Genomic DNA, 144,179 nt, shown 5'->3' on the forward strand with positions numbered 1-144,179 from the left:
CGCATTTTCAGGTCGTCATGCAGGACTGTGTGCACAGAACCCACAGAAATGCCAACTCTGGAAGCGATCTGTTCAACAGTCGTTCGGCGATCCCCCAAAACAGTTCTCTCCACTTTCTCGATCATGTCGTCAGACCGGCTTGTGCGAGCCCGAGGTTGTTTCGGTTTGTTGTCACACGATGTTCTGCCTTCATTAAACTGTCGCACCCACGAACACACTTTCGACACATCCATAACTCCATCGCCACATGTCTCCTTCAACTGTCGATGAATTTCAATTGGTTTCACACCACGCAAATTCAGATAACGAATGATTGCACGCTGTTCAAGTAAGGAAAACGTCGCCACTTTAAATATTTAAAACAGTTCTCAATCTCGCCGCTGGCGGTAAAATTCCATCGGCCGTACGGTGCTGCCATCTCTGGGACGTATTGACAATGAATGCAGCCTCATTTTAAAATAATGCGCATGTTTCTATCTATTTCCAGTCCGGAGAAAAAAAATCGGAGGCCTTAGAACTTGAATGCACTTCGTATATACGCGTTTCCGATCGCAGCGCCGTATTCTGGTTTACATATCTCTGCGTGCATATACCAGTTCCTCTGGCGCTTCAGTATACTATAAGCAACTGTGGACCATGCCGTGTAACGGATGCAGCATGCTGTTAAGTGTGGGGACTATATTTAATACACGTTATCCTGTGTTTGATGGTTCCTCCCATTTTGCTGCATATGTTAACATATATTTTACCGTTCCTCCACTTATGCTGCAAGTGTTATCGTGAGTTTGATCGTTCCTCAACTTTTCCTACCTTCGCACCACATTCTGTCTGCTTACAGCGACACATTTCCATCTGGCGACAACAAGTGGAAAGATTATTTCTTAAGCATGCTCCACAAGCATACCTAGTAATTGAACATACCTATGGAGTTTCAGTGTCCTGCAGTGTGTACAGCCCAAACTGCAGCAGTAGGAACAATATCAGATATCAGTTTATTGTGGGATGTACGACGATGTAGCCGTTAGGACAGGAAGGCGAAATTTGCCATTAATGGGCTATGGCAGCAGAAGACCGACACGAGTACCTTTGCTAACATTGGCAGAGACTGTAATGATTTATTTTGGATGAACAGAATAATTTATTAATTTTTATAGTGTTCTGAATGTTGCAAAGATTAAAAACAACGCAACAAAGCAGGGTGAACGACGGCCAACGAGAAATTTTTTTGGCAAGGACAGCAGAGTGGTGGAAGATACACAAAAATAAGTCACGTGCGACAGATGCAATCAGAAGGTTGCCAGAGCTGGAAGATCGCTACTGTGTGTGAGTGTGGGGGGGGGGGGGGGGGGGGGGGGGGGAATGCGAGTCAGCAGTTGCAACCAGCGAGAGGTCGCACACCCAGCTGCCGTTGTGGAGAATCCAACCAGAACTACAGGTCAATTCAGCTCGTAACATCAGGGCTGTATCGAATGGATACTACTCTCGGAAATAAGAATGCCTGCCGTTTGCTGAATCACATGTAGGGGTAGGGAACAACACCGTCATGTAAGACGACCCCCTTAACTTCAGACTTGCTGGAAGATACATTATACTGACTCCTCTTAACACTGTAGAAATAGGAATTTCATTTACATAAACTACCACATTTGCTGCGAACATACCATAGATAAAAAATAATTTAACCTGTGAATTGGCATCTCCGTAAGTCATTGTAAATTACTGACTATGCTCTCGTTGCAAACCTTCTCATGTTGAATTTAGCGGTAAACAATATCAGAGCAGTTGTGGAGAAGCCTGACATCTCCCCAAGCTCATAGCTATGAAGGTATCGCAAGTAAATCGATTTTCTGACTACATAAAACAATGGCCAGCATAAGTTCAAATAACTGCCTATTTCGTTGATCATAATCGATGTTTTTGGAAAGCCTGCGACTGTTTTATTCGTGATTTGTATAACGAAGAACTGCACGAGTTGCTTATTTTTCCGTGCTTAGTACAAAATGCTTCGAGAATTTGTTCTCATTTTCAAGTGTATTTGTTTACCTGAACATTTTTGCGACCTCTGCATATGTGATTTTCTGTCTCTCTTGCAATATAGATGTCTATTTGAGGTTATACTGCAATCGGAAAATCTAACAAAATGAATCTTGGAATGTTTTCATATGCTAATGTTACAGATTGTATTTTTCTTTGTCTACGTAGAGGTATTGTGCGTCCTCCATCACACAGAATATCACACAGATGCAACTCATCACTTACGCAGTTTGTTTGTGTAATCAAAATCTCCTACAAAGATATTGTTACAATATGGTTTCAATGGTTTCACAAAGAGTTTGTAGACAGGCATGTTACATTTTTTTGTGGGTTACTTTATACATGGAGGTGACAGAAGTCACACGATAGCAATAAGATGGCGATAGTATAGCGTGCACAGGGTACAGGACGGCAGTGCACTGGCGGAGCTATAGTGTGTACTTAGGTGATTCATGTGAAAAGGTTTCCGACGTGCTTATGGCCGCACTACGGAAATTAACAGAAACTGAACGCTGATTAGTACTTGGAGCTAGACGCATGGGACATTCCATTTCGGAAATCGTTAGGGAATTCAATACTTCGAGACCCACAGTGTCGATAGCGTGCCGAGAATACCACATTTCAGGCATTACCTCACTCCTGTCCGCAGCTCGTGGTCGTGCGGTAGCGTTCTCGCTTCCCGCGCCCGGGTTCCCGGGTTCGATTCCCGGCGGGGTCAGGGATTTTCTCTGCCTCGTGATGACTGGGTGTTAGTTAGGTTTAAGTAATTCTAAGTTCTAGGGGACTGATGACCATAGATGTTAACCCGTAGTGCTCAGAGCCATTTGAACCATTTGAACCTCACTCCATCGTCAACGCGTGGCCAACGACTTTCACTTAACGACCGAGAGGAGCGTTGTTCGCGTAGAGTTGTTAGTGTTAACGTGAAATAACCGCAGAAATCAATTGAAGACGTACGACGAACGTAACTGTTAGGACAGAAGGGCGAAGTTTGGCGTTAATGGGCTACGACAACAAAAGACGGACGCGAGTGTCTTTGCTAACAGCACGACATTGCCTACAGCGCCACTTTTCCACTCGCGACCGTATCGGTTGGACTGTGCCCTGTCAGACGAGTCCAGATTTCAGCTGGCAAGAGCTGATTGTGGGGTTCAACTGTGACACAAATTCCACAAATTCCCAAGCTGTCAACAAGGCACTGTGCAAGCTGGTAGTAGCTCCATAATGTTATGAGCTGTGTTAATATGGCTTGAACTGGGTCCGCTGGTCCAACTGAACCGATCATTGACTGAGACCATTTGCAGCCATTGTTTCCAAACAACCATGGAATTTTTATGGATGACAATACGCAGTGTCACCGTTCCACAATTAGTCGCGAATGATATGAAGAACATTTTGGTCAGTTCGAGCGAGTGATTTGGACATTCAGAATGCCCAACATGACTTACATGGAACGATCGTGGGACATAATCGAGAAGTCAATTCGTGCATGAAATCCTCTTCCGGAAATACTTAGCAGATATAGACGGCTTTAGAGGCAGCTTGTGCGGTACTTCTGCAGGGGCTTCCAACGACTTGTTGAATCCATGCCACGTCGAATTGCTTCATCAAGCCGGGAAAAATGAGATCCTCACGCAATTAGAAGGCATCCCATGACTTTTGTCACGTCAGTGTATATTTCTCTACCATGTTGACACGTGTAGTGCAGTTAATGTTTTACAATTTTTCTCAGCTGAGGAACATAATACGTCGCTTCAGAACACGTCTTTTTTTTCTGAACCCACCAAGGCGACCGCTGTCTATGTTAGTAGGAAGGTCCAAGAAAACTTCGGTGCTGCAAATTGCAGGTACCTCATATACTGTAATATTTCTCAGCAGGTTTGGATTCCAAATCGTTAAATTAAGCTGGGGTAGCTAATTCCTAAGACATGTTCTTGTTATGGTCTTCAGTAATGGTTTGGGGCAGCTCTCCAAGCTGACCTATATAGCGCAAGTCTCTTCATTGCTTTGAAACAATCGCTACTACATCCACATGAGCTGTGGCCAAGCTTTATCTCCCCCTGAAACGTCCCCTTAGAACAATTATACATGACTGTGTTTAAACTGACACACAATATTTTTAGCGCAACGCAATCTGACTTCCAAAAATCCCTACAAAAGAATGGCCCTGACTAACATTAACCTATAACTTTCACAAATCACTTACCTCACCAAAAATCTTCGTTACTCGAACTACTGCAATACAGCGAGCGCCACTACTGACAACTAAATAAAAGATTCAAACTACTGAAGGCACTAACTACTGATACGCATAGTTAGCAAATGAAAGATTTTGATAGAGAACAAACAATGTATTTACCTTACTAGTGTTCAAAAGTCATAATATATATAGCAGTTCATGACATCCAGTCTTACAAATTTCAAACCTCTTCCATCTCTCTCCCCACATCCACCACTACTGGCGGCTCACCTCCAACTGCGCAACGCTACGCGCTGTTAACATCCAGCTGCCCAAAACTACAATAGCAGACAACAATGCAAACTAGCCACAGACTGCACACAGCACAGCGAGTGATTTTTCATACAGAGCGCTACGTGGCGTTACCAATAAGAAAACCTAAACAGCCTACTTACACCCCTACAATATTACCCCCTCTCCCCCGCCCAACCACACACGAGCGCGCACACACACACACACACACACACACACACACACATGATCCATTTTTTGTTGCCTCGCGATGTTTCCTGTTAACCTATCCCTTCATTTAATCAAATTATGTCACATATTTCTCCTCGATCGATTGGTAGAGAGGATAGCTTTGAAGAAATACGGAATGTCAGGGGGCTACAGCTAGCAGGAAGTGACATATAGACATAAAAGTAAGAACTGTGGAGAGATACATGGGACCCAAAAACTTCTAAATTTTGTTTGCAGAACTTTTTCCACATGCCCAGATGACTTACATGCTGTGAAACAAGGCTTGGAAGGTGTGCAAGTCCTGCATACCTCATACTCTACGTAGAAACACAAAATAAGAATCCTTCAAATGGAAAAAAGTTTTATTTTACATTTTATAAATTGTACTATAGCGTATTCTTTTCTTCCTAGTCTATATACTGAGTATCTCATTCGAGGTGAAGTTATAGTAAACATATCTGTAAACAATATCCGACCCCTATTTCCATTCTAGTCGATCCAGTCGCTAACTCTGCGGCTGAAAGTCGCTTTTTTGTTTAATATGGGATAATTAATAATTTTCCATCCTCCAAATTCAGTGATAACGATCAGACTTAATATGGTAGTAGAGAACAACGTTATTTTGTCCCCTTTTAAGTTAACTTGCCTCTAGTTCCACTCCCATGTGAACGATAAGCGAGCTCCAGAATACGTGGATCACGATGACTATATTACTCATTTTTAAGATAATGTGATGCAGTGGAACTCTTACTATAGATCGTCGACGTAGATAGCTTCATGTCGCAATAACTCTTCATTAGGTATTATATTGAGTCTTCAAGAACTTTGAATTTGATGACTGCGTTAATAGAAAAGCTTCTGTACAGAAGCAGAGTATTCTGATACGCTTCGTTCCACTATGTTCCCTTTTTCTACCACGCCTGGCCGAGCGGTTAAAGGCGCTGCAGTCTGGAACCGCAAGACCGCTACGGTCGCAGGTTCGAATCCTGCCTCGGGCATGGATGTTTGTGATGTCCTTAGGTTAGTTAGGTTTAACTAGTTCTAAGTTCTAGGGGACTAATGACCTCAGCAGTTGAGTCCCATAGTGCTCAGAGCCATTTGAACCATTTTTTTTCTACCACGCCAGAAAACAACCTAAGCATTCGGTACTTGCTACACTACACGAAGGAAGCACAGAGCTCATTTCGATCGCAAGACGTGTTCTGAATTTATGATGGAGTGTCAGGGCTGCATATTACTTTTTCCATGTTTCCCGCAGGATTCTGCATGCGTGACACATTGCAGAAAGTCACTATGAAGAATGTTCCGTCGTAGCCGCTGACAGCGATGTTTGCTTATCCAGCAGCCCATAAATCAGCCAGAAAAAAAAACTGGAAATAAGATCTCAGCACAGCCTTACCCATCCTTTAGAAGTCATTTTTGCCAGTTGAAAAATACATAATCTTAGTCTAATATACAATACATGACATTGCTGTTCGCGGTAGTTCTGTAAAATTATGCGAAAATGGTACAGATAAAATCCTCTCATCGTGAGAAACAGTGATCTATTTAGTAAATAGAGTGTTGGGGACAATTCTAAGTAAAGCTTTTCTGCTTCCAAACCTATTGCACTTTGTCACTTAGTACAGGGACGGTTAATTCTCTTTGTAAATGACGCTGGAGTTATCGTCCGAAGACACCCCATATGTGTTCGATTGGAGACAGATCAGGCGATCGAAGGCGCAAGGCAGCACATCGACACTCTGTTGAGTACATTGATTTACAACAGCGATATGTGGGTGAGCGTTAGCCCGTTGGGAAAAACCCCATGGAATTCTGCTTGATGTTTAATGATGTGTGACTAGGGCCTTCCGTCGGGCAGACCGTTCGCCGGGTGCAAGTCTTTCGATTTGACTCACTTCGGCGACATGCACGTCGATGGGGATGAAATGATGATGATTAGGACAACACAACACCCAGTCCTGAGCGGAACAAACCTCCGATCTATCCCGGAATCGAACCCGGGCCCTTAGAATTAACGTTCAGTCGCGCTGAGCATTTTTTGTTTTGTTTCTTTTTTTTGTTGATCGTTGTGTTAGGTCGTTGCGGACGTCATATGATATCCGTCCAAGTTCGTTGTTGATCCTATCACTCATCTTTTTATTATAGAGGCCAACCAGCTCTCTGACCGATCACGCTGAGCTACCGTGCCGGCTGACCATTCAGCTACCGGGGGCGAGCATGGAATTCTGTTCATATGGCAGCACAACGGATTGACGTAAAAATCTGCAGGGATGCACGTGTGTGCATCCAAGACCATGAGAAATTTAAAACAATGAAAAATCCCCAAGACTGGCAAAGTTTTACAGAAGTTCGAAACATAGCGCGTACTTCAATGCGAGATGCTTTTAATAATTTCCTCAACAAAATTCTGTCTCAAAATTTAGCAGAAAACCCAGAGAGATTCTGATCATACATAAAGCACACCAGTGGCAAGACGCAATCAATACCTTCACTGCGCGATTACAACGGTGAACTTACTGATGAAAGATCCACTAAAGCAGAATTATTAAACACGATTTTCCGAAACTCCTTCACTAAAGAAGATGAAGTAAATATTCCTGAATTCCAATCAAGAACAACAGTCCAGATGAGAAACATAGATATCCTCGGTGTAAAAAAGCAGCTTAAATCACTTAATAAAGGCAAGGCCTCCGGTCCAGATTTTATGCCAGTCAGCTTCCTCTCAGAGTATGCTGATAAAATAGCTCCATATTTAGCAATTATATACAACCACTCGCTCACAGAAGGATCCGTACCTAAAGACTGGAAAACTGCTCGAGTCACATCAATACCCGAAAAGGGAAGTAGGAGTAATCCGTTGAATTACAGACCTATATCACTAACGTCGATTTGCAGTAGGGTTTTGGAACATGTACTGTATTCGAACATTGTGAAGTACCTCGAAGATACATAGTCAGCACGGATTCAGAAAATATCGTTCTTGTGAAACCCAACTAGCTCTTTATAGTCATGAAGTAATAAGTGCTATCGACGGGGATGTCAAATGGATTCCATATTTTTAGATTTCCAGAAGGCTTTCGACACCGTTCCTCACAAGCGTCTTCTAACCAAACTGCGCGCCTACGGCCTATCGCCTCAGTTGTACGACTGGATTCGTGATTTCCTGTCGGAAAGGTCACAGTTCATGGTAATATACGGGAAGTCATCGAGTAAAACAGGAGTAATATCCGACGTTCCCCAAGGAAGTGTTATAGGTCCTCTGTTGTTCTTGATCTATATTAACGACATGGGAGACAATCTGAATAGCCCTCTTAAATTATTTGCAGATTATGGTGTCATTTACTGTCTCGTAAAGTCATAAGATGACCAAAACGAACTGCAAAATTTAGATAAGATATCTGTATGGTTTGAAAACTGGCAATTGACCCTAAATAAAGAAGAGTGTGAAGTTATTCAGATGAGTACTAAAAGAAATCCGCTAAATTTCGATTACGCGATAAGTCATACAAATATGAAAGCTGCAAATTCAGCTAAATACTTAAGGATTACAATTACAGAGAACCTAAATTGGAACGATCACGTAGATAATATTGTGGGTAGAGAAAACCAAAGACTGCGACTGATTGGCAGAACACTTATAAGGTGCAACAGGTCTACTAAAGAGACTTCTTACACCACGCTTGTCCGCCCTATTCTGGAGTACTGCTGTGCGGTGTGGGATCCGCATCAGGTGGGACTGACCGATGACATCGAAAAAGTACAAAGAAGGGCAGCTAGTTTTGTATTATCGCGAAATAGGGGAGATAGTGTCACAGAGATGGTAAGTGAAAGGGAGTGGCAATCATTAAAACGTAGGCGTTTTTCATTGCGACGGGATCTTCTCATGAAATTTCAATTATCAGTTTCTCCTCCGATTGCGAAAACATTCTGTTTGGACCCACCTGCATAGGGAGAAATGATCATCACAATAAAATAAGAGAAAGCAGGGCTCGCACAGAAAAATGTAAGTGCTCGTTTTTCTCGCGTGCCGTTCGAGAGTGGAGCGGTAGAGAGACAGCTTCAAAGTGGTTCATTGAACCCTCTGCCAAGCACTTTATTGTGAATAGCAGAGTAATCACGTAGATGTAGATAACTCCTGTTGTAGGTCCAGTGTGTGTGGTACACAGATAGGTTGGCTGCAGCCATCAAATGGCCTCCTTCTTACCAACACCGAGGCAGAACCAGCTTTAAGCTCTCGCTTCACGGCTTTCAAGTCGCTAGTAGTGGTGGTTTGGGGTCAGTGGAACGTGGCCGTCTGGAGCCTGGTCTCCTTCTGACCGTACATTCTCGTGACCATCGCTGCCAGCAATCATGTGCAACGGCTACGTTTCTGCCAATTTTCTCTGCAGTATCGCAGAAGGAACATCCAGTTTCTCGTAACCCTATTACACGACGTATTTCAAACTCAGAGAGGCGTTGATAATGGCGTCTTTGTCGTTTTTAAAAACGTTCTTGTCTGACATCAACTCACGGGGTACAACCTCAAAGATAATTAACGCTCAGGTTTGTGTCAGCGTGTTTGAAGCAAATATGATTTACACGCTCATAGTGTCGCTACTAGCGTTACTCTTAAGCGACTGGCGCGAAATTTGAATAGACATCATTTTTCAGATGTAGAAATACGCCTACCAACTTTCATTTGTCTCTTACAAATCCTTCTTGGTGTTGCGATTTTTTTACCGTCACTTCTCGTAATGCTGACCACAATGTAATGTGTTTACGATGTATTTCAGTTATTTCGCCTACAGAAGTCTACAGGAAGTAGAAACTTTCTTTTGCGGTTTAATTGTGTTCATTTCTACACATATGAAGAGGTATATGTATTTATCTAACCATTATAAAGACGTGCAAGATGTTTTCTCGGCGAGAATAATTAGCTGTTACTACAGCCACACTCAGCAGATTAACTTTCCAAGGAAGCTCTCCGCCATACCTCACTGGATTGTGACTCCTGAAAGAAAGCATGTGGCAATGAAATGAATTTACCTCGACCTAGCAACTGGCTGCAATATAAAGTCAATTGTGTCTAGACAGCGTAAATATGAAGAAACTGTTGCTAATTCCATAGAAGTGTCAAGTAATTAACACGGTACACTAATAAAATCTCTAGAAAAAGTGGCTCTCTGTTTCAGTGATTACGTTATTTAATGTTTTACGATAGTATCACGGCCGGCCGCGGTGGTCTCGCGGTTCTAGGCGCGCAGTCCGGAACCGTGCGACTGCTACGGTTGCAGGTTCGAATCCTGCCTCGGGCATGGATGTGTGTGATGTCCTTAGGTTAGTTAGGTTTAAGTAGTTCTAAGTTCTAGGGGACTGATGACCACAGCAGTTGAGTCCCATAGTGCTCAGAGCCATTTGAACCAATAGTATCACGAAAGCATTTCGTAATGATGTAAAAGGTTGCAGTCAGTCTGCCGACCACTGACCAGACAGAACTGGTTACGATATTGTGGAAATTTTTCGTGATTGTGTCGTAATTATTGTTTCTGATTGTTGTATTCCGAATAATTATTTCGGAAGTCAGGTACCAGATTTAAGAGTGGCGCGTTCACTAATAGCTAATCTGAAACTAGCTAGAACGAATATGAACATCTTTGTCAACTGTGTGTCGGGCTGGAAGTGGGATCCGGGTATCTGTTTACGATGAGAGTGTGGGAAACCCTCAGTTATCCATACACGCCAGATAGAATAATTATAAGTTTTAACGTGTCTCTTGTTCTCGTCCGCTATTTCTAACCTCAACACTCTCCTGCTATGTTGTTAGACTAGCAAGCCTGAAGAAAATAAAATGCCAAGCAACTTGTCAGTGTTACCATTATTTACCTTCAGCAGAACTTGTCTTTAGCTCTTCAGTTTTTTTTGTTTTTTTGTTTTTTTTGTTTCATAATTCGGTACATAATTCTAGACGACAATACAAGTATAACAGTTGTCTGCACAGTTGATAATTATTCTAACAGTTGTACTGCAATTCAAAAAATGGTTCAAATGGCTCTGAGCACTATGGGACTTAACATCTATGGTCATCAGTCCCCTAGAACTTAGAACTACTTAAACCTAACTAACCTAAGGACATCACACAACACCCAGTCATCACGAGGCAGAGAAATACTGCAATTCATTGTCAAATTTGTCTAAAAGATAATTACCAGATTCGTTCGAAATTCGAACATCTTCAGATCAATTGTAGATGCAGCGCAACTCGTCAGTTACATAGACTGCTCTGCAACTGGAATTGCTCTCAAAATATTAGAAATTTGTACTATACTGGTAGTTATTATTAAAATAACTTCGACGAAAGATTACAGTAAAAAATATTACAATAACACCTTAGCTTGTAACTCAATCAGTGTTTCCTGTATTTCTCATATTGATCGTGACATCTTTGGTAGTGCGATGGCAACTTTTGTCTACAAACCTTACAGTAGTTTTCTTTTCTATATTCATTCAACATCTTCAGTTACATTTCCACTAAGTGGTAACTCTGGAAATATCACTTCTAACGTTTTTTGACCTGAAATTGTTCAGTAGTCATTCAAATTCTGCCCATGCTTCCTTCCGCATCAATATACCATACTCGTAACATAATAGCGGTTCCCCATTGCTCGGATCTTAAACGAACTCGTGTCATCTCTTTGTCCTGTCTTCTATACTTGACACAGATTTTCCACCTAGACCTCGTAGACTAACCAGTCATATTTACATTTCTCCAAAGCTATGTTTAGCTTTATCGTAGCAGTGTTAGGTTTTTCCTACAACAGTCTCCGACTCAGTTCCTATGCAGGTCTCTTTCAAGACTTATGATTTTATAGTCGTTTTAATTTTATTTGCAGTCTACATCCCTATATCATATTTAGTATACACTGAAGAGCCAAAGAAACTGGTACACCTGCCTAATATCGTGAAGGACCCCGCAAGCACATAGAAGTGCCATTACACGACGTGACATGGACTCAACTAATGTCTGAAGTGGTGCTGGAGGTAACTGACACCATGAATCCCTCAGGGCTGTCCATAAATCTGTAAGAGTACGAGAGGGTGGAGATCTCTTCTGAACAGCACGTTGCAAGGCATATGCTCAATAAAGTTCATGTCGGGAGAGTTTGGCAACCAGCGGACGTGTAAACTCATAAGAGTATTCCTGAGACACACTGTAGTAATTCTGGATGTGTGGGGTGTCACATTGTCCTGCTGGAATTGCGTCCGTCCGTCGGATTGCACAATGGAGATGAATGGATGCAGGTGATCAGACAGGATGCTTACGTACGTGTCACTTCTCAGAGTCGTATCTAGATGTGTCAGGGGTACCATATCACTCCAACTGCAGACGCCTCACACCATTACAGGGCCTCCACAAGTTTTAACATTGCCCTGCTGACCTGCAGGGCGCATAGATTCATGCGGTTGTCTCCGTACCCGTAGACGCCAATCCGCTCGATACAATATGAAGGGAGACTCGTCCCACTAGGCACGTTCCCAGTCATTAACAGTCCAATGCTGGTGTTGACGGGCCCATGCGAGGCGTGAAGCGTCGTGTCGTGCAGTCATCAAGCGTACACGAGTGGGCCTTCGGCTCCGTAAGCCCATATCGATGAAGTTTCGTTGAATGGTTCGCACGTCAATACTTGTTGATAGCCCAGCATCGAAATCTGCAGCAATTTGCGGATGGGCTGCACTTCTGTTACGTCGAACGGTTCTCTTCAGTCGTCGTTGATCCCGTTCTTGGATGATCTTTTTCCGGCTGCAGTGATGTCAGAGATACGGTGTTTTACTGTATTCCTGATATTCACGGCACACTCGTGAAATGGTCGTATGGGAAAATCCCCGCTCCATCGCTGTCTCTGAGCTGCTGTGTCCCACCGCTCGTGCGCCGACTATAACACCACGTTCAAACTCACTTAAATCTTGGTAACCTCCCATTGTAGCAGCAGTAACCGATCTAACAACTGCGCCAAACACTTGTCCCACATGACCGTTGCCGACCGCATCGCCGTATTATCTGTTCACATATATCTGTATTTGAATACGCATGCTTATATCAGTTTCTTTGCCACTTCACTGTATTTTCCACTTGAAGTATTTGCGGAGTGAGCCAATGCTTTTTCGCGGTACCCACGGTTGTCTCTCAGGCCACTTCTCTCATTATTACATTGCTCTCCTAAGCAAACATCCTCAACACAATTGCTTTGACAATTTGCCACCACCTTGAAGAGTTTTCAGTTCGTCTCATTCTGTTCTGACTTTTCAGTGACCCCTTCGTATACTGCCTTTTGTTTATTCTTTAGAACTTAAACCTCTACTCATCGTAAAGACATTTTCACTTACTAGTAAGTAGGAGTCATGTAATTTCTAGTTGTATCATTTTTCTTTGTTCCTAAATGGTTCCAAAAATATGTTTTCGTCTGTTCTGATTTTTAACAAGGGAGTTTCTTTAAAACGAACGAAAAACTATCACCGAACCCAGACAGCTTCTCCCCTCACATTTCTTTCCAGCCACCAAGCATTCTAGTTATTCTCTGTCCCCTTCTCTCTGACTTTACAGTGCACAATTACCTTGAATGTCGGGCTCCTCTTCTCACAGTTTATCGATATCTCAATTTCACCATATGCATTCATACACAATTAAGAGAGACATCGAGAACAAAGTTTCCTTATTTATTTCCAGAGTAGGACTGAGACTTCATGTTACGTGGAATGGAGAGCATACAAAGCACATATTATCAGCTAAAGACAAATAAAAGTAACGTGAAGGTGATGACGAGTAGTATAAAAAATGACATAAATTTGGGATTAATACAGTTGTAGTTGAAGTGAATAAGTTGTTCTGTTTAAAAAGATAGATTTCAGAGGACGGCCAAAGAAGGATATGAGCAAATGTACAAGTATATCGGCAAAAACGAGAAGAGATTTTCGCAATTTGATGTAAAATTGTCGTAGAACCTGCTCAGATAGAGTATCTGTGTTAGAAAACTACATTAAAGTAAACGTGGGTTATGGGAAGATGCACTAGGGGAGCGAAGGTTGGTTATCATACGCAAATACAAAGGCTGTAATGTGTAAACCAAGTTACAGAGCATATGGGTTGTTGGTGGTGAGTAGAGGTGAAAATATTAGCAAACACTGGCAGAAACAGTCTGAAGACTGATGAGTATTTAATATAAGATTAAAAAACAAAATATTTGCTCCATTGTTTTGAAATCATTCTGTTTCTGGCTTTAATGAAGGTATGTAGAGTACTGGTCAAAAGGTACGATAAAACAGTTATAGTCTCGCACACAAATTGGCAATGACGTTGAAGTAAGCCTCACGACTGAAAGGCTGAATGACTGTCATCGTGAGGAATTAAATATACGTTATTCAAGTTAGTTGCGTAGATTAGTAATTCATTTCATGAAACAATTTTTTTTTTTCGCTGCTTACTCGGATAACGATTATCTTGAAAGAAAAGTTCCAATATGTTCCTATCTACATACAAGTACTTCGCTTTTTCTGGCTCTGAGCACCATGGGACTCAACTGCTGAGGTTATTAGTTCGCTTTTTCTCTTCAGAAGATGAACAGAAGTATATGTCATTTTATACTTGACATATTATTTCAATATTCGTAAATTGACATATTGGACTAGGTCTTCACATGGTACTTTCAATCTCCCTGAATGAAATCATTACAGCCATTTACAATGTTACGTGTTACAATAGCGCAGAACATGTGATTGGCTACAGTAAAGAGGTATCGGACTGGTGTTGTTTAGAAAGAAACGAACGGTAGCTACCTGACGACTGCATTTCTTCAATACTATCGTTCTAAATTGTCCATAAACGTTTCTAACAATAACAAATGAGCAATGACATATCAGTTCTCGCGCTTTTCGGCGATTTTGTATTTCTCTGTGTATTTCTAACGAACAAATGTCATCCATAATCGGTGTAGGACAAGTTAATTCATTTCAGGAACTGACAGTAAGGCATTAATGGCAGATGGGGCTATATTTGCGACGGGTCGTTAAACTATAACTATCCACCTTTCCTGCCTATTTTATCTTTACTCTTCCTTTTTTGTATCCTTGCATTACATTCGTTCCGATTTAATTCTTCTGCAGGCAACTGAGCGTTAGAGAACGGGTCGAAAACATACAAAAAAATCTGATATATCGTCATGTCACATAGATGCGATGGCTATCCTTTTTGCTTTTAGGGTATACTTGCCGCTGTTCATTTGCTCTGCATACGTCAGACTTTGTTTTCTGAAACAGCAAAGCAATTATTTTCTTTCCATTAAAATACCCATTGCTATTGGCGTTTAATTACCCTCCGTTCGCTGGCAATTTTTTATGGCACATTAAAACAAACACTGAACCTCGTAATTCCGTCGGACGAGCAGTAAATGAAACACGTGCCATCCAAACACTGTTGAACGGACAGCGACTCCCCATACAGCCGCTTATCTGTTCGTGGAAGGCGGGGGTACCGTGCAGTTCTCTGAACATTTCAGAATGTTTCTTCAGCACTGATCTAAGAGACAGTTTTAGCCGTCAGTTTTAGCAAACCAGTTGTGTCCTTATGTAATAAAATCTTGGTTCAGCAGACTATTTTGTTGAAGGGCTCGTTAATAATGTAATGAGCTAAGTATTGAATTTTTCTGCAAGTAAGGTACGTGATAAATACTGCATCATTTTGCATGGGTGAGTATGCGTGCAGTTCACTGTTGATAACTAAAGGCGTTTCAGACACGATTCTTAAGCTACAGAACAATAGTCCGGTTTTTTCTTTCTGAACATGAACTGCTAACTACAGAAACGGAACAAGCACACTCTTACAAATTTTACAAGAGAGACAGAAAACAGATTTATACAAAACTCTAAAGAAAATTACTACATATTTATACAAAACGCTGAAGAAAATTACTATATATTCTTTCCAAAAATATTTGGTTGTAAAGTGTTTTAGACCATGTAATTTTTATGCAACTTTGTGTTACCGGCAGCTTATAATTTTCTTTTTGTTTCCAACTGCATCTGTTCGCTTTTTGCAGCAAACAATGTAAAATGTAACTTATAGGCCTTATATTTTGAGAATACAAATTTATTTTATTTTCCTCAAGCATGTTATTACATAAAAATAAGTTCGTGGACTTAAATATTCTCTTCCGTTTCATCTTCCTTTGTTGTCGAATGTGCTAAAATTTCATTTCAAAATTGCATTCTTTCTTTCGGAATGTAAAACAAAATCTATTTAATATCATCCACTTTTAAGATGTTTATGGGTGGTTTGGCTCTGTAGGCAGTTTCATTGGGAACTTCTAGGTTCACCTAACTACTCTTTGAATAAAAAGTATTAGCTCGCAGACCATTCGTTTTTACCTTACATGGAGCTAACTTTGGCGTACCTTTGCTGATGCTAAAGTCATGATTGACAGTGGAAAAAAAATCTCTTCCTTCTTCAGAAGGCCTTCTCCATAAAAATCATTACTAAGACAAGATTTTTGTAGGATCTTGGCCACCAGGTACTGTACTCTGGACAAGTCTTCTATTTTCATGAAAACACTAAATTTGGCTTCCTTCTGTAAAGAACCCAGTATGAAATCTGTCAACGCGCTAACAATGTAATGTCGTTCCTGGTTTCTCAGCTTTCTCCTGATGATACCAAAATCCCTATATTGTGTACAGCAGGAAGGGAAAAAGTCCGTTTCTGCAGTATGTGGTGATTTAAACCGGCTGTTGGGGGCTTGACTGTGCAAAATATCCGCATCTGCAGTAAACGATGCTTCTACCCAGTTGGACTTCTTTGACACAATAAAACAAATTTTGAAAATTTTGTACATGTTTCCTTTCTGCAGTTAGCTACCCTCATGATAACGACACATAAAGCATAACTATTTTAAATCGAGTACATAATGAGACTTCTGTTTGTTAGTAAGACTTCGTCTTCCCTTTGGAACAGTCTTGCTGTATTTACTGTTCGTTTCCAAACGGAACACCGAGTACAAACAAAACTTACACCTCATACCTAGTAGATACAACACATCCAACGATTTTCCTGTATTACTTGGCACGATAATAAAAATCTTCATCTGATAAGAGCAAGGTCAAATAATATTGTATAATGGTTTACGATAGATATGTTTAGTTGAAATTTAGTTATAAAATATCTGTAACACAATATGTCTAAATGGGTTTTTCCTTTAGTTATCAGTCACCTAACTAGTTTGTTACGACCGCCACGAATTCCTCTCCTGTGCCAACCTCTTCATCTCAGAGCAGCCCTTGCAACCTGTGTCCTCGATTATTTGCTGGATGTATTCCAGTCACTGTTTTCCGCTATAGCTTTTTCTCTCTACAGCTCCCTCTAGCACTATGGAAATTATTCTGTGATGTCTTAACTAAGTCCTACCACCTTACCCCTTCTTCTTGTTAGTGTTTTCCATATATTCCTTTCCTCGCCAATTCCGGGGAGAGAACCTTCTCATTCCTTATTTTATCAATCCATCTAATTTTCACCATTCTTCTGTAGCACCACATTTCCAATGCTTCGGTTCTTTTCTGGCAATATACATAATTTGCAGAGAGAAAATCCTGGTTGCCAACCAGTCACCCCCAATTTCTCTTTTCACAATTTACAAAAAATGGCAATCAACGAAACCTAAATACTTATGATTCCCTCGATTTTTGTTGCGGTGTATTAAAATACCATTGACAATGCTTAGCAAGATATGCTGAACGGAAAACCGTTTGGTTTTTACGAACGTACGTCTGTTTGGAAATATGTCATTTAGGTAGTGTTGAGCGACCAACATTGAGGGCGTTTCGAATGTGTTGTTGCGTTTGTGTTTCAGGCTTCTTTAAAGGGAACAAAATAAGCAACGCACTGAGCAGCAAATTAAAAAAGTAATTCAATTTTTTGACAGTCAATTTTGCACATCAGCGGTACATAGATGCAACATCATATTAAAGTAAGTTCAGATGTGCGATTGATACGGCTTTGGTTATAATGACTTGTTGCAAGAGTAGCATACACCAAATTTTCGATATTCCGAAGACAAAAATATAGAAATTCAGCAACTTTTGAGTAAGGTGGCAGTAAAACTGCACTTCCCACGACCAACACCACTATTGGGACATTAGCTCACCCGAGGAAAACAGTCACCATCTGAAAAAAAGCACACCTGTCGCTTTGGAATCTGTTTCCCTTGGGTCAGGTAATCCTCCCCCTTTGACAAAAGCCATGGTAATGAAGTGGTGAGTATGTGCCAGTTGGTTGTGTAGAATTAGCGCAGTGAGATGCGTCGACATTGTGATGTGGCATAAATGCAGAAGTGTGCTGTCATTGACATAAATGCAGACGGTTGCTATCATGTTTGGACATACCCACAACCACAACGTGAACGAAACTGCCTGATTTGTGATGTATCATTGCGGACTGTCCAACGTGCCGATAAGGAATAGTGTACAACTCGAAGCCATGAAACGTGGAGTAGCAACAGTGGTCGCAACATGATTCTAACCAACAGTGTCACACCGTGTCAACGACGTCTAGTTTCAAACCCGACATGAACTGCAGCTATCAGTGAAACCTCGTCCATGTCAACCGGTTTCCAAGCGAATATAGATAAGGGGACTGCACGCAACTGACATCGGGAATCGAATCCCTATGAAAAGGCCATTGCTCACAGTGACATTCAAATCTGCACCTTTTCAGTGGACCAAACAGCACAGGGAGTCGACAGCTGCTGAATTTAGCTCTGTAGTGCGATCTAAGCAGACGATATTTTGCCTCCTTTCAACGATAGTGTAGCTTCAGGTTAACTGATGTCCTAACCAGACGTTTAAACTTCAGCGAGTTGGGACATAGTTCGGGCCAGAGTTGATTCTGTGATATTTTTGGGGTGTTTCTCGTACCATGCCTTGGCTCACCCGATCAGGTTATTTTGAAGGGGGATTACGTTTATTTCAACACTTTCGGTGACAGAGTGTTACACTTTCCTTACATCTACATGATCAGCATACCGTGGACATTCCATGGAAGAAAACAGCTGTGTTCAAATGGCTGAAAGTGTAGTGTCATAAAATGTTACGTATGAGACATACTTTGTTGCATCAGACACTTGGTGAATAAAGGAAACGGTATTTTTTGGTAATCTGTGTTTTGCAGGAGATCTGTTATTTTGTTAAATGTTTCATGTTCACCGGGCGAGAATGTAGCCCAGAAATGTCCATCCTGAGCAACCATCAGTCAAAACACAGAACTGGCCCTTAGACGGCTGTATGGTGCGAGTCTGCGATTGCGAGAAAATAGACATCGGCTGACTGAATCATCGGAGGAAATTGTTACGACAGTAAAAAATTGGACAGATCATTGTAATTAAAACAAAAATATTCAGCTGCTTTCGAACAGTCCTTGAGTTTATTTCCAAGTAACAATACTACAGCTCAATAATGTACAAGTTCGTGAAGAGCTATTTTTATGAGGATACGATTACTGCCCGTATAGTCTATATTCTGCCTCAAAATTCATGAGCGAGCAGCGGTCTTTTGGGGAAGTGGTCCTCCCTGGAGGAACCCTGCGACTGCACTACATCAACACACGCAAAATCAATTGTCTGTTCGCTGCCCAGAAGTTTAGTGCAGCGAGCAGTGATTTATGTTGATTCTGTTGGTGTAATCTTAGTTACTAGCGTCAGTTCAGTTAATATATTTTGTGATATACTTAGTTCTACAAAAGCGACGGATAAGCATACTACCTCGCAAGAAAATGTGCACGATACAAACAAAAGGTATCTTCGGAGTAAAGAGCGTTCGGTCATCTCTAACGTAATTAAAGCTTTTTTTAAACAGTTTGAAAAAAAGAAGTAAGGGCTAATATTGCCAGTCCCACTCAGAGGATTGCAGTTTACACAAAAGCCGGCCTTGCCACAAGAGGATGCACCAGGAAGGAACGGTAAAACAAACCACGTGGTTTACTAGACTCGCCAAGAAAAATTGCTAAGAAATTTGGGTACAAATCCGTCGTCATAAAAAGCAATCCAAGGCCGGTAATATGACAAACGATGGGGTACTTCAATACACACGAAAAATAATTTATTACTGTAAAACAAAAGCGCCATTGCCCTTGGCAGAAAGATATTTTGCAGAAGACATTGCGTGGAATGGGACTTTCTCGTTGGCAGGGTCGTGGCACCAACATGGACAGTGTTACTGGAAGCAACAGTGGAGTATATTGGATCCCGTACTGGATTTATTTATTAGTCTACAGTAATGTTATCCTCGTAAAAATACTTCCCATTGTATATTACACGTTTATTCCAGCGCTTTTTTAACTCCTGAAAGACTTCTACAACTCAGTCACTTGGATGGCTTTTAGTTCTCCCACAACGCATTGTTAATCTAATCTGTGACGTAAAATACTGTCCTTTAAGGTTGTCTTTATTTTTGGGAACAAAACTTACATGGTGTAGGCAAGGGCATCACAACGGTATTCCTTTTGGCCAAAAATTCGCGAACGAATTGTTGGCAGTTGCATTATCGTCGTACAGAAATCATGAATTGTTCCGTCACAAATGCGGCCGGATTTTTTCTGATTGCTTCATGCAAAATGCGTTTAACTTTTAAGTTAATGATCGTTTCACCTTGCAGCAAAAAGTTGTGGTGCACTATATTGTTAAGACCGAAGAACATTGTGAGAAGCATAGCACTCGCATTTCACTGCACTTGTCGAACATTTACCGGTCTTGGCGATCCAGAATGATATCGCTAATTCTGTTGAGCCTTAATTACAACATCATATTTGTTAACTCATGTTTCGTCTCCTTTTATGACCCCTTCCGTTATCCTCACCTTCTTCGAATCGTTTATAACAGTCGTAAACTTTTGTTTTAACAATAATGGACTCACCATGTGCAGTATTTAACATTTGTAAAACTTTTATGCGCTTCATTCCGTTCTTAGGGCAAAATTTAATTCAAATACTCTGATCCATTTTATGCAAAATAAATAATCGCCGATGCTACTAAAATACATATAACCTTTTCAACAGTTGACAACAGACTAAATATCCGATATCCCTAACTTTGTACAGATACTCCTAGGATATGTTCCAGAACATGATGTCAAGAAAAGTCATGTGAATCAGTCTAATAAAATTATAAATTACCCTTTAATTTTGAACACTACTCGGTGGAAAGAATTCTTGCAGTTCAACACACCCCGTGGCTGAAACACAACGCGAAGAATAACCCTCAGATTCTATAACATAACTGCACTACATTCTGTTTACAATTCTATCGAAATATATCCATCAGTTTAGGAGGAGATACTAAACGAACATGCTGTCCTATCTCAGGCATATGTTTCTATATTTGCAATACGTATAGGACCCCGGACCTCTGTTCCTACTTTCATGTAATTTACTCCCTTTATTGCCTTTCCCTTATGTCAAGTATGAGTGATTGCTTGCGAGATTATCTTTCTTTTAGTGCATAAAGTATGTTTCATCAATAAAGACGTTAGGTCTTATTAGCGAACACGGTGATTAACGTACCTATTTGCTTTCGGGAGGACACCGCTTCAAATCCCCAATCGGCCCTTCAGACTTCAGTTTTCGTTTGTTACCTCAAATTAACGGAGATGTGAGAACATTTCCTTTCAAATGTACTGACTGTTTTACTTCACTTTTCTTGTCCTGTCCGATTATATACTTCGTCTCCATTGACCTCGGCACTCTATGTATGATGTTTTCGAAAAACTTAATTTCTTCTTTTACACGTTTTACAAAATCTCAATGCAAGCCTTTCTGTTTTTTTTTTTTTTTTTTTTGTGGAAGACATGACATGCTACATAAGAACAGAAGGAAGATCAGCTTTTAATGTCCAGTTGACGAGATCTTTAAACAAGAATTACAGAGTCTAATTTTTAAAGACGCTATCCTGGCATTTATCTTGAAACATTCAGGAAATGTATGACATACGTGAAATGGATTTTATTAGGTGCTTATCTGTTATTGTTAGAAGCTATTCTGTCTTCTCTGTTTATATAAATTCTGCTCAGATTTGTTGGTGTATTTCTTTTTCACACAACTACGAATTATTTACGAATCTGTTTTCTGTTACGTAGAACGGTGTGACGTAAAAATTATTGTGTGTTCTGTCATGTGCTATGCCAAGTGAAGAATATATGTAGCCCGTGCTCTTCAGTGAGAGTGGGACGCTACTGAAATACTACTTTCTGCACCTGATAAATATATAGTGGTTTGGAGACAGGACATCGGATCAGTGAAGCGTAGCAAATACAATACCAGTCTTCAAGAAAGGATGTAGGTCCAGCATAAATATTACAGGAGTAAGTGTCTTGAACACAGATACAGAATATATGCTAAGATACCTAACGAACCCCGGAAGACAGGCCAAGTTAACTGATGTTCAAAATGGATTTAGAAGGGGACGATTTACCTCGGATAAGATACACATAATAAACGGAATATTGGAAAAACGGAATGAATATAACCCTCCGACATATACTGCAATCGTCGATTTTCAAAAGACGTTTGACAATGTAGATAGAAAGATACTACGGAAAACTTTAGGATGATAGGGCTGCCCCAATGATCTTCTATCAGCACTGAAGAGCCTTTATTTGAAAACACAGATAGTTCTGCTGAAAGGAAAGCACCAGGTGTTAATTGTAAATCAATAGTAAGACAACTATTTAGTCCTTTTCCGACACTGTTCAATATAGATTTAAACGACAACATGCTTATGTAAATAAGTACATTTGCAACACAAGATATAACCAACGATAAAACGAATTTATTAATGCTCTGTTATTTGGCGATAATATTCTTCTTATAGACAAAATAGATAGTGGATTGCAAAGGGCATTACGTAAGTTGCAGCTGTGCTCAGCTGAATATAATCTAAATATTTCCATCAACACAACAAAGGTGATAACTTTCTTAGAAAAGAACCCTAAGAACTAAAACAATGATCAATAACTAACTGATTTAGTAATGTGGATGTAATACGACGGCAACAGAGATGTAGACATTAAGTTAAAAAAGGTCCCAATAATGTGTGGCACCATAAGAACATTGCAAAACAAAACGACGAAGGACACTCAGATTACGTCCTATAATGTAATGGATGTCCCTATGCTGCTTTATGAAAGAGACTTATGGATAATGAGAGAGAGAGAAATAAAAATCCGCGTACAAACAGCGGAAATGAAATTTCTAACGTCTCTAAAAATATGTTCTAACCGAGATCGATTTAGAAATTAAGAGAATAGAGAAGAGTTGCAAATATATAATTTAAGCTGGTTAGCACACTGGACTCGCATTCGGGAGGACGACGGTTCAAACACTCTTCCGGTCACCTTATTTAGGTGCCAGGATGGCACGACCGTCTTCCTTCTCCATCCCTCCTTGACCCGATGACGTTGTTTGGGCCCTTCCCCAAATCAACCAACCAGCCAATTTATACGATAACATAATAGCTCCGAAATTTGATTGTTTTTTCCTTGATTTCATATTGAACGAAAAGAAGTCAAAGTTAATGGTTTTCCATATATTTGTCAAACAGAATATATCAAAACCAATTTGCATGTGATCTGATAAAGAAGAATCTTCAAACATTAGCATCTTTCAGCACTTACAATTAATTTTAAACATAGATATATATTTTGAGTTCTACGTACGTCGAAAGCTTATGATATATTTTTGTCAATAGTTAATTTCGGTAACACATTTGTCTGATGAAGTTTTGGTGTGCTTGAATGTATATGTGTGTAAAAAGATGTGTAGGGGAGTAGTGGAATCTGTCATCAGATTAGCAGTGAAGAAGCTGCCTATGTAAATCAGTAATCATAGAATCGTATAGTAAAGACAATAGAACTTGATTAACATATACAGAGTATTCGGAAATTCTTGTTACATACTTCTAGGACTTCTAGACGGGGGTGAGTACATAATATTCTGAACAGGAACCGATGTTGAGGAAAGTCACCCAACAACGCTTTCTTTTTTTTTAAGTCATTAGTCTTCTGACTAGTTTGATCTGGCTCGCCACGAATTCCTCTGCTGTGCCAACCTCTTCATCTCAGAGTAGCACTTGCAACCTACGTCCTCAAATATTTGCTGGATGTATTCCAATCTCTGTCTACCTCTACAGTTTTTGCCCTCTACCGCTCCCTCTAGTACCATTGGATCTCATTCCCTGATGTCTTAACAGATGTCCTGTCATCATGTCCCTTCTCCTTGTCATTGTTTTACTACATATTCCTTTCCTCTCTGATTTTGCACAGAACCTGCTCATTCCTTATCCTATACGTGAACTTATCAGAATTCGGCTTTAGCACCACATCTCAAACGCTTCGATTCTCTTCTGTTCCGGTTTCCCCACAGTCCAAACGTACATTCTCAGAAATTTATTCCTCAAATTAAGCCCTATGTTTGAGAGTAGTAGACTTCTCTTGACCAGAAATGCCCTCATTCCCAGTGCTAGTCTGCTATTTATCAGCTCCTCATTCTATTCAGCAGATCACGTAATTCTTCATCACTCAGCATTATGTCATCAGCGAATCGTATCATAGACGTCCTTTCACACTGAATTGTAATTCCACCCCTGAACCTTTCTTTTATTATCATCATTGCTTCTTCCATGAACAGATTAAACAGTAGGAGCGAAAAACTACACCCTTGTCTTACTCACTTTATAATCCGAGCAGTTCCTTCTTCGTCATACACTCTTATTATTCCCTCTTGGCTCTTGTACGTACATATTGTATACTGCCCGTCTCTCCCTTTAGGTTATCCCTATTTTTCTCAGAATTTCGAATATCTTGCACCATTTTACATTGTCGAACGCTTTTACCTTCTTTAGTCTTGCTTTCATTATCAACCACAAAGTCAGAATTGCCTCTCTGGTGTCTTCATCTTTCCTAAAGTCAAACTGATAACCATCTAACATATACTCAGAGTTCTTTTCTATTTTTCTCTGTATTATTCTTGTCAGCAAGCTGGATGCATGAGCTGTTAAGCTGATTGTACGATAATTCTCGCACCTGGCAGCTCATGCAGTCTTCTTAATTATGTGGATGATATTTTTCCGAAAGTCAGATGGTATATCGCAAGACTCACACGTTTTACACACAAAGGTGAATAGTCTTTTGTTGCCAGTTGCCCTAATGACTTTAGAAATTCTGATGGAATGTTATCTATCCCTTCTGCCTTATTTGTTCTTAAGTTCTCAAAAGTTCTCTTTATTCTGACTCTAATAGTGGATCCCCTCTCTGTTCTAAATCGACTTCTATTTATTCTTCTATCACATCAGACAAATCTTCCCCCTCATAGAGACTTTCAATGAATTCTTTCCACCTATCCGCTCTCTCGTCTGCATTTAACAGTGGAATGCCCGTCGCACTCTTAATGTTACAACTCTTGCTTTTAGTTTCACCAAAGGTTCTTTAGACTTTCCTATACGCCGAGTCCGTCCTTCTGACAATCATTTCTTTTTCCATTACTTCACATTTTCGTCTTAGCTTCCGTGCACTTCCTATGTATTTCATTCTTCAGCGACTTGCGTTCCTGTATTCCTGAATTTCCGTGAACATTTTTGTACTTCCTTCTTTTATCGACCAACTGAAGTATTTTTCCTGTTATCCACGATTTCTTTGCAGTTATCTTCTTTGTACCTACGTTTTTCTTTCCAACTTATGTGATTTCCCTTTTTAGAGATGTCAGTTCCTCTGTACTGCCTACTGAGCTATTCCTTATTGCTCTATATTCCTTATTGCTGTATCTATAGCCTTAGAGAACTTCAAGCGTATCTCGTCATTCCTTAGTACTTCCGCGTCCCACTTCTTTGTGTACCGATTGTTCCTGACTCATCTCAGTCTACTTTTCATCACTACTACAGTGTGATCCAAGACTATATCTGCTCTTGGGTCGCCTTACAATCGAGTATCCGATTTCGGAATCTCTGTCTGGCCGTGATGTATTCTAATTGAAATGTTCCCCTATCACCCAGCCGTTTCAAAGTATACCTCCTCCTCTTGTGGTTCTTGAACAGAGTATTCGCTATTACTAGCTGAAATTTGTTACATAGCTCAATAAGTCTTTCTCCTCTCTCGTTCGTTGTCCAAGCCCATATTCTCCTGTAAAGTTTTCTTCTACTCCTTCCCCTACAACTGCGTTCCAATCCTCAATCCCTGTTAGATTTTCATTTTCCTTTATGTACTGTATTACCCTTCCATTATCCTCATACACTTTCTCTAGCTCTTCAGCTTGCGACGTCGGCATGTATAACTGAACTATTGTTGTCGATACTGGTTTTGCTGTCGACTCTGATAAGAACAACTCTGTCACTGAACTGTTCACAGTAACACATTCTCTCCCCTACCTTCCTATTAATAACGAATCCTACTCCCGTTATACCATTTTCTGCTAATGTTGATATTATCCCATACTCATGTGGCCAGAAATTTTTGTCTTCTTTTCATTATTTCAACTCACTGATCCTAGTATGACTAGATTGAGCCTTTTTATGTCCCTTTTCACATTTTATAGCTTACGTACCACGTTCAAGCATCTGAAATTCCACGCCCAGACTGGTAGAACGTTATCCTTCCGTTGGTTATTCAACGTCACCTCCCCGTTATTTGGGCGTAGTGGCCGCGCTGTTAGAGGCGCCTTGTCATGGACTGTGCGGCCTCTCCAGATGTTCAGATGTGTGTGAAATCTTATGGGAATTAACTCCTAAGGTCATCAGTCTCTAAGCTTACACACTACTTAACCTAAATTATCCTAAGGACAAACACACACACCCATGCGCAAGGGAGGTCTCGAACCTCCGCCGGAACCAACCGCACAGTCCAGGACTGTAGTGCCCTAGACGGCTCGGTTAATCCCGCGCGACTGGGGCCCCTCCCACCAGAGGTCCGAGTCCTTCCTAGGGCATATGTGTGTGTGTGTGTGTGTGTGTGTGTGTGTTCTCAGCATAAGTTAAAGTAGTGTGTAAGTATAGAGACCGATGACCTCAGCAGTTTCGTTTGGTCCCCTAGAAATTCACACACACACACACACACACACACACACACACACACACACATATATATATATATATATATATATATATATATATATATAATCTCCCAGTTGGCAGTACCCTCCCAGAGATCCGAATGGGAGACTATTCGAATCTTTTGCCAATGGAGAGAACATCATGACACTTTTTCAATTACAGGGCCCATGTTCTGTGGATACACATTATGTGTCTTTAATGCAGTGGTTTCCAATTCCTTCGGCATGCTCACGCCGTTTATCATTGCTGATTCTTTCACCTTTAAGGGCAGTTTCCCACACTAAGAACAAAATGAGTCCCGTGAACATTTGTCCGCTCCTCCGCCCTCTTTGACAAGGCCATTGGCAGAATGAGGTTGACTTCTTATGCCGAAAGCCATCGGCCGGCAGTGCTGATCATTACTCAAAATTCAAGTGGTGGCCGGTTTCGAACCCAGTACCGAGGAATTTTTGATTATTAAACCAAAGACACTACCGATAAACCACGCTACAACGCATAGAAAATATAAACGCCGTCGCCTGTAAATACTTGCATATACATCGTAATTCCTTGACGACGTTATGAACGTTGAAGGATGATGGAGACGTGTAAATGTATCAATTTAAGGTGTTTCTGTACCGGAAACGAGAAAGTCGAAAGTTACAAGCGAAAATCATTTTGATATCTCTGATAGTGGCATACAGTTACTGGAACTGTTGTCGCTAAGAATGTAGGATATGCAATAGGATATGCAACCTTCAGAGTATGGACAGTAACAAAAACAGTCCAGTAAACATGGGCTGTAAAATTCATACCTAAGGAGCTGTGAGCTCTTGCCCATCTTCGCTAGTTGGAAACATGTCCCCTATATGGAACAAGTGCTTGTTGGAAGACTTTCCCAGACGTTGCTTCCTATTCAAAATATTATCTTCTTACTCACCTCTACAACTTCTAGAAGTTTATATCGGTTATTTTCGAACACGCTGCATAAATCAGAATTTCTATTATTATTTATTGAACGTTTTAGCTGGTGACAGCTGACTAGAAAGTAACGGTATCAGGGGACAATATACAGACAAATGAGTGTGGGAAGCTACTCTGACAATATTATTGCTTCGGCATAGATGTTCATCGTAATAAAATAATAAATGTAGGTATTCGAGAGTAGACTTTATTTCTACTCGTTCCAAATACGAGGCTAACAGCCCTAAAGCGCCACTTTAGCTCCGTGATGTTGTCGGTAGCGGACGTCCGTCACCTTCACATGTGATTCTGGAAATGCCATTGCCATGAAATCGCATGTTCGTTGGAGTACGTTTTGTAGAATCGCATAAATATATGTGAATGCCATAACATTTTAAAGGCCGCAAAATTTTATTCCACTGCGTCGGATCAGTTCACTGTGAATTTAGTGTCACATCCAATGGTGCTTGCAACACGGTTCTCACAACACAGTTCGAAAATGCGCCGGTATTACTACAAGCAACCAAATCACTTGTTCGTGTCGCAGTTTTGAGACGCTCCCCGGCAAAAGAACCGGATCAGGAGCCGAGAGTGGATCGCAGAAGGTGCTCGCAGGGTGTCAGCAGCAGCAGTGACGTCAGACGTGTGCCGCAGCTCCCCGCCGGCTGGTACGTGATGGCTGTGACAGCAGCAGTGTGAAGCCAGCGCGGCATGGCGCTACTATCGCTGGGCTGTGCCGCGCTGTGCTGCCTCCGTGACCTGGCGCCTCGCCGCCCCGCGCCGTCCTCACTTCCTGGCGTCTGCCGTCACGTAGCGGCGCTGGCGGCGCGACGTGCCTTATCTGCCTCCCGCTGGCTGAGACGCAATGGACGCCTCCGCTGCTGCCACCTTGCCTGCTGTGCAGGACCACCAGTACTGGCTTCTGTCAAAATTCCAGCATCCACATGAATCCGAATGAGTTTCAACGTGGAAGCTTGTGGTGATACGTTTTTACTGATGTGAAGACGCCTAGTCACTCATTGCTTGTGTGATAAAATACCGTCAGATTTGAATCACTATCCGCAGTTCGTGGTCTAGTAGTTTGGGTCGCTGCTCCTACATCACAGACTGCCAGGAGCGATTTCCGGTGGGGTCAGAGATTTTCTTCGCTTCATCTTCAATTCGTCGACGAGCAAATTGCCAAGTGTCGTCAAATGAAAAAACGTGCAGCATGCGGCCAAACAACACCAGGTGGAGACTCCTGGTTAATGATGCCATACGATCATTTCATTTCAGCATGTTGTAAAAGACCTCTTTGGCTATGTGATAAATATTTATTTACTATCCAACTAGTTCCACGGTGTTGGATCCACATCTTCAGGGATACAGCAGTGTGCAAACTAAGTAGGACAATCTCATGTTTTACAAGGAATTGAAGATGGTTAGCTGCAGACAATTTTATCTGGCCAATTGTTCGACTCTTGGCCGACAGATGTTGCCTTCACTATGAACAATAGCTGTAGATCACCTCGAGTTAGCTGATAGCATATGTAGCAACAGCATCTATTATTTCTGTGTTCTCGACAGGAAACCTGTATGTTTGTGTCAAAGGGAACACTTTGCTGGCCGTTGTGGCCGAGCAGTTCTAGGCACTTCTGTCTGGAACTGCACGACCACTACGACGCAGGTTCGAATCCTGCCTCAGGCAGGGATGTGTGTGATGTCCTTAGGTTGGTTAGGTTTAAGTAGTTGTAGGGGACTGATGACCTCAGATCCTGAGTCGCATAGTGCTCAGAGCCATTTGAACCATTCTGAACACTTCACCTAAGATTCAGGCAAAAACAGTTTCTCTTCATCAACACATGTCTATGACTATTAGCCATTTCCTCTGTTGCTGTTCTGAGAAAATTTGGAGTTATTAGGGCATATTGTGATACTGCTTAATTGTTGCAATGTAAAGGCAGACACGGACGAAAAGAAAAAACCATCCCCAGAACTAACAAAGCTCTACTTATGACAAGTATAATTCATCCTCAAAGGACAAGTTAAGGACCTTCAGAAAGATTTATCAGCTACTAGGCTTGACTCTGACTTTTCAACAATATGGTGTAGGCTTCCCAATTGTGGGTGAAAAGCATGAAAGCCAATGAAGAAGCAGTTGCTAACACTTGCCAAGAAGAAAACCGGTCGCCTAAGACAAAATATACAAATCTAGGACCTACAATCACTAGAAACGTGTAATTTACTGCGTTTAGTCACATTGTATCGATCATAGGTCACACAGCACCCGTGAGGCAGTGAGAGCTGAGCATCTTGAACAGACTGTGTAAATTATCCCCCCGTTTTCCCCTCTCCCCCTTTGAAACGTTAGAGTTGTTTCACTGCAGTTGGTTCTGGAACACCGGTTGCAGTTGACGGCATCATTAATTTAACGAAATACATCGAAATAATTAGGTGCAGGTTTGTATCATTCCTACAGACCTTTGTAGATGATGGAGGATCATTTCAACACGATCTGGCTCCGTATTACACTTCCGAAAGCAGGTAGGACGTTCGTGGAAGAAAACAATAATTTGCTCCAGTGGTCTGGTAATTCACCAGAATCACGTATCATCGAGGATATACAATATATATAAATGACCTAGTAGACAGAGTCAGAAGTTCCATGTGGCTTTTCGCAAATAATGCTGTAATATACAGAGAAGTTGCTGCATTCGAAAATTGCAGCGATATGCATTAAGATTTCAAGTGAATAGGCACTTCGTGCAGGGAGTGGCAACTGACCCTTAACATAGTCAAATGTAATGTATTGCGAATACATAGAAAGAAGGATCCTATATTGTAAGATTATATGATAGCGGAACAAACACTGCTAGCAGTTACTTCTGTAAAATATCTGGGACCATGCATGCGGAACGATCTGAAGTGGAATGATCATATAAAATTAATTGTTGGTAAGGCGGGTGCCACGATGAGATTCATTGGGGGAGTCCTTAGAAAATGTAGTCCACCAACAAAGGAGGTGGCTTACAAAACACTCGTTCGACCTATACTTGAGTATTGCTCATCAGTGTGTTATCCATACCAGGTCGGGTTGACAGAGGAGATAGAGAGGATCCAAAGAAGAGCGGCGCGTTCCGTCACGGAGTTATTTGGTAAACGTGATAGCTATTTGGAGATGGTTAGCAAACTGAAGTGGCAGAATCTGCAAGAGAGGCGCTCTGCATCGCGGTGTAGCTTCCTGTCCAGGTTTCGAGAGTGTGCGTTTCTGTATGAGGTATCGAATATATTGCCTCCCCCTAATTATATCTCCCGAGGAGATCACGAATGTAAAATTAGAGAGATTCGAGCCCGCACGGAGGCTCTCCGGCAGTCGTTCTTCCCACGAACCATACGCGACTGGAACAGGAGAGGGAGGTAATGACAGTGGCACGTAAAGTGCACTCCGCCACACACCGTTGGGTAGCTTGCTTGCTGAGTATAAAGGTAGATGTATATGTAGATGTAGGATTTGTTGAATATTTCGAAAAGTCGTCTGGTATAATGGACTGTTCAACAAAAGAAAGTATGTTAGTAAATGTGGTTTCATAACGACGAACTACGAAATATTTGCTCTAACCTTACTGAATAGGAAATAACTTGTTCCGAAGCTTATTAAAGCACAAGGACGCATTCGTTAGCAATATTCAGCAAGTCACTAACTGTATTACACACATAGTAACAAATGTGCACAGTTAAAATTTAATCATTTTGTCCTAATTAATTTACTGAGTAGTCTACATCTGTATATGAAAAAAGCAAACCTTATAAGATCCCAATTCGGTTGAAGTGTAGTTGAACACTACACAGCTATATTTGAACAGAAACTGGAACTTTGTAGTTCTGTTCTGATTTATATACATATGTATTCCTGAAGATGTGACTTTAAGGCCATGAAAATATTGTCATACAGCTGAAGCGGTCTTTTTCATCATTTGATTCTACAGATGTGGATGACCCCAATACAAAATTTTCTGCTCTTCATTTAATTTAAATTCAATAACTACGAGACTGATTACGCATAAACAATGGTTGAGCCTTCAATGGATAGATCATGTTTGACTGTGTTTGTTGCGCTACATTTGTTTTTCTCTAACGTCATACTACCAGTAGGCGCATACGCTCGTGATTGCTACGAATTAGATGTGTGTAACGTTATAAACTATTGTAGTGTGGAAACGCTATTGGGACACTGATTTGGGTGTCATTGTGAAAAGGATGGGAAGCACTGCAAGGATCCAAAGGTTGTGCTTGAGCAATGATGCTGTGCACTTGCCGCTGTTCCTTCAGCTGGTATTGTGGCATTAAGTATATTTCTGACTCTTGTAAGTCGGCTATGGCATGTGCTTCTCTGGTTAAATACCATGTATGACATGTGAAGTTGTCACAATAGATATTTTTCCAATGTGATGACAATCCATGGTCGAAACCGGTTGTGAATAAATATATTGTAAGACAGCGCAGTGTGTTAATGCAGTTCTGCACGCATATCGATGCTGTTCACAGTGGCTTGAAAAAAAAAAAAACGATATTTTTCATGACTCTCGAAATGTTGCATTAAAAAAGAAGACTATAGAGGAAACAGATTAAGGAAACAAAGAATACAATAAAAACATTTTCATTTATACAGTATAATTGTTTGAACGAAATTCCTGCTACAAAATTTATTCTTACATTAGAAGACCTATAAAGTGTATTTTAATTTTAATATCTATAAGGCATTCTATCATAATTTTCTAGAAATACTGTTTCATCATACTAAAATGAGAATTCTTTTTTAACTTCCTTGTTGATTAAATTTTTTGTGTTACCTTCACTGGTTATCTGATTATAATCTAATTGTATCTTTTCGTTCACTTCACTTTCTGTTAATCTTTTCATAGATTCACCTTTCAATTTTTGAATATTCTTATACTTTAAAGAGAACCATGTTATCTTCATCACAATATTTTTATCATTTTTTTCAAGTAGTGACTTTTAGGTCCAGTCGATGTCCAATTTTCAATCGAATTGTTACCTAACTCATCAGTCCATTCACCCAGCATACAGCCTGTTTCCTCCATATTCTTACTGTCATCAATATGTACTATTCTGACTGTATCAAAATATCTAACTGATTCTTCAAGATTATCTAAAATATCACACAACCTAAGCCTTGTGTTTGATGTAGCGAATGTTCCTATAAAAATATTTGTAGCAGTGTCACTTTCTACCAAATAATCTTTAAAATTGTACTTCATCAGTTCCACTTTCTCATTAATAAAATTTATATCTACAATATCTAATTGACCATCCAAAATACTTCATAAAACTGTTGTAAGTAAAATACACAGTTTTACTCATATTCTGTCATTGTCCAAATTTTTTGCACTATGAATTTAGAATTAGAAAATTGCTCATTTTCCTGTATTTTCTTTTATCTCCTGAAGATGTAATACGATGTACAACTTTTCTTTCAATCTTTGATATATAGCTCAATGGTTCCTAAATTTTGAGGACTGGTTTCAAATTTTATTTTTGTAAAGTCTTATGTGATTTTTAAACATCATGATGCTTTTATTAAATCCCACACTTTGGTTGCCCAAAATCCAACAAAACTCCTTTTGTCATTGTTGTGACTACATTTATTTATTTTATTCTTCTACACATTTGACATGCAGAGGAAACAATAGTTTTTTCATTTTTATCATCCTTCATCGGTACTGACCAAATTGGATGATATAGCTCTGTAGGTGTCGAAATTTTCCATCAACACAATTTTTTAGCATTATATCTTTGTCTACTTATTTTTGCTGGATATCACTCACAATAATCATAGTATTGTGCAGTTGGATACAGACTACATACATCAATATATTTTGGTTTTGTCATAACCCTATCTAGTGTAGGTCGTAATTTTATTGTATTAGTTTGACCATTGTAAAAGGCATCATTGGATTTAAATATTTGATAACTTCAGGTAACTATTTTGCTTTTAAATGTCTTTATTATATTCTACTGAGTCAATCCAATCACATTCACACAGCTCTACTAAATTATATCCAGTATTTCATATTTTTGTACTTCCTATTAATGTCTATTAATACAGTTCATCCATAGATTCTTTATTTTCATTGTTAATCGTTTTCTCTTTAAAACATGTTTACAACAATGTCAGAAACAACCCTGATACTGAGAAACAGTATCATAGGTATCTATTTTTGCTCAATCTACACATATTTCTTTATTATTAAGAGCATGTTGAATATTACCATTGTTAGAGCTGATTAAATAAGTAATAGACCCTTTACCATAATTTAATTTCTGTTCTTTATTCAGTAGACCAATCATTCCAGTGGGCAAATATTTAGATCTCTATATAGCTACACAAATCCAGCAATAGCAGGATGGAGCTATATTAGCTATTGCTAGGAACTGTTTTCTTAGTTCTACATAGCCTCATCTCAATATATCTTGATCAGAATTATAGTATTCATTAATTTCTTTCCTCATACTAAATACATATTTATTTTTCACTTTCCGACTACACCATTTGAGAAATATTTCTCCTACATCTACATGTACATTTATACTCTGCAAGCCACCCAACGGTGTCTGGCGGAGGGCACTTTTCGTGCCACTGTCATTGCTTCCCTTTCCTGTTCCACTCATGTATGGTTCGCGGGAAGAACGACTGTCTCAAAGCCTCCGTGCGCGCTCTAATCTCTCTAATTTTACATTCGTCATCTCCTCGGGAGGTATAAGTAGGGGGAAGCAATATATTCGATACCTCATCCAGAAATGCACCCTCTCGAAACCTGGCGAGCAAGCTGCACCGCGATGCAGAGCGCCTCTCTTGCAGAGTCTGCCACTTGAGTTTGTTAAACATCTCCGTAACACTATCACGGTTACCAAATAACCCTGTGACGAAACACGTCGCTCTTCTTTGGATCTTCTCTATCTCCTCTGTCAACCCTATCTGGTACGGATCCTACACTGATGAGCAATACTCAAGTATAGGTCGAACGAGTGTTTTGTAAGCCACCTCCTTTGTTGATGGACCACATTTTCTAAGGACTCTCCCAATTAATCTCAACCTGGTACCCGCCTTACCAACAATTAATTTTATATGATCATTCCACTTCAGATCGTTCCGCACGCATACTCCCAGATATTTTACAGAAGTAACTGCTACCAGTGTTTGTTCCGCTATCATATAATCATACAATAAAGGATCCTTCTTTCTATGTATTCGCAATACATTACATTTGTCTATGTTAAGGGTTAGTTGCCACTCCCTGCACCAAGTGCCTATCCACTGCAGATCTTCCTGCATTTCGCTACAATTTTCTAATGCAGCAACTCCTCTGTATACTACAGCATCATCCGCGAAAAGCCGCATGGAACTTCCGACACTATCTACTAGGTCATTTATATATATTGTGAAAACAATGGTCCCATAACACTCCCCTGTGGCACGCCAGAGGTTACTTTAACGTCTGTAGACTTCCCTCCATTGATAACAACATGCTGTGTTCTGTTTGCTAAAAACTCTTCAATCCAGCCACACAGCTGGTCTGATATTCCGTAGGCTCTTACTTTGTTTATCAGGCGACAGTGCGGAACTGTATCGAACGCCTTCCGGAAGTCAAGAAAAATATCATCTACCTGGGAGCCTGTATCTAATATTTTATGGGTCTCATGAACAAATAAAGCGAGTTGAGTCTCACACGATCGCTGTTTCCGGAATCCATGTTGATTCCTACATAGTAGATTCTGGGTTTCCAAAAACGACATGATACTCGAGCAAAAAACATGTTCTAAAATTCTACAACAGATCGACGTCAGAGATATAGGTCTACAGTTTAGCGCATCTGCTCTACGACCCTTCTTGAAGACTGGGACTACCTGTGCTCTTTTCCAATCATTTGGAACCTTCCTTTCCTCTAGAGGCTTGCAGTACACGGCTGTTAGAAGGGGGGCAAGTTCTTTTGCGTACTCTGTGTAGAATCGAATTGGTATCCTGTCAGGTCCAGTGGACTTTCCTCTGTTGAGTGATTCCAGTTGCTTTTCTATTCCTTGGACACTTATTTCGATGTCAGCCATTTTTTCGTTTGTGTGAGGATTTAGAGAAGGAACTGCAGTGCGATCTTCCTCTGTGAAACAGCTTTGGAAAAAGGTGTTTAGTATTTCAGCTTTACGCATGTCATCCTCTGTTTCAATGCCATCATCATCCCGGAGTGTCTGGATATGCTGTTTCGATCCACATACTGAATTAACGTAAGACCAGAACTTCCTAGGATTTTCTGTCAAGTCAGTACATAGAATTTTACTTTCGAATTCACTGGACGCTTCACGCATAGCCCTCCTTACGCTAACTTTGAATATCGTTTAGCTTCTGTTTGTCTGAGAGGTTTTGGCTGCGTTTAAACTTGGAGTGAAGCTCTCTTTGCTTTCGCAATAGTTTCCTAACTTTGTTGTTGTACCACGGTGGGTTTTTCCCGTCCCTCACAGTTTTACTCGGCACATACCTGTCTAAAACTCATTTTACGATTGCCTTAAACTTTTTCCATAAACACTCAACATTGTCGGAACAGAAATTTTCGTATTGATCTGTTAGGTAGTCTGAAATCCACCTTCTATTACTCTTGCTAAACAGATAAACCTTCCTCCCTTTTTTTATATTCCTATTCTTTGGGTTTCAGAGTTTCAGCACAATAATCTTTGACATCATGAATAGGTATTACATAATTTTCATTTTCTTGGTTACTGAACAAATGTGGGAAACAAACATTCTTCATTTCTTTCAAATCAGTTTTTTTGGGAAAGCGCTATCTGTAATTTTTATTGCAAAATACTTTACCTCCAATAACATCAGGTTGGTTCTGGTGTGGATGGTATTGTATTTTCAACACAGTACTTCAAAATGAATTGCAAATCAAACTTTTGCATAATCAGATGAAAATGAATAATCCTAATGTTTATTAGATATCATTCACTACAGAACCATTTGTCTTAAATTCATAAAGAGTACACCATTAAATTTGTGAACTATTATTAAATATGAAATATGTTTACCAGTTTCTTGTTGAGCTTCGCAATCAAACCACTTGTATCTCTCAGCAACTGTATGAGGCATTCTCATTGGTGTACCCTTTTTACACCTTTTAAACTGACCACCAAGAACTATTTTTTTTTTTACATTACCACCACTGGAAAAATAATAATCTCGCTATTCTCCATTAATATGACAATAAACCTTACTACAATTTTGGCATCCTTTCACTACATGTTCCTCACCTACTTTTCTTTAATGAATACCACTTTTTTACATCTGTATTTTATGTACTACTGATGATTTTTAATTTTCACTACTACATTAAAGTTTCTACATTTTTCAAAGACACCTTTATGTTCTTCATATCTCAAACAAATACGCTTCATTCTTCATGTTTATGAAGTGTATTGCAAATTTCTTGGTGGATGTTTAAGCATGCTTCTTTTTAACAACTCATTGTAGCTTTCACAATGTATCTTGTTTTCTTCTTCTCTTTTGCATAATATACTGACATTCCTCTTTATTTTGTAACTGTTTTTGTTCTTTTGTTATACGGTTTATTACACATATTACAATAATATGATGATGGTAGTAATATCAACATACTTTTAATCACATTAAAATGCTTTTGGTTTTATACAAATATATCTTTAAGTGACTTGAAATTCTCAGTAGATACAATGCTGTCTGGATATCTAGTAGTTGCTCAACATTTTTAAAGTATTTTAGAGTAAATCCTTCTTCGTTATATTCTCCAAATTGATTACATAATGTGTTGTTTAGTTATTTTTGTAATCCATATTTATCTCCTGCTCTAATTTTCTTAATCTCACCTATATTTATTTCTCTGCCCTAGATAATATTTGTATGAAACGTTAATGCAACTATTTTAGCTCTAGGGCAACACAAAAAATAATTATTATTGTTAATTTTTGTAACACACCTTTTACCCTTTTTATCATTTTTTACTCTTTTTTATCTATTTATACCTCTAGGAATTGCTAACATTTCAATATTAATATCTCCTATATCACTACACTCATCAGATGATAATACATCTCTGATTTTATTGCACAGAACTTAACAGACTGTTTAGTATTATCTGATGCTTTATATCCTACAGAAACTGGATAAAACATTTTTGGATATCTAGTTGTTAAATTCAACACATTCCCAGTTCTCTTTTTAGCCACTTGCACCATAGAGTGACATGTTTTTGTTACATAATCGTTTTCTCATTAATGGTACCAAGTTTACTAATACAAGCATTATCACAGACATTTTTATATTCAACAGAGCAACCTTCGAATTTGTCATTACATTTATATCTTTTTTCTTTAATCTATTTATTAAGGCTGTGAAAAATTAATAATTTGATAAAATAGCAAATGCAGTGATTAATTAAGTTTCAATATCAGCTAATGTTACTTGTTTGGCTGACGGTAATTGTTTTCTGAGGATATTTCGAATTACTTCTTTTCCATATTTACATACCACTTTTCTTTTAACCCTATCTTCTTGTTAGCCAACCTTGCATCTACTAGAGAGCTTATAACTCTATAAAGAATTTAAGTAAAAAACAAACAAAACCTTTAATTGTCTTGTCAAATTATCACACCCAGTTTGCACATCACTTTTTATGTATAGTTATATTTCAGAATGTTCAACTCTTGAAAATCGCTTTTAAGTGTTTTTATTAATATGGATTAGAAATATATTTTCCACATACATACTGAAATCGTTTACTATTCAGTTTTTATGATAATCATAACATATTTCTTCATGAATTCCGATATTTATCTTTCTTATAAAAGTTATCAACTGACTTCTCCATTTCACAGATTCTATACTTCTTAGATTTAATAGCTTCCATTTATTAAGACAATTTTTATGTAGGTTTAAATAAAGAATATGTAATAAATACAGTGAGACCACAAATGGTATTAGAACTATTTATCAAAATCCGAAAAAGTGTAAATTACAACCACATCATTTTACTACTGAAGCAAGAAGAATAAAAAAAAAATAACATTTTCAATTTCAAAATTCTCTGTAGACCAATTAGAACTAATACTTTTTTGAAAATTCTTTGAAGTTTACTAATTCTAATTTCATCTTCTATTTTAAATTTTGGTTTGTCATTAGATACAATGACACTAGGCTTATAATTTTTGTGGTTTCACACTTATTGCTGAAAATTTTATATTACTGTATTCATCAACTATTTTTATAACTAAATCAGTCCACTTATAATTTCCTTGGAGAGAAAATCTCACAGTTTTCCTTTTCTACTAAATTTTTCAATAACAGATGCTTTAAATTCTCTAAAAGCTGGATAATGGTTAGTGTTATATTTTTGATAAGTCATTGAAATTCTTTCTTGTGGAATTTGTTACTGTTATCTGTCTGTAGATTACTCGAAATTCCCTATCTAAATCTCTTTTCAAAAGCATCAGCAACCTTTTTACCCAATTTGTCCTTGACTGGAACAGCTTGAGCAAACACTGAAATAACATCATTAACAGCTAATAAATATTTATATTCCATATTCGTTACTGAAATTCCTTTTGAGTTTTCAGAATCCACTTCTACTAGATCAGCTTGTCATAAATCATCTAAACTGAATGTGACAACATTTCTTCTTTTAAAAGTTTTTCTCAATCATGTATGTGATTTGTTATTAATTTCTTCTCAAATACATCCTGAAGGACTAAGCACATCTTCAGTGTGTGCATTAAACTGTGTCTCATAAAATACATTTTTTTAACAATTTACTCTTTTTAATTTTGCATATTGTGCAAAGACCATCATTCTCTGTCTTTCATTTTTAGATGCTGCTCTATGATTATTATGAATTTCAGTAAATTGTCTGCATTTCAAACACCAAAGATAATTATCCATTTATATAGATTAAAAATTTATTATTTACTTGAAAGGAGGATGTAAGATGGACATCTACAAAAGCAAAAATAGCATAATGGAATGTTGTCAAATTAGATGAGGTGACATTGAGTGAATTAAGCTAGGAAATGAGACACTTAAAATAGATTATTTTGCTATTTGGGCAGCAAAATAACTCATGATGGCCAATGCAGAGAAGATATAAAATGTACACTGGCAATGGCGATAGCAAGAAAAGCGTTTCTGTAGAATAGAAATTCGTTGACATCAAGTGTAGAATTGAGTGTCAGGAAGTCTTCGTGAAAGTATGTATTATGGAAATGAAAAATGGATGGTGAACAGTTTAGAAAAGAAGAGAAAAGAAGCTTGAAATGTGGCACTGAAGACTAGATGAATGAATCACATAGTTAATAAGGAGGTACTGAATAGAATTGGGGAGAAAAGAAATTTGTTGCAAATCTTACTAGATAAAGGGATCAGTTGTTAGAACACATTCTGAGACATCAATGAATCACCAGATTAGTAGTAGTGGAGGGAAGTGTAGGGGGTAGAACTTACAGAGGAAGAGCAAGAGATGACTTCAGCATGCAGATCCAGAAGGATGTAGGTTTCAGTAGCTACTCATACATGAAGAGGCTTACATAGGATGAAGTAGCATAGAGAGCTGCATCAAACCAGTCTCTGAACTGAAGACCACAATAACAACAATTATTGTTCCAATCTACCATCATCATCTGATTCTAAAAACAGTTAACCAAATATGAATAATTCACCCAAAACAGCTACAGTTTTACCAGACTGATTTAGTAACATAATTATTTTATATTTCATTTTCATTTTAAGTGATGGATTATTTAATGGAATGGGATATAAAATTTACAGTTTATCTGCAGTGTATCTTTTTGTCCCAATTTTAAAATCAGTAGGTGACAGATTACATTTTACATTGGCTCCATAAAATAAACATTCTCTTAGTTCTTCATTATACTCAAATGTATATTTAATACTTCATCACCAATTACAGAATGAAATTTCTCATTATGTTTGTCACATGTTAGGTTTTGAAGACAGCTTAATTAATTTGTGTATAAAGTTAAATCTGTCTTTGAGAAGTAATCTGAAAAATCTTTTTCTCCTTTCCTCTTTGTAAAGCAATTGTTTAGGTTATCTTTATGAATCTGATTAATATATTCATTGAGATATGTTGTGGGAACATAGTTACTGAAATGTATTAGAATACTTTTCCAGATTTATTAACAAGATTATTTAATTCATTGTCTAAGTATGGTTTTGTAACTGCGTTATAACAATTTGCACCATCTTTTGTATCCAATAATCTTCTACCTTTAAAATCAATATATGTCTCAGTTATTTTAAAGAAGTTATTACTTCTTTCTGAAACTGATTAATTTAATTTTCTATTTTTGGATCAATCTCTAAATGCAAATCTTCGATTGCATTTTTAATTTTTTCTAATTTTCCAGGTTTTGTTTCCAGTGTTTTGCTTATTTACCTTATTTTCAGAAATGATTATTTATGAAACTCAAAATATCATTAAACATATAATTATCTGACAACATATTTAGATTAAACAGGCACAAATGATGGCCTATTACTTTATCAAAATTTTGTGTTTGCTGTACTTTATAGGACAACTCGCTTGAACCAAAATATTTAACCAATTGTTTGGGAATGTTTCCTTGATATGAATCAAAATAATTTTTTATGATTATTCCTACAACATGCAATCATATTCAATGAGTACCTAAAATAACTACTCAAGATTCAGTTTTGTGTTTGTTTGTTAGGCAATTCATCACTCGTAAAGACACCACAAAATGCCTGATGTTTTGTTGTTTAACTGATTTTTCCATTCAAAATTTGATACAGGTTTATTATATTTTTGATTATTTTTATTTTCCACTTTCTTTCGTCTCCATTGCTTCATTGTGTCTTTCCTTTTTATTTATAACTGTATTTGCACCAGCAGTTGCTCTGCCAGCTAATGAATCAGTAGTAACTAAATATCGTAATGGTGCCAATAATAAAGGAAGAACTCCACTTTGATGTTGTGATGATCCACATCTTCCTTTCTTTTTGGTTAGATTTTCATTATTATCTTTTCTCAACAGTTATACCTAGTGTTATGAACAAATTTCCTCCAGTTCCTTATTTCTCTTTCTTCTTTGAGAATCAGTTACAAACTATCAACACTATATAAGTGTTCATTATTATGTTTAACTGAAATTGATTTTGGTTTATTTTTGCCACTAGGTAGAAATTCGTGATCAGTAATGAAATTATTCATTTATATATATAAAAATTTTCTTCACTGTGAATATTTTTACAATCCCTAACCATTTTCATTAAGTTGAGTACCCATACCAAATTTTTGTTTTCCATACATTATTCTTCTAACTGCCATTGCAGCTAATTTTTATCCTGATGGGCATCAGAACTATTCATTCTCTTTATCGCAGCTAGTTGAAGTTTTTTTATCCACTTCATGCCCGTTCTCTAAATATTTTGTATCTCTCTATGCAATACCATGTTTTCTGCAAGCTTCATCTGATGGATTTATTCCCTTTTCATCACATGCTAGTCTTTCATCTACTTTACTGAATGGTCCACAGTACAAAAATCATGGTAGATGCATCCAGGCACTGGAAAATTATTTAAAGCCAAATTTACTACACTATTTACTACTTCCAAAATGTGTGAGAAATTACTCAAAAATTTAGTCAAGTATTAAACTCCATTTGGATTGTTGATGAAGTTACTAAATTTATTTGTTACTCCTGTGTTAAGCCAGCTTTTTCATTATGATAACTTTCCCCTCTGGTAATACTTCTCCATGAATTACTGGTAATGCTCAGTTGACACTCATCTTTCATACATATTAAACTGGTTTTGCTGTATATTTTTATCAAACCTTCAGCTTTTTTCTCATCTCAAGCTCAAGAATCTGAAATTTATTCTACTAGTTTTAATTTCACAAAGTAAGTGTCAACAACTTCTTTTATCAAGTTATTGTATTTAATGCCTTTATTTTATTAGGATTCTTATGAAAATATCTGCATGGTTTGATATATCAGTTCTATCAAATTATATATCCATATTATCTATAGTAATCTATTTTTAGTTAAAAGATTGATCAGTCCATTTGTAGCATCATTTGTTTCTTCACCAATAGTTCACGTATCTACATTGAGCTGAACTGTCAAACAATCAAGAAGTTTAAAATAACTAACAAGTCTCAATTCAAAAATTTTATCTTCAGTACAGTTGATACATTCCGACAATCTTTTACTGATATTTATTTTTTAAATGCTTTGCCCTGTGTTTAATTATTTTTTCCTCTCTCTTCTTCATATTCACTCAATGCATCATGTGTTTCAGATTCACTTAGTGTATAATCATATTGTTTAATTGTTAGCATATCATTAAATTATTCTAAATAATGTTTATAAGGAACAGTTTGTTTCTCAGCTTCGCTGTTTTCTGCAGTCTCTTTCACTACATTATCCCCCAAAACTTCAGGTCCTTCTTTTACTTGCATCACTAACTGGCTGATCTTCTTTCTAATATTTTTAATATTTTGCTCTTGATTGTTTTTCATTTATTAAATTCTTCTTTTGAGTCCTTCTTTCTCTTTCTATTTTGTCTAGTTTTTAACAACTTCTGGGTCATATTATGCAGACTTTTATTGTACTCAAAAAACATTAACAAATTATTAAGTTTATGATAAAGTTGTAAAAAATCTTTAATTTGACATCTGTATTTAACTTTGTTAGGTTTCCTAGTCATGTCTATCATAAAATATGTGATCTGAACCACATTCCAGGATTTGCTACAATATTCTTCAAAATCATCATACTTTAAATCACCATCAACAATTTCCTGATAATGTAAATTTATATCATACAGATGATTGCTTTTGTCCCAGTACAATCAGCCGATAGCTATAATACAATTGTAAGTCATTAATGTCACTTTTACACAAGATGGCCATTCCTATTTTTTAATTTCTTCTCTGGAATTCTGATCTTTGATTCCTAATCAGCTTCTATTTACTTAAAATATTTTATTAGTAGCAAATGAGTCACCTATTTCAATTCAGTGGTTAGTCACATGGTCTCAAAATACAAAGAAATGAAGACTGACTGTACCTATACACCTATATGAGACAACTATAGTAATGTTACGGATGTTTCAATCCAAATATTACACCAGACAGTAATAAATTGTATTGTGTTGGGGAACAATAGCAATTCCTATTGGTCAATTTACTTTAAAAAAAGTAGAAAAATTTATTCATTCAAAAGATCCAAATACTAACATTATGTCAGATGTTTCTTTTTGGAAAAGTTATTATTGAACATGATGTTAAATTTTATGTGGATATAAATAATATTAATGGAAGTACACAAACTATTCTTGCTAGTCAAAAGACTGTTGCTAATGATGATGACTGTTGCTAAAGTTATTCCATTCCAATTAATCAACATACATTTTAATACAGCTGGTGAAATGTTTGTGAAACATAATGATCACTTTCATCTAGAAAGTAATATGCCTAATCTCAGTCTGATGGACCACTAATTCATGAATCACATTATCCTGCAGACATACCAATTTTTGATACTATTCACAATTTAGAAATATCTGTAAATGGTGAAAATAATTTATTTAACTTGAGTGGGGATTATGTGACAGTTGTTTTATAAATGACCTAATAAAATTATATCCTTATTAAATTAATAACATTGAAAGCTATCACTTTTACTCATTCTCTGTGAATGAGAAAACTACAAATTATCTAAACCTTTAAACCTTCCCAAAAAGGATGCAGAGAGTCATATAAATACTGGAGATCGTTGGGTTCATGCTAATTGTACTCAATAGTATATGAGCTTCAGTGTTACTGGAGTTGATGGACAGATTACCAGCATACAATAGAAAATCCTTTACTTCTACATCCATCCTTATGTGACTGAGTTTGTCTCTAGCCTATGAGTTAACCATGAAAGGTCATATTCTCAATAATGGAAAGATGAAAAGTAAGAAAAATTAAGCAGTGTTTTCATTAGACTTTAAAAATTATAAAGAAGTGACGTGAGAAGGTGGTAGTACTATAATTTTTACTTGGATTTCTCAAGCAAACGATGTCATTCTTCCATGAACTGCCCATAATCTAGCTTCACACTTCCTAAGGAAGCCAACATTTTTGTGGAATCAACTGAAATCTGTGTTCCTGTGGTGGGATATGAACCAGAATATTCACTCGAGTTAGAGCAAGGAAGTTTAAGTAATTCTAAGATTTCCATATCTTTCTTTGAACCACACACCATAAGACTGTTGAACTGAATGGAAAGAGAAATTCTGAGCTGCATACGGCCAATTATTATAATTCTGTAGAACTTGATACGCCTTATTTCATTTTTTTCATGTTTCAAACTAATCGAAAAACTAATCAGAAGATTGACTGTTCCCTGTTCAATCACATCAAACTACAGAATTAAAATATAAAGAAGAAATTAAGTTTTTCATCATGGAATGTGAAATCCAAATCCACCAAAGAAAGATCTGAAGGTATATGATGTTTTCTGAGATTTCAAATGAGTTACACAATTGAATGGTGATGTTAATGTAGGCCCATAAAATTTCATAACAAATTATCCCATCTATCTCACAACTGTGTCATGAATAATTAATGTATTCGCCACACAGAAGAAGACAATGAAGCTGCGTGTCAAATTTAGTGATATATTTATTATGTCAATTACAAGATGATACCTATTATTATTTCTCTGGTAGCCGTTATACTAGCTTTTGAATTTTTAAAATCGGTTAATATCTGGCTGAGAAATAAACAAAAATCGATCTGTTGCAGAGGTCGGAACCGGTGCTGCAGTATATAGTTCCCGCCTGCATGAGATCACTGACTCAACTGCCTGATTTAAGATGTGTGTGCGGCTGACGTAGCACAGCACCACTCGCTTCTCACTATCAAACCACTCTTTCCTCCGTCTGTTCCACAAAAGATAGACTTGTCACATAGTACGATTTCAGGAAACTGCTAACAGATGTCTCATTTTTTGTTCTTGAAACTACATACATATGACTTGTAAACAGTGTTTCCTAGACCGTATGGGCAAAGTTGGTACTTTAGCTAATAGATTGGCTGACCATTACTTAATCATTTGTTGTTTGCATCCTTAGAGAAGATCTGGCAGCTAAATCTGGTGGCTCAACAATCTGAAAGCAGAATAGAATGGAACTCTCCTCGGCTTGTTTTGCGATATCACAAAATAGAGGCGAGATTGCCGCGGATTGATGCGCAAATTGTGGTGGCAATCATTAAAACAAAGGTGCTTTACACTGTGCCAGGGACTTCTCGTGAAATTTCAGCCATCAACCTTCTCCTCAGAGTATTCTATTGGCGCCCGCCTACATACGAAGGAATGATTACCACAACAAAATAGGAGGAATCAGAGCTCGCACGGAAAGATTTAATTGTTCGTTTTCCCGCGTGCTGTTCGAGAATGGAACTGCAGGGAAACAGTTTGAAGGTGGTTCGATGAACCCTCTAGAAGGCCCTTAATTGTGAGTCGTAGATGTAGATACGCACTTGTGAGACGAGCGACTCGTGAGGCGCTCGCTAACGTATTGCCAGCAAGTGAATCCTTAGCTTTACGCTACTCTCATTCACTGAAAGTCAGTGCCGGATTAAGTAGAGCGCGTGGCGGCTCCACTTGTGAGCACAGGCTCTGCATAGGTCCCACTAGATCCAGAGTAGTGGGTACCCATCCTTGCACTAGCCTGCCAGTGTCACAACCGATACGTGGCACAGCTGACTGCTGCTTCCAGAAGGGGTGGCAGAGACCTTCGTAGTTATATGGTAGGCGAACGGCCACGATCTCCTTAAGGTGATTTTTATAAGGGAATTATTTGTGTTGTTGCTCCAGATGATAATTACACGAAATTTTTGTCGGGATTTGTAAGCGGTGGGTCCTTGATGTACGGCAATACGCGAACACCGAGAAGTAAGTTTAAACAGTTTTATTTGCAAAAGGCTGGTTATAAAACACGCACGCTACGCGCACCCATCATCACTGCATCTGACATCCTAACAGCGGCTAATTACGGTCGTATCGAAAGGCTCCATGGTGAGCTAAGAAAAGAGATATATTCACGCCTGTGGCCGCGCTAGTTATCCGGCGCGCTGTGGACAGGGGCCTGTTGCTTACACTCTGCTTCGCACTGCGGCCGGACGCAGGTGTATTGACCAAGCAAATTGTCAGCATTCCAGTTAGGTCGGCGTGTTACGTATCGTACAGCTGCGTGCAACCCGTAGACCCTTACATTTTTTTATGTGTGGGTGGCCAGCAGAAAGAAAGGGCACACGGTTTCGTTACAATAGTATCTACCGACTTCAACATGAATTCGGCGCTGTTAAGGTCCAAAAACAGTTTTGTTAGCCCAAATCAAAAAAGTTGCTTCGGATTGAATAGATATGGGTACTACTGTCAATAATGGTGTGACGTTGCATTGCTGGTTCTTTGAAACATTCGCAGATGAATGCACTTGTTGTGGCAAGAGGTGTTGTTCTCGCCTTTCGTTCAACAATGCCCAAGCGCTAGCATTCTTGCATCTTTATTGGAGGCGTGGGCAGTCGGTATTTAGGTTTCGCGTGAGATGGTCGTATTGAGTCGGACCAAAATGCATATAAATAATTTGCAGAAGTCGATTAAGATATAAATTTGGAAGTTTTGCATAGAATTATAGGACGGTAGGACAACAGGAAATGATTAATCGGATTACTCGCGATGAGTGCATGTATATATTTATGTTTGCGCATGTAAACTGTGCTTGAATCAAAAGTAATTGCTTTGGTTACATAAGTTAAGTGATAATCTAATTTTATTATTTATAAAACGCAATTTACATTCCGCAAGGATATAAAATACACAATGAACTAACATTGAATGATGTGAGGCTCAAATTGTGTGCAAAACAAAAAATCCAAACAAACAAACAAAAAAAGAAATTGTCAGATCCTATTTTCTTTCTTACAGATTCCTTCTACTGAACTGCGGAAAATTCCGTGTTTGAAACTAATGACCATTAGAACGTGGGTTGCTTTTATTAATTCCTGAAAAAAATAGTTAAATTTCCTGTTTGTCTGTGTTCTTGTTTCTTGTCATAAACGTAGTATGCATTGTACAAAGAATGAAAGCTTCATATGGGACTGTTCCACATCTTCTGGTTGACTGTTCTCGTCGTCCAGAAGAACGTGTTGAAAATAACGAGCTTAATTGGGAAGCACTCATCCAGAAGAGAGCCGCCGCGGCACAAAGGAGATGTCGCCTGAGCCATACCGGTGTGTGGTCGGCCAAACGTGCGCGACAAGGGAGCTTCGGCCGGCTGCTGCGTCGGCGCTGGCATCAAAGCGGCCGCGCGGCTGCCACACGTCGCACAGGGCGGTGCCGGGATGAATGAATGAATAAGAGGGGGCGGGGGGTGGAGGGGGGAGATGGCGGTGTGGCAGAGGACAAGGCTAGTGCATTACCCTGCCCGCCAGTCCGCGCGCCTCGCGCTCAGCCCGGCTAGCGAATTCTGCTTAACGCTCTGCACACCATTCTGCCAAGTTGTCACATGTAGTACATAAAACAGCTCACACAAGTCTGGTACACTCCGAGTGCGAAAAGGTGTTCAGGTAGAACACAGGCGTGTTACAGAGATATTTTCATATACGCTTTAGACTGTGTCTAAACTGAAGAGCGAGCAGCGCTTGTGGTGGAAGGAGTGGCCTTTCAGAATGGAACGCTACAGTTACCGTACAGGCACACTAAGAAGCAGCGTCCCTGCGAGAAGTACAGAGCACACTGAGGCGACCTATCTACACACTGTTGACAAACTTTTCCTGCGTTACTTATCTCACTTGATTTTTGTATTCAGTGTATTGTCAAAACATTTAGTGGAAAATAAAAAATTCTGGGAGTGTCTGAGTACCCCAGCGCCACTGCTTTAGCGTTCCGTTTGTCACGTGCATCCCACAGGAGCTATAGTCATCAGGAGTCGCAACTCCCGTCTTCCACTTCGCATACTTGTTCACTTTTAAGACCCAACAAAAAATTTTTGCTTAAATATTGTTATTTCCAATGCGTTTATCAAAGCGCAGAAACGCTTGGAAATACACTACTGGCCATTAAAATTGCTACACCACGCAGATGACGTCCTGCAGACGCGAAATTTAACAGACACGAAGAAGATGCTGTGATATGCAAATGAATAGCTTTTCAGAGCATTCACACAAGGTTGGCGCCGGTGGCGACACCTACAACGTACTGACATGACGAAAGTTTCCAACCGATTTCTCATTCACAAACAGCAGTTGACCGGCGCTGCCTGTTGTGATGCCTCGTGTAAGGAGGAGAAATGCGTACCATCACGTTTCCGACTTTGATAAAGGTCGGATTGTAGCCTATCGCGATTGCGGTTTGTCGTATCGCGACATTGCTGCTCGCGTTGGTCGAGATCCAATGACTTTTAGCAGAATATGGAATCGGTGGGTTCAGGAGGGTAATACGGAACGCCGTGCTGGATCCCAAGGACCTCATATCACTAGCAGTCGAGATGACAGGCCTCTTATCCGCATGGCTGTCACGGATCGTGCAGCCACGTCTCGATCCCTGAGTCGACAGATGGGGACGTTTGCAAGACAACAACCATCTGCACGAACAGTTCAATGACGTTTGCAGCAGCATGGACTATCAGCTCGGAGACCATGGCTGCCGTTACCACTGACGCTGCATCACAGACAGGAGCGCCTGCGATGGTGTACTCAACGACGAATCTGGGTGCACGAATGGTAAAACATTTTTTCGGATAACTCCACGTTATGTTTATAGCATCATGATGGTCGCATCCGTGATTGGCGACATCGCGGTGAACGCAGATTGGAAGCGTGTATTCGTCATCGCCATACTGGCGTATCACCCGGCGTGATGGTATGGGGTGCCATTGGTTACACGTCTCGGTCACCTCTTGTTCGCATTGACGGCACTTTGAACAGTGGACGTTACATTTCAGATGTGTTACGACCCGTGGCTCTACCCTTCATTCGATCCCTGCGAAACCCTACATTTCAGCAGGATAACGCACGACCGCATGTTGCACGTCCTGTACGAGCCTTTCTGGATGCAGAAAATGTTCGACTGCTGCCCTGACCAGCACATTCTCCAGATCTCTCACCAACTGATAATGTCTGGTCAATGGTGGCCGAGAAACTGTCTCGTCACAATACGCCAGTCACTACTCTTGATGAACTGTGGTATCGTGTTGAAGCTGCATGGGCAGCTGTACCTGTACACGCCATCCAAGCTATGTTTGACTTAATGCCCAGGCGTATCAAGGCCGTTATTACGGCGAGAGGTGGTTGTTCTGGGTACTGATTTCTCAGGACCTATGCACCCAAATCGCGGTAAATGTAATCACATGTCAGTTCTAGCATAATATATTTGTACAATGAAAACCCGTTAATCATCAGCATTTCTTCTTGGTGTAGCAGTTTTAATGGGTAGTAGTGTAATAATAATAATGTACTTTTATGTTTTCCCGGGTAAAAATTGATATAACACCTCAGAGTAGCGGCACCGCTACGGTTGGGATGCAATGGGGCGCAACTATTGCAGGGTGCTCTGCAATATAACTTCATGAAACAACCTGTAGATTGTCCCACTCATTCTTCAGTATGCAGACAGGGTATGCATCGTTGTTATGTGTAACACTGCCATTTAAGATCTCCATGTGTAATAGAAAACACACTGACGCGACAGAAGTCACGGGATACCCCCTAAGGCCGTGTCGGACCTCCTTTTGTCCGGCGTAGGGCAGCAACTCGATGTGGCATTGACCCAACAAGTCGTTGGAAGCCCCTGCAGAAATACTGCGCCATGTTGCCTCTATAACTGTTTGTAACTGGGAAAGTGTTGGCGGTGCAGGACTTCGTGCACGAACTGACCTCTCGATTATGTCCAATAAATGTTCGATGGGGTAGCCAAATCACTCAGTCGAATTGTCCAGAATAGTCTAAACCCAATCGCGAACTGTTGAGGACTGGTAACATAGTGCATTGTCATCCATAGAAATTCCAGCATTGTTTGGGAACATGTAGTCCATGAATGGCTTCAGTTGGTCTTCAAGTGGCCGAACATAGCCCTTTCCAGTCAATCATCGGCTCAGTTGGACGAGAGGACCCAGTTCATTCCAAGTAAACACAGCCCGAATCGATACGGAGCCACCACCAACTTGTACAGTGCCTAGATGCCAACTTGTGTCTACGGTTTCGTGAAGGCTGTGCCGCACTCGAACCCTACCATCAGCTCTTGCCAACTGAAATCGGGACTCACCTCACCAGGCCACGGTTTTCCATTCCTCTAGAGTCCAACCGATACGGTCACGATCCCAAGACAGGCACTGCAGGCGATGTCGCGCTGCCAGCAAAGGCACTAGCGTCGGTCACCTGCTGCCATAGCCCATTAATGCCGAATTTCCCCTGACTGTCCTATCGGATAAGTTCGTCGTACGTCGCACATTGATTTCTGCAGTTATTTCGCGCAGTGTTGCCTGTCTGTTACACTGACAACTCTAAGCAGAAGCTGCTACTCTCGTTCGTTAAGTGAAGGCCATCGGCCACAGCGTTGTCCGTGGTGAGAGGTAATGCCTGATATTTGGTATCTTCGGTACACTCTTGACACTGGGGATCGCTGAATACTGAGTTCCTTAACGATTTCCGATGTTAAATGTCTCGTGCGTCTAGCACCAACTGCCATTCCGAGTTCAGGGTCTGTTAACTCCCATCGTGCAATCATAATTACGTAGAAATTTTCACACGAATCACCTGAGAATAAACGCCGACAGCTCTGCCAATGCACTGCCCTTTCCTGTCTGGTGTACACAATACTGCCGCCATCTATGTATGTGCATACACTGTCCAGTGACTGTTGTCAGCTCGGTGTAGAACCCCTGCTCACACAGCACCGCAAGCAGTCTATTCGCTGAGGATGTAGTATACCTTCTGAAACCCGTTCTGATAAACAGAAATACATGAATTGCTGACTAATGATTTTTTTGGGCTTTTTATTTTGCGTTTCTTGACGTATTTCAGTTTGCACGTGTTTCTCGTATCTCCTTCACTGCGCCTCGTCGCTCCAGGAAACGTGCTGGCTTTTGATTGTTTTCTGGGGCAACAGGGTACAAAGTTTCCAGATGTGATGCTAGGGGAAACAGTAAACGATTTTCCCAAGCTCAGATTTCAGACTCTTTTTAACTTCTTAGCCCTAGTCATTTGCATTTCAATACAAGGATGATAGCCGTTCTTTTTATACTGAAGGAATGATTTTCAGTGTAAACATATATAATTAATATATACTCACACCTCTGTATGAAGAGACATTAACGACGATTGACAGTCGTCCGAAATTAACTCGACATAAATTCGCTGAATGCGTATATACCGGAATCAGCTTTATTCCGCATATGTTACTACCCATTAGCCACATATGAAAATTCTGCCGGATCGGGAGTCAAACCAGGATTTACCACTTATCGGAAGTGGTCGCCGTAACAGTCTTTTTTTCCTGTCAGTACCTGGAGGTGAACCCGTACCTCCACATGACAGTCCATCACGCTGACATTTTATTATTATTATTACTATTATTATTATTATTATTATTATTGTCTACAAAAAATTCATAGTATTGACAAAGTGGAAAACGTACTGTACCATCTGAACAAAAGAAAAAAATCACTATACTTTTCCTTCTTGCTCTTTAAGCCCAGAGGACTCGGATGGGCTTAACAATAGTGAACGTAATATAGTTACAATACAAAAGCAATCTGCACGACAGCGATGCACTTTATTAGAATACAGTACAAAACAAAACAAAAGCAGACTTCTGGTAGTACAAGAGCAAGACTACCCGAAACATCAGAAAATAATCACTGTGTCGGACTAAGATCTCCACAACGGCGATCCAGGTTTGTCTTCTCAGAGTACATTCTTGTTCGAAGGTGGATTACTAGATGCCAATCAGCATCTGCTCGTACAGGATAGCTGTACGGGAGGGAGGGAGGAGAAATCTCGGAATACATTGCTCAGGTAATTAGCAGAAATTTGACGATATGCGTAATTCATGGCCTCACTCCTGTACGAAGGTCACAAAAGTCAAGCACGTCTTTGGGGCGGTCCCGAAAAAGTAGATCAGAGAAACTCCTTTGATCCAATTCATGGCGAGTGTCTTTGATTGGAAAGTATGCCTCAACCGGGCGGAAGAGTATTCCGAGCTCGATTGAGTGGGGTGGCAGTCGGATTTAGAAGGTAAACACCTTCCAAATTAGAAGCCATAAATCTGCAGAAGATCCACATTCCAGGCGATGTTCATTCGTGTTGGTTGCGGGACACCACATGAACATTGAGGAGTTGGCTAGAGCAATGTCATGCAGTCTATGTCTTGTCATAAACCTTTCATTAACCACAAGGTACCAAGTGTTGCAGATCTCCGTGGATAAGTGGCATCTCTCAACTAAATTACGAGGGTGATTCGTCATCAACAGGCCACACACATCACATGTCGTAGGAGCCCTGGTACAAGCCAAATTAGTGTGCACCCTGCTATATTTGGGAAAGAATGGGATAGATCAGGCAATATGTGAGCGAGTGCGACGGGGGACAGGCAATATGGAGGCACCAGTCCATCAATGAGGAGCGCAGTGAAACTGTGTCGATGATGGTTCCACACCATCAGCGTGATGGTGATGTAAAGGGTTGCTGCATACTCATGAACATTGATAAGTACCAGTCCTCCGGTGTCAGGGAAGAGGGGGAGAGGGGAAGAGTATCATATCATATCTTGAAGAGAAATCCATTACTAATGAAGTACCCAAAGGCCACCCACTGTGCCATCACTGGAGTCATCAGTAGAATCTGCACCATACGGAGATTCCAGGACCCTTCTGCGTATTAATAAAGACGATCCTTTGGACCATATCTAAAGTCTCGGGCGCCTGTATGGAGAGCTTGTAAAAGGTGCTTATAGTTCAGGTAAGGAACGAGGAGGTTCTACGCAGAATCGGAGAGGAAAGGAATATGTGGAAAACACTGATAAGGAGAAGGGACAGGATGATAGGACATCTGCTAAGACATGATGGAATGACTTCCATGGTACTAGAGGGAGCTGTAGAGGGCAAAAACTGTAGAGGAAGACAGAGATTGGAATACGTTAAGCAAATAATTGAGGACGTAGGTTGCAAGTGCTACTCTGAGATGAAGAGGTTAGCACAGGAAAGGAATTCGTGGCGGGCCGCATCAAACCAGTCAGTAGACTGATGACCAAAAAAAATAAAAGTTCAGCGCCATCATAGGGCTGTCACCTCCAATAAATACGTTGCCGTAGGAGCCACTCCCGCCTCCCAGAGCTTCTTACAATTTCCATGGCATGTGACTTGACCATGTTTATATTACTGTCCGCCGCATTCACATACCACTCAATTCATCCTAGCGCCATCCAGACCTCCTGTTCAGAACGTGCAAAAAACACTAGGTCATCTGTGTAAGTGCAGCATTGAAAATTATGTCCTCTCAGCGTTATCCCCCAAAAATGTTTGAGCTCACATGGAAGCGGCTCTGTCGCTACCGCATAGAGGATCGCTGACAGGGGACAACTCTGTCAGACCAAACGTAAGAAGGGGATGTTCATTCCATTAATCATTACTTTCGATGAGGAGCCAATGAGACTGCACGTAATCACGCGGGGAAAAGACGGCAGGGAAAGCCATATGATCCATCAAAACAGCCGGGAAAGAATGACTATCTTTATCAAGTACGTGATCGAAGTCTACAAAGGCCAGAGCAACCTAAAGGCGATCACATCCTGATAGTAGCTAAGGGCTGTCTGGATATTACCTTCATCCCACCCCCACCACCTCCTCCTTCAAGCATGTTTGCTCTTGTGAATTAGGAAATACTTTGGTGCAATGCTATATTAATATGCACCTTCAAGATTCTGGTGAAGATCTTGAAATCACAGTTGAGGAGGGTGATTGGTGTAGTAATGTTCAGTCTGTATCTCCAGCCTTTTTAGGCACCAGAATGACGAGACCTTCCACGAAAGCTGGCAGTATGGCTACGACGGCAACTCGTGGTACATTTCCTTCCACTGCAGGTTTATCAGGTCGTCAAAAGACGACGGCAACTCGTGGTACATTTCCTTAGGTCGTCAAAAGACGACGGCAACTCGTGGTACATTTCCTTCCACTGCAGGTTTATCAGGTCGTCAAAAGTCCAGTAGAATTCTAACGGAAAACTGTCCGGACCCAGAGATTTAATAACTGCCCTCTTGGCAAATGCGTCCGCAACATCACAGCTCATGGTCTCATCCAAAAGGGATGCTGATGCCATTCCACCGAGTATGCTAAAGAGGGTCTGTGGGACTATTGCATAGGTTGCATCATATCCTGGTATAGCCTGCTTCGTTATCCTGCTGCCATCTGGCAGATCCAGACCTTTCACCAATGTTCGTCGTCTTTTCCGTCGCTTCAAGCCTACAATGGGTCAGGGAAGGGATTTTCGTTTTGGCGCAGCGGATCTCTGCATGATGATTGAGAGATGGTGGGAGCACTGTAATTTCTCGATAAACAACCAGTGCATTCGAGCCACCATCGAAGCCGCGGTGGATGCCTCAGGAATCTACGTTCATGTGAGGCCCACGTCCTTGCTATTAGTTGTTATCTTCTTGATCCCATAGGAGTGCCACATAGTTTCATAATACCTGACATCTTCACACCATCTGCCTCTGGAGGTTTCCAGATGTACGCACTACAGTCCGTGAAAAGCGTCTGCCAGCACTTCACTGCTAGAATCGCAGTCAGAGAAGACACAGATGCGATCGAGTCCGCTGATGGAAAGGCTGGTCACTTAAGAAAAGCCAAAATGATCGAGATGTAACACCTTCCAGGTATCAGCAAGATGTATGTGTTGTACCAAGAGACGCAGTTTGGGGCATGGAGTGTAGTTTGGTTGTTGGGCGTTCTGACACAGTGCACTATTAAAGTCTCTGCCAATAATGATTGGTCATAGCGGCCACGAAAAGAAGCGTTATTTCTTCTGCATAAAACTGTGATTGGTCCCGCCTTTTATTTGTCCCATAAGGAGTATAGACACTAATAAAACCAATCGCTGCATATCTAAGTACTCAATCACATTGTTACCTCTATTCCATCTCGCACAAGGGCAGTCGTTCCACTGCGTCCCATAGCAGCAGGGGCAACATAAGCACTAAAACTGAAAATCTGGTAAGGTCTCCAATCGAATTTCCTGCAGTCGTGCAACATCCATATGCGCCGCCCTCTGCTTACCATGCAATAGTTGAAGTTTGATAGGTGTGCCAATCATGTTGACATTAATAGAGGCAATCTTGTAGGCTTGCAGCTGGTTCACAGGCTGTGGGACTTTCATAGCTATAGGGACAGTAGGTGTAATCGTAGCAGCAGATCAGCCGCAGCAAGCCACCCCTTCACTGCACCAAACATTCTACCGTTCCTGTGCCACCGAGGCAACATCGCCTGTGCTTCTTCGGACAAAGATTCGGGGACAATATCATCCACCCAAGTTACTGGGTGGGTCACAAGGTCTTCAGACGCCTCCCTAATGGGTCGTGGCTGTTGCGGTATCTTCCGCAGCCGGCCGCTGTGGCCGAGCGGTTCTGGGCGCTTCAGTCCGGAACCGCGCTGCTGCTACGGTCTCAGGTTCGAATCCTGTTTCGGGCAGGATGTCCTTAGGTTAGTTAGATTTAAGTAGTTCTAAGTCTAAGGGACTGATGGCCTCAGATGTTAAGTCCCATAGTGCTTAGAGGCATTTTTTATCTTCCGCAGGACTTAGAGCATCGTTCATCGCTTTGATCGACAATAAACAGCTGAACGTCTCACATGAGCGAATCAGAGGTCAGCCAGGTGGGAGAACATGCGTCAAAGTCGGCGTAGAGGAGTCCATTTGAAGGTCATTAGGGTGGTGAGAGGTCACGTCAGCTCACGATTTTGTCATGGGTGGACCAGCTAGGCTCATCTTTCACTTTTATGCCTCTTTGGAGACCACTGTTTCCGCGAGTGCATCCCTGTTGCAGATGACGGGTGTGAATCTTGATGTCCTGTCACAAAGGCGGCCATCGGCACGACCATCACATAAACATCCTTCCTCCCATTGGGCTTCTCTTCACCTACTCCTAGAGCCAGTGGGAATGGGAGGCAGGACAATGTTAAACGCCGGTCGCACCTCCTTGTCCCATCTTGACATTTCCATTTGTGAAAGGTCATGCAGGTGTTCAGGCTCATGCTTCTTTCTGAGATCCATCAAGAGCGCCACTTCATATGTGAGAGGTAAAGATTTCAGCGTGGTCAAAGACATCGGATTCGCAGGTCAGCGCTGGGTAATCCATATTTGTAGACCAAAGTCGGTCTTTGGCGTCCATCATATACAATGATTGCTCTACATCTCGATGTAGAGGTAGGGCGGAAAATGAATACTGAGTCAATGCACACCATTCAGTACAGGGGAAGTGGCGAATTGTGCTTGTTTCTCCACGATGTGGTTGTGAATCTTTCCACAACGCCTGACCACAGACACGAAATCATCTGCTGGCACTTAGAATGGGAGATCGATTAAGCGGATAGCTCTGAGACTCAGTCTCTCGTGATCCGCAGTCTTAGGACCATTGTTGCTGTCAAAACGTTGGAACTTGAGCGCATCCCTCGTCTTCTCTAAAACCGCGCCACATGCAGCTTCAGTTATTAATTTAACGTAAACCACGCTGCTCACAGTGGAGAGATGGATTCCAACAAGATCATCACGTCGTCTCGAATAAATTGCTCCACTTCTGGCGCCGTGAGACATACATATTCGTTCGAGTCGTTTAATTTCAGCGTCGATTCCCAATAGGAATTGGCCATTTACGTCGAAAGACTTACTCCCGCGAAGGCCATTGAAGCATTAAACACCTCGAAACCGCGAGCCGTGCTGAGGACGTAAACAGCTCTGTCCGCACCGCACCGCTTCCCTGCAAAAGGCAGACATTCCTTTTCAGTAATCCGTGTGCACCAGCCAGAGAAACCAAACTTACACATGTCACACTGTCTGCACCCCTGTACCTATACTATAGTTTTCAATTAATGTCGAGAATGCTCAAGTTTCATTGCTTTGTTAATTGTCTATAGGCTTCAGTACACCTGATAGGGTTGAGAAATCTTGTATAGCATGCAATGAAACTCTAACCCGAATCCACCACCAAAGCATTTTCGTATTCGTTGTATGAGGTGTAAAAAGTTATAAAAGTGTCCTTTTTTCGAAAATATGTGCAGTTGACTAGTACTTACACACTTCATATCACGTGATACCAGCTCGTAATTACACAGGTACCAGAACAGCAGAACTATCAGTATACTGTTCTGGAAACGGAATCGAACTGAATAAACTGGGGAGTTTGACGATGATTCTGTTAACAGAATCAGTTTCAGTAAACTCAGTATAACGTTGTTAGAATGTTTACAGACAGAATGTCTGATAATTCAAATAAAAAAAAAAAGTTCAAATGTGTGTGATATCTTATGGCACTTTACTGCTAAGGTCATCAGTCCCTAAGCTTACACACTACTTAACCTAAATTATCAGTCCCATAGTGCTCAGAGCCATTTGAACCTAAATTATCCTAAGGACAAACACACACACCCATGCCCGAGAGAGGACTCGAACCACCGCCGGGACCAGCCGCACAGTCCATGACTGCAACGTCCTAGACCGCTCTGCTAATCCCGCGCGGCTTCTGATATTTATCCAGTTACGTATACCCAAAGCACAGTCAGAGCTAAGCAATTTGTTATGTTTCGTGCTTCTACTTTAACTCACTCACTGAAATACATGTGCATGAACAAACACGAGAGTCCATATTTCATAGAGCCCTGTTGAATTTAAATATGGGCATTTTTAGATGTTTTGCACAGTGCAACGTCCAGTTTTTATGGGAGCCAATGTATCGAAACGCGTTAATGGCAGTTAAAACCTGATACAGACCTCGACGCTATGGTGGAAAAAAACAAAAAATATAGCGGTGTACAAATCTGCTTGGGGGTGTTACAGCAGAAAAAACAATGTACCAGACAGCAAAACAGGGACCCTGTCTTGCTAATGATAGTCTGTGGGATATGGTTCTCTTACAGTACAGGCGATGAGGCTTTACACTGGTGTGTGCAAGCAATTTCCATCACTGGCCACCTGCTCCACTGCATCAATACATATATATTTAATAGGATCGCCACCTATGATAACGAGTTGTCTGTTGGAGAAAGTTAGCAGAGCATTTATAGTTCGCTGATTATCTCTGTTGGATGGTACAAAATAACGATGATAGAGAGAATGTTTGGGTGACAGATGTGAATGCACCCATGGGAGGCAGATCTCCTTCGGACTGCAGTACCTGTATCTGATGCACTGCAATGCAGTAGTTAAATCCTCGTCCTTCTTTTAGTTCCCATGTTGTCTTTTACACTACCTCGTGTTGCAGGAGAAAGCTTCGTTTTGGTACTGGTCTTACACAGCATTCATTACTTCTCAATACGTTGCAGTGGACTCTTACTTGCATAAGTGTTTGTTGTTATTGTTGCTACTATGCCCCCACGTGGTAGTCCGTTTCCTCGCTCTTCTTCATCCTGCTGTAGTAGAGGGAATCAGTTTAGGAATACTATAGTGCTTTAAAAACCCAATCGTAATGTCAAATACCCAATTGAACAATTTATATATAGGCAGGCATGGCCTGCGCAATGCGGGTCTCTCTCCTGGCCGATGCAGATGGAGGCTACCCTGTAGTCGGTGGGATGCTCGACTCGCAATCGCGAGTGTGTGATCAGTAGGACCTTTTTTTTCACCAGATATGTTTAATGGAACATTGCGTTGGAGGAGGCTGTTTGTGCTCTCAAATGTTGGTGCACACAAGACCTCGAATATATTTAGCTCTATCATCTATTTGTCGTGGAAATTTCATAGCTTGATTTGCAAAATGTTTGTCTATGACACCCAAAGGTTGAAAATATATTTCATTACAATGAAGGAGGTGACAGTTATAAGCACCTATCTGACTCCTGTAAACTGTTAAACAATTAGTTTGATTGGATTGGGCAAATAGATTATTTCACTCTATTTCGTATGTCTAAATTGCGTCAGCTAGCTCTCTTTGCTTCCAACATTAGCCAATGGGAACACTGTATTCTGAGGAGAGATTAAAACCTCCGTCTGCATGTTGGACGTTGGTTGACACAGGCAAACAGGGAGTGGCCTCCCGTGAAAGACAGAGACAGGAAGTGAGTCTTGAATTTCCCGATCAACAGAATGCTGCAACTTGATACCTTCTTTGGGGGTCGCAATATCAAAGGAGACCCATTTGCGGTCTTTAGTCAGTGTTATTTAGTAACGTGATCTGTAATTATGACGTTGGGTGGTTTTGACCGTCGTGGCAGCGCCCTGACAATACACAAATAGGGAACTCCAGACAGAGGCTACTACACCCCACTTCATTCCATTCATGATCTGTAGACCATTTTGCAGGGTTTAACTGTCAGCACAATATTTCAGGTGTATTTTTCTCGGTCTGTTCAAAGTAGTTTGTGACAGGGATTCTAGTAATCTGTACATCTGCAGAAAGTAGCGGTCGGTTTCGAAATATGTCATGAACTCACAGGTATGTAATTGTTCTGATTTTCTCGTCTGTGCATAAATACGAGTGTGCTTCGAAAAGCGAGGAAAATAAAAAATAAGTGCCTTAACATCCTTGACTCTGGCAGCAAATATAAACCAAGCCCACTAAGCGTTTCCATGTGCGATCAGAATAAAAACGCCCCACGATTGTTTAAACATTCCATACCCCTTGTCACTGAAATTGTTTATTTAAACAGTACTCCACATACTGCAGTAAATTTCCCAACAAATTCTTTAACTAAGTACATAAACTACATCACAAACACCGCCTTGTATCCAATAAACTGTTAAAATAAAATAATATTCCACACGTTGCATTGTCTACCATAAACTGATTAAACAATATTCCATGCATTTCAGTCGATTTCCCACCAATTTCTTTAAATAAATAAATAAATAAGCAAATAAAGTATATTCCACACATTGCCTTGTACCCCACAAAATGTTTACTTAAACGATACTACACATACTGTGTAAACTGTTTAAACAACATTCTGCACACTGCAATCGATTTCCCTCCAAATGGCCAATCAACTGAGTCTTTTTCCCACCACTTTCCAGGTGGGGGATGTCTGGGTGGTTTGCCAGAATTGAAAGGTTAATTAATTAATCGATTAAATTAATTAATCAAGTTGATACCAAAGGGTGCTATTGGGGAGGTGAGTTACCAGATGGATGGGAACGGTGGCGATGGAAGGGAGGGGGGGGGGGGGGGGGGGAGAGTTGGCTTAACTGGACAGTATGTTAAGGACCTGCCAGTCAGAAGGACAGATTACCCTCAGGAGGTCATAATCCTCTTAGTAGATTAGGGTGAGTACCTGTCAATCAAAAGAGAACATCAGGCTTGCCCCTGTGTGTATACTTATACACGATGTAGTCAACCCGCAATGTCTCCTGAAACGGAGTGTGTCACACTGCTCCTGTAACGCGCGCTAACAACAACAGCTACAGTGAAAAGGTAAAATCAATTTTACAGACGCATGGACCAGGTAGTCGAATGGAATGCTTACTAGTTAAGGTTATGGGTGTCAGAGCATAAACTCAGTCGCCTGTAGCCTTTCAAATCATACCACAAGATCAGTGTAGTCTTGTTGTATTTCGTACGGCTGTCTATCGCGTAGTGTCTTTGGACACATGTCTGAAGGGCATCGCAGTGTACATTAGAACAACACAAGCACTGCAATTTGGTAAATACAATCATACTTTGAGACAAACTCATCCACACAATTTCGAAGGTAGCAAAGAAGGTGAGAGTTAGCGCAGTTTGACCTTGACATCTTATGCATCAAAGTTTCTGATAAGAGTAATACAGAAAAGAACAGAACAACGTATTAAAGATGTATTAGTTGGCGGTCAGTCTCCTTTAGAAAAGGTAGAGGCAGCCGAGGTATTTCAGATGTTGCGCTTGATGATAAACGTAAGAAAAATCAAGACGGATTTATAGAATTTCTCGACATAGAAAGAGCGTTCGACAATGTAAAATGGTGCATGAATTTCGGTGGTGATGGACTTACTGCCAAAACAATCACTCAGATCTGATGCGCTGACTTAAAAAAAAAAAAAATATGCCAGTGGCTGTATGCAGGTGTAGAAGAAACAACAGTATACACACGGGTAAAAGCGCCTTTGAAAAGGTGAAAGGTTTGTCGGCAGCAAATAGAAGAGGTATGGAAAGCGTTTTATCTAGGGTACAGTGTTTGCAACAGCGAATCATGAACAATCATAAATAAAAATCAAAAATACCTCAATAGCTTTGAAATGTGAATGTGGACAAAAATGCTCGAACTCAAACTGAAAGAGAACGAATGAAGAAATACTCAAAAATGGTTCAAATGGCTCTGAGCACTATGGGACCCAACTTTTGAGGTCATCAGTCCCTAGAACTTAGAACTACTTAAACCTAACTAACCTAAGGACATCACGCACATCCATGCCGGAGGCAGGATTTGAACCTGCGACCGTAGCGGGCGCGCGGTTCCAGACTGAAGCGCCTAGAACCGTTCGGCCACTCCGGCCAGCGAAGAAATACTCCTAAGAGTGGGACAGGAAAGAAAACTAGCGGATATGAGGGAATGTATACTACGAAGAAATTACCTGCAACGAAGAGTTACTGAAGAAAAGACTGGAGGAACAGATGAACATAATGAAATAACGCTGGATAACACTGAAAAAGGACAAATGTACCAACCGATTCAGGAAGAAGTTCAGGACAGAGTAAAAAGGACAGCCTCCAGTCCATACCTGTCGTAAGAGGGATACACCACTAGCACTGAGTATGAGCGTGGAAAGATACCGCTTAGCTCACTTGTTCTATAAGTAATCTGTGAAGACCCCGCGAAAATTCAGTTCTAGCACATACTTTTATGGCGACCGAAATTTTCATTACCCGCCGAAGAATGACAGGTTCTTCGCGAACAACGCCGCATTTTATTGTTCGAGTATAACCTCGTGTTTCGATTCCCTCGTAGATGCCATGAGGAATTTTTACTAGAGCTCCTCTTGTTGCGTTCAGTATAACGAGTCAGTTTCAGCAGCAAAACATCAAACGTTATGCTCGTTAATTCCATGAGCGACTCTCCAGCTGTGAAAAATTTCACGTTAAACAATAGAGTCGGGTAAGAATACAGCATACCATTTCAATTTACGACAAAGCAAAGTGAAGGCGTCTGGATAAAAACGTCCTCGTGCGAACAGCAATTCACTGGTCATGATGTGATGAGCTGGAAGAGTACAGAAGACGGCAGTTGCGAGAGTCACGAACGAAGCGGAGTTAACAGAAACCACTGTAAGAGCGACGGCCGGTGTCCGTGCGGCGATAAAGGCTCCGCTGTCCAGGGATTTGGCCGGAGTGCCGAGTCGTGGCAGCCGGCAGTGGGCGGCGCTATCTGGCACGGCGCGCGGCCTTTGTACGCAGCCACAATAGCAGCCGGCAGCCAGCACGCCGCGCCGCGCTGCGCAGAGCCACCGGTGACCAGAAACCGCACTCCACGGGAGTCCCCAGAGGCTGCATTTAAATGTTGCCGTGCCATTGTCTGCACTCCGTGTCCTGTACGCTCACTCCAGCCGTCTGTAAGTTTTATTCTGCACGAAGTCGATCAGTTGAGTGGTTACCTAGCTGAATTAAAGAAGAACAGCGCGCTCTACTCTACTACCATAACCTCATCACTCCCAAACACATATTAAAAGCGCAAGGGAGCTACTGTTGTGCTACTTGCTGCTATTGATGGTGATGATGGCTCTAAGCACTATGCGACTTAACTTCTGAGGTCATCAGTCGCCTAGAACGTAGGACTAATTAAACCTAACTAACCTAAGGGCATCACACACATCCATGCCCGAGGCAGGATTCGAACCTGCGACCGCAGCGGCCGCTCGACTCCGACTGTAGAGCCTAGAACCGCACGGCCACTCCGGCCGGCTGTCGATGATGATGGTGATGTTCGGCCTGTGGGGCACTCAACTGCGCGGTCATCAGCGACTGTACAAAGTCCTAATTTCTACACACTTCAATTTTTTACACAGTCCAATCGAGCCACTGTCTCGAATGATGACGATGATGGTGCTGAAATGATGAAGACAGCACAAACACCCAGTCCCTGGGCAGAGAATATCCCCAACCTGGCCGGGAATTGAACCCGGGACCCCGTGATCCAGAGGCAGCAACACTTGCCACTGGACCACGAGCTGCGGAATGCTACTATTGAGTTAATGCTAGTTAACAATGAATGACCCCAAAATATTTTGGGAACTACAGTGAATTTTTTATAGATGATATCATGTATGATACATCAGGACTTAAGTAGGTCAGTTATACACACAATTTAGCAGATTCTTGTTCGTTTATTTTAAAAAATCACATACGTTCCACATATACCTCACATAGGCATATTGGCTATAGATGTCAAAACCCACACTTGGTATCAAAACTATTGACAAACGGAAGTAAACGATTCGAAACGCTTACACAAGAGTACCATAGCCAAATTTTCCAAATTATTATGTGTTATCGAAAAATAGGGGTGATGTCGAGAATTACCAGGATCAGAAAGATGATATGGAAGGCCTAGGCGCCTTTAACTAAAATCATTTATCCTTCGACAACGACATTTATCTTTATTTATTTTCTTTGATAATAACAAACCCCCTTAGAAAAAAACAGGTAGAAAAATTGAGGTTAGTTTGCCGTTGCAGGTGTTAAAAAGGTGAGTGACACAACCCTTCAATTACAATAATATAATCTCAAACCAACTGAAGAAATAAGACCGTTTTAAAATCTGTAAATTAAACAATTTTAAATAAACCAGCCAATTGAAATAATTAAAATAGCTCTAGATAAATTTGTTCAAACGAATTCAAGTCCTAGACATTAGGCGGACCCCCAAAAGATAAATATAAATAAAGATAACACAGAGATTAACCAAAAGACTTATACAAAAAATTACAATAATACTTGTAACACGCATACAATATGCATTAAACATTAAAGAGAAAATTTCCTGCGTGAAGCTAGTTAATCAAAGACCTCTTGGCCGACAGTAAAATATCATTTACAGTGCACACTGAAGAGCCAAAGAAACTCGTACACGTGCCTAATATCGTGTAAAGTCCTCACGAGAACGCAGAAGTGCCGCAGCACGACGTGGCAAGGACTCGAGTAATGTCTGAAATAGTGCTGGAGGGAATTGACACCATGAATCCTGCAGGGCTGCCCATAAATCAGTAAGAGTACGAGGGGGGTGGAGATCTCTTCTGAAGAGCACGTTGAAAGGCATCCCATACATACTAAATATTGTTCATGTCTTGGGTGATTAGTAGCCAACTGAAGTGTTTAAACTCAGAATAGTGTTCCTGGAGCCACTCTGGAGCAATTCTCGTCGCATGGAGTGTAGCATTGTCCTGCTGGAATTCCTCAAATCCGTCGAAATGCACAACGTACATAAATAGATGCAGGTATTCAGACGGAATGCTTACTTAAGTGTCACCAGTCAGATTCGTATCTAGACGTATCAGGAGTCCCATATCACTCCAACTGCACAAGCCGCACGCCATTACAGAGCCTCCACCAGCTTGTACAGTCCCCTGCTGACAAGCAGGGTCCATGGATTCAAGAGGTTGCCTCCATACCGATACACGTCCATCCATTCGATACAATTTGAAACGACGCTCGTCCGACGAGGCAACATGTTTCCAATCAGCAATAGTCCAAAGTCGGTACTGATGGGCCCAGGCAAGATGTAAAGCTTTGTGTCGTGCAGTCATGAATGGTACACGAGTGGGGCCTTCGGCTCCGAAAGCCCATATCGATGAATGGTTCGCACGCTGACACTTGATGGCCTGACACTGAAATCTGCAGCAATTGCGGAAGGGTTGCACTTCTGTCACGTTGGACGATTCTCTCCAGTCGTTCTTGTAGGATCTTTTTCCGGCCACAGCGATGTCGCAGACTTTATGTTTTACCGGATCCTTGATATTCACGGTACACTTGTGAAATGGGCTATGACGTCCCATGGCAAGACATTCACAAAATTGTTGTAATATATGTGAGAAAAAGAAACATTTATGAGTATTATTATTATTATTATTTCATTTCTATATGAACGGTTGTCCATTTTGTAGGTTCTGTAAAAAAAAAAGAAGTAATCTTTCTTCACTTTTATGTTTGTGCAATAATTGTGTATCTATATTTTGCAAATAATGTCTGTGGTCGGCGAGTGTGGAAATCAAAGCAGACAATAATAATTAAAAAAGATAACAAAGATGTATATTAAATTGCGTGTAAATAGTGGAGGTTAAAACATTACTCTCGGTGTTCTTGTAGCCGTTGAAGTTGTAAGAGCCTCTAACGCTCGATTGAATGCTTGGTTAGCTTTCTTTTAAATTTATGTTGATTTTTGAATATAGAAATTGTTAAAAATACTTGTAACAATTTATTGCTAGCTTGCCCAGTATTTCATTCCGCATTTTTAGCCGTTTTCAGCATATTTAGAATTTTTCATGTCGTAGAGCTGTGCAGAGATCGTGGGAGCTGCTGCCGCGGCAAATTCAAATGAAATTGAATGAAAGCATTTTTCCGCAATTAAGCGGGCAGGTAATGGTACATCAAAATTACTTCTTTCAGCTTCCGGGAGACCTCAGAGGTGAATGGTGGATTTTATTTTGTCATTTTCAGGTGGACATGGGCAACTGCTATTACAATATCAGTGTCGTAGATAATTTAAGTAAATCAGAGCAATAAAATTTTACTTGCGTGATAACAAAGACTGCTGTGATAAAACCTGTTCTGGCTAATAATACAAAAACTAAATTTCATTTTAGGTTTCATGCTCTCGAGTTAGTCGTGGCAATCAATAGTGTTCATATATTAAAAAATCCACTGTAGCTTTTACGTTTAGCGAAAATAGTATACTGTAACTTCTGTACGTATAATAAGAGTAATTTTCAGTGCAATTTAGAAATGAAAGTAGCGAAGGACATGTTTAATTTCATGATTAGTTACAGTAATGATACTGTGTTCCATTTATAACAAGCCAGAGCAGGGTTATATAAAATAGTTTGCAAATTAACGATCATACGCGCACAGCAGGAAATCTTTTAGTATTGTGCGAATCCCCACGTAATAGATCAAGGTGTACAAAGTTAAAATATTTTAAACTGCAGAAACTAATAGTGAGAATCGCATTTTATCTGTTGTGCTCGCAACAATAAGCAATATACAGTTAATTAAAATATTATGCCAAATAAACTACATATAAAGTCAAAAGTCAAGAGCGCTGGCCAGCAGATTAAGACAAAGTACTTCAAAATCACGTAGAGAAAACAGGGAAATACACTATTCCTGAAGTCACAGAGCCAGGTAACAAGGCATGAACATAAACACGATCATCCTTTCAATCAGCTTGCGAGGCGGAAAATAGGTGCCCGTAGCTGAACAACTAGTTTAGCGCAACATTAGCTATCCATACCTTTGTCTTCTGCCCAGTCCGGGCGAAGAAGAGTGAACGACAACCCGGAAAAGACGTCGTGCCGATCCGAACCGAGTGTCCATTGCTCCAAGCACTGCTGCTGCCCCCTACTCCAGACTGTGCGATAACTCCCCGTCAACCGCCTCCGCTCCCTCTCTCTAGGCGCGACTCTAGCGGCCGCTTTTGAAGACTAGGCGAGGCAGCGATAACCGCACAAGGGAGTAATCCGCGCCCCCTGGCGGGACATCAGCTAAAAGTTATGAGATAGTGAAATGAGCCATCACGGCTCAAGGGGGGAGAGTTTCACAGACATGGTACAGGATTTAGCGTGGACATCATGGAAATAAAGTAATTTTTCGTTGCGCCGAGATCTTCTCCCGAAATTTCAATCACTAACTTTCTCCTCAAATCCGAAAATATTTTGTTGAAGCCGAAGAACATAAAGAAAAACGATCATCATCATAAAATAAAGAAAATCAGAGGTTGCTCGGAAAGATTTACTTGTTCATTTCTTCCACGCCTATTTCAGATGTGAAGTAACAGAGAAATGTCGGAGCGGTCTAACGCACTGCTTTCCGGGCAGATTAGTGTGGAGGTCCGGTGTGCAGGCCAGTCAGTAGATGGTTTTTAAGGCGGTTTTCCATCTGCCTCGGCGAATGCGGGCTGGTTCCCTTTATTCCGCCTCAGTTACACTATGTCGACTATTGCTGCGCAAACACTTTCTCCACGTACGCGTACACCATAATTATGGGGATGTGTACCACTGAGGCTACGGCGGGGACGAAGCCTCTCCGTCGTTTCTAGGTGCCCAGTTCAATACAATACAACAGCGAATCGTTGTGAAGGTGGTTCGATGAACCCTCTGCCACGCACTTGTGTGTGATTTGCAAATTAGCGATGCAGATGTAGATTTATATTTGCTTTTCCTTATACGAGGGCTGTTCAATAAAGAATGACCATAATTTTTTTGACAACATACCTTTACTCATTCTCATAATTTTGACGGTCCTACTCAGAGTAATTTCTCATGAATGAGACGCATTTTTCCCAGCGTTTCTGCCAGTGTTTAGATAAACGCTGGAAACCATTTTTTGAGAGGTCCTCCAAAATCGCCTCCGCAGCCTTCACCACTGCTTCTGATAATTGATTAAGCCTCCAATGAAGGCGTTTCTTCATGTTAGGGAATAGAAAAAGGCACATGGGGCTAATTCCGCACTATAGGGAGGGTGAGGGATCCACTTCACGTTGATTTCTTCAAGAAATTCAGCAACAACGTTGGCAATATGCGGCCGCGCATGGTCGTGGTGCAGCATCCAGCCTGCTTCACGGAAATGTGGTCTTTTGTGCCTGATATGGTCTTGCAATGTTTTCAGGACATCCCTGTTGTATTGACCAATTACTGATGTGTGGTCAGGTACAACATGCTGATAAACCATTCCATGAATATCAAAGAATGAGATTACCATAACTTTCCCAGCAGAAGCAACCACTTTTGCTTTTTTAAGGGTTGGTGAAGAAGGAGATTTCCACACTGAGCTTTGCTGTTTGATCACAGGATCAAAATGATGTAGCCAAATTTCATCACCAATGATTACATTTGAAAGAAACTCCGAATTTTCCTCTAATATCAATTTTAACTGCATGCATACCTGCACGCGAATGTCCTTTTGTTCGGGAAGTCTTGGAACCCATTGCGAACAAACAGTGTCATGTGTAATTTTTCTGTCACCAACGTGTGGGTGGCAACCAATGAAATGTTCAGTATTCCAGAAAGTGATCTTAAGGTAATTCGTCGATCTTCTCTCACAATGACAGCAGCAGTGTTGATGTTTCCTTCTGTAAGAGCAGTAACTGGAGCACCGGGCCCACATTCCTTTGAAATTGATTGTTTCCCCTCTTTAAACATTTTAAACCACCTTCGAGCTGTGCAGCAGGGAAGAACAGACTCTCCATAGGCCTCCTGTAACAATGTATATGCCTCAGCTGAAGATTTGTTGAGATGAAAGAAGAATTTCGAAGCCGCATATTGTTTCTCCCGTTTTACGTCCATTGCAGTGGTAAACGACACTGAACATGTCTGGCCTTGCCTGCCTCTCAAAGGCGGATACCAGGAGCCCCATCAATGAAACTATTACGGCGTGTTTGTTGCACATTAAGCTAATAGAATATCATAAGATTAAATTTTAGCGCGAGAAATAATGACCATACAAAATATTATGATAATTCTTTAATGAACGCTGCCTCGTATTACCACATAGATTCATTAACATCACTTGTCCTACATTATTTTTTATTTTTGGTCAAAAGCGTAAAGCAATTCCTGTCAGAACTGAAGCAAAGGAGCACTTTACACTGATCGCTACGTAAAACTGTAAGGCTTTTGCAGCTTTGCGTCCGGTATTTTCACCTGTTCTTCTCGAATGGACAGTCAGTCTCTGTAGTCAAGCTAACAAATATCTATATTTAACCCCACTTCCACTGACGTAAACAAAGTGGGCATTGAGTCGCGAGGTATCATGTGTGATACCCAAGAGTTTAAATCTTATAAATCTATTATAACGTTAATGTATAGTTAGCTATTAACTGAGAAATGTTTGTATAGCTTTACTAAGTTATTAAAGCTTGTGAAAACATTCGCAATTAGAAAATTGTGTCTAATTTTCTTTATGCTGTGCAGTTACAGAATGCGAAGATTGCTTTCAATGCTACGCATGGTGCGACGTAGGAAGTTTATGTATCGTACATGATGCCACAGGAAAGAAAAGATTCAAGTGTGTACGCGTCTGAGAAGAAAATAAAACCTGGAGGTATTGGGACTGAAGATGTTAAACGACAGTGGACAGAAAAATGCTAACATTGCAACAATGGCTGACATTCGCCCATGGCTGTTTGCTAAAATTCATGAACAGGTATTTCAGAGATCGCTTGTAATCGGCCTTTGCTTTTTTTCGTCTGTGAGTGCATGTAAGAATGACTACAAAAAATGCCCTTGACGGCTTACCAGAGAGGAAATTATCATCGTTGATAAAGAACGTCCGTCCTCAGAGACCAAAAACAGGAAAAGTCAACGTAATATTGGTAAACTGCAGGAGTATCCAGGGCAAGGTTCCTGAATTAGTATCTCTTATTGAAGGAAATAGTGCGCATATAGTATTAGGAACGGAAAGTTGGTTAAAACCGGAAGTGAACAGTAACGAAATCCTAGACACAGAATGGAATATATACCGCAAGGATAGGATAAACGCCAATGGTGGAGGAGTATTTATAGCAGTAAAGAATTCAATAATATCCAGTGAAGTTATTAGCGAATGCGAATGTGAAATAATCTGGGTTAAGTTAAGTATCAAAGGTGGGTCAGATATGATAGTCGGATGCTTCTATAGACCACCTGCATCAGCAACCGTAGTAGTTGAGCGCCTCAGAGAGAACCTGCAGAACGTCGTGAAGAAGTTTCGTGATCATACTATTGTAATAGGGGGAGACTTCAATCTACCAGGTATAGAATGGGATAGTCACACAATCAGAACTGGAGACAGGGACAGAGACTCTTGTGACATTATCCTGACTGCCTTGTCCGAGAATTACTTCGAGCAGATAGTTAGAGAACCAACTCGTGAAGCTAACGTTTTAGACCTCATAGCAACAAATAGACCGGAACTTTTCGACTCCGTGAATGTAGAAGAGGGTATCAGTGATCATAAGTCAGTGGTTGCACCAAGACTACAAGTGTAATAAGAAATGCCAAGAAAGGAAGGAAAATATATTTGCTTAACAAGAGTGATAGGACACAAATCGCAGAATATCTGAGTGACCACCATCAAACGTTCATTTCTGAGGAAGAGGATGTGGAACAAAAATGGAAAAAATTCAGAAACATCGTCCAGTACGCCTTAGATAAGTTCGTACCGACTAAGGTCCAAAGCGAGGGGAAAGATCCACCGTGGTATAACAATCATGTACGAAAGGTACTACGGAAACAAAGAAAGCTTCATCATAGGTTTAAGAGTAGTCGAATCATAGCTGATAAGGAAAAGCTGAACGAAGCGAAAAAGAGCGTAAAGAGAGCAATGAGAGAAGCATTCAACGAATTCGAACATAAAACATTGGCAAACAATCTAAACAAGAACCCTAAAAAGTTTTGGTCATATGTAAAATCGGTAAGCGGATCTAAATCCCCTATTCAGTCACTCGTTGACCACGATGGCACCGAAACAGAGGACGACCGAAGAAAGGCAGAAATACTGAATTCAGTGTTCCGAAACTGTTTCACTGCGGAAAATCATAACACGGTCCCTGACTTCAGCCGTCGCACGGACGCCAAAATGGAAAATATTGAAATAAACGATATCGGAATTGAAAAACAACTGCTATCACTTAGTAGCGGAAAAGCATCCGGACCAGACGAGATACCCTTAAGATTCTACAGTGATTATGCTAAAGAACTTGCCCCCTTTCTATCAGCAATTTATCGTAGATCGCTGGAAGAATAAAAGTACCTGGCGACTGGAAGAAAGCGCAGGTCGTTCCCATTTTCAAGAAGGGTCATAAATCAGATGCGAATAATTATAGGCCTATTTCGCTTACGTCAATCTGTTGTAGAATAATGGAACATGTTTTGTGTTCTCGTATTATGACGTTCTTAGATAATACAAATCTCCTTCATCATAACCAACATGGATTCCGCAAACAGAGATCATGTGAAACTCAGCTCGCCCTATTTGCCCAAGAAATTCACAGTGCCGTAGACACTGGCGAGCAGATTGATGCCGTATTCCTGGACTTCAGGAAGGCATTTGATACGGTTCCGCACTTACGTTTAGTGAAAAAAATACGAGCTTACGGAATATCGGACCAGGTTTGTGATTGGATTCAGGATTTCCTAGAAGAAAGAACACAACATGTCATTCTTAACGGTTCAAAATCTGCAGATGTAGAGGTAATTTCGGGAGTACCGCAGGGAAGCGTGATAGGACCTTTATTGTTTACAATATACATAAATGACTTAGTTGACAACATCGGTAGCTCCGTGAGGCTATTTGCAGATGACACGGTTGTCTACAAGAAAGTAGCAACATCAGAAGACTCGTACGTACACCAGGAGGACCTGCAGAGGATTAATGCATGGTGCGACAGCTGGCAGCTTTCCCTAAACGTAGATAAATGTAATATAATGCGCATACATAGGGGCAGAAATCCATTCCCGTACGATTATGCCATAGGTGGTAAATCATTGGAAGCGGTAACGACCGTAAAATACTTAGGAGTTACTATCCGGAGCGATCTGAAGTGGAATGATCACATAAAACAAATAGTGGGAAAAGCAGGCGCCAGGTTGAGATTCATAGGAAGAATTCTAAGAAAATGTGACTCATCGACGAAAGAAGTAGCTTACAAAACGCTTGTTCGTCCGATTCTTGAGTATTGCTCATCAGTATGGGACCCTTACCAGGTTGGATTAATAGAAGAGATAGGCATGATCCAGCGAAAAGCAGCGCGATTCGTCATGGGGACATTTAGTCAGCGCGAGAGCGTTACGGAGATGCTGAACAAGCTCCAGTGGCGGACACTTCAAGAAAGGCGTTACGCAATACGGAGAGGTTTATTATCGAAATTACGAGAGAGCACATTCCGGGAAGAGATGGGCAACATATTACTACCGCCCACATATATCTCGCGTAATGATCACAACGAAAAGATCCGAGAAATTAGAGCAAATACGGAGACTTACAAGCAGTCGTTCTTCCCACGCACAATTCGTGAATGGAACAGGGAAGGGGGGACCAGATAGTGGTACAATAAGTACCCTCCGCCACACACCGTAAGGTGGCTCGCGGAGTATAGATGTAGATGTAGATATCTGCGAATATTGAGCTACGTAAGTATAACTGTAACACGATCTGACTTCATTTCAAGAATAAGTTCACAAAGATGCAACTTATTTTGCGCAGAGGTTATCAACAGGCTTAAAAGAATATTGAAGTACACTTTAATGACACAATTTCCCATCAACGACATCATCACTTGAATTACGAGATGTTTAAAATTCACTTTATAGACGAAGCATGTGCCCTGAGCATGTTGTCTGACAATAGTAGTTTAGATACCGCTCTACTCAAAGACTGAAAAAAACTGAATAACGAAAGAACACTGAGCTACACTACGCATATCATTTCCTGGTCAGAAGATCTCGATGCAAGCTTACCTTCTGGAACCTGCAAGAATCGTACGAAAAATGCTGCTAATAATACCACGCTGAAAGAATGAGTGCAGCCTGAGCAAAAAAATTCTCGCTGAATAAATACTATCACTGGAGGCACATGCTCATGGTTGGATCACCTCTACAGAATAATTTACAATCCGACGACCATAGCCGCGCGGGATTAGCCAAGCGGTCTTAGGCGCTGCAGACATGGACTATGCGGTTGGTCCCGGCGGAGGTTCGAGTCCTGCCTCGGGCATGGGTGTGTGTGTGTGTTTGTCCTTAGGATAATTTAGGTTAAGTAGTGTGTAAGCTTAGGGACTGATGACCTTAGCAGTCAAGTCCCGTAAGATTTCATACACTTTTGAACATTTTCGACGAGCATACAGCTTGTTGAAAGGAATCATCATCTAAATACTCTCAATTGGGTAATTGGTAGGAGCGTGAATAACGATTGTGTATGTGTGAAATCTTATGGGAATTAACTGCGAAGGACATCAGTCCCTAAGCTTACACACTACTTAACCTAAATTACCCTAAGGACAAACACACACACCCATGCCCGAGGGAGGACTCGAACCTCCGCCGGGACCAGCCGCACAAATTAACGATTATTTCAGTTCAAAATATATCTCATATTACGTGGAAGAACACTGTTAATGTTGGCATCTACACCAATGCTTCGCCCACAAAATACGGAACGAACGAAAATATTAGGAATAGTTAATGAATGAAGAACATATTTATATACTTTGCCTGCAACTCAAATGCATAAATTAGCGGAAACGAACTCTAGCCCATATTAATCGAGACTGGATGTCCACAGAACAAGTCACATCGAATTGCATCGCTCATAACGGCTCAGTAGAGATGTGAATACTTTACATCAATAACGCACACCAAACTGCAAATTGCAGTATGTTACTCTTTCATGATTCTGAAACCGAGTGTCAGCGATGGTTAAATAATGCTCTGTGCAAAATTCCACCAGGCGGTTCTCTCTTTCATTTCGTTCCCTCAGTCCATATTCACTTGCTATTTTTCCTTCTGTTCCTTTTCCTACTATAGAATTCCAGTCACCTATCAAAATTAAATGTTCGTCTTCCTTAACTATGTGAATTATTCTTTTACCTCATCATACAGTTCTTCAGTCTCCTCATCATCTGCGGACCTAGTTAGCATTTAAAGTTGTTCTATTGGGGTGCGTATGGGCTTCTTGGCCATCCTGTCTACGATAACACGTTCATTATGCTATTCATAGCAACTTACACGCATTCCTATTTTCTAATTCATTACTAAACCCATTACTGCATTACCTCTGTCTGATCTTGTATTTATAACCCCGTATTCAGTGACCAGGAGCTCTGTTTCTCCTGCCACTGAAGTTCACTAATTCCCACAATATCTAATTTCAACCCATCCACTTCCTTTTTCGAATTTCCAAACCTACCTTCCCGATTGAGAGATTTAACTCTCCACGCGCCGATCCGTAGAACGTCAATTTTTTTCCTTCTCATGATGACGGCGTCCCGAGTAGTACCCGTCCAGAGATCCGTCTGAGTGACTGGTTTACCTTCGGAATACTTTACCCAGGAGGATATCTTCATCATTTAATCACACAGTAGAGTTGCTTCTGTGAGTAAAAATTATGGATGTAATTTCCCCCTCGCTTTCAGACGTTCGCAGTATCAACACAAAATGCCATTTTGGTTGAAGTTGCTCCTCTTCAGAAACCACATCTTCTTTCAACAGATACCCCTCCATTGTGGTTGCACCCATCTGTATCGCAGAGGTCTAGACGCCACCCCTCTAACGGCAAGGTCCGTGAGTCATTGGGGAGGGGGTGGAATATAGAGAAGAATGGAAAATAAAATTGATAATCTGTAATATGACGATCGGTTTCGCTGTAGGAAAGGTAAAGACACAAGGGACGGTGGCGGATTTAAAAATTTTGCGCCCCTAGGCACACCATATTATTTGAGCGCCCCTCCCCCCCCCCAAAAAAAAAGAACGTGTTTTAAATAATAACTATTACCCGATGACTTCAAAATTGCCGTTTTGTGTGGGACTGCTGTGAGCTGCTTCCGTACTCTGCTATTCGTTGTTCTGAAGGACGCGTCAGCGATCTAGTCGCGCTGAATCAAAATGTAATATGGTTCCTGAACTGTACTTGGTGAACGGCAGTGGATGAAACAAACTTAAAACTCTGTTGTGTTAACACATTTTTCTGCCGAAAGACATGACCTAAAAATTCAGCAGAGCGTGTAGGAGACAACGGATTTTTGTTATACATTCACTTTTAATATGTTCTTTTACACGAAACCGTTGAAAATGAAAATAAAAAAGTTGTGTTACGATCTAAAAATTGAAGTGAACGTGTCATACATCAGAAATTAATACGTACTTTTACAGAGACGCGTTCAAAATTAAACTACGATCTAATAACTTGAATGTGTAGCAGATAAAAAAACACGTTCGGCATTAATTCGTGAATCTATAGGAAAGCATAAGAAATGAAAATAAAATAGAGATTTCGGCGCACGAGCTAATAACTAAATACAGACGAACAAATACAGAATTGGATTTGCTATTACATAATTTTACAGACTAGTGTGGAGAAATCTAATTTGTTTTATAATCTAATAGTTAACATTAGGGTCTGTGTAGCTAGATGCTGCATAATAAATGTACACATTACAATTAATCCATGTAAGGGCTGAACAGTTTTGTACTGCAGCTACTGCTCTCACCATAGCTCTATTTAACGTCATTAGCAAAGCTTTTATTTATTTATCGACAGAACTGAACTACATTACTTATTAACACTCTTTCATCTGAGCGTACTCTGCGATAACGTATACTTCCGCAATTATATATTTCAGCAGACGCCAAGAATACGGATCAGTTGTAATATACTACAGTATCAATTTATGTTACTTGAATGTACAACGCCGAGAACCCGGGTTTTTCGGGTATTGTTTAGTACTGTCGGGTGCCTTCGTTTACGTCTGCACGTAAGCGAGCTTTAGATCCGCGTTCTGCCATCGGCAATTGTAGAATAAACAGGTAATACGTAGTTTGTAAATCCAATGAATGTGCTGTAAGTTATAACAAAAATCACATTATAGTCTTAAATTTTTAAATCCAATATGAGTAAGTAAACAAATTCACCAGACCGCAAAGTTTGCGTCTGGCTTTGATAGCGGAAAACATGTCGATCATTTCTTCATAGTTCAGACGGTTATCAATTAGGAGGTCGGCTTCGATGTGAAGAATGGACAAGGAGTTCAATCTCTCCTCAGACAACGTAGAACGTAAGCACGATTTCAGTCTTTTAAGAGCCGAAAACGAACGTTCTGCTGAGAAATTTGTAAGTGACATACAAAGAAATATTCTAAGAGCAATTTGAACATTTGGAAACACCGACTGTAACCTCTCTTTTCGTAAAAATTTACTCATTTCGACTGGTATATCACTAATCTCGAAAGATTTCAAAGTTCCCTGTAATGTACACATTCACTAGGGAAGGTAGGCTCTAAATCTGTGTCATATGAAGCTTGGAGCTTTGCTCCACGTTCAGCAATATCGTCAGGTGAACTGTTCTTAAGGTTACTGAAAACTGTGCAGGAGTGCGACAGTGTTCAATAGCTTTCCTTCCTCCTCACTAATTTGGCGTACAAGTTGTCGAGTACTGTGAGATATGTTTCGACTCTAAATTTTTCCCTTCCAGTCAGAATAAGTTCAGATTCCGCTTCATCGTCATCATGAAGTTTGCGTTTTCGTGATCTTTTATAGGTGCATTCATAGTCTCTATCAGTCACAATCTCCATGGATTTATTTTCATAATAGTTGAACATGCCATCAATGGATGCAATAAATCCTACGTGATTCATATAACTCATGCACTATTTCAGTATCAATATTTACACCTTGCAATTTCTGATTTACACTATTAAATCTATGGAGTATGTCCTTCCAAACTGTCGTCATGAATACTGTTTCCAGTCTGCTGAGTTGTTTCAGTAAAGCTGAAGCCTCATTTCGCACAAGTGGTTTTTCAAACGTATTATTGGCAGTATGTGTGAGGGCACTGATAACGCCCTCCCAGATTTTGTATAGACTTAAACACGCTTCCTCTGTTGGTGACCAACGTGTTTTTGATAAACTTTTCACCGTTTTGCTTCCTGGTTTCATGAAAGAAAGACGTTTATCTCAGCGCTGTGTACAAGCAGAAAAAATATTATAAAAGTTTTGCACTACATTGAAAAATGAACATGCTTCCCGACAACAGCTTGCAGCACGAATGACGACTAAATTCAATGAATGTTCTGTACAAGACACATAATGCGGTTTCGGATTTAGTTCTTTAATGCGTGCCTGGAAACCAGTGTAGGTACCTGACATATTGCGTGGGTTGTCATATGACTGGCCTCGCAGTCAGTAATATCAATGGAACTTGCATACAGGATTCCTAGTACGGCCTCAGCTAAGTTTTCGGACTTGTGTCCCCGGTTTGGGGAAAACAGAAGGAAATGTTCAACATGTTCACCATTATCGATCACATATCATAATATAAAACATAATCGATCAATATGTGAAATGTCCAGAGTAGAATCTACTATTATAGAGAAATATTTGGCCTCTTTTATTTCACTTACGATAATTCTTTTTATTCATTCAGAAAGAAGTTCTATTATTTCATCACAGATTGTTGAAGAAAGATAACTTGTATGTCCCTGCCTGGATTTCCATATCGTTCGATGTGCCTTGCGAAAAAAGGATTAAACTCGGCTATAAGTTCAAGAGACATCATAATTTGACCATTATGTAATGAATGGAATCTTTGTCCACGCAGGGGACGTCCACGACTTGTTAACTGCTTCACTACTGCAAACACCATTTCAACACACTGCGCCAGTACATTTATTCTGTCTCAACATACGACTCAAAATGGTTATCTATTCTTCCAAGTGACTTTTCTCTTGTTAAGAGTGATAACTCAGAATTTTTGTGTTCAAGTGAATTCTCATGGTGAGATAAAATATAAGAAATATTTTTCCAGTCTGCAATAGCATTAGTAGCAATAGCGGCCTTACCTCCGAACAATTTACATGGTGCACCAAAAACAGCACTGGTGCTACAGAGATATACTAGAAAATCACACAAAGTTGACTCCCCGTTTAAAATTTTACAGTAAAATACATTTCTGTTCAAGTATCCGGTTTTATCGCCTATTGATCTTCTTGAATTAGGAAAATCACCGTTACATTTTTGATTAATGCCACGCTGTAAGAGAATGTCGATTGTTGATTCATTGACACACCAGTCTGCAGGATCATCACTAACGAGATTATTTCTTTTTCTAATGTCTGACACGGTACTTAGTTTTTCGTGAAAGTCTAAATCAGGAACAATTTGCTATTCTTCATTTTTAACTTTTGTTTAGTCTGTATTTACTTCTTTTAAAACAGCTGCAATACCAGAAATATCATCCGTACTGCTTGAACTCGAAGTAGAACCAGCAACCTCTTTTTGCGAAAAATTTATTTACCCTGCTAAGACTTTTTAAAGCATTGGCTTCTCGTTCCCGTCTTTCCTTCTTTAATTTCCGAAATGCAGCCCCACTTAATTTTTCACGTTTGCTTTTTTCACTATTATTCATGTTCTGGTACTTACAAAATTGTCTACCAACAGTCAAAACAAAATAAAAAAATTTGTAAAAGGAACGAAAGAAAGACTGAATCCAGTTCCAGTCGTACTACACTACACATGAGCGCAGAGCTTTTTACTTCAAACACGGCACACGAGCACAAAGATTTTTCCTTTTAACACGTAGCGATGACTGACCAACTCCGATTACTCGACGTAACTGTGCTATGAAAGAACGACAATGCACAGTAATTTAATTTTATTGTCGCCTGTTTCTTTGTTGTCAGTGAACAGTAGAAGTACACCTGCCGGCTGGAATTCGTCTCGTAAAGAAAACGGGATGGTCCCCTTTTTGGCTTCTGTTCCCCGTGTCGCCAGAATTTTATCTGCGACGCAAGTATGTTCTGAATATTCTTGACACTGTCTTTCTAATTTAAAAAGCAATTTTTGCAATTTCTTGCAGTGAGGTGTGCTGGATCGACTCTTATTCCACTTATTCTTATAACATTTTAACGGTTTCTGTGGGCAGAGAAGACAGACTACAAAGTTTGAGCAGTCTTGTTGGCAGTTGATGTGGTGTGTTGTCATTTGTGTGAACACTGCTGTTATGTCTATACACAAATGCACCTTTTGTTCCAATATAAAATAAAAATAACATTTCCTCGAAGAAAAAAAGCTTAGTTAAGCAGTTTAATATAAAAATTTTAATGCCACGTACTATTGGATTGCACAGAGTGGGAACTCTAATATCGTGCAGGCTGCAGCACAATAAATCAGACAAACGAAAGTTGGTGTCTTCTTCATTTTTCGCTAAAAAATTAAATACTTAAATTAATAAATAAAATTTTTAAACTGTTGTGAAGTGTATTTCACACTTTATTAGATATTCTGCTTATGTTATTTTCATATAAACACATGTTTAAAAATGTAAAACATCCCCAATATCAACATATGTTGTTATACGGTTGTCATTAAATCAAGGCTCACATATTGAAGACCACAGAGATTACATATTAATTACAGTAATGGAGGGCTGACTTGATACATCCCCGTAATTTCTACAAGAAATTTAATTAGAGTTGGGTTTTACTTACTGCTGGTTAGTTTATCATAGATTTTCATGGATCCCGGTATATTCACGGGGAAAGTATGGTAGGGTTAAGTAGAAGCTGACAACATTCTCGGAATAATAACGTTTCAAATGTTGTATTGTAGAGTGCCGTCCTGACAGCTTACTTCAAAATATTTTGAACAATCATGAAGATGGTACCAGACAAAAACCAAATGTTAAATTTCCATTCAGTCTCAAAGTAAACTATGTATGGTATATTTCCAAGCTTGTATTGTCGAATTTCGTTCTTAAGGCTTATTTAAGCTAGCAAGCGGGCCGTGGTGGCCGAGCGGTTCTAGGCGCAACAGTCTGGAGCGCGACCGCTACGGTCACAGGTTCAAATCCTGCGTCGGGCATGGATGTGTGTGATGTCCTTAGGTTAGTTAGGTTTAAGTAGTTCTAAGTTCTAGGGGACTGATGACCTTAGAAGTTATGTCCCATAGTGCTCACAGCCATTTGAACCATTTGAATTTTAAGCTAGCAACATGTTTAACAATATTGAAAATTTTTTTCGTTTGAAGCGCAAGTATTTTAAAACGTAAATGGTTAAAATGAATGCAGAGCAAAAAATGCCGCCCCCCTTAAGGTGCCTCCCCTAGGCCTGTCCCTATTGGCGCCTATATGTAAATCCGAGTATGTACCCGTGGACTAGGGGTAGCGTCTTTGATTCATAATCAAAACGTCTTCGGTCCCGGGTTCGATCCCCGCCACTGCCTAAATATTTAAAATTAATCAGCATTGGCGGCCGAAGACTTCCGGCTTAAGAAGTCAGCCTCATTCTGCCAACGGCCTTGTCAAAGAGGGCGGAGGAGCGGATAGAGGTTCAGGGCACTCTCTTGTCCTATGGGTGGGAAATTGCCCCTAAAGGAGGAAGAATCAGCAAAGATCAACGACATGAGGATGCAGAAGGCAATGGAAACCACTGCATTACAGACACGTAACGTGTATCCACAGGACATGTGGCCTGTATTTGAAGAAGTGTCATGATGATCTCTCCATTGGCAAAAGATTCCGGAATAGTCCCCCATTCGGATCTCCGGGAGGGGACTGCCAAGGGGGAGGTTACCATGAGAAAAAGATTGAATAATCAAAGAAAGGATAACGTTCTACGAGTCGGGGCGTGGAATGACAGAAGCTTGAACGTGGTAGGGAAACTAGAAAATCTGAAAAGGGAAATGCAAAAGCTCAATCTAGATATAGCAGGTGTCAGTGAAGTGAAGTGGAAGGAAGACAAGGATTTCTGGTCAGATGAGTATCGGGTAATATCAACAGCAGCAGAAAATTGTATAACAGGTGTAGGATTCGTTATGAATAGGAAGGTAGGGCAGAGGGTGTGTTACTGTGAACAGTTCAGTGACCGGGTTATTCTAATCAGAATCGACAGCAGACCAACACCGACAACGATAGTTAAGGTATACATGCCGACGTCGCAAGCTGAAGATGAACAGATAGAGAAAGTGTATGAGGATATTGAAAGGGTAATGCAGTATGTAAAGGGGGACGAAAATCTAATACTCATGGGCGACTAGAATGCAGTTGTAAGGGAAGGAGTAGAAGAAAAGGTTACAGGAGAATTTGGGCTTGGGACAAGGAATGAAAGAGGAGAAAGACTAATTGAGTTCTGTAACATGTTTCAGCTAGTAATAGCGAATACCCTGTTCAAGAATCACAAGAGGAGGAGGTATACTTGGAAATGGCCGGGAGATACGGGAAGATTTCAATTATATTACATCATGGTCAGACAGAGATTCCGAAATCAGATACTGGATTGTAAGGCGTACCCAGGAAGAGATATAGACTCAGATCACAATATAGTAGTGATGAAGAGTAGGCTGAAGTTCAAGACATTATTCAGGAAGAATCAATACGCAAAGAAGTGGGATACGGGAGTACTAAGGAATGACGAGATACATTTGAAGTTCTCTAACGCTATAGATACAGCAATAAGGAATAGCGCAGTAGGCAGTACAGTTGAAGAGGAATGGACATCTCTAAAAAGGGCCATCACAGAAGTTGGGAAGGAAAACATAGGTACATAGAAGGTAGCTGCGAAGAAACCATGGGTAACAGAAGAAATACTTCAGTTGATTGATGAAAGGAGGAAGTACAAACATGTTCCGGGAAAATCAGGAATACAGAAACACAAGTCGCTGAGGAATGAAATAAACAGGAAGTGCAGGGAAGCTAAGACGAAATGGCTGCAGGAAAAATGTGAAGACATCGAAAAAGATATGATTGTCGGAAGGACAGACTCAGCATACAGGAAAGTCAAAACAACCTTTGGTGACATTAAAAGCAACAGTGGTAACATTCAGAGTGCAACGGGAATTCCACTGTTAAACGCAGAGGAGAGAGCAGATAGGTGGAAAGAATACATTGAAAGCCTCTATGAGGCTGAAGATTTGTCTGATGTGATAGAAGAAGAAACAGAAGTCGATTTAGAAGAGATAGGGGATCCAGTATTAGAATCGGAATTTAAAAGAGCTTTGGAGGGCTTACGGTCAAATAAGGCAGAAGGGATAGATAACATTCCATCAGAATTTCTAAAATCATTGGGGGAAGTGGCAACATAACGACTATTCACGTTGGAGTGTAGAATATATGAGTCTGGCGATATACCATCTGACTTTCGGAAAAGCATCATCCACACAATTCCGAAGACAGCAAGAGCTGACAAGTGCGAGAATTATCGCAAAATCAGCTTAACAGCTCATGCATCGAAGCTGCTTACAAGAATAATATACAAAAGAATGGAAAAGAAAATTGAGAATGCGCTAGGTGACGATTAGTTTGGCTTTAGGAAAAGTAAAGGGACGAGAGAGGCAATTCTGACGTTACGGCTAATAATGGAAGCAAGGCTGAAGAAAAATCAGGACACTTTCATAGGATTTGTCGACCTGGAAAAAGCGTTCGACAATATAAAATTGTGGAAGCTGTTGGAGATTCTGAAAAAAGTTGGGGTAAGCTATAGGGAGAGACGGGTCATATACACTCCTGGAAATAGAAAAAAGAACACATTGACACCGGTGTGTCAGACCCACCATACTTTCTCCGGACACTGCGAGAGGGCTGTACAAGCAATGATCACACGCACGGCACAGCGGACACACCAGGAACCGCGGTGTTGGCCATCGAATGGCGCTAGCTGCGCAGCATTTGTGCACCGCCGCCGTCAGTGTCAGCCAGTTTGCCGTGGCATACGGAGCTCCATCGCAGTCTTTAACACTGGTAGCATGCCGCGACAGCGTGGACGTGAACCGTATGTGCAGTTGATGGACTTTGAGCGAGGGCATATAGTGGGCATGCGGGAGGCCGGGTGGACGTACCGCCGAATTGCTCAACACGTGGGGCGTGAGGTCTCCACAGTACATCGATGTTGTCGCCAGTGGTCGGCGGAAGGTGCACGTGCCCGTCGACCTGGGACCGGACCGCAGCGACGCACGGATGCACGCCAAGACCGTAGGATCCTACGCAGTGCCGTAGGGGACCGCACCGCCACTTCCCAGCAAATTAGGGACACTGTTGCTCCTGGGGTACCGGCGAGGACCATTCGCAACCGTCTCCATGAAGCTGGGCTACGGTCCCGCACACCGTTAGGCCGTCTTCCGCTCACGCCCCAACATCGTGCAGCCCGCCTCCGGTGGTGTCGCGACAGGCGTGAATGGAGGGACGAATGGAGACGTGTCGTCTTCAGCGATGAGAGTCGCTTCTGCCTTGGTGCCAATGATGGTCGTATGCGTGTTTGGCGCCGTGCAGGTGAGCGCCACAATCAGGACTGCATACGACCGAGGCACACAGGGCCAACACCCGGCATCATGGTGTGGGGAGCGATCTCCTACACTGGCCGTACACCACTGGTGATCGTCGAGGGGACACTGAATAGTGCACGGTACATCCAAACCGTCATCGAACCCATCGTTCTACCATTCCTAGACCGGCAAGGGAACTTGCTGTTCCAACAGGACAATGCACGTCCGCATGTATCCCGTGCCACCCAACGTGCTCTAGAAGATGTAAGTCAACTACCCTGGCCAGCAAGATCTCCGGATCTGTCCCCCATTGAGCATGTTTGGGACTGGATGAAGCGTCGTCTCACGCGGTCTGCACGTCCAGCACGAACGCTGGTCCAACTGAGGCGCCAGGTGGAAATGGCATGGCAAGCCGTTCCACAGGACTACATCCAGCATCTCTACGATCGTCTCCATGGGGGAATAGCAGCCTGCATTGCTGCGAAAGGTGGATATACACTGTACTAGTGCCGACATTGTGCATGCTCTGTTGCCTGTGTCTATGTGCCTGTGGTTCTGTCAGTGTGATCATGTGATGTATCTGACCACAGGAAAGTGTCAATAAAGTTTCCCCTTCCTGGGACAATGAATTCACGGTGTTCTTATTTCAGTTTCCAGGAGTGTACAATATGTACAACAACCAAGAGGGAATAATAAGAGTGGACGATCAAGAACGAAGTGCTCGTATTAAGAAGGGTGTAAGACAAGGCTGTAGCCTTTCGCCCCTACCCTTCAATCTGTACATCGAGGAAGCAATGATGGAAATAAAAGAAAGGTTCAGGAGTGGAATTAAAATACAAGGTGAAAGGATATCAATGATACGATTCGCTGATGACACTGCTATCCTGAGTGAAAGTGAAGAAGAATTAAATGATCTGCTGAACGGAATGAACAGTCTAATGAGTACACAGTATGGTTTGAGAGTATATCGGAGAAAGACGAAGGTAATGAGAAGTAGTAGAAATGAGAACAGCGAGAAACTTAACATCAGGATTGATGGTCACGAAGTCAATGAAGTTAAGGAATTCTGCTACCTGGGCAGTAAAATAACCAATGACGGACGGAGCAAGGAGGACATCAATAGCAGACTCGCTATGGCATAAAGGCATTTCTGGCCAAGAGAAGTCTACTAATATCAAATACCGTCCTTAATTTGAGGAAGAAATTTCTGAGGATGTACGTCTGGAGTACAGCATTGTATGGTAGTGAAACATGGACTGTGGGAAAACCGGAACACAAGAGAATCGAAGCATTTGAGATGTGGTGCTATAGACGAATGTTGAAAATTAGGTGGACTGATAAGGTAAGGAATGAGGAGGTTCTACGCAGAATCGGAGAGGAAAGGAATATGTGGAAAACACTGATAAGGAGAAGGGACAGGATGATAGGACATCTGCTAAGACATGAGGGAATGACTTCCATGGTACTAGGGGGAGCTGTAGAGGGTAAAAACTGTACAGGAAGACAGAGATTGGAATACGTCAAGCAAATAACTGAGGACGTAGGTTGCAAGTGCTACTCTGAGATGAAGAGGTTAGCACAGGAAAGGAATTCGTGGCGGGCGGCATCAAACCAGTCAGTAGATTGATGACCAAAAAAAATGTAAATCCGCCAGTGACAAGGAAGGCAGTTCTAGCGTTGAAGTTGGTTGTGGAAGCAGGACTGAAGAAAAAGTAAAACAAGTTCATAGGATTTGTCGACCTGAAAAAAGTATTCGACAATGTCAAATGGTGCAAGGTGTTCGTAATTCTGAGAAGAATAGGTGTAAGCTATAGGGAAAGACGGATAATGTACAATATGTACCAGAACCAAGAGGGTCAATAGGAGTGGAAAACCAAAAACGAAGTGCTTGGATTCAAAAGAGTGTGAGACAGGGGATGTAGCCTTTCACCCCTACTGTTCGCTCTATACATTGAAGAAGCAAAGACGAAACTAAAAGGAAGGTTCAATAGTTGATTACTTTTGAATACATTGTGGGAGTGAAGTCATCAATGTTGTTACAAATATTTACTATCAAAAGCAGTCTTGATCACAAATTATTTATTACGGTGACCAGTTTCGATCGCTACTGTGGTCATCTTCAGATCAATGAATAGGAACCTCCTTCTGGTGGTAAATCACTACTCTACCAGAAGATGACCACAGTAGTGGTTGAAACCGGTCACCGTAATAAATTGTGATCACGACTCCTTTTGATAGTAAGTATTTGTTTGAGAGTTGGATTAAAATTCAAGATGCATGGATATCAATGATAAGGTTCCCTGAGGACATTACTGTCCTCCGTGAAAGTGAGAAAGAATGACAGCATCTGTTAAATGAGATGAACAATCTAATGAGTACAGAATATGGATTGGGAGCAAGTTGAAGGAAGACGAAAGCAATGAGAAGTAGCAGAAATGAGAACAGGGAGAAGCTTATCATAATAAATGGTGATTACAAATAGAAGTAAAGAATTCTGCTACCTGGGCAGCCAAATTATCCACAACTGACGGAGCAAGGAGGACATAAAAAAAAAGATTACCACTAGGAAAAAGCGGATTCGTGGTCAACAGAAGTCTACTGTCATCAAACATAGTTGATAATCTGAGAAAGAAATTTCTCAGAATGTACGTTTGGAGCACAGCATTATATGGTAGTAATGAAAAATCGGAACGGAAGAGAATAGATGCATTGGAGGTGTGGTGCTACAGAAGAATATTGAAAATTAGGTGGTCTGATATGGTAAGGACTGAGGAGGTTCTCCGCGGAATCGGCGAGGACAGGATATGAAAAACACTGACAAGAAGAACGGACAGGGTGACAGGACATGTGCTAAGACATCAAAGAATAACTTTCATGGTGCTAGGGAGAGCTATATAGGGCAAAAACTGTAGAGGAAGACAAAAATTTGAATATATACAGCAAATAATTCAGGGAGTAGGTTGCAGTTGCTACTCTGAGATGATAAAGTCGGCACTGGAGAAGAATGCGTGGCGGCCAGCAGGAAACCAGACAAAAGCTGATGACAGAAAAAATAGTATCTGAGCCGACTGTTCGTGGCCCTATTCAATAAGCTGAAACCTTCTGACTTATTAGGCTGTGTTGTATTCCACTTCAAACTTCTCTAAAACTCAATTTTTCGAACTCTGTGCTAGAATTTTCTTGAGAAGTCGCCCCCGTATTCTGATCGTTAATCACTATCACATTTATGAATCCCTAACACATTTATGACATTGAGAGGACGTCAGAGAGTTCGGTATTCTAATTTTATCAGTGTGTTACTAGAAAGAAAGGATTTATTTTAGTAAGATCATAAGTAATTAATGGAAATAGCCTGTTTGATACGTGAAATGGTGCGATTTGAGTTTTACACCTAATATAACTGTTTTGTACGATATGTCTGTTAGATGTGCGCCAACAATTTCATGACATGGACCGAGGCTTCGCTAAAAACCGCACATACAGTGTAATTCAGCTGCCCCTTTCGATGTCGTCTTATGCAACCCGCAATGTTATATATGGCATTCAAAAGCCGCTCTCGAGATTTTCATTTTCTCTTGCTCGCTAAGCACAAACTGTTATTCCTACACAAAAAATGATCAGGACTGTTTCGCACGAAATTTAATGAAAGTTTTCGCTGGAGACCAAGGTTTTTCAGTCATCCAAGAAAACGTAGAAAAGTTACCTTCAAATTCTCCTCCAACCCCACACTCCTCCCAGCAATGAAGGAAACTTATCGACTACACGAACTATTCCATTGTTCCCTATTGATTAGACTATTACGCCAACAACGTAGTCAGCTCGTTAACATTACTAATTCAAATATGCCGATGAGGATAATGAAAGGAAAAACGACTTTTGTAAACGTTACGCTGCGCTGAAAATTCGATCCAAACTTAACCATTACAAGCACGGTAATTTCGTAGATAGAAGGCCTGACGAACAACGATGTAAGTGTTTATTTTATTCTGTAAAAATCACAAAACTGTTAGAAAAAACGTCAATTTTTACAATTTGTAAGTGCTCGACTAAGCTGGTGGTGTAATAAAGCCAGTCAATGATGACCCTAAAAGATCGAATACGGAAAACAATTCGCGCAGTCGCAAATTCTTGTACCGTAGCAGGAAGGTGTACCTTGAACAACGTTCGACAAATTCTGACCGGTGAGGGCTGAATGTGCGAGTAAGGGTATGTTTGAAAGTCACTCTTGTACGTTTTCCTTGAATAACTCGAAAACTACGGCCTCTAGGGAAAATATATCCCACAACAAAATTTAACTACGTTAAATTTCCTACAAGAACAGTCCGGATCATTTTTCTGGAGGACTAATACACTCCTGGAAATTGAAATAAGAACACCGTGAATTCATTGTCCCAGGAAGGGAAACTTTATTGACACATTCCTGGGGTCAGATACATCACATGATCACACTGACAGAACCACAGGCACATAGACACAGGCAACAGAGCATGCACAATGTCGGCACTAGTACAGTGTATATCCACCTTTCGCAGCAGTGCAGGCTGCTATTCTCCCATGGAGACGATCGTAGAGATGATGTAGTCCTGTGGAACGGCTTGCCATGCCATTTCCACCTGGCGCCTCAGTTGGACCAGCGTTCGTGCTGGACGTGCAGACCGCGTGAGACGACGCTTCATCCAGTCCCAAACATGCTCAATGGGGGACAGGTCTGGCGATCTTGCTGGCCAGGGTAGTTGACTTACACCTTCTAGAGCACGTTGGGTGGCACGGGATACATGCGGACGTGCATTGTCCTGTTGGAACAGCAAGTTCCCTTGCCGGTCTAGGAATGGTAGAACGATGGGTTCGATGACGGTTTGGATGTACCGTGCACTATTCAGTGTCCCCTCGACGATCACCAGTGGTGTACGGCCAGTGTAGGAGATCGCTCCCCACACCATGATGCCGGGTGTTGGCCCTGTGTGCCTCGGTCGTATGCAGTCCTGATTGTGGCGCTCACCTGCACGGCGCCAAACACGCATACGACCATCATTGCCACCAAGGCAGAAGCGACTCTCATCGCTGAAGACGACACGTCTCCATTCGTCCCTCCATTCACGCCTGTCGCGACACCACTGGAGGCGGGCTGCACGATGTTGGGGCGTGAGCGGAAGACGGCCTAACGGTGTGCGGGACCGTAGCCCAGCTTCATGGAGACAGTTGCGAATGGTCCTCGCCGATACCCCAGGAGCAACAGTGTCCCTAATTTGCTGGGAAGTGGCGGTGCGGTCCCCTACGGCACTGCGTAGGATCCTACGGTCTTGGCGTGCATCCGTGCGTCGCTGCGGTCCGGTCCCAGGTCGACGGGCACGTGCACCTTCCGCCGACCACTGGCGACAACATCGATGTACTGTGGAGACCTCACGCCCCACGTGTTGAGCAATTCGGCGGTACGTCCACCCGGCCTCCCGCATGCCCACTATACGCCCTCGCTCAAAGTCCGTCAACTGCACATACGGTTCACGTCCATGCTGTCGCGGCATGCTACCAGTGTTAAAGACAGCGATGGAGCTCCGTATGCCACGGCAAACTGGCTGACACTGACGGCGGCGGTGCACAAATGCTGCGCAGCTAGCGCCATTCGACGGCCAACACCGCGGTTCCTGGTGTGTCCGCTGTGCCGTGCGTGTGATCATTGCTTGTACAGCCCTCTCGCTGTGTCCGGAGCAAGTATGGTGGGTCTGACACACCGGTGTCAATGTGTTCTTTTTTCCATTTCCAGGAGTGTAGTTTGTGCGTAACAAGCGAGAGAATATGAGTGTCTCGCGTGCGGGTTGCGTAAACAAAATCGCTAGGGGCAACTGACTCAGCCTGTACATGTTTTCACTCTTCTATACGGTGCAGCAGTTCCATCGAGAAAGGCCGTCTTCGGCAGGGCGATGGTTTGAGGTTCACTGTTGTACATATACGGTTTATGGTCTAACGACTTGAAGACATGTCAAGAATGCTGTAAGTAATTTGTACACAACTTTCACAGCTAAAAACTTTTCAACCTCCATCAAAAGGTATAAACGTATTGCTAATGAAGTATTCAACTAACAAATCCTGATGAAATCGGCGTAATAACTACTGCATGAAATCAGTGTAATAACTAACACGGTGACTTGATACAACGGCAGGAATGAGCTCTCGTTATTAGACGCGCTTATGAACACACAGCGAAAGAAGTTCGATGATTTGTTGGTGTACAAACGCGGATTGTCAAACGTGTCTCTAAGATATGGTGTTCCACTCGTAGCCATGTAACACACTGTAAGAACAGTGGTCGTACAAAGATCTCAACAGGGACCACAGACGAGTGTCACGCCTTGTCAATGTAAACCGATTTCAGATAGACAGACATTTCTGCTGTCAAGGAATGTGCTTGTCAAGCATTTTCCGAGCGAGCACTGCGATGGGAAATACATGCAGTGGATATTTGGAGTCTGCTACCTACCACTGCTCGCAATGACGCGTAAGGCTGCACGTCTTCAATGGGCCAACATTTGCTGACCGAGAGAGTGTAATGAGGTCCGACGAATCGCCAATTTCCTCTTTTAGAATGTTGTTGCAAGGCGCCGATTGCAATGTTTGGGATTTAGGAGGTGAGGTAATGTCGGAAGTGAGGCTGCGAGTCGTGCTTGGGTGGCTCGGTCGCCAGAGCCCTTGCCCGCGAAAGACGAAAGTCCCGCATCGACACAAAGTTCCAGTCTGTCAGGCAGTTTAGGTTTCACGGATAATAGATTTAATTCTGATATTCAAAGGATTTTATTTCTGTATGGGTCTTGTACATAGCATAAGAATTTATTACATAATCACTCATGCTCATAAATTAAGGATAATTGCAGAATGTGGTGCCACACAACGTGGCACTACACAAAACTGGAGTTAATAGCATAGGCACATAGGGAACAGACACGCCACAGATCTGTAAGTCCACGGTATTGGTGATAAGTTGAGGAAACCGTCTCGAAACACATGTGCTACAAAACGCCACTCTTTCCTGCGCATGTACCCCGACATCAATATGGGATATGATCACCATGCACATGTACACAGGTCGCACAACGGGTTGACATACTCTGGATCAGGTGGTCGAGTAACTGCTGGGGTATAGCCTCCCATTCTTGCACCAGTGCCTGTCGGAGATCCTGAAGTGTCTTAGGGGTTTGAAGACATCCAGCGATACGTCGACCTTTCGGTCGCATCACACACACATGCTCGATGCGGTTTAGGTCTGGAGAACAGGCAGGTCACTCCATTCGCCTGATATCTTCTCTTTCAAGGTACTTCTCCACGATGGCAGGTCGGTGGGGCCGTGCGTTATCATCCATCCGGAGGAAGGTGGGACCCACTGCACCCCTGAAAAGGCGGATATACTGGTGCAAACTGATGTCCCAATACACCTGACCAGTTACAGTTTCTCTGCCAATGACATGCAGGGGTGTACAGGCACCAATCATAATCCCACCCCAAACCATCAAACCACGACCTACATACAGGTCCCTTTCAAGGACATAAAGGGTTGGCAATTTGGTTCCTGCTTCACGCCAGATGAAAACGCGGCGAGAATCACTTTCCATACTATACCTTGACTCGTCCGTGAACATAACCTGGGACCAGTGTTCCAATGACCATGTACTGTGTTCTTGACACGAGGCTTTACGGGCTCTCCTGTGACCAGGGGTTAGTGGAATGCAGCATGCAGGTCTCTGGGTGAATAAACCATGTATGTTCAGTCGTCTGTAGATCGTGTGACTGGAGACAACTGTTCCAGTGGCTGCGGTTAGGTCCCGAGCAAGGCTACCTGCAGTACTCCGTGGCCGTATACGGGCACTAATGGTGAGATATCGGTCTTCTTGTGGTGTTGTACACTGTGGACGTCCCGTGCTGTAACGCCTGGGCAAGTGTCTTGTCTGCTGGAATCGTTGCCATAATCTTGAGATCACACTTTGTGGCGCACGGAGGGCCCGTGCTACGACCTGCTGCGTTTGACCAGCCTCTAATCGCCCTAATATTCTACCCCTCATAACGTCATCAATATCTGTTGTTTGAGCCATTTTCAACACACAGTCACCATTACCACGTCTGAAAACGTCTGCATAATTACTCGCTGCACCGTACTCTGACATGCACCAACACACCTCTGCGTATTTGGACTGCTGCCAGCGCCACCGTGCGACGACCGCATGTCAGATGCACCGCATGGTCATACACGAGAGCGTTTTTTCACCAGGTATCAGCATTATCCTTAATTTACGAGCATGAGTGTTTGTCCAGCAACTGAATAACAATTCCATTCACGTTTTTTTTTTTTTTTTTTTTTTTTTTTTTTTTTTTTTTTTTTTTTTTTTTTTAAATACACGTAACACTTTCCTGCTGATGTGCCACTGCCCACTAACTGAAGGTTCCAAAACTGATGTTGTTATAGTGTGTATTGTGTATTAAACCACGGACCTAGAAACTACGGAGAGGCTTCGTGCCGCCGTAGCCCACAGTGGTCCACACAACCCCACAACAGGCCACAGCGGCCACAGCAGTCCACCCACCCCACCGCCGACCCACAACGAACCCAGGGTTATTGTGCGGTTCGGCCCCCAGTGGACAGCCATTCCCCCCCCCCCCCCCCCCCCCCCCCTCAGGGAACGTCTCATACCAGACGAGTGTAGCCCTAAATGGTGTACGCGTACGTGGAGACAATGTTTGCGCAACAATCGCCGTCATAGTGTAAATGAGGCGGAATAAGGGGATTGATTCGTGCTACAGACCGGCAAGCTCTCCCGCTCAGAAAGGAGGGTCTTACACTGCGCGGCTAGCCGGGCGGGAGATGTTGCTATATAGTCTAAATGTTCTAAAAAAATACTTTACTAGAGATTTTATCAGTTGCAGCCGTTACACTAAACAAAGAAATACAGCACAAATTCAGTTTCACAATGACACAGAACAAACGTTTTTATTCGGAAACGGCTTCTTCCCGTACTGCTTGAAACCCAGGCACCGTTGGAACAAAAGAAGGCTCTCATCAATTCAAACATTTTGAAATGGAAAGAGGGTGCATTTGAAATTCTATGTTACATATCTACCAACAGATCCTGTTTTGAATGTTTTCCTTCCTGAAGGCGAGCACTCGAGACGTGCGGGATGAATTTCTCGGCCTCGAGATTCCGAGGGTCATAATCGACAACAGCGACGGTGTCCTCAGCCGAAGACGAAGGAAAACTAAACTCGCCCTCTCAGTCACTATTCATCAGTAACATTATTTTTACTTTCACGTTTGGCAATCAGTGGTCGTGACTTTCGAACATCGTCGTGACACGCTCTTGCATTGCAGTCCCACCACAAGGAGCGAAAGGTAAATAAGGAAGTTTCGTCTGCCACCTAAAATCTGTATTAATAAAGTTAAGTAACGATAACATGAAGCGCTGTGGGTCGCATCGTTTAATATTCGTACTGCAATAAAACATGGAATTCTATAATCCGAATTTTGCGTCACAGGTGCCGTTAACTACTGCGAATATATAAATCTTTAGCACAGGGCGCCAGTAAAGTCGCTACGGACATGCCAGGCGATTCATCTCTCCTGAGTGGGCAGTTGCCCAAAAAACGATTCTTCCCCGTCCCCATCTTATAAATTATAAAGAGGAAAAAAATCATACAAGGATACTCTTTAGGGATATAAACTACAATGAAATTCAAATGATTCTTTAAATATTATTTATTTAATGAAATGCTGTTTAGTAAAAGAAGCTTACTTCCACAATGCAAAAATTGTTCTGCGCTTTCTGTGCCGCGAAATAAATGTAATTAACAAATCATCTAAACGTAGTTCATCGGCAGTGTCATAGTAAAATGTAGATTAGCGATATGACTGAATCGATCTTGTAACATCATTAATTTGGCATAAGTATTGAATCGACGTAAAGAAGAAAAATTTCGTTCATGAGAACACTATGAGTCAGGAATCGTAACAAACAAGCGAATAAAGTTAAAAAACTATGGAATTAGTCCTCTTGTCATTTTTTGTTTGAACGCCACAACTCCCCTCATATCTTTTCGCTCTTCATCTTGCCTCTTCAAAAGTTGCGAAAACACGTCTATCGTTTATGAGACACTCTCCATCAAAAAGGTTTTTGTAAAATTTTGCAATTTCATCGACATCTATTGAATGTTCAGGAGCAAATTTTCCTTACAATTTATAAAATTTCGGGGAATCTTTGTCTACTTGATTCTCGAGTGACGCAGTCAGTTGGTGAAAAACTTCAGTATACGAATTCCTGAAAATTTTTGAGGCATTTTGAAGTCAAGGTTTTCGTTATTACCTTGACCGACACGTTTTGGAGTTTTGTGCTGATACGAACGTTTTCGTTCGTCAAGATTAAGATCAGAAACAGCTTCAACGCTTTTGCGCTAATTCTTTTCAAATGCAAAATAACAAGAGGTACTTAAAACGTTAGTAAATGCTTCTGTTTTTCCATTGGATTTAGTGACACATAGATCATGTGTTTAAAATTTCTGCTCACTGAAAACGAAAACCTTCAGCTATCGAAACTAGTAGTCAGTGTTATGCATTTTCCCAATGAGGGTAAAAGGTATTATTTGTTAAATTAAAATAGCACTTACACATTTGCAAATAATTATTGAACCATGTTGCTTTGGCTAATACTATACTATTAATTCTCTTGTCAATAGAACGGTCAATTGCAATAGCTATCTTCTTGAAGTTTTCCCAAGAGCTCGAATACTTCATTATTTTAAATACTCGTTTTGATATTTCGGCTGACAGCCTTTCAGCGATTCTCTACTGAGTCGCTTGCAAGATTTTTAAATCACTTTGCACCAAGCACGGCCAAGAATTCGTAATAATTTGGCACGTGGACAGGGCTGTGTATCAGGTGCCATAAATCATCTCACCTGGCTGCACACTCCGTTCGCTGCCACATCCGACTGACTGAGCATGAGGAGGTGCGCGAAGGGGCACTGTGCACCTGCCTGCTGAGTCTGTTTCTGTTTCATATTTCTCAATAACATAGATCACAAACAAGACAAATTTTCAGTATCTGATAAAAACTGTCGGCATACGGACAGTCGCAGAGAATTTCACAAATTTTCACCCACAGGTTACTTCATAATCGTGACTTATTTAGTTTAACAGTCAAAAAAAGCCTTTCACACACATATATTAATCGAAATGTTCTGTCACATTTGCAGCCTCATTATGGAGACAGGGAAGAACTTCTGGAGGAAAACAAGGTATATCTTCTTGACAAATTTAACGAAAAGGAATTGTCTTTCAAACAGGAAGTACATTGCTGATCATTCAGTTTCATTGGCGCATGCACAGGGGCGATTTCAAATGAAATACCAAACGGTACTGAAAACAATTTAAAAAGATGTAAGACCGGTAGTAATTTCAAACAATTTAAAAAACTGCCCTAATCCTTTCAAGGCCACAATTAAGTCACAAAACTCCTTCAACCTTGCGTTTTCTTTAACGGCAATCAGCTTAGGGAAATGGATGTGTATTTTTTTGTCAGAATTTGTCCCTTTCACAATGCGATTTTCTTTTTAAACACATCACTTTCAAATCATTAATAAGTTGTTTGTCACCTTGCAATGTCTCACTGTGGGCAACGTGCAGTCAAGAACATTTCAAATCCGCAGTCTACAATCAATTCTGCATATTCTAATTTCCATTGCTGCTCTTCTTTTTCCTTCATAAATTCAACAATAGCTGTTTCTAAATCAAAAAATCGATCCAGACAAGCCTCTTAACTTAACCAACATACTCCATAGTAACATACAAATTTTCCGTCTTCTTTATTCAGTTCCATCGAAAACGGTTGCAACTAACAGTAGTATAATGCGTACGACTTCAGAAAATTTACTATTCGTGCCATCAATTTCACCACGTACTCCCAGCTCGCAAATTTAGCACAGAGTACTTATCGATGTACAGCACAATGAATCTTGTCTGTCGGTTGTTGTAATTTTTCACTCTTTCTTCGTCAACGCCGGCCGGGGTGACCGAGCGGTTCTAGGCGCTACAGTCTGGAACCGCGCGACCGCTACGTCGCAGGTTCGAATCCTGCCTCGGGCACGGATGTGTGTGAGGTCCTTAGGTTAGTTAGGTTTAAGTAGTTCTAAGTTCTAGGGGACTGATGACCTCGGAAGTTGAGTTCCATAGTGCTCAGAGCCATTTGAACCATCATCGTCAACTTTAAAATCTTTCTGTGTGGTGTTGTACTGTCGACCCATAGCACATTCTTGGTTCCTATCAATTATACCACAGCATAACAGATATTGAGAATTCTGAACCTTCTTTTCTGTTACTACCATTCATTCTAAAAGCTCGTGACCACAGGTCGCTACATTCGTTCTTTCCTTGCAGACAGCCACTGGATGTCGGATCTTCCTTTACACAACGAATAGATAGGTAAGGGTAAGCAGCGCTGACACCAAGATACTGCCAAACTGAAAAAAATCGTTCCGGCCGTAAATGATGCATCGCAATGCTAGAAGAAACGTCGCGTTGTAACAAGTACTTCCGAGAATGTACCGAGTAAAGCCGAGACACGCCGAGCGTCAGCTCGCACGCCGCACGCACATCATGCAGTTTGGCATGCCGTGTCCCACCCTGCTTTACGCTGTGGAGAAAACGCGCATGTTTCAGAGACAACACTGTTGGTAGGTAGAGCGTCAATCACAGGTAAAACTTTAAGCGTCTAACAGCAAAACAAAGCAAGTGCAGAATCAGCAAAGCCACAGTGATTACAAAGTATGTGGTAGACTATCATGGATCGTGAGGACCAAATTGAGGATGATATGCAGCAAATGCAGTGTCACGAGCAGCTGTAGTAATATAGTATTTACAATGTGTCTAAGGGCGCCCTGGTGTGCGTAATGCTGATCTGGAAGGAAGGCCTTCGTCATCGACGAAAGACGACGGCTTCTAGTCGAAGAACTGATTCACAGCAATCTTAGATTTCCCATCAAAGAATACGTTCACACAGCTGTTCTCGAATGGCTTCGTTTCTGAGGGACACACTTCTTTCATCGAGGAACTGAAATGGTTCAAATGGCTCTGAGCACTATGGGACTTAACATCTGTGGTCATCAGTCCCCTAGAACTTAGAACTACTTAAACCTAACTAACCTAAGGACATCACACAAATCCATGCCCGAGGCATGATTCGAACCTGCGACTGTAGCGGTAACGTGGTTCCAGACTGAAGTGCCTAGAACCGCACGGCCACAACGGCCGGCCATCGAGGAACTGAAAGACTGCTTGAACGTTTTGACCATTCTTTACGGAGAGGTGATAACCATGTTGAAAATTATTGTCATGTATCTGTGTCACTTTGAAGTGCAGTGCATCATTCAGTAAAACTGACATATCCTGCCATAATAATTTGTAGCCTAAATTTTGAAGTCCCTTCGTATTCCTAAGGAGATTCAATTAGATGTAGGTTGCATTAATTATTTAGATATGAGGAGGTTTGCAGAGGATAGAGTGGCGCTGAGAGTTGCATCAAACCAGACTTCGGAATGAGGCCCAAAACAACAACATTACAGCAATTTTTCTTTAGGCTGTGTCATATTTAAGCAACCCGCAGTAACGAAAAATTCTAGATAACAATTTTTTTTAGATTTGAACGATTTTCTGGATCCGAGCGGTTGAGACAAAATCCCATACCTTCATGATACCTATTACTGTTATATGACACTGTTGGCGCTGTAAACCATCTGGCTACATACACAAATGTCCCAGAACCATAACTCAGGCGTCCACATGAGATGTTCATTATTTGACACCACCCGAGACACACTTGTACCTAATTTGTGGGCGTAGCACGCATTATTGTCAACTTCCCCCTTCTGCTCATTCCTGTGTAGAATGTAAACCCGATATACAGTGTTCAGTGAGTCTTTCTTATTGACAAACTGTTCTATTATTGTACTTTTGGGGTTCCTCGTGTCTCAATATACAAACTCTTACGTCTACATATTCATTTGTCCTTCACAAGACACCCCGTGGTGAATGGCGGAGTGTACTTTGTGTACCACTGTCGCCTCCCACTTTCCGTTTCGACTCACAAAAAAGCGAGTGTTGGCGAGTCTCAGTGTGAGATCGAATCTCTGTGATTTTACCTTCATGGTCTTCTGGCGAGATATAATTAGGGGGATGCAATATATTCGTTGAACCTCATGGGAACGTGCGCTCTATGGATTTTAACTGTAAAACACTACGTGATGTACACGGCTCGTCGCATCCAGTCTACTTAGATATCGCCATTTGTCATCAGTCCATTCGATTCCCAGGACGTGTTTATAATAGCACATCTAAAACAAAAGTCTGTAGTCTTTCTCTTAGGCTCTCGATTTAAGGTTTAATTGCTATAGAACACCGCACTCAAAGCAACTGCTCCTCATAACATTTACTGATTTAGAGGCTATAACGTTAGACCTTTAGATTCTGTTTTCAAAAGAATTTTCCTTGCCCCTTTTGTTTATTCTTGGTCCAGCCAGCCACAGATAAATAAATGAATGATCTTATTCAAGTAATTCGTTATGTATTCTAACTTCCACTACGTCCTTTCTAATAAAGGCCATCGTCTTTGTTTCTGATTCTTCATTCTCATGTGTACCCTTCTAACATTCCATTTAAGCTGAACTCAAGATACGATCAAAAGAACAGAGTTTTATCTTTTATTTTACCGTTCCTCACAAGCGTCTTCTAACCAAACTGCGTAACTACGGAATATAACCTCTGTTGTGCCACTAGATTTGTGATTTCCTGTCAGGAAGGTCACAGTTCGTAGTAATAGACGAAAAGTCATCGAGTAAAACACAAGTAATATCCGGCGTTCCCCAAGGAAGTGTTATAGGTCCTCTATTATTCCCGATCTACACTCCTGGAAATTGAAATAAGAACACCGTGAATTCATTGTCCCAGGAAGGGGAAACTTTATTGACACATTCCTGGGGTCAGATACATCACATGATCACACTGACAGAACCACAGGCACATAGACACAGGCAACAGAGCATGCACAATGTCGGCACTAGTACAGTGTATATCCACCTTTCGCAGCAATGCAGGCTGCTATTCTCCCATGGAGACGATCGTAGAGATGCTGGATGTAGTCCTGTGGAACGGTTTGCCATGCCATTTCCACCTGGCGCCTCAGTTGGACCAGCGTTCGTGCTGGACGTGCAGACCGCGTGAGACGACGCTTCATCCAGTCCCAAACATGCTCAATGGGGGACAGATCCGGAGATCTTGCTGGCCAGGGTAGTTGACTTACACCTTCTAGAGCACGTTGGGTGGCACGGGATACATGCGGACGTGCATTGTCCTGTTGGAACAGCAAGTTCCCTTGCCGGTCTAGGAATGGTAGAACGATGGGTTCGATGACGGTTTGGATGTACCGTGCACTATTCAGTGTCCCCTCGACGATCACCAGTGGTGTACGGCCAGTGTAGGAGATCGCTCCCCACACCATGATGCCAGGTGTTGGCCCTGTGTGCCTCGGTCGTATGCAGTCCTGATTGTGGCGCTCACCTGCACGGCGCCAAACACGCATACGACCATCATTGGCACCAAGACAGAAGCGACTCTCATCGCTGAAGACGACACGTCTCCATTCGTCCCTCCATTCACGCCTGTCGCGACACCACTGGAGGCGGGCTGCACGATGTTGGGGCGTGAGCGGAAGACGGCCTAACGGTGTGCGGGACCGTAGCCCAGCTTCATGGAGACGGTTGCGAATGGTCCTCGCCGATACCCCAGGAGCAACAGTGTCCCTAATTTGCTGGGAAGTGGCGGTGCGGTCCCCTACGGCACTGCGTAGGATCCTACGGTCTTGGCGTGCATCCGTGCGTCGCTGCGGTCCGGTCCCAGGTCGACGGGCACGTGCACCTTCCGCCGACCACTGGCGACAACATCGATGTACTGTGGAGACCTCACGCCCCACGTGTTGAGCAATTCGGCGGTACGTCCACCCGGCCTCCCGCATGCCCACTATACGCCCTCGCTCAAAGTCCGTCAACTGCACATACGGTTCACGTCCACGCTGTCGCGGCATGCTACCAGTGTTAAAGACTGCGATGGAGCTCCGTATGCCACGGCAAACTGGCTGACACTGACGGTGCACAAATGCTGCGCAGCTAGCGCCATTCGACGGCCAACACCGCGGTTCCTGGTGTGTCCGCTGTGCCGTGCATGTGATCATTGCTTGTACAGCCCTCTCGCAGTGTCCGGAGCAAGTATGGTGGGTCTGACACACCGGTGTCAATGTGTTCTTTTTTCCATTTCCAGGAGTGTATATTAACGATATAGGAGACAACCTGAGTAGCCCTCTTAGATTAGTTGCAGACGATGCTGTCATTTACCGCCTTGTACAGTCATCAGATGATCAAAACGAATTGAAAAATAATTAAGATAAGATATCTGTACAGTGCGAAAAGTGGCAATTGACCCTGAATAAAGAAAAGTGTGAAGTTCTTCACATGAGTACTAAAATAAATCCGCTAAATTTCGATTACTCGATAAGTCACACCAATCTGAAGGCTGTAAATTCAACTAAATAAATAGTTTGGGACTACAATTACAAATAACCTGAGTTGGAACGACCACATAGATAATGTTGTGGGTAGAGCAAACAAAAGACTGCGATTCATTGGCAGAACACTTATAAGGTGCAACAGATCTACTAAAGAGACTGCTTACACCATAGTTGTCCTCCCTATTCTGGCGTATTGCTGTGCGGTGTGGGATCCGCATCAGGTGGGACTGACGGATGACACCCAAAAAGTTCAAAGAAGGGCGGCTCGTTCTGTATTATCGCTAAACAGGGGAAATAGTGCCACAGACATGATATGGGAATTGGAGTGGCAATCATTAAAACAATGGCGTATTTCGGTACGACGAGACCTTCTCATGAAATTTCAATCACTAGTTTTTTCCTCCGATTGCGAAAACATTCTGTTGGAAAACACCTACATAGGAAGACATGATCATCACGATAAAATAAGAGAAATCAGGACTCGCACAGAAAAATTTAAGTTCTGGTTTTTCCCGCGCGCCGTTCGAGAGAGGAACGTTAGAGAAATAGCTTGAAGCTGCCAGGCACTTAATTGTGAATAGCAGAGTAATCACGTAGATGTAGATGTATCCAGAAATATTATGAGTGAATTACTTTATACGACTAAAATGCACCAGCATGTAAATGGTCTGAAACTGACAAAAGTAAATAAGCAATACTCAGAAACTGTCAAACACAAGCACATCAGATACAGACATTTCTCAAAACAACAGCAACGCTATCAGAAATTTACTAAACAGGATGAGATAATAATCTTGATCATGTCGATCATCACATTTTAATTGATACTAATTTTAATGACTGATGAAAACCACTTCAATTATATTATCACTGTGTTATTTACTTTGTTACGACCATTTGCGCTCTTGGAACAACCTGAAGATGTTCTAAGAGCGAAACTGTTCATGACTCAATAAATGTGCAATAATACAGCTGAGGTGGTTTTCACTAGCCATTAAAATTGTTAGCTCAGTTGTTACGCCACGCGACCTATCAATCGCAAAAACCATCGCACCGATCACAGTCAAGCCAACCAGAGTCTGATTTTCTGGTTAAGCAGCTTCAGCCACGGTACTACCTTTGACGGAAAAAGAGAAGTTCTTCCTTCATCCTCTTGCAATTTTGTAACACTTTGTAATGAATTAGATATCTTACGGACTTCATACTAACCAAGCAACGTGTTTCAGTGCTGAAAATGCTGTAGTCGGATCTTTGTCAAATCTTTGTCCAACCATCCAGTTTTTGGTTTATGGCACTGTTCCTGCGGTTTCTCTGAAACGGACATGGTCGATTTCCATTCCCATCCTTCCCTATTCTCGATTGTGCTCAGTCTCTCATTACACTGTCGTCGACGCAGCGTTAAACTCCGGTCTTACTTATTAGCTTGAAATCCTATTTCTTTTTTTTCTAAGTTTAGAACTAGAAGCGCAGAAGACTTGCCCACGTAGCTTGGGGAGATGAGGCGGGTCCCAATGAAGCTACGCTTCGGATCAGCAGATTTTCTGCACCTGCTTAGAATAATGTCATAATAGATTGCTATCTATGGTCCAGAAATCTGAACAGTTAATGCATAGAATAGAAAACGCACGATTAGCGTATGGTATAAAAAGCGTACATAAAAGCCAGAATCTCGAACAATTAAAGCACAAAGGCACAGAGAACAGAAACTACACGATTCTTGTACAAGTAGCGTACAGAGAAAGGTACAAACCTTTAGATTAAACTGATGCTGTTGCCCCTGGAAGATGTGAAAAAAGTGCGAAATGCAATATGAAGGAAGACCAGTAATAACAGTGATAAAAGTATGGAAAGTTAGTACACAGGTCTAGAAGCGTGCGATACACGTGTTCCGTCTGACCTGTGTTAGGTTTCGAAGTATTCTTTTTTTTTTTTATCACAATGAAGAAGTAAACGGTGTTTTTCTGTGCCTCTCAGATATCAGCAGTTACGAACAGAGACGGATGCGCCCACGTCGCATCGCAGCGGCTGGCGCCGTCAAAAGCACCATACCCATCGCACCATGCAAGGACGTGATGCAATGGGCAGTGCCTCTGAAACACTTTTGTATATTAGATATATCCTGCTGTGTGTTCAGCGATTTTTGTATCTGGTGAAAAGGGAAATGGGATACTAAGTATCTGCATGTAATTTTCTCTACACCTGTCCAGAAAACCATCCTGAAGTCTTCATGAAGAAGCAAAATTAGTTTGTGACAATATACGAATTACGTGTAAGTAAATACATTGATAAAAGGCATAATTCACCAAGTTTCAGGATGAGTTCAAAAAACCTCCAGACGGGTCAAAAATAAAAATTCGCACTGTCACCACGGTCTTCGCGAGACGGCCTGCCACACCGAGGCACCCTAACACCCCATGACACACAGCTGGAAACCACTGTCGTACGGGGTTCTCTCGCAGTGGGTCGTCGGCAGTAGTGAGACAGGTCGAGCAGGTTAATTGTCTCTCACCTCCAGGAGCAAAATTGCTAATTTTAAGGAAATATTCCTTAAGCTTCAATGAGAAACAATGGAAATTTTATTTTGTGCGAGACGCAATACTGTTCCTGGTCCGACACTGCTTTAGTGAGTTGTCCGTTCACTGTTTGAATCTGATGCCCATAGAAATGAATAGAGAAAATCAAGTTCCATTTGTCAGGCTGGAAAGTGAAATTTCCCGTACATTATTCATATGATGAATGCCGGGGTAATTTCTCTGGAAGTGCTTTAACTAATTTCCTACCTTAGACTTGCAAATTCGAGCTTGCCCTGCATCTCTAATGACTTCGTCTAGGACAGAGCATTTACTCATAAACTTGCTTCCTTTTCATAGGAAATCAAATTCAGAAAACTTTGGCTGGGCTCCGTATCACGTAGCCCACGTTCGGTGTAGCACGGGGTGAGAAAAGAAAAGATTTAGACTTACTCTACGTTCTCCAGAATTAGAGTTTCTTCTTACTATGAAATAAATATGAGAAGTGAAGGCTACAGTGGCCCTACTCGTGTCCGACGAAACGAAAACAGTGATCAGTCTATTCTCATTTATGTTTCTCCCAATTATTAAAGTTAATGATTAGTTTGTTAAGTAAAATCATCGTCATTCATTCCAATCCATTTCCAAATAATTCATTCTCGGACAAAGGGATAAGGATCATAATAAAGAAAGAACAACTTTGTGATAAAAGGCATGGAGTCATCTTCTGAACTCTCTCTCACGCTCTTTCTCCCTCCATCTGAATGGGCCACGGAAGGCCCAACGGTACCGACTGACCGGTCACCCACCGAAGGGCCGCCAAGTCTGACAGCGCCTGACTTCGGTGACAAGACAGGAACCAGTGTTAGCACTGCGGCTAGGCTGTTGGCCATCTTCTGAACACCCTATACTAATTGTACCTATCATATTCATGCGGATGACCATATATTGCTTCTGAGAGTAAGATCAGCAAATTTTAAGGTATTAATGAAGACGTTGCCCTTGGTGGAATTTATTGTATAAGAGTGGCTGTAGATCTTTCAAAACTTAGTGCCATTTCCTACAGAGAAGCACAAAAGAAAACGTTTCGTTTACTGGTGTTGTCTGTCTTCGACTCCGTGACGTCCTACAAGATCCAATCGTGACAAATTAACCTCGTGCCACGTCTCTCTATGGACTAGACAGCCGTCACATTAACATCTGGGGACGCTAGTCTATCTGGTACATTGTCTACAATTATCAGAACTCTAAATGCTTGTCCTAAAATGTTGCAGAATTACGTGAAGTACACCAAATCCCACGGCATTTGTAAAAGACATGTAATCCATAATAACAATCACTGTCGTATGGAATACTCTGATTAGTGATAGTGCAAATATTTCCACAATTTCAAAAGTAAACTAATGATTTTCTACCTGTAAAAGTGATAGTTCATCCTTCACTTCTACTGACACTCTACAATCCGCCCTCCTTCCCCCTCCCCCAATCCCTTTCTTCAGTTTTCTTCCATTCCTACGACAAATTTGAATTAGTACGATAATTATAACATTTACATTTTCTTGGGAATTGTTATTAATGTTTCGTGAAGTAAGCAAACATACGTGGTAAACCGGAGCCTACATATCCTGATGAAGAAAAATGTGCTTAACAGAGTAAATAATTTTTAAGTAACAAATAAATCAAAGAAGACCGTCACTGTTGGACATGGAGATTAATTAATAATATTAATAGTACGATATCTAAAAGGTTCACCAGAAAGCTTAACAAAGTTGTGGGAATATACTGAAACTACTGAGACGTTACTTATTTTTATCATTGAAACACTGGTCTACAGAATTTTCCCTGAGAAAGACAACTCAAACTTAACAAATTCATTTATTACCCAAAATATACAATCCCTACACAGTCTGACTGCTACACAGTGACGACATGAGTTCCAGTAATTAACACAAAAGTATGGCCCCGTATTGCAAGAAATTCTAAAAATAACTCATACTTTTTCATAAGTCACTTACCTCATAGAAAATCTTCATAATACGAACTACAGGAATTACAGCAAGTAGCAAAAACAGCCAGCTAAATAAAAAGATTCTAACTACTATAGACTCTAGCCAGCAGCCTCGCCGCAGTGGTAACACCGGTTCCCGTCAGATCACCGAAGTTAAACGCTGTCGGGCTAGGCTAGCACTTGGATGGGGGACCATCCGGTCTGCCGAGTGCTGTTGGCAGGCGGGGTGCACTCAGCCCTTGTGAGGCAAACTGACGGACTACTGGCCTGGGAAGTAGCGGCTCCGGTCTCGTAAACTGATATACGGCCGGTAGAGAGGTGTACTGGCCACACGCCCCTCCGTATCCGCATCCAGAGACGCCTATGGGCTGAGAATGGCACGGCGGCGGGTCAGTATCGCCGGGCCTTCATGGCCTGTTCGTGCGGAGAGAGAGAGAGAGTGGAACTCTAACTACTAGGACGCATATGGTTAGCAAAAGAAAGATTTGTTGAAGAGCAAACAATGTACTTATAAAATTTTACCTTATTCATGTGACATCCAATTCCAAACATTACATAATTGTCAATAATTCCACTGCCCAAACATTATCAACAACATCCATCATCCTAAATTTCCTTGTGTCTCTCTTTACAGTGCATGTCCTACCAACAAAGAGTTTCCACTAAGAAAAACATGTCCATACACTTCTCTGTCCACTCGCTAACTGTTAGTCCGTCCAACCACAGAATCCCTTGCCGAGGACGCAGAGCGCTGTCAGTGATATTGACACAGTCTATAGCGCTGCCAACATACAAACAGGCTACTTACAATACTGAAAAGAGAAAATGCTTCGTATATTAATTTTTCGTTATTGTGCTTCAGAGTGATATAAAATCTTTTGAAAGACCCATCGTCGCCTAGAGCTGTTAAGATTATTTATTAATAAAATTCGCTATTTCATTTTGAAGTGGCGTACATCAAAATTTTGTGCTTCAGCACATGTAAAACGAACTAGCATGCTTATATGTTATCACCCATTTCATAGTTTATGTATTAAATGCTATCGTTGTTTGATAGCTACACCGAACGTGTTTAACTACTTGACGTTATTTTTGCTAAAGACGCCAATAATGGTAACAATATTCAGACTATGGACATTATGTGACAATGTATACGTCAAAGTATTTTAAAATTTTTGACATTTGCTGAAGCAGAATACTTTAGTGCTTTCCTCTTGCAACTGCCAGTTTGTTAGCGTTAGTTGTTGCTAATTGGGCAGTAGTGTACGGTACCCAATGAGAATCGCCCGATCTTGTAATTTCGGTTCTCACAAACAGTTCACTGTTTTATCCGAGTATGTCACGGTTTATGAGACTGTGGTTTGGGTTGTGACCTAACAGCACAACTTCCCTCAGTGCGAGTGAATCGAGCAGCAGTTGAATTTATGTTCTTGAATGTTAGAAATAATTGGTTGCTTCTTCTTGGAATACGTCGCAATTTCCGAGGTCTTGCTTAGGTGGGACCTAGTAGCTGACCTTAAAGCAACACCAGCTGACTTCTCATTTACGAACAGCAGGAAATGGTGAACAAGCGACATTATGGGCTACCTCCATCCCACCCAACCCGGTCAGGCTGAACGCCTTAGACACACTGTCCAGCGAGTGCAGCAAGGTGAAGGTTCCCCGCTGTTTTGGGGTGGATTATGTGGGGCCGAGGTATGCCGCTGGTGGTCATCGAAAGCGCCGTAACGGCTGTGTGATACGAGAATGCCATCTTCCTACCGACAGTGCAACCATATCGGCAGCATAATAGCGAGGCGTTCATGAACGACAATTCGCGTCCCATCGTGAACATCTTGTGAATGATTTCCTTCAGGGTAACGGCATCGCTCGACTGGAGTGGCCAGTATGTTCTCCAGACATGAACCCTATCGAACATGCCTGATATTGATTGAAAAGGGCTGTTTATGGACGACGTGACCCACCAACCACACTGAGGGATCTACGCCGAATTGCAATTGAGGAGTGGGACAATCTGGACCAACAGTGCACTGATGAACTAGTGGATAGAATGCCACGACGAATACAGGAATGCATCGATGCAAGAGGACGTACTACTGGGTATTAGAGGTACCGGTGTGTACAGCAATCTCGACCACGACATCTAAAGGTCTCGCTGTATGGTGGTACAACATGCAATGTGTGGATGTAATGCGCAATAAAAAGGGCGGAAATTATGTTTATGTTGCTCTCTATTCCAGTTTCTGTATAGTTTCCGGAAGTCTCGGAACCGAGGTGAAGCAAAACTTTTTTTGTTATGTGTATATGACAGAAGCGTGCAACGAAAGCAGTGCATTAGGTAATATACAACGTGTACTAGAGGAATAGGTAAAAGAAATCCTGAAAAAGTCAAGAAATGGAAAGGCAATTGGACCAGGAGAAGTGGTGATGGCATTGTGGAAATATGGGCCGCCGCAAATGATGAGACTTATACGTAAATTGATCACTCAGATTGAAAGGAGTCTACTGGCGCACACCTGTATGTGGCACCCGAATATGAAAATAATATTAATGTAAAGTAAAATGAAACTGTTATATTATATACAATGTATGTCTCTGGTAGACTCTATATTGCGAAACGCTGACGGTGAACGACCGCAGAGCCAAAGATACTGCATCTGGTCTGAGATAGTAGTGTTGGAATAAGGGAGTGCTGGCGCACAGTTGTCGGTAGCTGTCTATGAGTAAAAGAGTATGGTGTAGTCAATTTTTGTGGTGTGCTTTGTGAAGCCACCAAGTGTTAAATTAATATAAGAAATCTTCTCACAAACAAGGTAAAGATGTTAAATAATTATGACTTTCGTTTTGTCAGTGCACTAATATAGGTGAATTGGCTGCTAATTTGGAATTGTTCAGTAACCCAGAATATATGTAAATTCATTTGATAAATAGGCTAGTTAGATATTTCCCTTTTGTAATGTTTCTAAGATTTGTTAACAGAGCTATATGTAATTTGATCATTTGTATTTAAGCCGGTCTGGTGAAGTTAGATAATACTTGCTGTATAAATATCATTGTTCGTGAATCAATTAGTAAACATGATGTATTTCTCTGACTAATGTAACTTCAGTTCTCAGATGTTTTTGGAAAGACAAACTTTACTTGCAACATAATTTTGCTAGAAATAAATTCAGTGTTGGTAATTCACCACAATCAGTACCGCCTCCCTGTCCAGGTCATATGTTTTTCAAAATGTTTTTAAAAATGTTTTCATTTATCAGCCAGAAGAATATCATGTATATTTCAAAGTATTATTGAGCCTTTAGCTAGCATATTTTATTTTTTCATTTGAGACCAGAATATAAGGTTACACTGCCAGTAAGCAAAAATAATATTATTCTTATTAAGATAACTTTCAATATACATATTTGTATGCACTCGCCATCATTCAGTGTATTCCATACACTGCAGGGTAATATTAATAAGTATCCAAAAGATTTTATTTAATTAAAGTAAATTACAAGATTGTAGAGGGAGACAAAATACCAAGAGAGTGGGGTGTATCATAAATATCTGCTATCTACAAAGAAGGAAGCAAGAAGCTCCCAAATAATTATAGGAGAATGAATATTATGGCTTCTATCAGCACAGTTTTCACTGCTATACTGAAAAACAGACTGGAGGATTAGATAGAGGGAAAGATGTGAGAGGGACAAGCAGGTTTTAGCCTTGCACAAATAAGTGAGAACATGTATTCAAAGGGTCAGGAAGTACGCCTAAGATTAGTGGATTTAGGAAAAGCGTATGAGCCTGTACCCCCACCAACGGACTGTCGGAATCGATGGAGTATATAAGTTTAGAAGCACATTAGGTGTTCCTAGTTCAAAGAATATACCACTGATGGTACGCAGCAGTTGAAGTGGGGAGAAAAATGAGTGAGACATTCAAAACATCGAAAGGACTTAGACTGGGTTGCAGTGTGTCGCAGACCTATTTAAAATATATGTGCATATCCACATAACAAGCAGGAAATCGTGAACAGATCTTCAACATAAAACAAATAATTGAAAAATCGCGAGAGTTCTGTGTTCCTGTCTTCATCTGCTTCCATGACTATAGGAAACCCTTTGACTATGTTGTCTGGGAAAAGTTGTGGTAGGTGCTTGCAGAGTTTGGTGTCCCTCCCTTTGTGATAGCATTGATCAAAAGTCTATACAATAATCACTTCGCAGTTGTAAAGACAAGTGCTGGTACGTCCGATTCTTTCAGAGTATCAAAAGGTGTGAGACAGGGTTGTGTCCTATCCTCACACCTGTACAACATCTATACAGAACATGTCATTAGGAAAGCTCTTGACGGTTGCACCAAAGGCAACTCAATTGATGGGAGAACTATCAACAACCTTCGTTTTGCTGATGACAATGTGCTTTAACCAACAGCGAAGATGAACTTGCAGAGCTACAAACAAGAATAAAAGACAGTCTAGCATATGAATTAGACACAAACCTCAGCAAATATAGACTCATGATAACTGATCGAGAAGAACATATCCACCTCACAAGTCGATTAAAGGAAATGGAAGTCGTGCATTCCTTCATATATCCTGCAGCACGGGAAGTTGTGAAGATAAGAAGACGAATCAAGCTCGGGCGAGTGGCTATGAAGAAGCTCACCAAGAGCTGGCAGAGCAGAGCAATAACAAATAGCACATAGATCCGGCTAGTTGAAACACTCGTGTTTTCTGTCTTCTTTTATGGTTGCGAAACATGTACACTCAAGGCCAGAGACAAATAGCGCATTGATGAGTTTGAGCTTTGGTGCTGGCGTAGGATGCTACGCATAAAATGGACCGAAAGAAGAACAAATGTGTCCATTATTGAACAACTCGATATCTCCAGACGCCTTTCTTTTCGAGTCACCGAAAAAATTCTCCAGTTCTTTGGCCATATTGTGAGAAGAGGTGGAGAAAATTTAGAGAAAATAATCTTGCAAGGAAAGATCGAGAGCACGAGACCAAGAGGAGGAGCAGTGAGCAGATGGATGGATCAAATCAAGAAGATCTTTGGTCTACCTCTTCAGCAGGCACTAAGAGAAGCTGGCAACCGTCTGGGATGGAGACGCTTGGTTCATGGGGTCAAGACGCTCAGCAATGAGCACAGCGACTTATGATGATGATGATGATGATGATACTGGAGTGGTGGATCAGTCATGCGGACGTACAGAATTTCCTTTCCAGCTTGGCTCTATCTATTCATTATTATTCGCCGAATGTCAGATACTGAGAGCTTAAAGTAGAGAGAATGTCATCAAATATTTGATAACGAAGTTAATATAAGCATTTGCATTACGTTCACTTTGAACAAATATGTGCAAGACAGAATATCTAGTAGTGGGAGGTGATAGAGGGGATATAACTGCCGCACGAAACTATTGAAGCTATAAACCTGTTCAAACGCACGATCGATTATCAATTTCTCGGGAAGCTTTGAAGTAGATGTAAAACAAAGGATCCAGCAGGCAAGATGGGCAAATAAAGTGCTAATTTGAGTTCTGTGGAGTCGAGAAATATCGAAGGAAACCAAGAAGAGGATTTTGAAACAGTAGTGCAAAGTATATTACCATACGGTGCAAAAGGATGGGCCCTGGGAGAGCAATAGAGAATCAAAGTGCAGGCAGTAGAGATGGGTGGAAAAGGAGGGCAGCCAGGATATCCAGAACCGCTCAGAGAAGAAATCAGGGAGATAATGGATACGGAACAATCAATTGTGCAAAGAACTGAGAATAGAGCTCTACAATGGCACGGTCATGCACGGCGAATGGAGCAAGGACGATGTCCTAAAGAAATCCTGGAAAGTGGTCAGCGCCAGGAAGCGTGAGCGACCGAGATTAACATGGAGAGCGAGAGTAATTACGAGAGCTGTTAAGAAAGTACGGTCCGGTCAGGCGCGAAAAGGAAACCACAGCGAAAACTTGACGAATCTTTGCACAGATGTGTTGGGCAGTGTCTCTAATACGCCTGTAGATCGCGTCAAGTTGCTCTTTACTGTTCTGAGCGCGCAGTGAGCACTTAAAGATGCCTAGATAAGCAGTGTCTCCCACCAAGTATGAGTGTCTGTGAGAGATTTTGCCTGATGTCATTCAGTCGACGTTATGCGTATCCTTTTTGATGACAATCTTCGGCCGCAACTGCAGGGGCAACGAGGACGCTCCGGCAGTGTTTGGTCACTCATTATACAGCGCGGACGTGAGTCTCTCCCATTTTTATCTCTCCTCACATGAACCGCTGGCTATGAAAATAACTTTTTGGCAGAGACAACGAACTGTGGACCAGATTAGAGAATTGTCGAAAAGCACAGGCGGCTGCATTCTCTGACGACTGGTACGACGCTACGAAAAACGTCTGAGTCGGAGCGTCGACTATGTGCAGAAGTAGCTGGAAGGTGTAGCTAGCTGTTGCTGCTAAGACATTTTTGATTTTCACAGTGGTTTCCATTTCGCGACCTACTGGATCTTACTTTCCGGACAGCCCTCGTACAATGATGAGGAAGAGAGATCTGAAAGAGAAAGACTGCCACGATCATGAAAGTCGTCGAATGGGAATACGGAGCAAGAATACAGGGCCACTGCTGACGAGCGGAGAAGTCTTTAAACGCAAAAGTAATATGATTCCAAGAATCATAGCTGATGTGGAGAGGAATGCTGTGGCGTGAAAATTTGGAAATTTGTAGTACGTTCTATGGGACCAAACTGCTGATGTCATCGGTCCCTAAACTTCCACACTACTTAACCCGATTTATTAACTCACGCTAGGGACAACACACATACACACACACTCCACATGCCCGAGGGAGTACTCGAACCTCCGACGGGGCGATAAGGCGCCCCTTACAGCGCGGCTATCCCGCGCAGCCCGCGTGAGAAGTGGAGTGAAAGGATCAGGTCAGAAGGCTGGGTGACTGTACGATGCCGACGATACAGTTGGACGTAGCATAGGTATTTTACTACATGTACACACCTCCAAACTGGCAAAACACTTCGAAGCTCAGATCTGCTAAGGACGTTAACGTAAGCAAGGCACGTGTTTTATCTAGCAGGACACGTACGAGAAACGCCAGCCCTTGGGATAAGTGAGCCGGTGTTGGAACCGGTACTGCCCCCATTAAGAGACGGAGCAGGCAGGGCCGGCTAGCGCCGTCCTAATGACGGGCCGCAGGGTGGCGTCACGCGATGCGACGCGGGCCACGCACGGCACGCGCCGCTGCACGCAATCACCTGCCGCCCAGCGGCACGCAGCGCTCGTAGAGTCGCGCTGCCAGGTCGGCGTCTGCAGCTGCGGCTCCACCAGGCGAGCCACCGTCCCACTAATCAGGTCGCAGTCCCCTCGTGTCCTGGCAACAACCTACTACCACTTGACACCGACTGTAATTGGAAACAGAGTGGCGGACAAACTTTTTCCTCTGCCCGTCATGCAACTCATTGTGTAGTCGCGCATAACTCCTAACGTTGTCCTATTCGCACACGTCACACTTACTAGTTGCCTGAGCTCATTAGCGCACCGTTGCATTGTTTGAGCGCGCGGCATCGGACTCGCCCGCAATATAAAATAGTGCCTAGCATGATCAGATGACTTCGCTTTCCGGAGAACTGCAAGAACGCACGTGGCTTCGACTTATCTTAGAACGAAGATTGAAGAAAGGCAAACCAACAATAATAGCAATTTGCAGACTTCGACGTGGCTTTTGAACGCTTTTAATAGAATGTGAGGCTTTCGAGAGAGTGAGGAGAAACTACATGGTGCGGAAAGTTATCTACTACTTTTACAATGTTCCTGAGTGCGTTACGTGTTCCTATCTCTCGCCATGTGAGAGTACCTCCAGGATTGTCGAAGGTAGTTGTTTTGGTGTTCCAGGTGTTTTGGTGAGGGGAGGTATAATGTTGAATGGACGTACCGACCTACCTTTTGAACACGGGACACTCACCAGTCAATGTTATTGGGACTCCGTACTCTTTCCCGACTTGCGTCTTTTCGGGTGTGCATTCTTCTCTGACTGTTTTTATGCATGACACTGCGCGACAGCATCGAATAGCGCACGTGAAGGATATCTTGAGGCATCCCAAACCCGCAAATCTACATCTACATCTACATACATACTCCGCAGTCCACCATACGGTGCGTGGCGGAGGCTACCTCGTACGGCAACTAGCATCTTCTCTCCCTGTTCCACTCCCAGACAGAACGAGGGAAAAATGACTGCCTATATGCCTCTGTACGAGCCCTAATCTGTCTTATCTTATCTTTGTGGTCTTTCCGCAAAATATAAGTTTGCAGCAGTAAAATTGTACTGCAGTTGGGCCTCAAATGCTGGTTCTCTAAATTTCCTCAGTAGCGATTCACGAAAAGAACGCCTCCTTTCCTCTAGAGACTCCCACCCGAGTTCCTGAAGCATTTCCGTGACACTCCCTTGATGATCAAACCTACCAGTAACAAATCTAGCAGCCCGCCTCTGAATTGCTTCTGTCCTCCCTCAATCCGACCTGATAGGGATCCCAAACGCTCGAGCAGTACTCAAGAATAGGTCGTATTAGTGTTTTATAAGCGGTCTCCTTTACAGATGAACCACATCTTCCCAACATTCTACCAATGAACCGAAGACGACTATCCGCCTTCCCCACAACTGCCATTACATGCTTGTCCCACTTCATATCGCTCTGCAATGCTACGCCCAAATATTTAATCGACGTGACTGTGTCAAGCGCTACAGTACTAATGGAGTATTTAAATATTACGGGATTCTTTTTCTTATTCATCTGCATTAATTTACCTTTATCTATATTTAGAGTTAGCTGCCATTCTTTACACCAATCACAAATCCTGTCCAAGTCATCTTGTATCCTCCTACAGTCACTCAACGACGACAACTTCCCGTACACCACAGCATCATCAGCAAACAGCCGCACATTTCTATTCACCCTATCCAAAAGATCATTTATGTAGATAGAAAACAACAGCGGACCTACCACACTTCCCTGGGGCACTCCAGATGATACCCTCACCTCCGATGAACACTCACCATCGAGGACTGGATTCTATTACTTAAGAAGTCTTCGAGCCACTCACATACTTGGGAACCAATCCCATATGCTCGTACCTTAGTTAGGAGTCTGCGGTGGGGCACAGAGTCAAACGCTTTGCGGAAGTCAAGGAATATGGCATCCGTCTGATACACTTCATTCATGGTTCGCAAGGTATCATGTGAAAAAAGGGCGAGTTGCGTTTCGCAGGAGCGATGCTTTCTAAAGCTGTGCTGTTGCATGGACAGCAACTTCTCTGTCTCAAGGAAATTCGTTATATTCGAACTGAGAATATGTTCGAGAATCCCGCAACAAACTAATGTTAAGGAATTTTGAGGATCCGTCTTTCTACCCTTCTTATATACTGGCGTCACCTGCGCTTTTTTCCAGTCGCTCGGGACTTTACGTTGGGCAAGAGATTCGCGATAAATGCAAGCTAAGTGAGGAGCCAATGCAGTAGAGTACTCTCTGTAAAACCGAATTGGAATCCCATCAGGACCTGCCGATTTATTTATTTTCAACCCATTCAGCTGCTTCACAACCCCAGGGATGTCTATCACTATGTTCTCCATACGGGAATCTGTACGACACTCTAACGGCGGTATGTTTGTACGATCCTCCTGCGTGAAAGATTTCTCAAACGCTAAATTTAAAATTTCAGCTTTCGTTTTGCTGTCTTCCGTTGCCCAGGCCAGACTGATCAGCGAGTGACTGGATGGAAGCCTTCGACCCGCTTACCGATTTTACCTAAGACCAGAATTTCCTTGGGTTTTCAGCAAGATATTTTGCTAAGGTATGACGGTGGAAGTGGTTGTATGCTTCGCGCATCGCTCTTTTTACAGCAGCACGAATTTCTACTAACTTTTGCCTGTCCTCATTTTCCCGATATCTCTTGTTCCGCGAGTGCGACTGTCTTTGCTTCCTGAGCATTCTCCGAATTGCGCTGTTAAACCACAGTCGGTCTTTTCCGTCCATACCCCACTTTTTCGGCACATACTTGTCCAATGCATGATTTACAATGTGTTTAAAATTTGCCCATAATTCTTCCACGTCCATCGTGCCGTAAGTAAATGAAGTCGATTCATTTACTAAGTGGGATGCTAACAACTGCTTATCTGCTCTTTCTAGCAAGAATACTCTCCTAGCCTTCTTGACCGACTTTTTTACTTTCTCTTCGAAAGAGGATATTCAGCGAATGGATTGGTCTGTGCACTGCTTCGACTTAAATCCCAAGGGACACATGTGGGATGCGTTGGGGAGAGATAATGCAGCAGGTCCACATGTGCCAACGGCCGTCCAGCAGTTGTGAAACGCGCTGATGGCGGAATGGATCGCCATATCACAAGAACGCCTTACTAATCTCGTGGCCACTATATGAGCACGTTGCAGAACAAGCACTGCCGCCCGTGGCGATCACAGACCCTCTTAAGACCCAGAGTCCATCTTTCGTAATGCTCAGGGAAGCAGTATATTGTCGCCGTGACTTCAGTGTAATTATTGTACTTTGAATAAAGGTGTCAGTTCTGTTGGTCTCATTGTCTACACTCCTGGAAATGGAAAATAGAACACATTGACACCGGTGTGTCAGACCCACCATACTTGCTCCGGACACTGCGAGAGGGCTGTACAAGCAATGATCACACGCACGGCACAGCGGACACACCAGGAACCGCGGTGTTGGCCGTCGAATGGCGCTAGCTGCGCAGCATTTGTGCACCGCCGCCGTCAGTGTCAGCCAGTTTGCCGTGGCATACGGAGCTCCATCGCAGTCTTTAACACTGGTAGCATGCCGCGACAGCGTGGACGTGAACCGTATGTGCAGTTGACGGACTTTGAGCGAGGGCGTATAGTGGGCATGCGGGAGGCCGGGTGGACGTTCCGCCGAATTGCTCAACACGTGGGGCGTGAGGTCTCCACAGTACATCGATGTTGTCGCCAGTGGTCGGCGGAAGGTGCACGTGCCCGTCGACCTGGGACCGGACCGCAGCGACGCACGGATGCACGCCAAGACCGTAGGATCCTACGCAGTGCCGTAGGGGACCGCACCGCCACTTCCCAGCAAATTAGGGACACTGTTGCTCCTGGGGTATCGGCGAGGACCATTCGCAACCGTCTCCATGAAGCTGGGCTACGGTCCCGCACACCGTTAGGCCGTCTTCCGCTCACGCCCCAACATCGTGCAGCCCGCCTCCAGTGGTGTCGCGACAGGCGTGAATGGAGGGACGAATGGAGACGTGTCGTCTTCAGCGATGAGAGTCACTTCTGCCTTGGTGCCAATGATGGTCGTATGCGTGTTTGGCGCCGTGCAGGTGAGCGCCACAATCAGGACTGCATACGACCGAGGCACACAGGGCCAACACCCGGCATCATGGTGTGGGGAGCGATCTCCTACACTGGCCGTACACCACTGGTGATCGTCGAGGGGACACTGAATAGTGCACGGTACATCCAAACCGTCATCGAACCCATCGTTCTACCATTCCTAGACCGGCAAGGGAACTTGCTGTTCCAACAGGACAATGCACGTCCGCATGTATCCCGTGCCACCCAACGTGCTCTAGAAGGTGTAAGTCAACTACCCTGGCCAGCAAGATCTCCGGATCTGTCCCCCATTGAGCATGTTTGGGACTGGATGAAGCGTCGTCTCACGCGGTCTGCACGTCCAGCACGAACGCTGGTCCAACTGAGGCGCCAGGTGGAAATGGCATGGCAAGCCGTTCCACAGGACTATATCCAGCATCTCTACGATCGTCTCCATGGGAGAATAGCAGCCTGCATTGCTGCGAAAGGTGGATATGCACTGTACTAGTGCCGACATTGTGCATTCTCTGTTGCCTGTGTCTATGTGCCTGTGGTTCTGTCAGTGTGATCATGTGATGTATCTGACCCCAGGAATGTGTCAATAAAGTTTCCCCTTCCTGGGACAATGAATTCACGGTGTTCTTATTTCAATTTCCAGGAGTGTATTTCTTTCAGTTACTTTCTGCCCTATACTGCAGGTGTTCTCTTTACGTATGAGCCAAATTTCAGCGAGCTAAGTCGTTTGGCAGTGACAAATTTTAGTTACTTTCCTCCTTACGTTTTACGCACCAGCATAAAATACAACAAAAACAAGTGTGTCCTGTGACGCTTTTATATAAAATGTAGGGCTAAAAGTCACGGAAGGCACTGGATCTGGTTTCAGCCGGCGGCTGCCGAAGCCTATGTGGTGCATTTCTCTCCGCCCACTTCTGGAACAAAAATGGATTCCTGACGCCCACAATCAAATCAGCGGCGGTTTGACACATGGCAGAACGTCAATCGCCCAATCGCACCGTGTGGCTCTGCGGAGGCAACTAGACGGCAGCCATTCGGGCACTTGTCGTCATACTGTCCGGCGCTTTACGCGTGTGGAACCACTGTGTCCCCGATACTGAAGATCCGCCATGGATATTGCTGACCTCGGATACCGGCGGGGTCAGGGATTTTCTCTGCCTCGTGATGGCTGGGTGTTGCGTGCTGTCCTTAGGTTATTTAGGTTTAAGTAGTTCTGAGTTCTAGGGGACTGCTGACAATAGATGTTAAGTCCCATAGTGCTCAGAGCCATTCACTTGACTTCGGATAAGCGAATACTTGTATTGTCTACGATAAACTCTCTTTCAAATTCTGAAGGTGCCAGGGGTAAAATGCAGGGAGCGAAAGGATATTTACAATTTGTACAGAAACCAAATGGCAGTTATAAAGAGTCGAGGGACATGAAAGGGAAGCAGTGGTTGGGAAGGGAGTGAGACAGGGTTGTAGCCTGGCCCCAATGTTATTCAATCTGTATATTGAGCAAGCAGTAAAGGAAACAAAAGAAAAATTCGGAGTGAGTATTAAAATCCACGGAGAAGAAATAAAAACTTTGAGGTACGCCGATGTCACTGTAATTCTGTCAGAGACAGCAAAGGACTTGGAAGAGCAGTTGAACGGAATGGACAGTGTCTTGAAAGAAGGGTATAAGATGAACATCAACAAAAGCAAAACGAGGATAATGGAATGTAGTCGAATTAACTCGGGTGATGCTGAGGGAATTAGACTAGGAAATGAGACACTTAAAGTAGTAAAAGAATTTTGCTATTTGGGGGGCAAAATAACTGATGATGGTCGAAGTAGAGAGGATATAAAATGTAGACTGGCAATGGCAAGGAAAGCGTTTCTGAAGAACAAAAATTTGTTAACATCGAGTATAGATTTAAGTGTCAGGAAGTCGTTTCTGGAAGTATTTGTATGGAATATAGCCATGCATGGAAGTGAAACATGGACGATAAATAGTTTTGACAAGAAGATAATAGAAGCTTTCGAAATGTGGTGCAACAGAAGAATGCTGAAAATTAGATGGGTAGATCACATAACTAACGAGGAGGTATTGAATGGAATTGGGGAGAAGAGGAGTTTGTGGTACAACTTGACCAGAAGAAGGGATCGGTTGGTAGGACATGTTCTGAGGCATCAAGGGATCACCAATTTAGTATTGGAGGGCAGCGTGGAGGGTAAAAATCGTAGAGGGAGACCAAGAGATGAATACACTAAGCAGATTCAGAAGGACGTAGGTTGCAGTAGGTACTAGGAGATGAAGAAGCTTGCACAGGATAGAGTACCGTGGAGAGCTGCATCAAACCAGTCTCAGGACTGAAGACCACAACAACAACAATACTACGACCCATGCGCCTTGTGCCGATTACTGTCCCACGTTAAAAGCCAGCTAACGCGTGACGTACTTCCACGTTCACTACACACCTGCCTGTGACAAACCGCTCAAATACTCAGTTTTCATATGCGGCACAGGTCGCATCCATCCGCAACATTCGGGCGTCATCTTCAAACGAGACAACCCTTCAAAGGCATTAAGTACAAAAACCCAGCGATAACGTTTTGTCCATGCACGCCATATGTGCTTTCGAATGTATAAACAGATTCATTGGCATGTCCGATGATATGAAAGTTTCATTTCATTTTGCTCTTGCTGGGGTCTCTGATTTTAATTATTTTGAATGAACATCTACATCTACATTTATACTCCGCCAGCTACCCAACGGTGTGTGGCGGAGGGCACTTTACGTGCCACTGTCATTATCTCCCTTTTCTGTTCCAGTCGCGTATGGTTCGCGGGGAGAACGACTGTCTGAAAGCCTCCGTGCGCGCTCGAATCTCTCTAATTTTACATTCGTGATCTCCTCGGGAGGTATGAGTAGGGGGAAGCAATATATTCGATACCTCATCCAGAAACGCACCCTCTCGAAACCTGGCGAGCAAGCTACACCGCGATGCAGAGTGCCTCTCTTGCAGAGTCTGCCACTTGAGTTTATTAAACATCTCCGTAACGCTATCACGCTTACCGAATAACCCTGTGACGAAACGCGTCGCTCTTCTTTCGATCTTCTCTATTTCCTGTGTCAACCCGACCTGGTACGGATGCCACACTGATGAGCGATACTAGAGTATAGGTCGAACGAGAGTTTTGTAAGCCACCTCCTTTGTTGATGGACTACATTTTCTAAGGACTCTCCCAATGAATCTCAACCTGGTACCCGCCTTACCAACAATTAATTTTATATGATCATTCCACTTCAAATCGTTCCGCACACATACTCCCAGACATTTTACAGAAGTAACTGCTACCAGTGTTTGTTCTGCTATCATGTAATCATACAATAAAGGATCCTTCTTTCTATGTATTCGCAATACATTACATTTGCCTATGTTAAGGGTCAGTTGCCACCCCCTGCACCAAGTGCCTATCCGCTGCAGATCTTCCTGCATTTCGCTACAATTTTCTAATGCTGCAACGTCTCTGTATACTACGGCATCATCCGCGAAAAGCCGCATGGAACTTCCGACACTATCTACTAGGTCATTTGTATATATTGTGAAAACAATGGTCCAGTAACACTCCCCTGTGGCACGCGAGAGGTTACTTTAACGTCTGTAGACGTCTCTCCATTGATAACAACATGCTGTGTTCTGTTTGCTAAAAACTCTTCAATCCAGCCACACAGCTGGTTTGATATTCCGTAGGCTCTTACTCTGTTTATCAGGCGACAGTGCGGAACTGTATCGAACGCCTTCCGGAAGTGAAGGAAAATAGCATCTACCTGGGAGCCTGTGTCTAATATTTTCTGGGTCTCATGAACAAATAAAGCGAATTGGGTCTCACACGATCGCTGTTTCCGGAATCCATGTTGATTCCTACAGAGTAGATTCTGGGTTTCCAAAAACAACATGATACTCGAGCAAAAACCATGTTCTAAAATTCTACAACAGATTGACGTTAGAGATATAGGTCTATAGTTTTGCGCATCTGCTCGACTACCCTTCTTGAAGACTGGGACTACCTGCGCTCTTTTTCAATCATTTGGAACCTTCCGCTCCTCTAGAGACTTGCGGTACACGGCTGTTAGAAGGGGGGAAAGTTCTTTCGCGTACTCTGTGTAGAATCGAATTGGTATCCCGTCAGGTCCAGTGGTGATTAAACTTTCAATACTTTAGCCAATGCAGACGTGAAACGGTGGTGCTGCTGTGGTGCCAAGGAGCACCGCCACGACAGCACAGCACGAGTTGCGGCTCGTCTTCCGCAGGCAGAACTTTGACAGCAAAGTCCCACGGGAGATGGCCTCCACCACCAGACCACCAGGCGCCGGTAGCCGGTCGCAGTACCAGCGCCGGGCCAGCAGGCAGCTCACAGAGGCCGCTGGCCGCGCAGAACTATTTCCTTCCACCAGATCACGTGCCGCAAATACTTGGCCGTGTATCCTTCCGCCCAGACCGACGCACATCCCACAGTGAGCCAGTTCCGTCGTGGCGTGCGGACTGGTGCAGGAGCAGAGTACATCATTACTGCTCAAATCAGGGGCTCGCTCTTGACATCAGCCGTACAAGAGGAGCGTCATGCCCCTCCCTCCTGGACATTGACGTTGCAGGCGATGTGACACTCAGAACACAGTTATTCTTTCACTCACTGTTTTCTCGTTAGACTGGCAGCTGGTTGTAGAGTTGTGAAACTACCGTAGGCTATCGCAGACATTCGTAAGTAAGCACAGACTACGGTATTTTCCTAGTAGCTCTGCCGGCCGGTGTGGCCGAGCGATTCCAGGCGCTACAGTCTGGAATCCCGCGACCGCTAAGGTCGCAGGTTCGAATCCTGCCTCGGGCATGGATGTGTGTGATGCCCTTAGGTTAGTTAGGTTTAGGTAGTTCTACGTTCTAGGGGACTGATGATCTTATAAGTTAAGTCCCATAGTGCCCAGAGCCATTTGAACGATTTGAACCTAGTAGCTTTGATCATTTAATGACGTAAAGCGTTACCTGTACGTTAGGTGCGCTGCATACCTATCGGACCTTATCTCATAACGATCGTTTTCCTTACGCATGCGATCAGTGTCTTACCAGATTCCCCTAAACACCGAAATGGGTGAACCATCTAGAAACCGAGTTGGAATTTATAAAGGACCAGATAGCCCACGGAACAGACCTGTTCTAGATACTTCTCTTCCTGCGTGAGACTTAAAAATTAACTGTATTTACAGCAAAATTTAAATTGTCAATGTTTAAATTTAGGTTCTATTGAAAAACTGTGAACTTGAAACAAAGCGGGTTGGGGGGAGCGAATGAATGTACCAAAAATAAAGAAAATGATACGGACTTATCATATAGCGCTATGGTACGCAATTTCCCCAACTAAAAGGTAAATTGAAAAAGAAAACAGGACGCAAACCAAAAGTATATCAGACACCGCTGCAGTACTCCGTCAAACTTATATGAAACATGTTTCTGTCATTCATAAACATCTTTCGCACTTATTAATAATTAAAGGAAACTCTTACCTTTCATCATGGTTAAGTACATAATAATAATAATAATAATAATAATATATTTGTTACGTTTGTGCATATAGAAATTACGCGATCAATTAATTTTTATCACTTATAAACTTACTGTAAGGATACAAAATACGTCACTGAACGATGTGCAGCTTAATTATATGCAAGACCAACAACCAAAAGAACAAAACAAAAAGAGAAGTCAACAGCTCCAAGTTTCTTTCACATTCATTTATGTCCGTTTCCCTACCAATGCTATGAGTACTACTCATAATCCTACCGCCGGGCTAAGTGGCCGAGCGGTTCTAGGCGCGTCAGTCTGGATCCACGTGACCGCTCCAATCGCAGGTTCGAATCCTGCCTCGGGCATGGATGTGTGTGATGTCCGTAGGTTAGTTAGGTTTAAGTACTTCTAAGTTCTAGGGGACTGATGACCTCAGAAGTTAAGTCCCATAGTGCTCAGAGCCATAATCCTACCATTTACTACGTCAGTTATGTAGTGTACCAAAACTACTGAACCGTAGGCACTTGTGATTCAATGACTTTCACCAAGTGCATCGTGGCAGTGTTGTGATTTTCCACTTTTTTTTAAAACTAGTGTGTGTCTCCAGACTTGAGACAGCACGGGTAACATCTTTTTCGTTTCCGTTGTTAAACCTAGTAGCTTTGTTTAGTTCGTATTTGACACAAAAACGCGAGTAGAGCGAACTTTTGTTAACTTAGTTATTTGTCCTGGAACTTTGCAAACTGTGAATAAATTTTCAAGTTTTATTTACTGATAACCGGACTTCTCTTGTAGGACTATCCTCAGTCGGCGGACACTTCGTAATCACTTCATAATATAGGAATTTTACTTGTTGTTGGGGGGGTTGTTTTTGGGGAAGGAGACCAGACAGCGAGGTCATCGGTCTCATCGGATTAGGGAAGGAAGTCGGCCGTGCCCTTTCAGAGGAACCATCCCGGCATTTGCCTGGAGTGATTTAGGGAAATCACGGAAAACCTAAATCAGGATGGCCGGACGCGGGATTGAACCGTCGTCCTCCCGAATGCGAGTCCAGTGTCTAACCACTGCGCCACCTCGCTCGGTCATAATATAGGAATGATGTTCAGAACGTGCACTGAAGAATTTGCGTTGTTAGACTAATGTCATGACTTGCAGTTGAGTGCCAATATTGGTACTGGGATGTATAGGAACTGGGACCCCAAGGACGTGCAGCGTGAACGGCACACCTTACTAGGATCTGCTTCGCCAACATGTGATACCCGATCTCTACGGGAGAGATGTGCTTTGGACTCAACTGTTTTTGATGCGCAATTGAGATCCACCTCACATTCCTCGTGCGGTCACTCGGTTACTCCGTAACACATTTGCAGAAAACCAAACCATAAGCAGATCGTTCCAAAGTGCGTGGTCACCAAAATCACCACATTGAAACGCTTCTGATTTCTGGTTTGGGGTCAACTAAAGGACAGCCTTTATCAGCAGGACACTCTTTTGGAAGTTAAAAATGTGGTAGCGGGGCAGGGGGCAGGTGGCAGGGGGCATGGGGGCAGGATTAGCCATCATACCACCTGAGATACTTCGGGCAGCAATAGATCTATCTCTAGGGCGATTGATTCCAGGCTGTCGTGGATGCAGACGGTCGTTACACTGAGCAACGTTTGTAGCCTGGAAGCCTGGAACATAAACATCTAACACAATTAACAATTACGCTCATATGCGGAAATTAAAATGTGTTTCTTTCAAATGTTTATTCGTTATTTCTCTTCCACAGGTCCTTTCAAAGACTTTCCACAAATTCGTTTCTCATGATGGCTTTCTCAAGTAGCGGAAGTGTGACAGTTTAATTATAACCATGCTATACACTGAGGAACGACTGACTTAATGATGTGGACATCCTCGGCCAACGTCATCTTTACGAAAACGTTTCTGAGCATGTGATCAGGTCTAGTAAACAACATGAAGACACTGTCACATACCCGGCAGTTCTGTACTGCGTTACCAGTGTTGTTCGTCGTGCTACTGTCAGTATTGATTGCTGAGACTCTACTTGTCGTCACAAAACACCTCTTTCAGTTACTGACTCTTAAACATCGGATTTCTTCGCATACTGGCAAACATGGTTCTCCTCCATCACTTCATAACATTATTTAAAAGAAGCACAGTTATATAGGCAACAAGAAATTACTGATTTCGGCCATCTATCTTGAGATCAGAAACAGTAGTTAATGTTCAAACATTGATAATGTAGTTTTCTCAACATGCTTGGGACTGAGCTAATGTTTATTATCTTAGGTTACCCGGTGACGTCCAAACCCGATACTTTAATCGAAATATTATTTGGATTTACAGTACAATACACCGTTTCCAAACAATATTTCAACAATCAATGATGTCTCCGTCATGAAATGTCGCCCTTTCAAGGACAGTTATGAAGGTTGAGACAGTAATAACAATCGGAAATAAATTTTTGAGCCCTATTGAGACTCGAAAATCTGTACATTTACAGCAAAGAGATATATTTATACCCACTGCGTAATCTAAGCGAGCTTAAAAGTTAGAAAAGATGCTTCTAATAAATTACGTGGATAGAAGTTACGATTCAATTTTTTTTTTCAAGCGTAGCACTGACAAAATTTAGAAGACGGCAGACCATTAGTAGTATCTACATTCTTCTCTCAACTCTGCCACATGGCCATAAGACATGCACAGCCCGGAAGTAGGATCTGCTATAATAACAAATAACTGAGGTCAAGAAAGAAATAAGAGCGAGCATGAGATAAGGTTGGCTTATGGGATGCGTAGTTTTCTGCAGGCCATTTACAAAAGAATATTCGCTAACCCGACGGGGAAATCAGCTGCATCTTCATACTGTTCTTTGTCAACGGCTCAACATTTGCAGTGAGAAAGCGATTAAACTTTTTCAGAGAGATTTAAGATTCCAAATTCCTCCACGAAAGGCGCGTGTCGAATCCTAGTCAGCCTCAAAAATTTTCATCACGTCTTTTTAAGGTGTAGCACGAGCACAGTAAACTTCTGGTACACAATAGTTTCCATCATTGAAATCTCTTTGTGCAGTAACTACTTAAACTTGACTAAAGACATCACACACATCCAAGCCCGAGGCAGGATTCGAACCTGCGACCGTAGCGGTCGTGCGGTTCCAGACTGAAGCACCTAGAACCGCTCGGTCACCGGTAACATATTTCTATAGTTCTCTACGGAGTCCGATGGACGGGCGATGGATGCTCAACAAACAGGTGGTGTTTTGCGGTTGAAACGTAACAATCATTCTCGAGGTATGTGAGTCACAAACTAGAGCGAGTAATTGAAAGTACCCCGGGTTGAATGTGTGTCTTCGCTGTTGTTCCTTTTCTTACCATCTCTCCATTGATATCCCTGATTTAAGAAAGGGTTGCCCATGTTCTTTTTTCCTTATTTATCGTTCTTCTTGTAAAGCAGTACACACTCCATCGTATTGTTTCACTTATAACGTGGTGAAGTGGAACGCACGGATGAAGGAGGAAGCGGATAACAAGTATGTTCGTAAAGAGATGCGACGCGCTTGGACCGATCGCCTCTTACATTCAATACCGCGCGGTGCCGCGCAACTTGGGGCTGGCCGTTAATCTCCCGGTCTGCGGACGCCTGACTGACGACCCGTCTCTCCTCGGCGGTTTTTCCTCAACGCGGCCGAGGGAGATTAATTTCATGCAAGAAAGGGCTCGCGAGGGCGGGTCTAGTCTTTTTACGTCCTGTGTTACCGAGAACCGAGAGGTCCTGCGGGGAAAGCTAGCTCAGCAGAACATGAAACTCAATGTCTCAGAGGCCACCAAAGACGTTGGTTGCTGTTCCAGTATCTATCGTGTAGCAGTTTTTTTTCTGAAAAAAAGAAAACGATCACGTCATGCATCGAGGAGACGCTCTTGTTAGATGCCGCACGTAATGTGGACACCTTGTTGTGACCAAAGATTTTTGAGTCACTTTTAGGCGTTGAGAACGGTCAGAACCTGTCTGCTGCAAGATTAACGCTGAAAACTGAATTGGATATGTATCCTATTGTAGGGACACGTGTATGGAACTTCGATAACTGAGAAAATCTTCAGGCAAAGAAAATTCTAAGTAACGAATATTCAGTTCGGTAGGTATGTGCTTTCTGTCTGTGAGCAGCACTTGTACGAAGGGTAAGTAGGAGTTTAAAAAAACCAGCTCTACAAGAGGTACAGTACTGGCAATGCCAAATGTGAGAGGCGAGATGCCAAAAAGCGGAGTTCTATATCCGTGGTCGGAAATCCATCGTCATAGGTTTGGGGCGCATATGAGTAACGCCGAAGGATCTTTCTTATGAAGTTTTGTAGGCTAGGATTGCTCTTCGCCACCTTCCCCTGATGTGGGGATGGTTACTGCCTCTTTTAGCATAAATAATACACTCCTGGAAATTGAAATAAGAACACCGTGAATTCATTGTCCCAGGAAGGGGAAACTTTATTGACACATTCCTGGGGTCAGATACATCACATGATCACACTGACAGAACCACAGGCACATAGACACAGGCAACAGAGCATGCACAATGTCGGCACTAGTACAGTGTATATCTCCCTTTCGCAGCAATGCAGGCTGCTATTCTCCCATGGAGACGATCGTAGAGATGCTGGATGTAGTCCTGTGGAACGGCTTGCCATGCCATTTCCACCTGGCGCCTCAGTTGGACCAGCGTTCGTGCTGGACGTGCAGACCGCGTGAGACGACGCTTCATCCAGTCCCAAACATGCTCAATGGGGGACACATCCGGAGATCTTGCTGGCCAGGGTAGTTGACTTACACCTTCTAGAGCACGTTGGGTGGCACGGGATACATGCGGACGTGCATTGTCCTGTTGGAACAGCAAGTTCCCTTGCCGGTCTAGGAATGGTAGAACGATGGGTTCGATGACGGTTTGGATATACCGTGCACTATTCAGTGTCCCCTCGACGATCACCAGTGGTGTACGGCCAGTGTAGGAGATCGCTCCCCACACCACGATGCCGGGTGTTGGCCCTGTGTGCCTCGGTCGTATGCAGTCCTGATTGTGGCGCTCACCTGCACGGCGCCAAACACGCATACGACCATCATTGGCACCAAGGCAGAAGCGACTCTCATCGCTGAAGACGACACGTCTCCATTCGTCCCTCCATTCACGCCTGTCGCGACACCACTGGAGGCGGGCTGCACGATGTTGGGGCGTGAGCGGAAGACGGCCTAACGGTGTGCGGGACCGTAGCCCAGCTTCATGGAGACAGTTGCGAATGGTCCTCGCCGATACCCCAGGAGCAACAGTGTCCCTAATTTGCTGGGAAGTGGCGGTGCGGTCCCCTACGGCACTGCGTAGGATCCTACGGTCTTGGCGTGCATCCGTGCGTCGCTGCGGTCCGGTCCCAGGTCGACGGGCACGTGCACCTTCCGCCGACCACTGGCGACAACATCGATGTACTGTGGAGACCTCACGCCCCACGTGTTGAGCAATTCGGCGGTACGTCCACCCGGCCTCCCGCATGCCCACTATACGCCCTCGCTCAAAGTCCGTCAACTGCACATACGGTTCACGTCCACGCTGTCGCGGCATGCTACCAGTGTTAAAGCCTGCGATGGAGCTCCGTATGCCACGGCAAACTGGCTGACACTGACGGCGGCGGTGCACAAATGCTGCGCAGCTAGCGCCATTCGACGGCCAACACCGCGGTTCCTGGTGTGTCCGCTGTGCCGTGCGTGTGATCATTGCTTGTACAGCCCTCTCGCTGTGTCCGGAGCAAGTATGGTGGGTCTGACACACCGGTGTCAATGTGTTCTTTTTTCCATTTCCAGGAGTGTATGTTGGCATTTCAAACTTCCTGGCAGATTAAAACTGTGTGCCAGACCGAGACTCGAACTCGGGACCTCTGCCTTTCGCGGGCAAGTGCTCTACCGCGACAGGGCGTGAGTCGTGCTTGGGCAGCTCAGTTGGTAGAGCAATTGCCCGCGTACGGCAAAGGTCCCGAGTTCGAGTCCCGGTCCGACACACAGTTTTAATTTGCCATGAAGTTTCATATCAGCGCACACTCCACTGTAGAGTGAAAATTTCATTCTAGATGTTGGCATTTGGTTGACTATTGTTATTACTTCTTTGCCGTAGTAGGGTCATTTCTTTGAATGCCTCTTCTCAGCGTTTCTAAGCCTAGGATGCTCCTGGGTTATGAATGTGTGAAGTGATATATCAACTGGCCATTAAAAACGAAGCACACATACGGACACTAACGGAAAATAGCCGCCCACGTTGTCACAGTAAGTAAAAAATTAAATTTACATCCATATCGACAGATAAGCAATAGTCATGTCGATACATTAAAGCGTGTTCCATCTTCTTGTCCCAGAGCCAGCACCCAGAATAACGCTAGAGATACTGATATAACTTCTAGAAGCCATCTGAAGACGAACCTGAAGAGGTTCGAAAACCGGTTCGTGGAATAACAAATAGATAATTATTCAAAAAAGTGACTGGTTGTAGTTTTATGTATTTACATAATAATGAATTACTTGAAAATGGATGTAGAGCCACAATTTCAGTAGAATCCAGAAGGTTAATGAAAGAAGTGTGAAATGGCGAAAATTTTGTCATTTATGCAGTAACTTTTACAGACACTTCTCGTAGTTCAATTTAGTTTCTGTTTCTTCCTAGTAAGTAAATTCCATCCCTGCAATGCTATTACTGAAGGTGTAAGCCACCTACTCCTTTTTAGATTTAATCCGAGTATGTAACTGGTATGACATCAGTGTTAATGTTCTGAAAATATTGCCCTTCGTACATAAAATTTTTACCCAACAATGATCTGACTTCTATTTATGAAATATTCAGAAGTTTGACATTCATGGCACAATGATAAATATAGCTCACAGAAAGTGCATGCAGGACGTGCTAACAGACCTGGAATATTTTAAACAAATGGTGTGCAGTAGTAAGAACGTGGTTATATGTTTTGGATAGCTTTTATTGTCTTCAATGTACCTCGTGTTTTTTCAGATACATGCAGAGATTTCAAAAATAAGTGCTAGTAAGTTTCAAATTTGACTGGAATACTCTCTTTCAAATTCTAAAGGTGGCAGGGGTAAAATACAGGGAGCGAAAGGCTATTTACAATTTGTACAGAAACCAGATGGCAGTTATAAGAGTCGAGGGACATGAAAGGGAAGCAGTGGTTGGGAAGGGAGTAAGGCAGGGTTGTAGCCTCTCCCCGATGTTATTCAAACTGTATATTGAGCAAGCAGTAAAGGAAACAAAAGAAAAATTCGGAGTAGGTATTAAAATCCATGGAGAAGAAATAAAAACTTTGAGGTTTGCCGATGACATTGTAATTCTGTCAGAGACAGCAAAGGACTTGAAAGAGCAGTTGAACGGAATGGACAGTGTCTTGGAAGGAGGATATAAGATGAACATCAACAAAAGCAAAACGAGGATAATGGAATGTAGTCGAATTAAGTCGGGTGATGTTGAGGGTATTAGATTAGGAAATGAGACACTTAAAGTAGTAAAGGCGTTTTGGTATTTGGGGAGCAAAATAACTGATGATGGTCGAAGTAGAGAGGATATAAAATGTAGACTGGCAATGGCAAGGAAAGCGTTTCTGAAGAAGAGAAATTTGTTAACACCGAGTATAGATTTAAGTGTCAGGAAGTCATTTCTGAAAGTATTTGTAAGGAGTGTAGCCATGTATGGAAGTGAAACATGGACGGTAAATAGTTTGGACAAGAAGAGAATAGAAGCTTTCGAAATGTGGTGCTACAGAAGAATGCTGAAGATTAGATGGGTAGATCACATAACTAATGAGGAAGAATTGAATAGGATTGGGGAGAAGAGAAGTTTGTGGCACAACGTGACCAGAAGAAGGGATCGGTTGGTAGGACATGTCCTGAGGCATCAAGGGATCACCAATTTAGTATTGGAGGGCAGCGTCAGGGTAAAAATCGTAGGGGGAGACCAAGAGATGAATACACTAAGCAGATTCCGAAGGATGTAGGTTGCAGTAGGTACTGGGAGATGAAGAAGCTTGCACAGGATAGAGTAGCATGGAGAGCTGCATCAAACCAGTCTCAGGACTGAAGACCACAACAACAACAACAAGTTTCAAATCTGTAAAAACTAAGTACTATACTCACAATTTGTTCAGAACTGAATTTTATTTAAGTGCTAAATAAAATAATTCAAAAGAACGTTTATAAATAAACTTACATAAAAACATTTTATTTTTAAGATCATATTTTTGTAAATTTTTGATCATAAATACTTTTTAGGTCGTTAATATCCAGGCCCTAGTTATGAGTTCACACGAATGGAAGCTAACAATTACGAGCTGACAGCAAGCCTAATAAAATCGAGTTACTGGAAACGTGTGTGCGACCAATGGTGACCCATCGTTGAAGCTGTCTTCAGAGGCTCTGTCCAGGCGAGATAGCTGCGCAGTACCAAGGATGAAATTGTAGTCGGTTGGGCCCCACAGAAAGAGCGTTTGCGTTTCTACTGTTTGGTGATCCATGTCAGTTCGTGCTTCTGGCTTCGCCTCTCAGTTTCCCCCACATTAACAGGGGCGAGTTTTGTCACAGATAAGGACAACTTGTCGAAGAATGGAATCATATAATGCGACAGTATAATGGCATACCAATAATTGACTGTGTGTCCTCCAAATGGACCCAGACACGTTGAGTATTCTACTACAGAGACAGATACCGAAAACAACAATCTTATAGTATCTAGGAGTAACCATCAACCTACAAGTCAGGACCTGGAAGACCATTTCTTGGCCGTCCGGTGTGGTCGAGCGGTTCTAGGCACTTCGGTCTGGAACCGCGCGACCACTACGGTCGCAGGTTCGAATCCTGCATGGATGTGTGTGTTGTCCTTAGGTTAGTTAGGTTTAAGTAGTTCTAAGTTCTAGGGGACTGATGACCTCAGATGTTAAGTCCCCCAGTGCTCAGAGCCATTTGAACAATTTGAAGACCACTTCTTGCCCATGACATGTAGGCTGCCTTGCACAGAAGATTGATTTGGGAGACCAATACCGTTTCCACACTACACGCCTGCTTTGCTTTGCAGTATGTATCCTAGAGATATGTTGTTGTTGTTGTGGTCTTCAGTCCTGAGACTGGTTTGAAGCAGTTCTCCATGCTACTGTATCCTGTGTAAGCTTCTTCATCTCCCAGTACTTACCGCAACCTACATCCTTCTGGATCTGCTTAGTGTATTCATCACTTGGTCTCCCCCTACGATTTTTACCCTCCACGCTGGATTCCAAAGCTAAATTTGTGATCTCTTGGTGCCTCAGAACATGTCCTACCAACCGGTCCCTTCTTCTTGTCAAGTTGTGCCACAAACTCCTCTTCTCCCCAATTCTTATTCAATACCTCCTCATTACTTACGTAATCTACCCATTTAATCTTCAGCATTCTTCTGTAGTACCACATTACGAAAGCTTCTATTATCTTCTTGTCCAAACTATTTATCGTCCATGTTTCACTTCCACACATGGCTACACTCCATATAAATACTTTCAGAAACGACTTCCTGACACTTAAATCTATACTCCATGTTAACAAATTTCTCTTCTTCAGAAACGCTTTCCTTGCCATTGCCAGTCTACATTTTATATCTCCTCTACTTCGACCATTATCAGTTATTTTGCTCCCCAAATACCAAAACTCCTTTACTACTTTAAGCATCTCATTTCCTAATCTACTACCCTCAGCATCACCGGACTTAATTCGACTACATTCCATTATCCTCGTTTTGCTTTTGTTGATGTTTATCTTATATCCTCGTTTCAAGACACTGTCCATTCCTTTCAACTGTTCTTGCAAGTCCTTTGCTGTCTCTGACAGAATTACAATGTCATCAGCGAAGCTCAAAGTTTTTATTTCTTCTCCATGGATTTTAATACCTACTCCGAATTTTTCTTTTGTTTCCTTTACTGCTCGCTCAATATACATATTGAATAACATCGGGGAGAGGCTGAAAGCCTGTCTCACTCCCTTCCCAACCACTGCTTCCCTTTCATGCCCCTCGACTTCTGTGCCATATTTGGTTGAAATCAATCCCAGGCTTTTGGGGGAGATTCGAAACACACATACATTTGGTCTGCTTTTTATGTATAATAGATTCAGATAGTGTATATTCAGACAGCTTGTGTGCAAGATATAGTACATCACATACTTGCATGTGTGACATGCAAAATGACTGTGACGGAAAAATATGAGAATTTCCAACTCATAGATACACTTACCGACAGCCAAACTACTGCACAAGATTCTGGATTGCTTCAGGAATGAAGGTAAAGGATTGTGGTATCGAAAGTATTCTATCATCACTTTCCAAATGCTAGCTTTCAGATTGTGGTGTACCATACATTTTTCTCAGTTCGTTTGGTTTCCCAAGGTTACGGTAGTTTCTAATTCATAAATGTAGATTTAGCTGCGTGTGCCATGTGACGAGATTCTGGAACGTCGAGCGCCGCAGCACATTGTCTAGAGTCTTGAATGGCCGGTTCAGCGGACACAGCAGCCCCTGGGAGAGGCACGGAGCCAGTTAAGCTGCGTCCCAGAACTGCCGCCGAGTCTGCACTTCCACTGGCGGCGACTGGATCCCGGTGCCGCATTGTCTGCCACAAATCCCGCCCCCACCTCCGCCCCCGCCTCCCAGCAACTCGTGCCGGCGCCGCCTCTCCTCCTGTGCCTGACTCCACCGCCACCTCCACCTCTGACTCCGTCTGTTACCTACTGAGATGGGGTTGGAGACAGGCAACACGCCGTCCAACGTCCCACAGGCAACTCCATTTACTCGAGTCTCAAGATGTGAGCATAACGATAATTAGAGTTTTCTAGAGATATTGGAAGAATCCCACTATCAGCGAGACATGGGCCCTGCCTCTTACATATAATGAGCTGATACAAATTAAAATAACAAACGAAATGAACAACTATTGTACTACACTACTAACCATTAAAATTGCTACACCAAGATAAAATGCAGATGATAAACGGGTATTCATTGGACAAATATATTATATTAGAACTGGTATGTGATTACATTTTCACGCAGTTTGGGTGCACAGATCCTGAGAAATCAGTATCCAGAACAACCACCTCTGGCCGTAATAGCGGCCTTGATACGCCTCGGCGCTGAGTCAAACAGAGATTGGATGGCGTGTACAGGTACAGCTGCCCATGCAGCTTCAACACGATACCACAGTTCATCAAGAGTAGTGACTGTCGTATTGTGACGAGCCAGTTGCTCGGCCACCATTGACCAGACGTGTTCAGTTGGTGGGACATCTGGAGAACGTGCTGGCCAGGGCAGCAGTCGAACATTTTCTGTATCCAGAAAGGCCCGTACAGGACCTGCAACATGCGGTCGTGCATTATCCTGCTGAAATGTCGGGTTTCGCAGAGATCGAATGAAGGGTAGAGCCACGGGTCGTAACACATCTGAAATGTAACGTCCACTGTTCAAAGTACCGTGAATGCGAACAAGAGGTGACCGAGACATGTAACCAATGGCACCCCATACCATCACGCCTGGTAATACGCCAGTATGGCGATGACGAATACACGCTTCCAATGTGTGTTCATCGCGATGTCGCCAAACACGGATGCCACTATCATGGTGCTGTAAACAGAACCTGGATTCATCCGAAAAAATGGCGTTTTGCCATTCGTGCACCCAGGTTCGACGTTGAGTACGCCATCGCAGGCGCTCCTGTCTGTGATGCGGCGTCAAGGGTAACCGTAGCCATGGTCTCCCAGTTGATAGTCCATGCTGCTGCAAACGTCCTCGAACTGTTCGTGCAGATGGTTGTTGTCTTGCAAACGTCCCCATCTGTTGCCTCAGGGATCGAGTCGTGGCTGCACGATCCGTTACGACTGTGCGGATAAGATGCCTGTCATCTCGACTGCTAGTGATACGAGGCCGTTTGGATCCAGCACGACGTTCCGTATTACCCTCCTAAACCCACCGAGTCCATATTCTGCTAACAGTCATTGGATCTCGACCAACCCGAGCAGCAGTGTCACGATACGATAAACCGCAATCGCGATAGGCTACACTCCGACCTTTATCAAAGTCGGAAACGTGATGATACGCATTTCTCCTCCGTACACGAGGCATCACAACAACGTTTCACCAGGCAACGCCGGTCAACTGCTGTTTGTGTATGAGAAATCGGTTGGAAACTTTCCTCATGTCAGCACGTTGTAGGTGTCGCCACCGGCGCCAGCCTTGTGTGAATGCTCTGAAAAGTTAATCATTCGCATATCACAACATATTCTTCCTGTACGTTAAATTTCGCGTCTGTAGCACGTCATATTCGTGGTGTAGTAATCAAAAAATATTTATTTTCATCTAATATCTTGCAGTACACAAATATCATAGCTCCTGTGCTTCTAAATTCCACATTGCCATATGATGCCAGAAAATAAGGTAGCTATGAGGACACTAAGATAGTTTCTTGTTCTGTCAGTGAGAGACCCTTTTTATATTAAAATAAGCTAATAAATTTTTCGATGATTTTCTATTTGTGGGAGCCACAGACATCTACAATTGTCGAAATGATAACAGTTTCACTATTTGACTGTTCTTTTATTTCTGTTGGACACTTCTGGCTCTATAGCTATTTTCAGATATTTGCCATAGAATACAATGAATCACTTGAAAATGGCTGCAGAGCCATAATTTGAATAGAATCCAGAATGTTAATGAAAGAAGTGTGAAATGGGGAAAATTTTATCATTTACACAGTAACTTTTACGGACACTTCTCATAGGTCAGTTTAATTTATATATCTTTCCAGTAAGTAAATTCCATCCTTGAAATGCTATTACTGAAGGTGCAAATCTCCTGCTCCTCTTTAGAGTTAATCCGAGTATAAAACTGGTATGACATCAGTGTTAATGTTCTGAAAATATTGCCCTTCGTACACAAAAAGTTTACCCAACAATGATCTGACTTCTGTTTATGAAATATTTGTAAGTTTGATTGACTTTCAAAGCAGAATGATAAATATAGGCTGCAGATGCATGCACTGAGCATATTGACACCTGCTTACAACAATAATTACAGTATTGATTCTCTACGTATTCAGGATCAGCATGTATCTCGCAGTTCTCAGCAGCTCAGACCTAGCCGGCCGCGGTGGCCGTGCGGTTCTGGCGCTGCAGTCCGGAACCGCGAGGCTGCTACGGTCGCAGGTTCGAACCCTACCTCGGGCATGGGTGTGTGTGATGTCCTTAGGTTTGTCAGGTTTAAGTAGTTCTAAGTTCTAGGGGACTTATGACCTAAGATGTTGAGTCCCATAGCGCTCAGAGCCATTTGAACCATTTGAACCAAGCTCAGACCTACCTTATAGTCGTTGGTTTTAACTAAACCGACAGTGTGTTGAGTACTGCAATGTGGGCTGTATACATCGCAGGATTCTGCTGAAACATCGTAGGTATGTCCATATTAATCAGTGCTCTCTCAAAGAGTGCTGAATAAAAAGACAGTTACACTTTTTACCTCCAGGTGAAAATATAGCGCTATAAGCCTGTTTTTTACGTCAGCATGCTATCGTCGCTTCGAGAACCATGCTGATTTCTTTTGCGAAGTAAATTTGTGTAAAAGGTTTCCATATGAAACGCAATGGCTATTGAGGAGAAAGTCCATGTACTTTTGGTAAAGTTGTTTTATCATAATGGCAGTAATAACAGATTTGCATGCGTGAAAATCACCAACAGAAACAGCTGCGAAGAGGGCCCATGACAATAATAAATGGCTTAAAGAACACGATCAAGAAATTTGACGGACACAGGTGAACTAAGTTGAGCATCATGGAGAGGTAGGCGGCCCAGTCCTTCGGCTGTTGTTGATGAAGTTGCCGTAGCTATAGCCAACCGACAACACACGCCTCAAATTGTAAAAACGTGTGCTCGAGCAATGTCAGGGCAACTGTCTCTTCCCTGGTCAACAACTCAAAAGATTTTGTGGCGTATTTTGCACTTTTATCCTTAAAAGATTCAAAATGTGCGCCAAATTAAACTCCAAGATAGGCTGCAAAGCCGTGACTTTACCTTTCGCTTTTGGCACGTATGAAAATGGATGATATGTGGTCGGGCAATACCCTTTGGACGGACAAGGTACATTTCATTCTGCACGCTGCTGTGAATGCACAGAAACGTCGCCTATGGGATTCTACTCCGCCACATGTTATGCAGGACCATCCACTGCTCCCAGATTATATGAACCTGTTGTGTGGTTTCACAAGCTCCTTCATTCTCGGTCCCTTTTTCCTCGAGGAGATGACAACTCGTGGCCCTGTTAGATGTACAGTGTCATCCGCACGTTACGAGGACCTCCTTTTGCAACACGTGATTCACGTTTTTCAAGAAGGCTACCAAGTCCACACTACTATTTTCATACCAGATGGTGCGATACCACATTTCGCTTGTCAGGTGAAATGTTTGCTTCGGGAAACCTGTGTTAACGACCGCATCATCTATAAGCGCCGGCCAGACTGGCCGAGCGGTTCTAGGCGCTACAGTCCAGAACCGCGCGACCGCTAGGGTCGCAGCTTCGAATCCTGCCTCGGGCATGGATGTGTGTGATGTCCTTAGGATAGTTAGGTTTAAGTAGTTCTAAGTTCTAGGGGACTGATGACCACAGATGTTAAGTCCCATAGTGCTCAGAGCCATCTCTAGGCAATTTCAAGATGTATGGCCTTCCAGATCTCCCTACTTACATTTCTGTGACTTCTGGTTGTGTGTATCTCAAAGATCAAGTGTATCAGGGATGTATCAGGGATCTTCCTAATCTCAAGGACAGCATACAATGACATATATCTCTGATTGCACCATATATGCTCTGAGCAACTGCCGACCATGCCGTGTTACAAGGTACAGTACGTCGCTGTGTCGGGAGATCATACCGAATACATGTTGTAACTTGTAACAATATCCTAATAAACGTGCCGCAACCACCGTTATCACGTGTTTGATTGTTTCTCCCCTTTTCTTGCATTAACACCACATTCTGACTGCTTACAGCGTCATATTTTCACCTGGTGGCAGAAAGTGGAACTATTATTTTTTCAGCATACTACGCGAGCGCAGCGATTAATGGACATACATACGATGTTTCAGCGTCCTGCGGTGTATACAGCCGGACTGCAGCATTCGGAACACCGTCACTTTATTCATAACCACGCAGTACTTGGGCATCCAAAGAAATACGTATGTTATCTACCTATGGTATCTTGTCTAAATAAGGATTCCATTGAAGGCAGTAAGTAAAATGTTCAACGCGCTTGCGTTAAATTCGACTTTGAACGATGGATAAGTGGGTATATGGGAACTGACCATGAAAAGTGACTACTACAGTGGTCGGCGGAAACAAAAGTACGTTTTGTCTCTCCGTCCACACGAGCACTCTAACTCAAATCTCAGTTCCCTTCCAACTGAATTGGTCAAACAGGTATGGCCTTCAAAGTACGGCATACGGATTCGCTTTCCCTATGCATCCAAAGATTGTGGCATTACTAGCAGACGAAAGCCGTGCGTAGAGAGACTCTGGACCTCACCAGCACCTTGGAACTTAAATGACATGAAAAGCATTTTCTAACAGTGAGCTTTCAAACGTCTACAAAACATCGGTCTAATAAGGTTTCGCAGATAACGCACTTACCGATAGTTATCTACGCACTGCTCACGACCCATTTCCACAGTTTCACCTGGAAAGTAGGTGAGGCTTGCTACTGTCGAAGTGAAGCTATGAAGGGGGCTCGTGTGCTATACCCGGAGAGCACAGTTGGTATAAGAAATGCCTGTGAAAGGTAAGGTCCCACATTCAAGTCGCAATATGGTAAACAGTTTTAATTTGTGAGCAAATATACTCGTAAAAGCAATGCACCGTGCGCTGGATAGGAAAGAAAGAACGTTAGGATCTGACGTCCAGTCGACGACGACGTCTTTGCAGTCGAAAAATACGCTCCAATTTCTGAAGGATGGTCCGTGTCGTTTTCAAAGGATCCATCCTAACATTTGCCTTAAACGATTTAAAGAATCTACACAAAACATAAAGATGAATGACCAGAAGCTGACTTGTTCCAATGTCCTCTCAAATGCGAGTCCCACGTCTTAACATAATGTCGCTTCGATCGGCCCCTCTGCCACAGAATGAAGATTCATTCTGGAAACAATGTTTTAGACACTGGCGAAGCCATTACCAAGGAATATCCATTCTTCATATAGTGCTGCTCCAGTAAACCGTGCCGAAGAGTCCCTGTGAAGTCGACGGAGTAGCACAGAGATAATGTCAGAATTGAATCTGTGAGGACAGGTTTTTTGTTCTGCCTGAATTCCTCTGTCGGTAGAAGCACTGACCACAAAGGCAAGATTCAAGTTTGAGTCACGGTCCGGCAAACAGTTTTAACCTGTCTGCAATTATCAGGTCTAGCGACTTCCAGCTATCTCGCTGTCAATACCCTATGCACTAAATACGGTCATCATCACTATGCATGCACTGCAGTAAATAGTTAACATATTTCGCACGATGTTAGTCCCAACTCTTCACTTGGCGTCACTAGAATCCAACTTTCCCAGGTGAGACAGCCAGTACACAACCCATAAAATCTGCAATAAAAAATAAAACTTCACTTTATGATCACCCAATGTTCTTTTGGTGACTAAAGCATTCGCTGAATATTTATCTGTAAATGCGCACCATCGCCATATATGGCAAAACCAGTTTTCAAGTATGAGAAACTTCATTAGGTCCAAAGAAAGTTCTCTTTCGTTATTGTTATTTTTCTGTGAATCACCCACCAAACGCTTCATTTCTTTCTGATAATTACGCCAATATACTTTTCGGCTAAGAACCACGAAGATAAGACAAAAGAAATTGCGGGTGGTACATAAACATACAGTCACTTTTCACTCGCTGTGTATGCGGGTGGAACGGGAAAGAAAACAACTTGTAGTGGTACACCATGCTTGCAAAGTTCAAATGTTCAAATGCGTGTGAATTCCTAAGGGATCAAACTGCTGAGGTCATCGCTCCCTAGACTTACAAACTACTTTATCTTATGCTAAGAATAACACACAGGGAAAACTCGAACCTCCGGCGGGAGGGGCCGCGCAATCCGTCACAAGTCGCCTCAAACCTTGTGGTGCTTGCAGAGCGTGTATAAAAATGTAGATGTATAACTAGCAATGGATACCGTTATTGTGATTCGTGAGTTTCTCCCGGCGTATTTGATAATCAAAATATCCACGGGTGTACTGCCGGTCTGCAGTGTCCAACGGGCACAATATTTCGGCGATCATACATGTCGCCATCATAAGGTGAACTGACGGACTGAGCTCCTGTGAACGAGCTGGCACGGAGATCCGTACGCTATGGCTGCTCAGAGGGAACTGGGTTCAGTCGCGGCGGCGGCCGATTGAAATACCCTCCGCCCGTGGAGGGTAAATTACCTTTCCTTGAGGTCTTGGTCAAGAGAAGGGCTGACGGCACTCTAGGTCATGGGGTGTATCGGAAGACAATGCACACCGCTGTATTTGCAGCAGACAGCTGCCACCACCCTTCACAGAGGAATGGGGTACTTAAAACTCTAGTACATAGGGCGCGCATTATCTCTGACGCAGAGAGTCTACCCCAGGAATTGGAACATCTGAAAACTGTATTTCGAAGAAAAGTGGGTACTCAGAGTGGCAGATTCAACGTGCTCTCCGCCCAACCACTACAGCACAACCTGTGGAGATGGATGAAATAACGAGGGAGGAGGTAGGCACTGCGTTTATTCCATATACAGGCTCCCTCTCGGGGAAAATCGCCCGCATTTTGACGAAACACCCGGTCGGAACTGTGTTTTATCCTGCGAATAAAACTCGTGCGCTGGTGGGGAGCGCCAAAGATGACCTCGGTTTCAGGAAGGCCGGCGTGTACCAGATTCCGTGTCAATGTGGCAAGTCGTATATTGGTCAGACGATGCGTACCGTCGAGGATCGATGCCGTGAACACCAGAGGCACACTCGTCTGATGTATCCGAGCAAGTCGGCGGTCGCTGAACACTGTTTGTCGGAAAATCACGCTATGGAGTATGAACGCACGAGGATTCTGGAACAGACGTCGAGATACTGTGACAGCGTTGTTAGAGAGGCCATCGAAATTCGCACCAATGATGACCTCATAAACCGTGACTGTGGCTATAATCTTAGCAAGGCTTGGGAACCAGCGATTGGGTTAATCAAGAGTAAATCGAGCAAACCTATAGTTGTGACGACCACGGCGGACAGAGCCATCACACCGACGTCACCTCAGACGCCGTCGCAATCTGTTCCACCGCGCGACCGTGGCGCGGGGCGCTGACAGCGGAGGGAGCGTGCCGCGGGCGGAGGGTATTTAAATCGGCCGCCGCCGCGACCGAACCCAGTTCCCTCTGAGCAGCCATAGCGTACGGATCTCCGTGCCGGCACGTTCACAGGAGCTCAGTTCACTTAATGATGGTGACATGTAAGATCGCCGAAAAATAGTGCGCGTTGGACACTGCAGACCGGCAGTACACCCGTGCATATTTGGATACCGTTATTAATTTTTTCTTCTTCGTCTTCAACTGCAACTTCAATGACTGGAGTTGAATTGTCTTCAGCAATGAGTCCCGCTTCCAACTGAGCCCCGATAACCAGCGAAGAAGTGTCTGGAGATGCCCTGGACAACGGTGTGATTCCAGCCTGACTGTTACCCGCCATACGGCCCAACAACCACGATTGATGGTGTGGGTGCCATTTGTTTTCATAGCAGCACGCAATGGTTGTCATCCGAGGCACTTTTATAGCACTGAGGTCCGTGGACGATATTCTACGCCCCGTCTTGTTGACCTTCGTATGAAGCCTTCCGGCGCTTACATTTCAGTAAGACACTGCCAGCTCGCACACGGCGAGAACTTGTACTGCTTAACTTTATGCTTGCCAAACCCTACATTGGCCAGCACGGTCATCCGATCATTCCCCAGTTGAGGATTTTGGAATGTTATGGGCAGGACTCTCCAACCAGCGGTGGATTTTGACCATGCAAAGCGCCAGATCAACATAATTTGGCACGATATGTCTCAGGAGAACAATCAACAACCATTTCAATCAAGGTCAAGCAGAATAACTGCTTGCATAAGGGCAAGAGTTATACCAATGAGTTCCTGACATGCTCAATATGTAAAGCTCTTGCTCTTCAATAAATTAGCTAATTTTTCTGGAACTGAATCATTTGTTTGTCCGTACATGTACATCACATCTATAGATTTCCATCCCATTCGGCTCATTCCTGCGTGCCGGCCGTGGTGGCCGAGCGGTTCTAGGCGCTTCAGTCTGGAACCGCACGACCACTACGGTCGCAGGTTCGAATCCTGCCTCGGGCATGGATGTGTGTGATGTCCTTAGGTTCGTTAGGTTTAAGTAGTTCTAAGTTCTAGGGGACTGATGACCACAGATGTTAAGTCCCATAGTGCTCAGAGCCACTTGAACCGTTCCTGCGTGGTGCGTCTTATATTTTTCTTTTTTCTCAGAGTGCATAGATGTATCTTTCCTCATATTGTTACCTAGGAGCTTGTATCTTCATTTACTCTTTGAACTTTCTGACTTGAATGTTACTTATCTTTATTCTGCACTCGCTGCTCTCCAACACACCATTATCGGCTTCACCGATGTCGATTTGTAATTTTTTACGCTGCTGGTTCCCAATAAGCGTTGGTGCAATTTGTATCTTTAACAGTTTCATATAAAGATCACCTACATCTTATCAGCAATTTAGTGGCATTCTTCAGTAACAGGAAACAGTTTGTGACACATTGCGGCGAAAAAAGTTACTTGTCTTGAATCACATTCCGGAACACATTGGCCAGTCTTCTATTGCCGTTACACTGTCCATCAATAGTTCGCAAGGCAGTCTGCTATGTCGAGAGGCATGTTAGATAGAAATGGCCTGTCGAGATGATAATGTATGTGGACAAGCGACCTGAAAAGTCACAGCAAACATTAAAAAATGAAAAGTGGCAAAAGCAAAGCGTTGAAGAAGTTAACGTTTAAAAAACATTCTACGTAGAAAGAAACTATGAGAGAAGTGTTATTTTTCTTTAATCAAACTCGCTGTAAAGCTATAAAGCTAATGTCATGATTAAAGTCACATCTAAAAAGAACCGGAACGTTGATAGGGTTGTCACATATGTAGCTGTCGGTCATACACACAGAAGTTTTTCGCTGGAATTGACTACGGCAGCCAAAACCGACGCTCTTACATCTCTATAATGCGGTACTAATTACAAGGTTTGCGGTTTAAAAACAATGTGCTGTGAATTCCGATAGAGTGCGTTCAGTGTGGTTCACAGGACACCGAAAAGTCAACAGAAATCCGTTCATCATATTATTCTGTACTGCCAATTCTGATGAGGTGAATTGCCTGGGTATAACCGTCAGATTTTTGACTACCAATCTAAGAAAATGCCTGTCTAATCCACCACAATACATGTTTTAGTAATTAGGTTGAAAATTCGCTTTCCATACATCATTCTTCACTCCAGCGGTGGAACTGAAGACTTAGTTTACACAGAAAGTGAAAGAACAAAGGCAGATAAGAGTTTAAGTAAGTGATGTGCGTGGTTATACCGATTTCTGTGTTTGAGGAAATTTTTTGTCTATCGTTGCTTAGCTACGGCTGTCTTGGCGTTGCGACTCTTTGCGCCTGGGGCGGCTCAGCAAGAGATTTAAGCACGTGCGCAGTCAAGACGTGATCGGCTACAGTTTCTACAGTTTGGCTGTTTTGACGGAGCCTCGCATGGTACAGCGGCTTCCATCTCAGAGCCGTGGTGGTTGCATATCCTATCTGCACGGCTGATGTTTATTTCGCGGACCGAGCTGCCGCGCAGTGGGAAGTTGCAACTTAACCCTGCCCTATTCTGCAACAGGACTTCGGTTGTGACCTGCTGCTTTGGCTGGTGGACGCGGCCACCTACACTGGCCATGATTTGCTTCGACCTGTACCGAATAGTCGGTGAGCAACATTTTGTAGGCGTTAAGTGTTGGTCAGGACGCCCACTTTGTACAGTCACTTGTGAATGTCGTTTGTTGTTTTCATATTTAGCTGACACGGATCGTTCTTCTGGCCGTCTCGGCCGGTGCATTTGTGAGAATCAGCATCCTGGTGATAAGAATCTGTCCAAAACAAACTCTTACTGGAGGACGGTATCAGCTTCAGGAGCGTATAAATTTGCTAAATTAAAGTTTTTGTGTTCGCTGTCTTCTTTATTTAAGTGCCGTTTCATATTTATTTTCTTATCTCATTCAAATGGGCCACACTGACACGGTTGGCTCGAATGGCTCTGCGCACTATGCGACTTAACTTCTGAGGTCATCAGTCGCCTAGAACTTAGAACTAATTAAACGTAACTAACCTAAGGACATCACACACATCCATGCCCGAGGCAGGATTCGAACCTGCGACCGTAGCGGTCACTCGGCTCCAGACTGTAGCGCCTAGAACCGCATGGCCACTCCGGCCGGCTGACTCGGTTGTATCTCCTCGTGTTTCTGTTGTGATTTTTTTTTGCGGGGGGGGGGGGGGGGGGAGGAGGTGGCGTGTATTAACTGTCATTAACTTGCTGTATAAGTTTAATTTGTACTCTGTCGAGCAACTGCCTGGGAGGTCGGCCAAAATCGAGCCGTTACAGTATTTGCCTAATTTATATGCTTGAGATCCATCTTGCCTAGGATTTCGTTGCTCTCAAAAATGTCTGATAAACCTCTCAGTCTGCTTTACAGGCGTATAAATTTTAAATGGTTTGCTTTTATAAGACGTATAATAGAAATTCCTTTTGGCTGCTTCACAGTTGTGCATGTAGTTAAAAAGCAAAAAATTGCTTTACAATCGTGTATGTTATGATTATACACTGAAGAGCCAAAGACCCTG

General features: G+C 42.3%; 1 pseudogene; it reads left to right on the forward strand.

The window, feature by feature from the left end:
• Positions 1–105,409: 105,409 nt before the first annotated feature.
• Positions 105,410–105,527, forward strand: LOC124558056 (annotated as a pseudogene).
• The last annotated feature ends 38,652 nt before the right edge of the window (positions 105,528–144,179 follow it).

The sequence above is a fragment of the Schistocerca americana genome, chromosome 1 (assembly GCF_021461395.2).
Source record: "Schistocerca americana isolate TAMUIC-IGC-003095 chromosome 1, iqSchAmer2.1, whole genome shotgun sequence".
Taxonomy (NCBI): Eukaryota; Metazoa; Arthropoda; class Insecta; order Orthoptera; family Acrididae; genus Schistocerca; species Schistocerca americana.